The sequence below is a fragment of the Synchiropus splendidus genome, chromosome 5 (genome assembly GCF_027744825.2).
Source record: "Synchiropus splendidus isolate RoL2022-P1 chromosome 5, RoL_Sspl_1.0, whole genome shotgun sequence".
Lineage (NCBI taxonomy): Eukaryota > Metazoa > Chordata > Actinopteri > Syngnathiformes > Callionymidae > Synchiropus > Synchiropus splendidus.
The window spans coordinates 15,193,524-15,305,088 of record NC_071338.1 but is presented as its reverse complement, the minus strand read 5'-3'; the positions used below and the strand labels follow the sequence as shown (position 1 = coordinate 15,305,088).

Below are 111,565 nucleotides of genomic sequence, written 5' to 3'. Positions count from 1 at the left end.
CCGATGCAACTAGCGTGTTGCATCCTGGGTATGAAATGTCCAGTTCAATATTCAACTGTGGTCAGTGATACTGACATCTTCTCCTTTGATCTCTGTTGGGTCACCGTCATGTCCGAGGAAGTTGTATATCTTGTTTGATTGGATGTTGTTTACCACCATACCCTCTATTTTTTAAGTCCTGATGCGATCACTACCCATCATGAAATTTGGGACTCTGGCAACGAAAGAGCATTACAGATGAGTTTGTTGTTCTTCTGCTTCACTCTTTCCTAGTTTGTGAAGTGAATTTTATAATCTTGAACCGCTTCACCAGGTTCTACAACTTATTCCCATCTGATAGTAGATATTCAAAGTATTTCTCGATGAAAACCATGGCACCACTCATGCCCGAAATAAACAACATATTTTGTAGTTTTGTAGTAATCTTATTAAACCAATCCTTTTGACAATAGGTTGTTAGTAAATGCTGTATGTTTTTACTTTATCTCTCAGATCATTTAAATCGGGACACAAAGGTACTTAAACTTGTAACTCATTTGAAACTCAAATACTTTCTTCTGATGGACACCACAGACTGGAGTGGTAGTCTAGACCACCTGACCCGGACCAATACCACTGAGGGTGCGAGAGACCAAGAGGCATCAGACATAGTCATATAGACACATTTTTATTTCAAAAATAAATCTAGAGCTAAAAATGCTTTCACTGTGTCTCGGTCTCAGCTTGGTCTTGCGCTCGGTCTCGGATTAGTTGGTCTGGACTATCACACTATCACATACTGATGATGTGCTACATATGGAATGGGCGAAGATGGATTATTAACATGCATAATTCTGCAAACTGAGACAGCTTTCAGCATCGAAGCCATCAAACCTCAGCTATTTGAAAAGTGGCTAAATTAGCAAAGGAGAGAAAAGCTGTCATGCTGATATTTCCAACAGTCTAGGTTTTTAAAAATGGTAGATCGCACCTCACCGATCAAACATGACGGCCAGGGATGTAACAAGCACATTTTGTCGTTTCTCACTGCTGGGACTCTCCATATTTTCTCAGAGAATAAATAGCCTTGTTATGACACATGACAGCTAAATACATGGCGTGATCAATTTCCTATAACTCCTTTCCCAGTGCATGAGATGACATCGAGAGCTTTTATCAGCCTCGTATGCTGCATGTGTCACCGAGCGGCAAGACAGATGGGACAGTGGAGGCATTTGGCTAATGAAAATAAGATCTCCAAAAGTAAAGACATCATCACGGGGTATCAGGAGAAACACTTTGCTCTGGACAAACTAATTTGAATGCCTGTATATATCGTATATATAAACCTGTCTACTTGCAACGCAGACGACTGGGTTCAGTTTCACTCGGGGATGTAAATGTCTGCTTAAAAAGTGTCTCTATTTGTCGCATTATAAGAGAGTGTTTTAGCTCTTCAGCACAAGGCCTCCAGGTAAAGGTGTTTACGGTCACTTTGGCAGAGTGTTCTGCCATTACTCACCCAAGTGTCCCAGTCGCAGTGCTGCATGTTGTGATCTTCAGATGAAAAACAACTTCTTTAATGATCTGCCTAATCTCAAATCCCATTGTCCCCTGACTTATAAGACAGAGCAAAGGCAAAGGCACATTTCTGACTAAAGATTCAACCTCTTCCCTTTCCTTGTTTCACCTCCTCCTCACTAGCCTCCTCTGTTTGGTCTCCCTGATCTCGCTGAGTCTGGTTCTCCGAATGTTTCTGCCAGAATTCGCCCTACGCTCCCTGTCACTGCCATGACATCAGTGGTGGGTCCAGCACATTTTTGCATGTCATGATTGACATGGTAGTTATAGATCCTCACGGGTGCCGCAAAAGCCTCGAGGCTGTGAATAATAAGAAACACATCCTCTGCTAATCGCACCAGGGACACTGAACCATAAACTACTGTCAAATTATTCATGTTCTCCAAACTCAGGTGTGTAATTACAAGCACCGACCAGCGATATGGAGGTTAACTCCCCACTCCACCATCCATCTTCAGGGCGCTGAAGCCACGTTGCTGTTGTTTACACGTCGCCATCCTTTTAAACCGAGTAATCTTCCCACTAGTGTGTATATTTATGAAGGATTTGCTTTTGACTCTTGAACTGGCATCATATAAATCTGTGAATGTTTTGAATGTATATATTGTACTCCACTAAATAATGAATGCTAGAACGTTAGATATCAAGTGGTTTGGTAGCAAAGTCGAACTGAAATAATCACTATGAATCAATAAGTAATGAGCCCGAACCGTTCAGGCCAAAATGGCAGTCAAGATTTGATTTTGATTCCATTATGATGGACACATATAGAAGCAACAGGAAGGCTCACGTGCCAAATGATCATGTATTACTCCAAAATTCTATCATGTTCACCGGCCCTACCCTAAATGAGCCGCAGGGATCTTCTAGAAACCATCCCTCCATCCAACCCTAGGACTGGAGGTGAAATGGAATCTGAACAATCTGCCCAAATTTCCTCCCACCAGCAGTTTAGTGTAACCATTCAACACAACATGCATGTTTGTGCCACGTAGGAGTGAGAGGCTCGAAGCGTCGGGAACCCTGCTGGGGAATGTGCAAACGGAAAGGACATTCTGGCCATGAGGGAGCGAGCTACTCCAACTATGATGAAAAAATGTGTTTAGTCCACTTCAGTTTGCTATTTGACCTCCACTTTTCCAGGGTGTATACCTTATGGTTGCAATGAAAGCACTTGGTGAGGGTGAGTTTTTTCACCTGTAGCTCTTGCACACAACAAGAAAAGAAAAATGTATTTGTATAGCTCAGTATCAACATAGTTCTGGTCCTTCCAGAGAGGCAATATCTGCTGGACACGTAGACTTGATGACAGCACTATTTTGGCTTCAGCATGAAGCCCTTAAGCTGTAAAATGGCACATTTTATCTGGAGTTCTGAATAACAGTAGGGATAAGGCGACTGTAGGAAGGTTTTGTTTTTCGGCAGCAACCTCATTCGAACCAACAGCTTTATCTGCAATATTTTTAAGCTTGATTCAACAATTCATAATCAGTTTTTTAAAGACTTAGTTAATGGCATGTCCTCGCATCTTTTGAGTCCCTGCGTGATCGCTGTTTTTTGGATGAATAAAAAGTGGTTAATGTTCCAGTTATTGGACGCCAGTGAATAGACTGCTGCTGTTGCCTTGTTGAAATGAGATGAAAGCATGAACAAGTTTATTTGAAATATTTTGGCATCAGATTTTAACATGACTGGTTCTGCCGCCACGCTTTTTAAAAGCACATTACTTGAAGGTTTAGCTGTCTAGATGTCCAGGGAGTGCGCTGTGGGGCACAGTGCAGTGTCAGCAGCACAGTTTTGGTGGGTGACATCTGCACAACCCAGTGGGTTAAACGAATGCCTCATAGGCATGTGCTGAGGGCCATTGTGCCACGGGAGTGTGGAGGGAAACTTTTGAAAGAAGTTCATCCCTATGATGCAGCTGGAAAAGAATTGCTTGTAAAATGAGTACTTTGTATCAAAGAGACCTGGTATAAAGATTGGGGAGTTTTCTACTTCACAGGGGTAATGTACAAACAGCTGTAGCATATCTCAGAGTAATTTCTATAGAGGAACATTCAACAGAGACTCAGGGGATGGTGGAAAAAGAAAGAAAGTCTTGGAATTAAGTGATTTGAAAATGTGTATGTGGCACACTGATGCAGTGTTTAGTGCTGTTGCCTCACAGCAAGAAGGTTGTTGGTTCAATTCCTTCTTGAGGCAACTCTTGGAGTGAACCTGGATCCTTTCTGCATGGATTTGCGTGGGTGTCCTGCCACAGTGCAAGAACAGCTTTCAGTGGTGCGGTCTTCCGGGACGCTGGATTCAGATCATACCTGATGCTCCTAGCACCTGCTCCACATAAGCCACAACTCATCAGCTGCTCACTGCCAGAACATCTTTCTGTCCACACTTGGAATCGGCATTCCAGACACTGAGGAATCAGTCTTCTGCCTCAGTGGATTTCCTTACCTTGAAGTTGGTTCCTCCACAGTTATTTTTCATTCTGTTGCTTCTTCTCCTTCTTTCCATCATCAAGAGGTCAAGTTCTGAGATATGCTAAGTATGACACTATAAATCACATTTTCATCCTCTAGAAATGGCTGTTAAAGCCTCTATATTGTAGGAATTCACTGGTTTAGTTTTCTTTAAGTCTAACTAAATAAAAGATTGATTCTCTAAATTCTCACACTGGAAAAATGTAATCAATAACTAAGCGGTTTCAGCTTATCTGCTTAACAATTGTAATGTATGTAACAGGTAAAGCTTTGATGACCCACCTTCATGACAAGATCCCGGTCATGTTTGCCCAGGATCATTTGCGGCACATGGACGAGCCTCTTGTCTAATCCAGCACATACAGTTTACGACGTGGGAGAACAGGTTTCAGTCCTCTCCTCAATCTTGATATCTGCGCCGCTGCGTCCTCAAAGCTCATTTTACCGGGAGTTATTTTTGTTACCATAGCAACGCAAGTCCTCTAACCTTTTCATTTTTATTCGCTGTTCTCATTTCAAACAAAGGCATGCATGAAATGTTGTTTACTGTAGGAAGACAACATGTGAGTCAACAAGTCGGCAAGAGACTGACGTGTTTTATCAGAAGTCAGTGACGATGGTTATTTACGCGTGTGTCCAACGTGTGTGTCTGCATCCATCGAGTGTTTTCTCTTCCCCCGGAAAAAAAGGTTGAACAGTGCACTTGACGCTGAGTCCTTCGGTTCGTCTTTATGCGAAATTAGGCCAAACGTGAGAGGAATGCTTCCCCCTTTTCAAAGTCAAGCAGTCAGTTGCATAGATAGTCTCCTGTTCATCAACTGCTGTGACTGAAGCTGCAGAGTCAAGAACACTCAGCCTTTGCTCTCTGCGTGGGCTTCATCTTCTGGATGCACGTCTCTTAGGGGATGAACATTTTAATATTCAAACCAAGCAGAGAGAACAAGTGCAGAGGGACAGTAGCCACTTGAATAATTGAAGAGGGTCTGGTGCTGGAGGATCCTCTCTCTCTCTCTTTTCCTTTCACCATTTCACTTTATCAATCTCTCCAGCGTTTTTCTCATTCCATCTTTTTTTCCCCTTCGTGTTGCCTTCTTGAAGTTTGTCCCAGAAAGCAGTCTCAGCAGCAGATCCAATGATCCCACCAGGCTGACAAAAGAGGGTAGGACATGAAGTAGATGGGGGGGAAAATAAGTCAGACACAGATGTGGGATGAGTGGGGAGAGACGTATTTTGGCTGGGAAGTGTAGACAGACTGAGATAAGGGATAAAAGAATCGACTAAACCAATCTCTGCACATAATTTGTTAAACACTTCACTGTAGCTGTTTCCATGTGTTTGCTTTGATTTTTCAACTTATTTTTTCTGTTTGATTAAGTGGGTGCCTTTAAGGGGAACCTCTTCCCTCCCAAAGCATACAGATTATGCTAACTTTTTCTTCAAATCCCTACATGGTTATATTATATATAGCGCTCCGTTTCAAGCACTTAAAGAGTATTTTAAACAAGAAAAGCTGTCAGTTCAGAGTGTAAAATATCCTGATGCGCCTTGTGTCGTTTACACAAGTAGCACTGTGACGGTGCAAACCTCCGCCATGGAGAACATGACTTCATAAGGTGATGTTGCCATAGCTTGGCTTTAAATATTTGTTCAATGAAGTGCCTGTTATGCTCCTATGCAAGTGGCAGTGCAGAGTTATGTTGCTCTCGCTGTTGAGGTTCAACAAAAGCAAACCATGTTAAGTAAACACAAACCCCATGAGGACATAACCGTGTTCAAATGCATCCCAAATGCAGCCAAATATTCTCTAGTAAATTAACATTTCTCAGGCGTTTATTTATTTTTTTAATTTTCTTTTTAAAGATGAGGCCTTGAGTTACAACTACTACAACTCCTGCTGCTGTTATTGTTACAACTATTATGCAGTGTTGTGGCGAAACAAGATGAACTGCAACTGTACTGTACCATTCCATATAATTTCTTCCGATACTCAAGCAAATTTGAGGCACTTAAGACTTTTACAGACGCAAGTAGTGCTTTCAAATACATTGCTGAAAAGAAAGTTAAATGAGCAGTTACAACAGATTTTGTCACTTAAATCAGTGGTCCCCAACCTTTTTATCACCGCAGACCGGTCTCCACTTGACCATTTGAACGTGGCCCGGGGCGTATGAAGTTGCCACTTTGAACCGTCAGATAAAGCCTCTGCATGTTTGTGTGCTTGGCACGTGGGAATCACTGACCATGATGAATCCATATTTCAAGCACGACTCCTGCGATTATCTGTTAAAAACGTTCTTCTTCATGGAAGTTGTGGGCTCTTCTCCTGTCTCTTCACTGAGCCTTTTCCTCTTCACAAAGAAAACACAAAGAAGACTGCAGTTTCTGACTCACTTACCCCCAGCACGGGGGTCACTTGAAATATATATTATATAATATATATTATTTTTGTGAGTCAATTGTAGGCGTTTTATACATAAAGCTTTGTGTTTTTGTGTTTGTTTTTTTTTGCTTGTTCTGAGCACAGCAACAGTAATGACAATAGAACTTTGAAGATTCCATCTGAACCTTCAATCCAGATGGTGCTCCGCTACACCTCCAAAATTTAATCATGTGAGTTCAGATATAATAAGAACGTCTCCTTTTTGATCCCTTAGACCAGGTTGATGATGAAAGAATTGTTGTATGTATGTCGGATGAGGGATTGAGAAAAAATATTCATTCATTTATCCAGAGGTTTTTGAGATATTTGGCCGTAGCGATTTTACAGACCAGAGAAGGTGTATCATGTTGACTCTTCTTACATGTCCCACTCTTCATGTATAAATACAATTCCAATTCAGTCTGGGTCCTGGACCAATTGTTTTCAACCCTGAGGGCTCTGGATCATCATCATGAGCTTACTGTCCACCTATGTTTGAGAGAGGGTTGTGTCAATGTATTCAGCTGCTAGTATTGAAATGTGTCGATGTAGCAGCTAGATTGTGCAGGAACATAGAGGGGGAAAACATTTCTCGTGTGGCTATTTATTATTTGATCTCACCGAAATGAGAGCCAATCTACTGAGAAAATCTCAGCTTCCTCCAGCCGCCCATCAATGGAAAAGTGGCCTTTTATGCTTTGTCACAGGAAATTGGCTGGGCGCTGACTACTGAAAAATAAGCACACTAGAGTAAAAATAAACCAAGTGAAATATATATTTATATATTTTTGGTGCATAAATTTAATCCTTGTAAAAATATGACTTTCATTCTATTAAATCACACGCAATATGGTTAAAAATATCTACAAAACTACTGGAGGTCAGTTTCTTTTTTTATACTGCTGGGGACATGTGTTCTGCTACAAATGACACAATACATGCCCCATAATGTTGCACAGTACTGCACTCAGTGTGCTCAGTGTGTGTTCCTCCGTATGTATAAATAAATACCTAATACTGTGTATAAATAGTTGATATATTCTACAACTGACTGTTGAGCCAAAGTCTTGAATCTGTGACATTTTTTCCGTAGTGGAAAAATGACAGGCAACTGCCAACATAAAATGCTTTGTCTGTGTCATGGTCTGTTATGGATATGCTTTAATTTGGTTCTACTTCCCGTGTTTGTTCTCCCTTTGTGTTGCTTAACTGGTAATGCCACCCAACAGGAACCACTCACCTAATCACTGCACTTGTGAGCTTTTATACTGTAAGCTGCCTGGTTCCAGTCTGTCAGATGCTCCTGCACCGGTAAAGTTGACTTCACTTGATCTCTGATGTTCTCTGGCACTTGAGCTTTTGTTAGTTATTACCGTGAGTGTATTTTTGAACCTCCACACACTTTTTGTTCTCTTGTTCTCTGATTCCAGCATTCTCTGTTCTTTGTCCACTGTGTGTGGGTAGTGACCACCACATTGTCCTTTGTTTACTTTTGTATGTTATTTCTACCGCCGTGTTTTATTCTGCTGCAGTTTCTGTTCACCTTTTGTTGTGTTTGTTGCTAACTTCCACTTTGTTTCAACTTTGTCTCCTCACTCGTTTGTTCGTGTTTTCTCTCCAGGTCCAGTGACAATCTTAGTTCCTCCTTCTCATCAGTCTTTGTCTCAAACCGGTCCTCAAAGGGCGCAGATTTTTGCTCCGACCAATCGCCCTTCCACCAGTCAGGTTTATGAAGACTGTCAGTCTAGCGCTGCTAGCTTCAGCTGACACCTGATTGGAGAAACTGTGTGCACTTGTTTTGGTTGGCCCCTTTGTGGATCAGTTTTAGAACGCTGCTCTATAACCTTTCAACAAAATGCACTTCAAACTATCCTCAAGTTAGCATTTTCACTTGACTCAAAGTGATCGTTGATTGTATATACAAGTACCATCCGACTTACAACCTGCTCGACTTACACCCTCCCGTACTTACGACCACGGCCAGCAGATGCTTTTTTTCTTTTATTCAATGCCTGGCACCGCAGCACGTAGCAGCCCGATCTGCCACAACAGTAGTACCTATAACCTTCGCGTCAGCTATTTTGAATGACATTCAACTTACGTCCAACCTGACTGAAGTCGGATGTTACTTGTATACCAAAATACACTGACTCACTGATTCACGAGAGATTTCTCGTGAATCATCGTGATTGAGGCTCAGCAGATGCACTGAACTAAAACTATGAAACACTACATTTAAAAGAAGGTATTATATTTTGAAGTGCGTTTTGTAATGAATGGCAGTGGTGGGTGAGTTGCTTTATCTCATGGTTTTTTACTAAAGTGGATTCAGTTTTCTTTTCAGCTGTATGCTTCACTTGGGGTGATGGCATATGTCCGTGAGCATGGGATTGATCCCTTAGCTACCGTCATTTGGGTTAGCCAACACATCTGATGAAGATATCACTTATTACTGGGCTTCTGTTAGCGGTTTTCAAGGACAGTCCTATTGGGGAGAGGGTCACCATGGACGAGAGCCAAGAGCAGGTTATGATATTAAACTCAGGTTTCCCTGCTGGCTGAGTCGCCGGGGGAGAAAGTCAGAAATGCTTGAATAACTTTCCACTCCTTTGACCCTTCAATGGTTGGTAATTCCAAATATCTATCTATTTCTCTTTCATAAGGTTGTGCCAGAGTCCCAGGTGAATATAGAGGTGTTTCGAGACCAGCCATTACTAATCTCTCCTGATGGTTCACAAATAATATGAAATAATTTTCTTAGGAGAAGCAGTGAGCTGGTGTCTCAAAATCACAAGGGCTCTTGGCCAAAGCATTACTGAGCCCAGGCCTCATGACAAGCGATGACACAAAAGCAACGTACAATTCGGTTTAGTGCTTGCCCATGCAAGTTGAGGGTATTAGGTTCCTCAGCCAATTCCTGTTGACATGCCGGAAAGGTACCATTCTGACACTGGAGATGAAGAGACGTTAATCCACACTCGCATTAATTACGTCCAGCGTGTTTTTCTACTGGTGGACAAAGCAGAAATGCAATGAGAAAACACTCTGGATTTCCCCTCAGTAGAACTTCCTGCTTCCTGCTGTCAGTCTGCAGCACTGTCACCCATGCTACCAGGCTGTTTTCATTTCACAAAACAACTGTAACCCCCGAATGGAATGCATGCTCCACAGCTTTGTGACGTTGTTTTTGGGATCATCCAGGTATCAAGCTGGTCGTCCGGTAAGCCACTTGACAGCTGCACATCATAGCTGGTTATCCATAACAGCTGGGGATTAAAAAAAAAAAGAAGCATTCTAATACAAAAGAACAGCAAGGTTTCCTGTACAGGGCTGCTGTTTCGTATATATACATAAGTTTTGTTATAACAGCATTGCGCAGGCGACAGGAGAGACTGAAAACCCCTGCCAGGTTTATTCCCACAGTCTGCTCCTATTCAGTCTGACTTCCTCAATCTCATAAAGCAGCGTGGCCTTAGTGACCTGGAACCACTCTGTCATGCAGCCAGCCTGCAGTCCATTGTGTCATCTAATGAGACAAGCTGTTCACCTCATATCAAATAAATGTGCTCTCAACATGATATCAGCAGGTCCTCTAGTCTCGGGAACCTCGACTACTCTGCCACAGCGGACTGTACCACACAGGGGGCTTGTTCTCTCTCTGCAAGATGTGCCTAGTTTGAGGCTTCACCCACGAGGAGGAGGTCCTTACGTTTCAAATTACATGATCAAGAAAAGTGTGCAAGCCAGGGGGCGCTGCGTGGCTCCTGGAAGGATCCACCCTGGAATACAAATGTGATGTTAACATTCTTCATTTTGATTCAAATGTGCTGCAAACAAACAAACAAACATAAATGAGATTTTCAGCAACTACAGCAGGATGTTTCAAATCCACAGGACTCATTCAGCATTTGTCACAGCCAACCAGCCCCCTTCTCTTTATCATACACATCCTCCCTTGTCACACGTATCTGCTCTCCTCTCAGCGAGTCATCAGTAATTCCCAGGGACTTTCAGTGGCTTCCAGTGTGACATTTGAATTTTTACACGATAAAATAAGTCATAATGGGGTTGAAGAATAAATATACATAACAGAATGAATGACCTTCTCGTATTAGCCTCTCGCTGGGCCAGCTGGTGGATGTGTGGGCCCTGCAAATGTTGACTTGCCAACAAATTAAACTCTTTATTTCTGATGCTGCTGCAACACTTTGTTCCACTGCAGTAAAGGCATTTTTTAAAAACTTGCTTCTCAATCAGTCTATAACATTCATATGTTTTAACAAGGGTGGTTTTGACAGCTCTGTGCTAATGGTTTATTCATGTCATTACTGTCCTGTTTGTGTGTCAGGATGTGTGTACTGTGAAGGCTGATGAAGCATAGAGGTATAATGCCCACCTTCAGCTAAGTCACTCTACTCAGATATAACTATGGCAACCATCAAGGTCATAAAAAACACGAGTCTTGACTGCACCTGCTTTGAATGGACTCACAGACCCTGCAACTGCATATATATATATATATATATATATATATATATATATATATATATATATATATATATATATATATATATAATGAATAATACTAATAACAATTATTACTATCAATCCTGGTGAAAAAAAGGCACACAAAGTGTTGGAGATACACTTATTGAACACAACACAGTGGTGATGTGTTCTGTAGTTTGCAACAAGGCAGTCAGGCTCGATGAACAACCAAAATTCAGGACCACGGACAGCACAGACATATGCGTCTTGACTACTGACGTTGAGCGATGCCCTTGAAGAACAGCAAACTTGTTGCACTCCAGGGAAAATCCACTGCTCTGCCGTTGTGTTACACATCCATTTTATGCGTGTTTAAGGACTGATGAACTGTGGTCAGTGACATTGTAGAATATAAATTGACCTGTTTGCATCGTCCCAAATTACAGGAGCAAACATACTAACTTGGGGTCCACGGTATTTTGAACCCCAGCAGACACAAACCATTGCGTCCTGATAAATAGCTCTCTGTGGACAAAATAAAAAGCAAATCGTAACAGTCATTTTGTGGGTAAATGAATGACTTTCTGACCACCGAAACAAGGGTTAATTTAGGACACGCTTCTCAAGGGGCTTCATTTGGCTCCGGTCCTGCCCTGGAACTAAATAGAGACCTGCGCCTGTAGGTGGCAACCACACCTCATCATCAACGGCAAGAGCGCGCGCGCGCACACACGCGCGCCTAAGACCGGGGCTTTATGCGTTAATGCTATTGATCCCAGATAATTAACGACCACTGGGTGATTTAAATGGGCAGATGGACAGACAGGCAAAGTGGTCAAAGTTAAAGTGGTCCCTGGACGATAACGGAACATGCGCACACACACGCTCGCTCGCTCTCTCCCGCTCGCTCACACACGTGACTCCCCAGATGTGCGCGTGGAGACACGGGTGCTCGCTATTCAAGTCATGGACTGCAGCAAGGAGAACATTTAGGAGCCGGTGGCGGCTTTTATTTACACCCAACCACAGCGCCCAGCCAACCTGCTCTCACAGATCTGATCGATAGGTGCTGTGGTCGTGTAGACGCGCGATGAGAATCTATCGGTGCCGTTTTGTCATGTGAGATAACGGTCGCCTCGGGACGGAGATATCCTTAATTTCTAGCTAGATTCGTTTTGCGCTCGCTGCCACCCGATCAGCCGTAGATTTAATAATTCGCCGTGACGGATGTATGCCTGGAAAATACCCCTCTAATTCACGTGTTTACGGATTTATACCGCTTTTTGTGTGATAGAGAATTTTGGACTTTGGCTGTAGGTAGACGAGTCTCTCTCACAGACACCAGAAACTCTGCTGGATTGTTATCCTGGAAAATATCATCCAGCCCAACGAGGGGAAGAGGGGATGAATGGTGGTCGCAGCGCAACTCTTTTTTTTTCTTTTCTTTTTTTTTTTTTTTTGAATGTTAGATTTTGACTTGCGATCGGCACAGACTGCAGCATTCTTCCGTCCGCTTTCTCATGGAGATTTGTGCCTCGATCTGACTGCAAACCTTCAAAACCGGACCGGGCCCTTCTGATTCCGCCTGCTGCTCCTCAACTCGACCATCTTCATTCGAGAAAATGCGTGAGTATGAAAACGAATCGTTGATATTTAGTCCACCTCCCGTCTTTTCCATCGCCATCTGATCTGACTCATCCATGAAAATACTTTCTGTTGGGCGCTTTAAGTGTGTTCCTAAATGTATGTCGCATTCCATCTGCTGTGTGAGAGGTGGAAGAAGAGCTGGTGCAACAAATAGTGAGCTCGGTTGAGTCAGTGAGACACCAGTAAGACGTTACTGTTAGAAAAGGGCCTACGTCATGTGGTCATTCAAATTCAGTTCAGGTATCGGCAGGGTACACGTTTGCCGCAAAAAACAACGCGTGGCTTGTCCAGGTGAACGCTCTTCTTCCAGCGTCAGCTCAGGCGTCATCACCCAAAATGTGTCTTCTCGGGTGCAGATTTCCTCTAGCAAAAGCCTCAGTAGTCCACCTTTGATAGAAGACCGCAAGCAGAAATGAGGCTGACATGACTCCCTCTCAGGCGGTTAACCAGAGGTGCACGGTGCATTTTAAATGTTCAAAAGCTTCCAGTCGGTCATGTAAAGACTGTGGGAGAGGAGCTGTCAGCATGGGGTGGTGCTGAAAAGGTCCACAGTGATGGAGGTACTGATGTGGGGTTTGGTGTGAGCTGCGTTGGAGATTAGACTTGTCACTGCAGCCCAAATCACTGGTTGTCCCTGAATGTTCCACATCCACAGCTGTTGTCGCTGACACAGTGGAAGTGTTTCAGACCGTGTGGACAATGTAACATTTGCATGATTAACGGCATAATTAGATGCGGGTTAAAAATGGAAAGACATTTCAAATGAACATTTGGGCACCGGCACCAACATCACAACCAGCTGGTGCACATCCAGACCTCCGATCCTTTAAATGTCAAATGTTACCGCCATTTTCCTCCTGATTTATTGAACTATAAACCCCTGCCGCGTGTCTCATGGTTGATGTTTGTTGGCAAATTTTATCGCATTGTAACCTTTGTAAATGAACACTGGGTTTGTGCTTTACACGCCAGTTTCAATTTTGTTGTGACTCACTGAGATTAATCCAGCTCATGTTCACATGCTGCGATATAATTCATGCCTTCATAGTCTTTCATAGGTGTGCGCAAGTCATACATGGTCCTCATAATACCAAAAGCACCAATGGCATGACCTGAAAATGGTTTTGTTTAATGTACACTGACATTTCATTCATGCCATCTTGAGATTCTGATATGCTGCAACCACAAATATACCTGACTATGGTGAAACTGGGGTCATCAATACACAAATTTCTCTTCAACCGTAAACCCTCGATGTTCTACCTGCTAAACACCTGCTAAACACCTGCAGTCCGTAAAGAAAAAGTTGCACTTTCTGTTTCGTGTTGGTTCAGAACATGAGAGCAGGTCAGCACTTAAGGGTCAAGAATGAGGGGTGAAATGTGGGAGGTTTCTGCTCCTCAAAACCAAGAAATACAGAGCAAACTGTATACATGTTAAATCAATCTTTTGTGCCTTCAAGCTCACGTTTTCTGGCTCAACTGGTCTCAGCTGTCAACCTTGGTAGTACAGTGCGAGGCAAAAATGCGGCCGATATGACTCACTGGTGCATCTGAAACGGTTAACCAGAGATACAGGGTGCATTTTTCCACTTTCAAAGCCTCCTGTGCTTTCAAGCATTTCACGAAGGAAATATGAAGAGGAGCTGTCAGCATCAGGTGGTGCTGAAAATGTTCCAGATGCTGGTGCTGAGCGCTGTGTTTCAGATTAGATTTGTCACTCCAGCCCAAACACCGGTTGTCCTTAAATGTTTCCCCGTCCTGAAATGCTGGAGCTGACAGAGACACTGATTTAGAGTGTAGTGTGGTCAAATGTGAAATGTTTTTGCTCACTCGAATTACTGGGAGCAAGTTTCACGCAGACAGGACGGACAGGTCTTTCCTAAAAACTTCACCACGCATGATCTAGATCAACTTCCTCCAGCACAAGTGGAATAATGGACTTGGCTCTGTGTCTTGCCAGTTGTCCAAAAGCTTATGTGATAATCTGTGATTGTAGAGACACCAGAACACAGCCTGCTTTATTCTGCTGGCTTGTGCAGAGAAACAGTGGTCTCCTCACCAGCTGGTGAAAGGAGACATCCTAACCGTGATACCGTTTTGGTGGTGCGGATGATGTTTCCAACACAAGTGAAAGCATAACCTCACCTCTCCTAATATCATCGTCCTCACCAGAAAGACTCACTAGGGAGCGCATATTAAACATGATTAGTTTTTGGAATGAGTCATTCATTTTGGAGGGAAATAAAAAACTGATTACAAATCGCACATCACTGTTGTCTTTCATTAGAGTGGCACAAATCAGATAACCTGAGAGTAGACTGAGGTCTGGGCATTCACTGCCTACTAGGGGGCCACACGTGCAGGATCAGCTGTGTCTGAAGAAAAGCATTTATGCAACACACGTCTCTGAACATTGTGAGTGAGTTCATCCGTCTCACACGAGAGTGTGATATTAATGCCGCCGTAACATGCTGCTTCCGACATTGTTCGCTGCCGACTCGCTACACGGTGCACTTTGTGTTGCAAGAAGAAAAGGCAGCACAAACACCACCACTGAGAATTGTATGTATTCGCTCTCCCTAGGTGGTTATTCAATATGTTTCATTTCAAAAATCACCTCAGGTGCCTTTCCAGACATGGGTGGATTGAACAAAATGATTGACATTCACAGCAGAGACACTGTCTCAAGAGATACTTCACCTCATACTCGCTCAAAGTCCCAGGCAGGCTGAGGTAACTGTCCTTGCAATTATACGTAAAACACAGCATGCTGTTGTGCTAGTAGGGCAACAACTGATGCAAATGAGATGATGAGTCATCATTGAGTTGGAGGGTGCTGAAGTCAGTCCACCTTTCTGCATGGAGTTTAAGTACAGTTTTCACCGGACAGCCAGCCTCCCCCAGCCCGGTGCGATCAATCTAAATGTGTGAACGGTGTGTTATTATCCTCGCGTTTCTCACCGAGCCAGTTTGGATAAATACAAGGCTGATAATCATGATTATTATCCACGACACAACTTGAGATGCGGCTCTCAAATTGTGTTCCAGAGACATTCAACACCATAGTGAAGATCAATGTCAGTATAAACAACAACATGAAACCAGTATCAGGACACTATTGAAGGACATTAAAACCCGCTCATTTTGCGCCATTCAGACTGCACTACAAGTTAGCATTCGCCACCTTCCTTCCTCACACTTATCAACTTCATGTTGCCCTCTACTATGTCAATGATTGTCATTGGTGGTCGTCTCTGCTACAACTGTTGCTTTCAGATCACACCTGCCCCACCATGTTTGTGCTCTTCTCTATACCTCCCTTGACTTCTGTCTTTCCTTCCTCCCTCTCATACCTCTCAAACGCGAGCTTTACTTTTTTGCAATTTGGGATAGGAATCCACATACTTCATCTCTTTATTTAGAAACTGCAATTAAAATAAAAAGCAACTCCAGACAGGAGAAAACAATGTCCCAGATGCTTGGGCGCTTAGAGCTGCCAATTCCCCTCTGTATGTATTCGGGAAGAAAGCAGAGTGTCCAGAAAAGGCCATGCAAACATTAGGAGAACAAGCAAGGTGCAGTGAGCAGTGAACATGGTGTTCAGTTCTCACATAGAAGAATAATTACGCCTGATCATGAGGTGACTGCACTTACCTATGTGCTGCCCTTCTAGTTGTCTGCGCCTGAAAATCATTTTTCACTATTTGCCACTGTGTTGCACAAGATTAATTGTTTCGTCACAACGAATAATAATCACGAGATTTGAGGGAAATGAGCATAATTATTTGTTGTCTCTCTCAATGAAAGACATCTGACACTGAGTCAATGACTTTCTCACTGGCTGCTAATATTTGTGTCAGATTCTGTTGTTTATGGCCATCACTTTGGATAATTAGGACCTGAAGACAACACTCACATTGCTGTGAAGAATGTTTGTTGGAGACATTCACACTTCAGTGTTGGTGTTGTTTTACAGCTCAGCAGTTTTTTTTTCTTTTGGTAGTTTGCAGCTTTCTATGATCCTTGAGATAGATTTCCTCATCGAGACTGTCAGAAGGGTTTTTAACATTCAACATTTCATGCCACAAGGTAGTGTTTTAACATCTTTACACCAAGTAGAAGTGGACTATTTGATGGTGACAGTTCTACCGCACAAATGCTCAGAGTTTAGCAGGACATTATTAAAGCACACACCACTGAGAGCCACACAATCCTTTGTAGGCAACAGTAGATTACAAACTAACATGGATTTACCGGGGCCCTGTAGTTTTTTTCTCATCTCAGTAATCGACTGTAACATACTTGTGAAGTAGCGTTGCTCCAAAATGAAAGTTTAATTATGTGTATTTTCAAAGTAATATTCAGATTACGTCCACAAAATGACCACGTTGCTCAATACACTTGTTCCACATTCACATTTTACATCGAACATTAAATAGTGTCTTGGACTACAAAAATGGCATCAGATGAAGAGCAGCTTACCTGATGAAAAAAAGAAAAAAAAAAAGAAAAAGTAGGTGTCATCTCAGTATGTCTTACGACTGCATCTGCTGCTTCCATCTTGGAAAACAAATTTAATCCTCGGAGCTTCGGTAGAGAAGTCTTTAGGAAAGGCAAATAGATGTTAGACAAAGAGAAACCCCCTTCCTCATCTCGGTTAAAAAGTTGTTTAAAGTCCAGTATTTATCCATTGCAGTGTTCGCCGTGTTCCTTCCTACATGAATGTGCTTTCGTCGTGTCAGGGCAGGTGACGAAATGAGATCTGTCGGCAAAAGGAATCAACAAAACAGGGTGTTTTGTGTTGCCACCAGATTTCCTATTTTTAGAAGTAAATTACTCAGAAACGGATGAACATCACTGTGTGCTAAGGTGATGTTGCATCTCATAACTAACGCGGTAGATGCGTTTTGAAACATGGAAAAGCACAATAGGTCTCCTTTAAATCAATATCGACATGACTCCTGTTGGGACTATTTGTCTCGTGTGATGGCGCTTGAGTCACAGTTTGTAATGTAAATTAAGTGTCTTCCGTCACTGTTTTACTCATAGCTGTTATCTGCTCTAACTGTGTAATTATGACATGAATATCAATCTCCCTTTGATGGGAAGGATGTGTGTGTCCTAAACGTGCATAATTGACTTAAATCCCAATCTAAGGACGTGCAGATGTGGGAGCATTTACATGACTGACACGACTATAGCTCCCAGTCTCCTACTCATGACTAAGAGCTGATGAGGCAAACAGGTCCAGAGGCCAATGTAGGTTGATGTTTTCAAACCCCGAGCAAACGCTTTTATGTAACGCATGACTACGCAGTCCGAGTCGTCCTGCACTAAAATGACATTACTTTTAATTCGATGTTAAATAGACACAGTATCTTGTTTGTCCGGTGACTCCTGTGCAACTGAAGAATAAATGAATCCGCGTAATGCAGATTATTTAACAGGATGGACTCAGTGTTGCTGGAAATAGAAGTGTAAAGGTTTCAAGTCAACTTTGATTCCTGTAAATAATCAACATAAAAGAATGACTTGAAACACCCTGACAAGTTGACAGTGACACTTGCGTTGGCCTGCGAGCGGTCAGTGTAGTTGTAGTAACAGCACTGTGTTTCTTTTGATCTGTGGGCCTGTCTGTGTTTTAAAGTAAACTATTTTGTTGTTTCATCACTTTGCCCTCTACATTCTTCTGTGATTTGAGGATTGCTTGGAGGCGTGTTGATAATTTATAGCTGAGGTTTTCTCTGGATAAAGTGAAAAACAGCGCTGTCCCTCCCGGGCCGTATTTATTATCTTAAGTGCACACACTTGTCTGTACTTCTGTACGGACGTGTCTGTTGCACAAGTGGGATGCAGTTTGAGATTAGCCTGACATCCAGCTGCCTCTAGAATGATAGATGGCGCCGTGTACCTTTCAACACCCACACAAAACATGTGTTTGTGACAATACAGGAGGCAGGACAATTTAAAAGGTTCGGGTTGCTAGAGGGTGAAGAGCATCAACGTACACCAGGGTAAAGAGATTTAACATTCACTGTGGCAGTTGATGCCTTTGTGCACCAGAAAGGGGATTATTCAGCAAATCCTGCTGGGTGTCATTTACTCGTCTGCATTTTTACATCAAGATATGCAAATGTGCTGCTACACACAGCGCAACTTTCACCCTCAGTGTGTCTTCTCTAATGTGACACAGTGGATACTTTATACAAATAAAAGACGCAAGCTCGAACTGGATGACACAGTCAGTGTTTTGACTTCACCATCTGTGTCTGCACTGGCCTGCAGCAGGAAGCAGCCATCAAATCCTGACACTGTCAATGACTACATGCACTGCCTTTTCAGCCACCGCCCGCTTTCTTTCACCCACCACCATGACTATTGAAAGGCTTCCCAACGACCTTAACAACTCCTCAATCCTTCAACATTTCACTGCTGAGAAAGGCTCCAAAGGACAAATGCTCTTAAAGCAATTAAGAGCTTAAATGTTTCTAACAGTCGATTATTTAGCTAATCCACTTATACTGCTAATATTTATTGTTTTAGATTTATAATCACTTCTGAATATGTTTTTGTAATGGCAATAAAAAAATACAGCCCATTTACCATACAACGTAACTTGAAATTGAACCGAACAAATATACTGTTGTTGAAACTTTAAGTGAAGGAAACCAAGGATTTGTTAAGTGGAAAAACATTTTGTTCCGTCACGTATTCATTCAACGTACAGTAAAATCATCAACCGTTTGAGATATCATGTTTTTCCCCATGTGAATACAAGCATGAAAATATTCTGAAAACTTGCATTTTAATGGCATAGTTTGAAGCAAAGTAGCCTCTTTATTACTATGAAGAAAAAATATACTAAAATTTGCTGTATGCATCAATGACCTCATTCCCTTTTCTCTGGCAGTTTTACTGTGGAAAGTTTTTATTGGCCAGTTCAGGAGATCATCCACAGCAAGTCAGTTTTAGGTGGTTACTGAGAGAAAATGTACCAAACACTCCTTTAGGCAAGCAACATAGAGCAAAGTTTTTAACCGTCGGTGAACCATTAACATACCAAATTCATATATCCAGTTACACAATCTTGAACAATGGTATTCGGACGTGCTCAGTGTTGAGATCAGATACTCGCCAATGAGACATTTTCCTCATCAGTGCTTGCATTGTATGCAGAGATGTAAAAAAAAAAAGTGGTAATTAAAATACAAACATTAATTCAATCATTAAAGTTGCAGCGCAGCTTGTAGTATGGTTAGCAGGGGGGCTTTTTTACCGGCAGCTAACAATAATAGACATTATGCTTTTTAAACTGGATCCAGATAGTGGATGTAAGCCGTGGTTTGGAGATTCCCTTTCTGGTTGCCTGTAGTGGTTGTTGGTCTCACATCTCTTGCCACACGAGAGCTTGGACTAGTACCAGCAACACTTCTGGAGGAGATCATGAATATGTTAACACATTCAATCTTGTTTCCTCCCCAAAATCTAATCGCCTTGCTTGAGTTCACACAAATACATTTCAAGAACAAAGGCTGTAGCAAAGCAGTGCCAAAGTTACCCACTGAGAGGCTTCACCTGTGCAGCCTCATTGATATCGCTTCTATAGAAGAGGATTTAAAAAAAAAAAAAAAGCTTATTTTTCTGTTTGAAACAACCCCCTTACGCATTTAATCTCAAATGTAACGTAAAGTGAAAGTATTTTAGTAAGTATTTTAGTAGCTCATTCATCTGTACTTGATATGGTGTTGTTCCAACAGTTACATTCAATATATGTTTGAAATTGAGGAGTTTTTCTGTGCTCAACCTTTTATTTTGATTTTATTGTCTTGAAAATGAGTTCTGTTCAACTGGTGCAGTAGAGTTCAAACACCAGATGACAGTCAATTTACTGTTTAAATATAAAAGAAAGCACTGAAGAAAATCACTTGAAATGTTGTTTTCTGTTATTGCTGACTATTTTTTAACCACCGGAACAAAAATTGGACATTTTAATCTCACAGTGACGGAAACATCAGACTGAGCTCGACTTCTTTAACAGGAGGATGAATGGTGAAAAACAGACTGTCTGTACTGGTTGTGTTTCACGAACACTGGGCAGATTGGTCAGTATCAGGTATCGTCATCTAAACAGAAAACTGGCAATGAAATAAACACTGAAATGCAAGAGAAAATGAAGAATTCAATACCAAACAGCTCACTTAACTTTATTTTGTTTTCAACTCAGTTGAGTTAGCTGGTAGTTGTTCCCAGTTTAAGGTAGAGTATGCTTGGGTTCTTTTTCTAAATAAAGGCATTGAGGCACTAGAGCAGTGTTTAATAAATGGTTTATATATACTTATAGTGAAGTCCTCAACTGACAGATGACACGCGCATCTACTGTTCGTCGTGCACTGTCTCTATGTTTGTTAAATATTTGCTGATGTTTGTACTTTTTCTCTCAATCTCTGCACACAAGTTAAAAACATAAAACATGTATCATGTCATACTGACACCATTTGCAGAGAAAAAGATCTCGCCTTGGTATTATAACTGTGGTAGTAGCCAAGACGTGGAATAATGTCTTGAACTTGATGAATGTTTTCCCTTGATATAGAAATGGACGGCGGAGATGAAATGGGGGATTTGTTTGATGATGAAAGTTTAGGATCTATTCCAGATCATGACTCAAGTCAATCTACTGGCAACAAAAGAAGTGGATGAGGATTGCTGCCTGTGTTTGAGAGGAAAGGTTGAATGCTTAGCTATATAAAACTGCAAAATTTCTTTTTGGTGTGCAGTTTGTGAAAAGCTTTACATGAGATACCGGTTTATTGTCCCGTTCCTTGCTGTTTAATTCAGTCTCAGCATGATTTTAAAGGAGCCTGGCCAATGTCGCTGCATATGACAAATAAGAGCTGCACAGTATACTGGAGAACATTAGTTCATCTTATGTGTTTAATTCACGTCTACAGCACTCTTTAAAGGTGTGTGAACAGGCACTAACTCAGACGTTTTCGGGGGTCAAGTGCTCAAGTCAGGAAATGTTTTATTATTATAAATATTGTTATTATTAGGACAAAATGTGGATGTTTACTGACCCATTAAAGCGTTGCAGTATTGTGTTAGTACTGTGGCATGGTGGTCAGAGGGTATTGTTGATGTTTTTGAGGTTCCACCGCAAAGCTTTTAGGTTAGAGGCAAAACTAATACAGTTTTGTATAACACTTAGTGTAATAACAAAATATCCTAATAACACATATCACTACTCTGAATGGGATTGTGCAAACACCGTGTTTATCTGGTTGGCGTTACAGGTGGGAGGAGCCCTTTGACTGCTCTGGTCTGGATGCATCTGGATGAGTAGGAGGGGCCACGGAGTGGGTTTTTGAGTACCACAGAGCAGGCCGTGGAATGAGTGTCATGAGAACTCACATAAACGCCTCTTCAGATACCAAAAATACATTTGAATTGATGTGAGAGAAAATTTCTTTCCCCAATAATTTAAGAATGAAAAAACAAACAAACAAAGAATCGCTCCAGAAGGGGCACTTAGGGCTGGTGCTCGAGCACCACTAGGGGTCTATCTGTGCACGTCCCTGCGTGTAAATACAAGTAACATCCGATTTACGACCAGTGGTAAGTCATATTGCACATAAGTTGAATGCCATTCAAAATAGCCGACGCGAGGGTTATAGGTACTACAGTGGTGGTAGATGGCTGTGTGAGAGTGAGATGCTGGGATACTGTGCTGCCGTAACTTCTGTACGTGCTGCTGTTGGCCGTGTTCGTAAGTTCGGGAGGACGTAAGTCAAGCAGGTCATAAGTCGGATGCTACTTGTATGGTGGTGAACTGGTTGCAGTTTCCACTTCTGCAGACGTGATATTATAAAGTTTATCAGTATTTTACCTTTACACGTGTTGTTATTGTTTAGACACTCTGGCTGAAGAAGCTTAGTTATCAGACCATCGATGCATTTGAACTTAAAACTGTTTGTTTTCCTGTTCGATAAGTCTGCAAAACCAAAAGACCTTTTGTGACTGGAATGTTTCAGTTAGTCCCCATTGATTAAGAGCTCGGGTAAAAGTGTAAAAAGCAATTCACAACATCAATACAGCGTACAATCTGTTGAGCAGGCCTTTAGAGATTCTGCTGCAGACTAAAGTGCAGCCAGATTGATTAACGGAATTAAGATTACGATAGGCTGCAAAGGAAACAAATGCAGAGAAAGGTCAAGTCCAGAATTTTGTTGACTCATCCACTGTCTCGTCCTTCCTTTAGATTGCTTTTCGGACGTTTTGAGCACTTACTGATATTAGTCTTCCTTTTGTTGGAAGGACATTCATAAAATATGTCATGCCTACTTTAACCTCCAAAAGTTGGTGAACGTGATGCTCCATGTGATGCTTTTTGAGGAAAGTAGCAACACATTAGTAGTAATATACTTATTTAAAATGATAAATCACTTGTATTTTATTTATTCTAATATGTATGTAAACTTACATCCAGCCCGTTTCAGAGCAATTAAAATTCATTTCCAGGATTATGGGGGCATTAGATAATATTTATTCTCCTCCTCTTTAGAACATCTGCTTAAGTACTTTTGAGAAATGTGAGTGTCCTCCAGTGCATTTATGCAGTCAAGGCCACAGCATCAAGGCTGTACTGCAGGGTTAAGTACATAATGTACTACTGCACAAAACACTAGATTATTAAATGCATATAACGTATGGAGAGACAATCGAAATCAGTCCATTTAGTTGCCATCTCAACTTTATTGTGTATATTTGTTACAAAGCATGAGCTCTCATTTGAATGTTCCTGCTGATGTGCAATGCAGACTCTTGGTGAGCAGAAGTTCACTTTGAAATGCCAGACGCATAACTTCTGCCTGACACACAAAACAATAAAAAAGTCCACTTTTACATTTGAAAAGTTTCGAAAGAGTATAGTCTTTTTATGAATGTATTTTGGATGTGTTATCTTGTATTCTAAATTGAACAGAAAGGACATCTCTAATGTGTCTAAGTAGAATTGATTCATAGTCTTATGAGATGATGAGATGAAGTGGGTAGCGGAAAAACTGAAGTGCTTAGATCTACATTTGCATTTAGAATTTTGGCAGATGTTGTTTTTGAAGTTTCACTTGTCCTGAGACAACAGCTCTTTCTTGGCTCTGAGTGGAAGCGATCACAGTACATAATGAAATATATATATTTTTTTTATTTCAGTCCAATCTTAACCCAGAAAACACAAAATGTGTGCTTACTCACAGAGAGGTCAGGAGCAGAGCGTAACCTACGCTGGCTGTGCGCTGACTTCCACACTGAAGAACAAGCTCTTGCTATGCAAACATTGTTCGTTACTCATACATGTGCGTCATGGTCCTTTGTGTTCCTCACAAAGGGATTCAGTCCATTATACGCATGAAATACACTGGATACATTTACATTTGACTCATGTAGCCATTCCACTTCTAACACTGTTTTCTCTGGAGACATAGTGGGTAATACCAGTCCTCCTCCACCTACTCCACCTCTCCGCCTCCTCAGCTTCCTCCTACTTCTCTTTCTCCTTCTCCTCATTATCCACCACTCCCTCCTCCTCCTCCACCTTCTCCTTTATGAAAAATAAAGAATCAGGCGCTTCTGCATGAGGTTACAAAGTCAAGCGTAGACCATGTCTTGTATAAGCTCCAGTTGCAGCGTTGCCACATCAACGCAATATGAAGCCGAGTGGTCATATGGGCTAACTGGGGTTAATGCAATGTGTCAAGTTCAAATCTCGTGTACGAGCCCTTGGAAGGGCTTTGCCTCTCAGTTCCATTGTCTGCTTATCAGTCACCATTTTTCGCCGCCTTACTAAGATATTCCCTCAGAGAATTAGGGATAATAGTGAAAGTGATGACTGTCATGATGAGTCTTTATGTCTTTCATGTTCTCTACCCCTCCTCTCCCTGTCTGTCCTCTCTCTCTCCAACATCCTTCAGTTATCCTATTCCCAACATATTCATATACATTTTATCTACAGCCAGTTCATTAGCCCAGATGTCTTTGATCACAATATCTGAACACTATTTAGAGACACGCTCGCTGACTTTCATGTAACATCTCAATATGACGACACAATGTTTCATGACATGGCATCAGTGGAAGAATGAAATGAATATCCAGTTTGTTAATGCTTTGGCAAACATGGCCGTTCCATGACTCCTGTCAATTGGTATAATTTGCGAAAAACGGCAACTGGCTCAGAGTCAAGCACGACAAAACCGAGCAGGGATTCTTGTAAGGCTGACAAAATGGGCTCTTTAGTGTGCAGCCCTAAAGTCGTCTCTGCAGCATGTTCACTCACAATACTTCAAATCAAAGTGTTTGAAATGTCATTCGAGCGTCTTTTTCCCATGTTGCTGTGCATTGATGCATTATTGGTAAACCACAATGGCATGCCTTGTGAGCACTTCCCGCGTTACACCAAAGAGCTATTTTTTTTTTGTTGTAAAAATATCATGTGGATTTCTTGAACACGAATTGCTGGATGCATTTTACAGTGAAAGTTGTGAGCAAATGAGTCTCAATGCACGGAGAGTCAAATTTTAAACTGCACATGACCCCCCTCAGCCATTTTTTTCCACTCTTGAGTGGTGCTGATATGTAGACTAGGTATCATGATTCATTTAATATAGTGTGGCGCAGCTAAGCTAAGGGGCATATGGCCATGTTGGAGCACAGCCATGCGGCTTGAGGCTTGGTAAATGGATGAGACTGCTGGTGCATTAGCTGCACAGCTCCACGTTTCATTGCTATTTCTACAGCGAGCACACTGTTTATATAGCAGCAGAACACAGCAATCCGATTTTTGCTGAATGCTCGAGAAAGGTGGTGTTCAGGGGAATTAGGGTTAGCCCATTGTAAATAGTGTTTGTGTGGATATGCTGATGAGGGATGCGGAGAGAGAAATACAAGCAGCACTCAAGGAAAACAGCTTGTGATCCACAAAGTATCGCTGGCTGTGGAAAAAAAACAAAAAAAGGAAAGTACAAATTGAGGAATATCCACCAACATTTTCTTCAAAATCGCATAACTGACTGATGGCGCCAGAGAAAACGCAGCAGAGGTGGAGATGGACCGCGTGTCGACTGTTGGTTACGGAGAAAGCCTGAGCCTCCATCTATGTCATATTCATGAGCCAAATGGTGCACAGTGTAATATTTATGAAGAAATTATACGTTCAAAAACATAGCTGTGCAGCTGTCTGCAGAATGCTTACAGACTAAACATGCTTTTTCCCCGACCCCCTTTTCAAGTCCATCACTCCCCTCCACTTCTAATGCCACACAAAGTAGCAGCTGTCGCCGTATTAGAAATGCAACAGAATTCATTCATAGCAATGGAGTCGATAGCTCACCGCAAAGATGGAATATTGTATTCAACATATTTATACATCCAGTTTAGTGTACAGGGGCTTAAGAGCTGGCGTGTTTCTCCCTTGAAACAGCTTTGTTCTGCTTCTATGATCAGCTGCTATAAATGTTGTCAGGACCGAGGACGGAAAGCAGCAATGTGACCAATCAAGCTGAGCCCAGTTTAAAAAGGCCCTGCAGTCTTTGGGCAGAGGCCGCATTTATGCCCCAAAATCGAGGAGACAAGCCTGGCTGGCTTCCAACAGCAGCCCATGTGTTTCAGCACATCCACCGCAAAGTGCAACCCTGTACTTCGACTTGTTAAAGTGTGCCTCCATTTGTTTGGTGGATTGATTTGAATTGATTTTTATCAGCTATTTTCATTGCCCCCACGACCCCCTGTTACCTCAGCTGTCTGGATCTCGTAGTGAGCCTCTTGATCCACTCGTAGACATCTGCATGTATGTTCCGTTCACATGTTTGTTTGTACATAATTGTGTGTCGCTGTCACCAACAAGGGCAACAAAATGAGACTGTGGGTAATTAGTAGGAAATTCCACTGAAAAGGGAACAAACGGAAAGAAATGGGGGGGAAAACAATCCCACCCCATAATAATATGTGTGGGTGATATAATTAGGTCACAGCTTCCATAGCCCCATGAGCAATTAATGGTGGTTTACACGGTTATCGTCCCCACACAGTATTAAAGCAGTCATTACTCCTGAACGGAAAAGTTGCCACAACATCCATCCATACACACAACGATGAGATATTGTGTGTCCAGTGGTTCTAGAGTCTGGCTGAGCTTCTCCTTTGATCTTAAATGTGAATCCGAGCTTTTCCTTGCTACAGAATCCTCATTACTGAGGACTCCATACCAATTGGTCTTGATCTCTCACACTCTATCTTCCCCTCACTCCTGAACAAGATCCCAACATACTTGAATACAGATTGTCCTGATTGTTTTTTAGATTCAAACATGGATAGCACTAAAATTCACAACATGCTTAATAAAGATGCAAGTTCTACAAGCAAAAGTGCGCTCACTTTTCCCCAGCTCTTTGCTCTCAATACCCCTTTAAATAAATATAAATTCATTTAAATGTTGAAGCACTAAATTGATGCAAACCATTATATGCTCTCTGGACCAATCACTTTTTACGGTTTGTATGTGATTTAGTAAGTGCACTACTGTTATAAAATCTGCCCCAAAGTCAGTCACAGATGTAGAATAGGTCCAAGTGACCACCACAAAATAGGGGAAAAAAATATGATGCTGCATGCCATATTCCAACCTGCCCGTTGTTAGTTAATTACTGTGACTCTTTGCCCCAGTAGGAATGGACGACCAACACAGCAGGCCGCCCCATTCTGCTGTGGTTTCCACCCATTTGTTTTCATTTCCTTTCATTCTTTTTCACCGACTGCTTGGTAACACCTGTTAAAAGGCATGATGTGAGGTAAATAGTGTCAGGAGAGCACAGCATTCATGGTGACAGGGTGGTGGCAGACAGGAAACCAAAGGGAACAATAAGAGAGGAAAGAGTCAAATCAGGAGTCACTTTTGTAGGCTCTGCATCAGTGGCATTGTCGTATCAATTTCTTGAGTGATTAGATATTTAATTGGCAGAATTTAATTGAATTTCAACTTTTATTTGGGTGATTTTCCTGTGTTGATTCCAGCAAAACAAAAAGTTCAAATGTACACTTTCTGAATATTGGACGTAAAAGCCTTTTTTTTCTAGCTGAATCTGGGGTATGCACTTGCTGAATTCAAAAGCACTGTATCTGAATATAAAGCAAATGATGTATGTTGTTGTCAGAGTCAAATAAAGACTAACTTCCAAGAAGAAGGAAACAGATGTACACTAGTTCTAACCAGAGGGAAGTCTGTGACTCAGAACAGGTTCTAATAAACAGACTAAGTGATGCGTTAGAGCCCTGGGAGCATCGCGGAAGGGAGGGTAGGGACCTATGGGGGAAACGCAAGGGGCTGGGAGATGTACGGAAGCTCTCTTCACTAAATCATATTGGACGTCAGTGGCTATTTACAACCCCTAAGCTGGCTCTCGTCCTTAGTAAAGTCACTGTGACTAAAACGCATGGCTGTTTGACAGGCTTTAAATAGCTATTGACATGGAGAACGAATCGCCGTCTTTTTTTTTTTTTTTTTTTACGTGTCGTATCAATGTATCAACAGGCAATGCTGAAGGCCTTTGTAGTCAGTATTAGATGCAAAAGTCAACTTTCCCACTGGCAATAAATGATGCCACAGAAGTGATGATGTGTTGGTTGTGTGGTGGTGGTTGCTGTCCTTTACTCTCTGAAGCGCTGTTCTTGTGGCGGGATGCAGCAAGGAGGCTGAAGATCATAGAGGCTGCCGACCCTTTACTAAACTAATTGAATGGATTCCTTCAGTGTGAAAGCGCTAAATGTGGGGGACCTCCATTGTGTTTGGCTGCCACTTTAATCTGAACTTCAAAGGCACAATCCAGTTCCTGCACCGGTCACGTGCCACAGTCTGTCGCCACGTTTCTTATGTCAACAGCAACACCATGGAGGTATGCTTCAGCACATGCTTCGAAGATTACCAGGTCTGCTCAGGCTCTCAGTGCGGCTCTGGGGTGACCTCAGATGGTGATGTCAAACTCCTAAATCAAGTCTTTAACGTCAGTATGGAAATTACATATATATCATTGAGACGTTTGCGCTTGTCCGACTGGGCTTCCAGTGAAGTCAGAACTGTAACATTCAACAAAAATAAAGTCAAGGCATAACAACACAATTTTAGGATTATTTATCATCATTTCAGAAGTAAATGTGTTTTTGACGCTCGATGAAAGCAAGAGAGCAGCATTCAAAACAAAACAGAGTGAAAGTAAAATCATAATGCATATCTGTGCCTTACCAAATAGCACATCTTCCATTAGTTATCTGTTATATTTTCGATCGGTGAATGTTCCGGTTGCCAAGGCACAAGTCACCCCCAAGTTTATCTGACAGGTCGAGCCAATGATCTGGTACATACTCTACACCAGATTACTCAAATATGCCAGTTATACAACGGGGTGGAGTTGCAGTATCTTTCAAAAAAATATATCAAGCCAGACTTTTGAGCATTCATTGAAATCCACCACAGCTCAAACTCCTCCAGTGGAGTCAGATGAATACTAAATCTGGACCGGTTCTTGATGCTCAGCACCACAGTAGCTACAGACTGTGAAATGCATTTGAATCACTCTTATGAATTTCTCTTTCGTTCTTTTTCCCTCTAGATTGTTGTCTGTTGAAATACATTCATATATTTTCACGTCTGCAATGAATAGCAGTTTCGTCAAGAAGCAATTGACTTTCTGGCTTCTGCAGCGAACAAACTGTTTCAACAATTGTGCAAGAATCAGCAGAATAAACCCTTTTTAGAGAATACAGAGCACTGTTTGGTTCACAAATCATAAAACTGCACCTGCTGCCTCTGGTTTTACACGTTCTTTGGGCACACTGAAGATACATTTCAAACTGAGCTGTTGTAACCAGGACACTGTTGTGAAGCCTGTATTTGGGTGGGAGAGACCATTTCAATTGAAAGAATCGGATGTCTTGTGGACTGTCTCATAGCATTGTAATAGAACCATGCATACAATAATATTTACAGGTAAGTACAGTAGGTCTTAGTGAAAGTGAATTATTTCTATAATACAATGCTTTGTTGGTTCATTCACACCCTTTCCCTTGATGCACAAAACTGGCTGGATTATTGATTTAAGGGGAAAATAAGAGAAACACACCAAATTCATTGCAGTTATTGTGCACTGAAGCATTTTTCCTATTACACATTGCACTGGAGAGTTCCTTAAGGCTGCTTCAAGGATTCCAATTTTCTGTATGAGCTACTGCTCATGCCCTTTTCACTGACATCACAGCAAAAGGGTAACAAATGCAACACATTTACTGGAAAACTAAGTGAAATGAAATGTAACATAAAAATCCTCTGTGCCGTCCTGGGAAGGCAAGCCGTTGGCCGCAAAGTAAGTGTTTGCCATCGAGAAGTTGCAGAAAGACACTGGCTGTTCCAGACAGCAGCATGTTCGAGTGTCTCAGCCGTTTAGAGGATTGCTCATGTAATGCCATCTGTATTCAGGGGATGAACACCCACTTTTACACCAGTGCGGAGAAAGAGCAAGAAGGGGGTGCAACAGTGATTTCAGCCATCTGTCTATTCTTCGTCTTCCTTCATTCCTCCTTCCTCGCCTCACTTTCATCCACTCATGGTGATGAGATGAGGGCAGGGCTCTAGCTCAGGGGTGGGCAAATACATTTTCTCTAGGGGCCACATAATGCACGGTAATTGATGTGAGTGGCCGTCAAGCCAGTTTTTTTATTTAAATTTTGTTCCTAAAATATATCACGGAGAGAATACGAAAACGTAATGATACCATGACATTGTATGCTTAAAATATGTTATAATATATATATATATATTTCATGTAACATTTCAATATAGCTATCAATAGCCAGGGGGGGAAGAGTATTTAAGAGGAATAATATATATTATAATATATTAAATATAATATATACAATAATATTTAAGAGTATTTAATTTCAGAAGAACAAAAAAAACAACATTGATTGATGTTTAGAAAATTGTAGTGACGAATGTTGACATAATTACCCCGGTTCCAGCATATTCACCAAAAGTAAACAAACAAAAAAAAAAAGATATGACAAATGTGGAGTAAAAAGCAAACAAAAAGAGTAAGAATAATATGTAAATGAATAATGAGAAAAGCACTGCAAAAGCGCAAACCTCCGGGGGTGGATGCGATGATGACAAAATATTAAGATGCAATAACTAGCAATTCAGTTTTGCACATGGTGTGATGTGAGGCTGAGGACGGGGAGGTGTTTTTAGTTCATCACTGGCCATAAAAGCGTTCACACTGACTATTGATTGATTTAAAGTGACCTTTTGACAAAACCTGCCGAGTGTTTGGGTGACACCTGAGGACTTGCACCCCAACACGTCATCCAAACACGATAAATTCACAAACCATCTGCGCTCCTCGGCTACCACCCCCGCATACTCACCCGTCGTCTCTTTTTGAATCCCTCACACAGAAGGACATCATGTGTGAAGTTACACTTCAATAACCACCAGACACATTGGATAAGCTTCAGGTGACGTCTCTCTGTCTGTCTGTACCGTCATAAAGTGTGTTTAGTGTTGAACCACAGTTTTCTGTGGGAAAGATGTGGAACTCATAAACCTGGGCATTTGAATGGTACTCAGTGCGCACACTCAACCATGTGACCCTGCATTCGACCAGAATGCAGGTACTCCATGCTTCAGCGTAGGAGGGAACTGGGGGCGTCCCTTTGTGATTCACTCAGATGGTCATCACAAGAACAAGGTCAAGTTTATTTATGTAGCACATCCTCTCTGCATGGTGCTGACCTGTGAATTTACAGTGACATAAAAAACAAGTATAATACTTAATACTGATGAGAGGAGGAGTAAAACATGCGATAAATCCTGACTTAGTGCTGAGTTTGCATTAAAAGCCAGGGCAAAAAGGTGCGTCTTTAAAGTCCTCAAGAGTCTGCGCAGCTCTAACGTCTGGTGGGAGACTGTTCCAGAGTGGGGCCAAGTAATAAAATGACAGCTTCTACACATCAGCTTAAAAGCTCACATACCCAAAACAACAGAGATGCCAGAGCTGGCTATATTTGATCATCCCACTTTTGACACCAAGTGTGGAGAATACAAGTCTGCACCTGAGGATTTCTCCGTGGGGACGGCTTGCTGGTGTTGTGCTAACCCAGCCGTGAAACGTTGCTTCGTCACACAGCACTTTATCTCCACACAAAAAGACATCTGGCCTGTTTGCTCCAGCAATAACCTGGACTCCACTGTGCTGCCTAATTAAGCTCACACGAGCTGGGTATTCCAATTGAAAAGAAAAAAAAAAAAAGCATTAGTGAATACAAAAATACGTTTACAAGTCTAATGAACAGAATGTCATTTACTTTATTGAAAATCCAATCCAAACCTTGGAGCCACTCAATCTAATTTGTGGATATGGAGTGTCAATTACATGAAGAATGTGCAAAGACGCTTGGAGCAAAGCAAGACACAGATTTGTTGCATGGTACTTGTTTTCTGTCTAGATGGAGACAATTGCAGTTCCTTTGAGACACCTCGCTGAATCTAACTCAGCCGTGAAGATGCAGCGAACGATAGGATGAAATTAGAGCAGAGGGAAAAATGAGTTATTGGATTTTTCTATATGCTCAAATATCGATACCAGTGCCTTATCATTTCAATACCATGTCAAACAGCCAATTACAAAAAGCAGTAATTGTTGGAAAGACTTTTTTTGTTGTATGATCGGATAATAAAGTAATGTAATAATATATGTATTCATACATCAGTTCAGCTGTAGCCTTTGAATGGCCATTTTCTTCGTTCATACCACCTATTCATATGGGTCACTGGGCGCCACATATGCCTCCTAGTTGGTTCAGCAGCGAACAGCGAACCTTTTTCTCTCATTTATAACCTAATAAATCGTATTTGGCAATGGTCATGTGACACTTCAGTAGAAGCCTTCTGCCCATTTGAATGAGTGACATGTGCGAAGAAAATGGCCATTCATGGATTTAGGCTCATTTTTGAATCAGATACGACAGAAAGCATTTGCTAAGAATCTGAGCCATTATGGAGGGAAAAAATGGTTGAATAAAATGTACATGTCAAATATGATTTAGGCTCGGTCATTGACAACAGACTCAAGTAAAATGAGAGCAGTACTTGGTTGAGAAAATTGATGGGTGCATGGTCATGTATTTTGCGAAATAACTTGCAGGGAATCGTGTTTCTAAAAAGTGTAACCTTTTTGAAAGGGAATTGGCATCACCTGCTTCAAAAAAAGAAAAGAAGAAGTAAAAAAAAAAAAAGATAAATAATAGACGTTTGACGAGGCTTTGTGTCACGCAGTCAGTGCTGCAGGCATCTTGAGCATCATCTGCAAGTTATCCAAAAATATGTGCTGTCGGTGACTGGCTTCTTCAGCTCAACAACTTTAGCAACACACATTTGCGGAAAAGGCTTGAGGCGAGACGTCAGTCTGACTTAAACGTGAACATGAAATCAACTAATCTTTCATTAAAGCAGATGGAGTTTAAGCTTTACTTATTCTCCCCATCAGTCTGTTTTATATCAATGAATATGAAGCATGTATCAGAACTTTAAAAAAAAAAAATGCTTCCAAACATTTTTACATAATTGCCAATTTGCTAAATGAAGGTATTCAATTTGGCACCATCCATTTTAATTAGCGGTTTGAAGCAGCAGCACATCATGCTTGGGTCTAGTTAAAACCTGGGATGGGTTTAAAAAAAAAACAAAACAAAAACAAAAGTGTGGATCAAAGTCAAAACTTACGCCACGCTCTTGATTTTTGATCATTTAAGCAGCATTGTTGGAAACGACAATCGGCATCTGGTACAAGAGCTGAGATGTAAGTAGACTGAGATTCCTTTGTTACTTGAAATGTTTCTGCAGCGAGTCCGCTGTAAAGGAAGGTTCAGACCGACATCTGTTATGACAACAAAAACATGAAGAAGAGAAGTTTGTCTTCTCTGCAGAATGATTGGGGAAGGTATGGAAGGAGCCACCTCTGCTGCCACTGTTGTTACTGCTGTATCTTAAGTGGCGATGACATTGAAGTCGGATGAAAAGTTAGGAAACTTCTTCGAAGTTGGCAGAGATATGACACTTGTCCTCTCTTACAAAACAAACTCCAGAGAATGGAAGAGTTGCCAAGACGGCACTGCAGTGTTGTTGCCACAGTAAAAAAAAAAAAAAAAAAAAAAAAAAAAAGCCTCTGACCACACAATGGGTGAATTTAATCACCAAAATTGAATTCACACATGTTGTCCTGACAGCACTTCGCTTGCCTGTCTTCCCAATCTGAGCACAGTCCTCTGATGTACTGACCTCAGAGCAGCTTTTACAGCCGTGGCCCGTTGCTCTGTGTGCAGTTCGTTTCTCTGTAAATAGCTGCTAGCGGTATTTAAACGCAGCACTCCTACGGAAGCAGAGGACACTTTAGAACAGGCACTCACAGCGTCATCCATTTGTCACTTAATTGCAGCTTTTCATTTAAATACCATGTTGACAGGTGAGAGATCTGTGCAGTGGAGGTATCTCACTCTGTGGCAGCCACCATCTTTTCAAGGTACATGGTGAATATATATCCATCTGATGATCCATTTCAGTGAAACGGTAGAAAACAAGGCATTGTCCACATCAATTGTTTTGACATTTTTATTTGTTTCTTTTGAGGATCCAAACCAACCATGCAGATTCTTCACTCTGCGTCCAAACTCTTCTGCAGGTTCAATACTAGCACGAGGGCGAACTTGGTCCTCTATTTTGAGTAAGTTTCTTGAGTCCGACTCCTGCCCAGACAACCAAAACATTTAAAGGTTGACCACTCCTTATTCTTCATCACCCGCAATGGAAACTTGACTGAAGAGGCTGCAATAGTTTCGGCATTAAGATAAAATGCTACACGAAGAAAGATACACACGTTCTTGGTGTAGCTTTTTTATTTTATTTTAGAAAGACTACATAGACAACTGTATTTTTTTCTACATCTAAATGGCACGAGTGAAGCCATTACTTATGACCAGAGTATGACTCACGGATGCATTTAAAAGACTCACATTTGCTGCCCTGTGATCTCTCATGACGCTGTGTGTTGTGGCTCCGAGGCAGGTGAGGCGTCATCTCAAGTAAGAGTTCCGGACCTCTTCATTTAGATTGGAGGGCAGACAGGGAAGCAATGTGGATAATGGATAGAAGGAAGCAATAAATGAATAAGAGTGAAGAGCATGGAGTGTGTTGGAGGGTTCTAAAAAGGATGTGTGGGTGATGGACTTCACTGTTAGTGGCAGCAAAATGATGGTGGGCAGGTTGTCAGAAGTGTGATTTTTTTTGAAAGAAATAAATACAATTAATGCACCATTTGCCTTTATTAGATGAAAAAAACCCATCTAAGACAATGTCACCAATTCAAATTGGAGTAACGGAATCACATTAATGTGGATACATGTTTTGAAAAATGAACTGTTAAATGTGTTTAAAGGGGCCCTATTATGATCGTCCATATTAGAGTTAGGTACAGACTTAGCAAGAGTAAACATCACCTTAACATATATGGAGGTGTTAAAGAAAGATGTTCATGAATTTCAAAGAAATTCACTTTTAAAAATAACAAATTTGACGCTCTCACACACACACAAAATCGCTTTTGCTGACTCGTTTAGTCGACAGATCTCATCAAAACTGAGGCTATAACTCAGAGTTATCATGGATTTGTCCTGGGGCTGACTATGAAAGTCTGAGTAAACCATTAGCATAGCTAGAAGTTCAGCATCCAACTCTGTGAACACTAATTTAATGAACTGATAGCATGAAACTGCTTGGGCAAAACTGTGTTTTACGTATACGTCTGCATCGATATCTGTATCTCCGAGTCTGGACCAACACGTACAGATGAATTTCCAGTGCAGCCAGTACTGACTGAAACATCACAAATAGACAATGTTTCGACGATTGATAGAATTTTGTTTGAAAATATTTGCTGTGAGTTGCTGAAGAGGCCATTTTTGTAGTTCTTGTAGACCGACCCATTCATTTAGGAGTGATAGAGACTCAACATTAACATAACTTTATCACTGCAAAAGAAATAAAATGGCATTTTCATGCCAAGCTACTCTATTTGAATGTGAGATTACATTACATTAATAAGAGAATAAAATACATATCAAGGCCCCTATAATAAGCAGATGAAGCCCATAAATATATCCCCGTTCATTCATTTGTACATGGAAAATGATATTTAATTGTGACTCATCTCTAAATCCAGCAACCCTGTGATTAAAATTTACACTAAACAATTTGACATTGCGCAGATAAACGTACATGTGAATTGCATATTAAACCAGAGGTGTCAGTGAAAAGAGTCCGGCAGAGTGTTTTGACACAGTTGAATCTGTCAGCTCCCAGCGAACGCCTCAGTAGAGATGCTCAGTCAATGAAGGAACACGAAACGTGTTTGAGGTTGAGCCTGAACCTCTTCAGCGTGGACAGCCACAGATCAGGCAGATCTAAAGGGAGTATTTCCGCCACATGATAACATTTGTGCGCCCAATCACCGGCACCCTATCTGCATGGGTTGCCGTGGTAACGGTCTTGGCATGAGTGATGTGATTTTTTCGTATGTGGAGGCGCAGGAATTGGGAATCCATCATATTGCCCTTCAAACGGCAACAACAGAACTGACAAGTCACAGAGCATGACTCGCCCGTCACAACAGGCGCACGGACGGCTGATCTCATTGTCCACCAGGCTGCAGGGACCGCGCTCCGCGTTTGCTGCTTGGATGAACCACTTCTTTATCTGCACAATGGAAGCTCCGGCGTTTAGAGACAGTCACCCACATTTTCTGCTCTTATGACCACAGGCTTGTTTGGACTGCGCTGCTCTGTAGTTGTGAAACATTTAATTAGATATGAGTTATTTTAATTGACTTTTTCCATTTGCTGTATAAATACCGTGCTATAGTGAGTGGTTTACAGTGTCGTCGAAAGTTACTGTATGAGAACATCCGCCCAAAACTTCAAGTGTCAGTAGCAGTAGCAGTGTCAGTAAGATGATTTGACTAACTCAAGCTGATCTGGTGATCCAGTGATGAAGTGGCAGGGACTTCACTGTCATTTACTCAGCACTTTCAATGAAGTATTGCCTGATTTCACTATGCTTGTCCTTGCATGCCAAAGTATAGGGTGTGTTCCGATTCAATCTCACTGAAACACGGTTTCTTTTCTGAACAAAATGATCTCCTGGGGGGAGTTCATTGAATATATTATGTCACCATCTCAAAAGGCTCCCGTCTGAAAATGTGTAGGAGACAAAAGCAAACTGTGAAAGACAAGAATCTTCAATGTGACCCAAACTTTGGGATGTAAGTAAATTCATGGACCGATATATTATGATGTTGACTGGCAGCAGCCATGATGGTAAAATATATTTTGCAGATGTTTATCTGATCCACTGGTGACATCCTTTCTCATTGCTGAAGCTAATAATAATAATAATAATGATGATGATGGATGAGCATCATCACGGTTGTTTACAGTGGGATTGTGAACACCAGTGCTGCCTCCACACGCCTTCTACTGTCAGCTGCTTTTTTTTTCTCTCATTCCTACTTCACTGTGTCGACCTGGACTTGGGGGTGGTTTTCAAACTGGATTTACTAAATACACCCACAGATGTTCCTCAGATAGAGGTTATTGTTGTCCGCCGTCTACTGGTGTGAGGTAAAAAATGCATCAGGCTCCATATTTGCAGTTTGGCTTGTTTAAATGCTGTGATGTTTGTGACGATGACACCTAAAGGTTAAGCTGTTTCCTCCATGGCTGCACTCAGCTCCTACATCTGACTGAGACTGTTCATGTCTGGCAAACCAGCTTGTGAAGCAACTGAGTAAAACAGTGACTCTGGAACCTCGATTCATCTTCTTCTTTTCCTTTCAGCTTTTCCCTTCAGGGGTGGCCACAGCGGATCATCTTCCTCCATCTCACCCTGTACTCTGCTTCCTCTTCTCTCAAACCTACAAACCTCATGTCCTCCGTCACCACCTCCATAAATCTCCTCTTTGGCCTTCCTCCCCACCTTCTGCCTGGACGTTCCAACCTCAACATCTTCCTACCAATGTACTGGCTCTCTCTCCTCTGTACAAACCATCTCCATCTAGCTTCTCTGACTTTGTCTCCTGAACACCTGACATGTGCTGTCCCTCTGATCTACTGCTTCCTGATCCTATCCATCTTGCTCACTCCCAGAGAGAACCTCAGCATCTTCATCTCTGCTACCTCCAGCTCTGCCTCCTGTCTTTTCCTCAGCGCCACAGTTTCCAAACCATACAACATTGCTGGCTTGACCACAGTTGTGCACACCTTCCCTTTCATCCTTGCTGACACCCTTTTGTCACACATCACACCTGACACTTTTCTCCAATGATTCCATCCTGCCTGCACCTGCTTCTTCACCTCTTTCTCACACCCTCCATTGCCCTGGACAGTTGTGCCGAAGTACTTCAAATCCCCCACCTTCTTTATCTCTGCATCCTGTAACTTCACCTGTCCACTTGGCTCCCTCTCATTCACACACATGTATTCCGTCTTATTGCGGCTAACCTTCGTTCCTCTCCTTTCTTGGGCAAACCTCCACCTCTCTAGCTTACCTTCCACTTGCTCCCTGCTCTCACCACAGATCACAATGTCATCTGCAAACATCATCGTCCAAGGGGCTTCTTGTCTAACCTCATCTGTCAACCTGTCCATCGCCATGGCAGACAAGAAGGGGCTCAGAGCTGAGCCTTTGTGCAGTCCCACCTCCACCTTGGACTCCTCTGTGACACCTGCAGCACACCTCACCACCAGTGATTAACTCTCAGGGAAAGCTACTGCCTTCGATGGACCAACATTTTGATTCCTGCAAAAAGCCACTTTGAGGTTAACATGCTACGGTCATTTATACACATATAAAAAAGACGCAATATAATTCCTTTCGCTTCTTTTCACGAGAAGTGTCCTTGGAGCTTATCCCCATAAACACATGCGTATCGCCATTGTATCCATTCTCTCTTGAAAACCCATTTTAAATATCCACATTCACTAGGTAGCGAATAATGAATGGCTTCCTCACACTAAATGCCTTGACTGCTAATGCACATGAGATTTTCTTGCTCAACAGCCCCTCACTTAATGTCAGTGTTGCTCTCTGCTTCTCTATTTTTTTTTCTACCTCCAAATCTCTGCTGAGACTGATTGGCTCTCCCCCATTCCTGCTTCCCCCCTTCTCATCACACTCAATCAGATTTGATAAAATTTTCCTCCTGTCAGGAATTATTTAGTGGAGGAGGAGGATGCAGAAGGGAGAGAGGCTTCAGGAGGGCTGAGCCGCGCAGCAGCTCGACGTGGAATGGTGGAGGAGCATAAAGGTGTTTTGTGAAAAAGCAAATTGAGGAATAAAAGGCAGTTGGGGGGTATAATATTTTAAAAGGCGGTGCAGGCTTCGTGCTAACCTTCATTTTTCCTCTTGCATTTGCAAGCGTGTATACGAATCAATCATATGAGGGCCACCAGACGGTTTTTATACGTATAGAATTCTGGCTGTGTTTCAGGCTGAGAGAGTGACTCTGTTGTTTTCATATTCTCTTTACTGCAGCTGCTCCAGTTTTCTCCTGCAGCACAAAGTCATGCAGGAAATGTGAAGTGGAGACTCCAAAGTGCCTGTTGGTGTGAATGTGTTTTCCTGCCTGCATTTGTTCACACGTTCATAGACAGCCGACCTGTCCAGTGTTTGTCCCCCAGCGCATGAGGTGTCATGATTCACATTGAGACTTGATAACAAGCTTGTGTGGATAGTATATAGTGTGTCTTATAAAGACGAGAGGAGCTTTGCAAATCAAAAGCGCTGGTTGCAGTGTTAATGGCTTGATGTGTTGATATTATTATTATTATTTTTTGGCTGAGATAGAGAGATGGGATGAATGATTACCGTTATCCACCCCTCTGTTCATTTTGAATGAGACAAATGGGGTCATTTCATTGCAAAAGACGTGTTTACATAAAGCATTTCCATTCAGATCAGGCGTTTATTCCGATTAGAATGGTCCATTTACTGCGACTTACGTGCATGGAATCTTCTTCTCTTGAAAAAGGGTTGCTACTGGAGTGACAGCCATTAAAAGTTTGTGTAGCCTTGTCAAAGTGTTCAACTAGGAGGCTATCATTCATTGAATCCGGGTAGTAGAGGTGCACTTTACAAGTTGTTATGAAAGGTCACTGAGGAATGCAACTGTAGTTTTTTTTTTTTTTTTTTTTTTTTTTTTATCGGCAGTGCGACAACTCCAGCGGACGATGCAAGATGCATACAATCTAGGTCACAGGGGGAAAAAAAGTCTGAAGGTCTTAAGACCAAACACCCTGGAATAGCATCATTGGGTGCCATTATTAAGAAAGAAGTGTTTCTTGTTCAAAGACAGGACTATAAAAAGTAAAGGAGGATGGCTGTGGCTTTTGTGCCAATTAAACAAGCAGCGGCAGAAAGACAGTCACCTGAGGACTACCTTCAGACCTTGGACTGCTCAAACTCCAGGCTCTTGATTGGTTGGAACAAAAGCCTTCGCTCACAGCAAGTCATTTGCAGATCAGTTGGAGACGCCTGTTCAAAGATGTCTTACTGAGACGTGTGTGACTGGCTCACATTGGGAAGGCGACGGTTACACGGCGATAGACCCTCTGAACGTGAGTGCAAGAAAATTCATTCCTGATGAAACCGTGGCTACACGGCCAGCTCTACAGGCGCAAGTGGGTGATCATCACCAGGTGATATTGGAGTAAACTGTGTGTGTACCTGCAGCGTAGATAACTGTACACGGGGATGACCTGTACATGCAGTTGTGGGCTAGAATGCTGCATTGCAGGATTGGCCTTGTTCCCAAAATGGGAGGGGCTTAACACATGACCTGTAAGTCAGACGCAGTGTTTACTATCGTGTCTCTAGTGTGGACTCAAAATTTCAATTTCAAGGTCTTGTCTTTTCTTGGAACTGACTGCATTTAGAAGCGGTTTCATTGAGGTCCATGTCATTCTGGACTCAAGTCAAAACCAAGCCTCTTTTTTTCATCACAAATGTCTCATACTTCTCACCAGTTTCATGGTTTTTTGTTTTTTTTGAAAATCACCAACTGAATGCCACCTTCCTGTGAATGAATGAACCTTTTTCAGCGTCAGAGATGAGGGGAAACCTTTTGCTAGCTGTGAATGCAGACCAAATAGTGCCGTGCGCCAGAGGGACAGACAGGCATTGACAAAACCTATGACCACTGCTGCATCAAGTTACACATATGACTTCTCAATTGGATATTATGGTGTGAGTGCATCTTCGTGTTGGAGGGGTTGTTTGTTTACTTAGCTAAAAAGTTACATGCAGGCATGGGTGTGCTACTAACCACATTATCCAAATTTCACTCCCATAGTCGTACTAAGCGGTTTAGATGCATTTTAAAGGTGATCTAAGCTGGACTAACGCAATAGTTCAGTTTTCTAGTGTACTGCAACCTTGGTCAATAACTGTTTTGGTTGTCACCTGAGCCCGAGGTTGGAGGCATCGCACTGGATTTTTTAACTTACTGTGCTCACATGTTCACTAGGATGCTGCAAAGTAAAAACATAGCTATTTATTCAGTAAAAAAAAAAAGTCCCTCCAGCTCTCTTGGTGGCCAAAACCCAATTTGACAGTAAAAAATGTGCATGCATGAACACATGAATGCATTTGTTGCATAAGTGCACCAGAGGTTAAAGTAGTGTAGTCTCTGGAGTCGAGGACATGGTTAGCAAGTTCAAATGGGTGAAGTCATGTGTTCTGTCATATGCTGCTAACTGCAGCTGAACTCAACAGATTGAATCTTGTGCTTTTCGACCAAGTGAAAAGAGGAGCTATACACATCAATATATTCCTGAGGGCTTTGTTACCTTGTGACTTTCAGATCCTTACAAATCCATCCACATCAAAGTGTGTAGTGAAATAGTGGGCACTGTTTTAGTAGGCGGGCACGGTCCTCGAAGGAAACGTGCACTCCACACTCCAGTGTGCGGCTTGTCCCTCGGAGACAAGGGTGGATGGTAATTTCAACAGTGGAGACATTGAAGCACATTGCCTCAAAGTGCTTTCCTGTTCCACCACGTAGCTGGTGTCTCCTTTATCTTTACAGACAACATGAGTGGAACAAAGAATTTGTTGTGTTTTGGGTGATGCATTAATGATGCGTCGGAGATTAGGATTCTACACGCACAAACCCCAAATCATTATTAGACCTCACGGGGGAGTTTTGGAAGAAAAAAAAAATGTTTTGAACTGTGCCGAGTAATCTTTTGATGAAGTTTTAAATTAAAGATGTAAACAGTGCTCGATATGTATTCAAATAGTGGAGTGAAGAGTGTCAGTGATTCACTCATTGATGGCAGTGCTAGCAGGGCAGCAGCCTTTTGGATTGAAGGTGAAACATTTCTAGACGGAGGGCAAAAGGGCTGGAGCCATCACTGACATGTCGCTCAGCAGGCATTTATTTGTTAAGGGAAAATTACTGATGATTTGAACTCATGAAATTTTAGTCACGTGTCTCAGTTCAGGCACCTCGTTGTTATTCCTGTCAGCTCTCACGCGTGCTGCTCTTCTCTGCGATTGGCTGAAACTCTTCTCCTGTCGTCCGGGCTCTCGCCAGCAAACGTGTGACTACATGCATGTTCAGGTGAGGGAGAAACAGAAGATCTGTAATATCTAATATCAACACATACACAAACTAGGAAGGACGGAACAAGGGCATAATAGCAAGACATACAATATGAGGGAGATCGTTTTTGGCACTGCACCAGTCCAGTTTCAAGCTCATTAGCATTCAACATGATGCTCTCCACCGTGAAGAAGAAGTAAGGCATGGAAAAGATGGACTGCCTACTGTATGTTGTCAGGACTGGCTACACAAAATCAATCATCTCTCTGCTTGTAAGAAAACTCATAAGGACCAGTTGGCGTGCTCAGCATCTGGCTCCGCCTGATAAAACATTCCCACAATAACACACGCGACAGAACGCCTCCTCCAGCATTGTGACAGTGATGTTGAACGTCGCCATCAGTGTATAATGCAAAGTTAAGAGCGCACATAATGTTTGCTTTGCAAGAGCACAATAAAAGCTGCGGGCTCACTGAATGACCTTGTGCAAGAGGAGTGTTTATATGGTTTCAGATGATGATTTGTGATTCCCTCCCTGGCCTGGTCATTATGAGAGCCAGTGGGTGTTGTTTGCTTATTAATGAGGAGTATATATATATATATATATATATATATATATATATATATATATATATATATATATATATATATATGGAAGATTTTGTTAACATGAGTGGCCAATAACGCTTTCAACAACAACTCAATATAACAGAATAACACTGCAGCCCATGTTGTGGAGGAAGTGAGTCTACGTTCGTACAAGCTTGCCCTCTTGTTTTCTACATGGAAAGTGTTGTCCTCAAATATTAATATTTTTAAAGAATCTAGGCTGAATGAAAATGTGTCCTTAATTGCTGCTAGATGGAAGCGGTAGAGTTAAGGAGAGACATCATTTCACACAGACAAAAATGGCAGAATCCATTACATTTCATAGCGATAGTGAAGACGTGCTTGACTCCGACCACTTCTGCAAAAGGAGTCCAGAGTCAGAACCTTCCGATCCCTCCTTGTGTAAATACTCCACAAGACTCTGTGGACAACTGAATTCACATCGACAGTAACTACAAATAACTTCAGCCTTGTCAAAAGAAGCATCTGATGTGACTTTTAAACTAAACCTGACATTCAAGAGACTGTCTCACTTTCATCTCCGCTCATGTCATAACGGCTCAGCATCCTGATTTCCATGCTGCGGGACGGAGGCAGGGTTATTCAAAACACACACACCTTAAATTTTTGCGTGCGTCCATGGTCCAATTGTATTCATTCACGATACACAAGATGCAAAGTTGTCGAAGTCAGTAGGACACTGACTCCATCAACGTTAATAGACTTAAATGAGTTAAAAATACCTTTGATTTTTGCCTTGTTGGTGCATGTATCTAAAAAAAACAAGAGATAATATGGGTGGTTGAAGCCATACAACAAGTCATGCATTATTTTGTTCACTTTTCCCAGTCATGGCTTTACCGACACAATCACTGCATTGATTATTAATGAAAACTTTACCGCTAGTCTTCTGGGATCTGCCACTGATTTATGCTGAAACATATATCCTTATTAATAATTTGTGGTACATGACGTGTTGTTAATTATAGAAGAAGCGTCATATAAAAACACAAACTATAGAATACATTGGAATATATTTTTAGATATTTGGTAGCTTGAGGCCTTAGAAAGGAGAGGAATGAAGGTTAGCCTCAGTAAGACAGAATACATGTGTGTGAATGAGAGGGACCCAAGTGGACAGGTGAAGTTACAGGATCCAGAGATAAAGAAGGTGGAGGATTTGAAGTACTGAGACTCAACTGTCCAGAGCAATGGAGGGTGTGAGAAAGAGGTGAAGAAGCGGGTGCAGGCAGGATGGAATCATTGGAGAAAAGTGTCAGGTGTGATGTGTGACAAAACAGTGTCTGCAAGAATGAAAGGGAAGGTGTATACAACTGTGGTCAAGCCAGCAATGTTGTATGGTTTGGAAACAGTGGCGCTGAGGAAAAGACAGGAGGCAGAGCTGGAGGTAGCAGAGATGAAGATGCTGAGCTTCTCTCTGGGAGTGAGCAGGATGGATAGGATCAGGAAGCAGTAGATCAGAGGGACAGCACATGTCAGGTGTTCAGGAGAGAAAGTCAGAGAGGCTAGATGGAGATGGTTTGGACATGTACAGAGAAGAGAGAGTCAGTACATTGGTAGGAAGATGTTGAGGTTGGAACTGCCAGGCAGAAGGTGGAGAGAAAGGCCAAAGAGGAGATTTATGGAGGTGGTGAAGGAGGACGTGAGGTTTGTAGGTTTGAGAGAAGAGGAAGCAGAGTACAGGGTGAGATGGAGGAAGATGATCTGCTTTTATGACCTCTGAAGGGAGAAGCCGAAAGGAAAAGAAGAAGAAGGTAGCTTGAGGCCAGTAGAAAGAGGGTTGTGGGTTCAAATCTGTTTAGTTACCAAAACACGTTGCTCATAACAAATTGCCATCAGGTGTTTGTGCTGGGATCGACTTGTTTGCGTGAGATGAAACATCGAAATTTCATTTAAAGCTTGTCAGAAATACATGCAACCAAATATGTTGTTTAAGCTGTTTAATGCTGAATCGCTGCCGTCTTTATTTCATTTACTTTAACAACAGTGGTAATTGTTCAGAATTTGACATGTATTTAATCGACGTGATGAGGAATGTCAATGAAGAAGTCCTTCGGGTGCTTGATATGGATTAATGAGGCGATAAATGGATCTGTGACTTAAGGATCAGCTGTGCTGAGATAATGAGGCTGATCACACGTCAATGTGCCAACCATCTATTCGAGACAGGAGGGAGCGCTGAGGAGTCCACAGAGTCATCAGAAGAGGAGCGTTTTTGTGTTTTGCTTCTAAAATAGAGCTGAGAGGAAGAGTGGGATAAATGTAGAATCTCCACCACCACCCTCAGTAATTCATATTTACTTCTGCTGATTCAGCAAATGAACGCTTCAGCCAGTCAGATCAGTTGAATGAATATGGTGAATATTTCTTTGTGGAAAGAGGATGTTAAATAACCAAATCTAACAATTATATTGTGATTTAGTTGCTACACTTATGCACTGTTTTGTTGAATAGCGAAAAAATGTTTTTTGGCCAAGATAATTATTATTAATATTTTTTTTTCGTTGTTGTCTTTTTTTGCATAATAGAGTGATAAATAATTTATAAGGTCAGTGCAGGCAGCTGTGGGTGTGTGTTTGAAAGAACAATGCACAGGTTCAGACACAGGAATATTTCTTTGTTGTGAATAAAATAATAGCGTAAGAACTTCAAAAACCCAACCTGCACTTAGAACCAGACGTTGACAGCATATTTCTTAATGCAAAACAACATACAAGAGAATAGTAATAAATCAATGTATGCCTTTTGGACTGGAAAAATCTGGCATACTACAACAATGGAATCTTGAAATTTGGTATGTTTTTAAACCTGGATTCTTTCACTCCAACTGTAACTTGGGATGTTTTCTCGTACCCATCTTTCTCTACTCACAGCGTGGTGATCTGTGCTTCTGCATCTCCAAATCCTCTGCCATAGTGTGACACACTGAGCCAGGCAGCACTTTGACCAGTCCTTACTTACAAGTGTTCATCACATGAGAGAGGAACCGGCCAGGGGACCCACTTATTCATTCCTTTCACCTCTTTCCCTTCCTCTTTGTCCAGCTGGTGAAACTCTCATATCCGAAAAATTGCACAACCTCACGCTGACTCACATGGCTTCTCCTTGCCCACGGCTACACCAACCTTCTCCCACATTTAACTTGATGTGGGCACTTTCCTTTCAAGACAAAAAAAAGAGACTTTAAACTCATGGATATGATCGACCTAACGTGTCATACCTGAAGCAGTAAGTGGGAGCCATATGATGACATATCGTGTCTAACTGTGCCCTCCAGTCCAGCCTGATGTTGAGGTCACCGCTGCGTGAGCAATTGTGTTTTGGCGAGGAACTCCAGGGAAGGACCCCAACATGACTAGGCAGCCATCTCTTATCGTATTATTGCTCAGAATTCTGCCTCTGGTGGCTCAAGGAACAGTAAACCTTTTATCGGACAAGTGACCATAAATTATCGCGTCCACCGGCTTTAAAAATGTCACGCCATGTCCCCTCAAAATGGGTCCAGATCATGATTCATCAGGCCAATCCAGAAAGGTCAAACAACATCATGAGAGAGTCCATGATCAGCCAGGTCGTCCCTGTTTCTTTAAATAAAGAGGGGCTGCGACAATACGCACCCATATTTACCCACAGCTCCAGATATTTTATTTGAATTTGACTGATGTTATTGTGCAGACTGTAATCTTGTAAATGTGTCTTCGTTCATAACACTGTTTTATTGGATTATTACTGCGTTGATAGTTCATTCAGATAATAGAACGCCAGACCAGCCCTTCCTAAACTGTTGACTGCCACTTAAACAATTATCCCTGCTTTAATTTGTAAATGACTTTAGGATGACCCCCCTCTGAGAGTCACGCAGTGCCTGCCACATTACAAAAACAAATTAAATGAAAGAAGAAATGAGGGAAGAAGCCAGTGGTGGGAAATAAAATAGCTCTTGTCTGCATTATAGCCTGCATTTACTCAAAGTGAATGCTTATCATTGTTTTTATGGTGATGTTGAGCGAGTGTTTTCTAAACTATGAATTGAAACTAAGAGACGGAGTGCTCTTTAACAATGGTGTGTCTGGAACCTCAACACGTACTGTTGTGCTAGGGTCGCTGTGTGTGGCTGGTGTTGTTCAGTACAAACAAAAACTGTCAATATCACACTTCTCAGAGTCCAGTTGTAGAAGAATGTGGACACTCACTCGCTAATGCTCATTACACTGGGCATTTGGTGGAGCCGACAAAATTCATTTCGAGCCTGGAATTGTTGCCAGAAGGCAGGTGCCTCATCCCTCATTCGCAGTGTTTCCCAAATACCTGAGTCAGTCAAGAAATCGATTTCTAATAATAATATTCTAATATTCATGATATACAAATGTTTTAAAGTTTGGAGAATTTTACTGTTATGGTGCTACTACAACTGCACCACTGCTACTTCAAATATTAATCCATCAACTTGGGCACCTACTACAACTACAACTGGCCAATTACTGCAATAATATAGGCACTAGTTATGAGAAAAACTACAAAACTGAAACTTTCTGCCAGTTGTTTGATGCTTCTTTGAAAGTAAACAGTGTTACAAAGCACAATTTTTGTTTCAACAAAACTTTTGATTTAAAATTTCCTTTAAACCTGTTATGCTGTAGTTTGTGCTGAAAGTTGTTGTTAGCAGGCTTTATCATTTCTGAATTTTAATTTTAACTTTTCTACTTTCCACAGTAACAACTGTCTTAAGTACTGTATTGTTAGTTGTTAATCATATATTTTATATGACGCTAGTCCATTTTAGCCAATTTCTCCGCAACACTGGCAACAAGAAGAGAATGTAAACCAAAAATAATGTACGACACAATACATCTAAATAAATCTCTTGGGCAGTTCACCTGAGGAGCTGAAAATAAAAGTTTTTTGCTTCCGATAAAAAAAAAAATCTAAATAGTGTTTTTGTTTGTGCTTTTAGAGTCCAATTGAAATAGTTGGAATTTCAAGAGTGGCTTTGATTTTAACTGTCTACAGTGATAAAAAGGAAGTACAGTAATTGGACTGAACAAAAAAAAACAAAAAACAGGGCCACTTTCCAATTTCCTATTTACAGACAGAATGTGAAGATACTCAAAATGGAGAGTGCATCAGGCATTCAGATACGCGGTTGCCAAAGGTTGTGTCTGAAGTCCATAAAAGCTGCAGCATTTTCAGCGCAAGATCTACTTCCTGGTGAAAATCCACTATGACGTCCAATTTTATTGTCAGCAGATATGTGTACGGAGATGACAAGGCCTCTCTAAAATCATATTGCTTCAAGGTTCCGGAAGTCACATCCCTTAGCTTTGTTACTGCACTCATTCAAAAATGGGCTGATCATCCTCCAGTTGGCGCTTTTAGGATGCTGTTATTTTGGCAGTCATCACATCCAAGACGAGAAAATTGACCCATTTTCTCTTTCAGTCTTGGTGATTTACATTTTTTGGAATACGAAGAAGAAAATGAGTCTGAAAATTGGTTTAGTCTTTCGAAAGCCAAATATGACTTGTGTTTGATGTTGGATAACCCCTTGTTTATCAATTTTTTTATATCTGCTCCTGGGGTGAAATTCCAGAGGCCAAAAGGCACACGGACCCTGATGTGAAGCTTTTTCACAAAAGGATTTTGGAATCAATCGTTGCAGCTATTGAAGCTTTTTTGCGTTTATTTAAGACTAATTTAAAGAGTGAAATATATATATTGTATTTGACTGGCTGTAGAAAGTCATCATCCATATTATACAGTATCTCATGACGGCAAATTCATTATGTTTGTACTTTGGTGCACATTTGCACACGCTGGCCTCTATTCAAATACTTAAGAACATTGACATTGTACTTTAGTAAATTGCTTATGCAAAATAGTCTCTCGCAGCTATTCTGACAGTTAAATGTGTTTGTTTTAATGATGTGTTGCAGAGATTTAAAGCATTTGCGTGCTGGCAGGTCGCCAGAAAAACAAAGTAGAAGGGGCACAAATGGGGGCTTTTTTTTGTCACTCTGGTGTTGTCCCCACATGAAGAACAGGCTTTAAAGAGCTCTGCCTCCATCTTCTTCTTCAGACTGTAATGGTTTCATTTCATTTCTCTGACAAATAGCCAGTAGTGAACCCTTGCAGCGTTCTGCGCTTCTCAGTAAGCAGGATCCTGTCAACACTGGCCTCTAAAGCTGACTGTTATTGTGTCATTTTTATGAAAACGTTCTTGTCTTTATTCATCTTATCACGGGCAGTATATTGCTGTTGTAATGCGATATGGGGTGGAAGTCTAAATAGGACACGCAAACAGAAAAATAAGCTCAACAGTTATGGCTGAGTGCACGAGCATTTCATATTTAGAGTGTTGAATTATTTAACTATAATCTATTGGCCCATTTTCGCAATGGCTAAACTTCAAATTCGTCTCATTTGCAGTGAGCCGGGTTTCAACGGCGACACATGCACCAGAAAACGGGGATCATTGCAATGTGAAACCATTTAAACGCAATGTTAAATAATTCATGCCACAAACCGAATGACTGTCATAAATTGTTTCCGAAATGGCCTGCCTGATTCAGAAGCAGGTATTTACCTGTGTGCTGTGTTTAGTTGACTCATCCTTGTCTGAGGCTCTGGTCTGTTTAGCTTCTGTCAGAAATGGAGCTCATTATTGTGGCACAGCATCTGGACTCCTGAAGTCATCATACCTGCCACCTGCTATTTCGCTCTCCAAAACTAAAGCAAAACCAGATTCAGTTTGTGCATGTTGTTTCGGCAGTCAGAGCCGTGCTGACATATTTTCTTTTAATCCTCGTGGACTTGGCAATAATGCCCCACTGGAATCATGCAGATATATATTTTTTGGAGCACAGTGGTGGCAGCCGATCGGTGCTCTGGAACAAGTGACACGAATACTAAGGATGCCCTCACATTCAGCTAGTCTGCCACCCAGGGCATCCTGTCTTAATCCCTTTGCAGAGAGCAGACACAGACTTGGCAGAGTGCATCTCAACACCAAGGCCCCTGCAGATTATTTAGCCCTTCCAATTATTCAAATGGAGGCGGCATACGTGAATAGGAATTGAATTATGTCTTGAAAGGTGCCTCTTCCTTCTTTCTCTATTTAGTACTTAGTTATGACAATGCAAGATAAAATCATATCCTATATGCAACAGATGCGACCTATTCATGAGACGCCTGCTATGTTCAAGGAATATCCCATTATTTCTCTGTTTAGATGGACAATAATGAATTTTGTTTTGAAACATTTCTGATATCATGGCATCAGATTTTGGCAAAGAAACGCCAAAGGTTTCCATCCCATATGTGTGAAGTCCAGTGTTGTACAAATAATTTCACCAATGGAGTCACAAATTCAAACTAAGTGTATCGTTTTCAAAGAAAAAACATGACCAACTTGTCACCCATCATTTTTAATGGTAGTGCTGCCAGGTCACTGGGGTAACAGTTCCATCAGCAACGCCCAGACTTCTGTTTCTGGGCCAATGCAGACTGCGGCGAATGATGGATTGCTCGACATAACCAAGACAGAGGGGAGCTGTAATGATTCTATCTGGTCCCGTGTCTGCCGTGTGATCTTATCCCGGCTGGACGTGTTGGGAAAACCTCCGACATTAAGGAAACCCGACTTAAACAAGGTCCCCGATGGGTGACTTATCTGAGGGAGTTCCTGCCCGCCTGCCTTTAAAACTTGTTCTGGTGTAACTCTTATCCAATGGTGGGAGTGGAAACCAAAAATGTATCCTTTATTCAATGGACATACATGAGTCGAACAACCGTGATGAATATGGACCACCCATTCTCACTCCCCAAGAGTCAAACAGCAACTATTTTCAAGTGACGTTTGCGTCCTATGTTGACGCTGAAGTCAGCCTTCTCTTTCAATCAAGTCTACAAGTATGAGTTCCAAGCGAGTGGTGGTAGGAGGGGGATCTCTGGGCGCTCGCATCACTCCTTCAAAGTAGATGTCACTTGGTATATAAAGCTTCTCTGCCTGTTACTGGCGGTGCAATAAATGTCTTTGTGAATGAAGAGCCATCTGAGGCGCTTGATCCCATGGCTAACACTAACCCTAACCCCTGTCTTTTTTTGAACGCAACACGCAGCCCATCAAAAACATCACCATGCAACACTGAAGGCTGACTTCTACATCAACCACTGTATGGATACAAAAGTGCACTTGGAACTGGTGGCAATTTGTCGCCTTTGGATGAAAATTCAGTTCAGAGAAAAAGATAAACACAAGGTCAGTGGAGGAGCTGCTCAGGTAAACTCTCGTGCAGAGGGTGAAATTGCCAGTTTTGACTAGAGTTTTGCTATCATCCTCTTGACGGCCTTACTTGACACCCTGGGTCAGAACCAGCACCATTTTGACCACGGGTAAATTAATGTTATCAAGTTCACATTAACCGCCAAGACACAAAGAACAGGAAGGCAAGAAGTCAGCGAGAAAATTGAGTTTGCAGATTATATTTCCCATTCATAGAATCATGTGTTGCTGTCCTTGAGCCAGATTCCGAAGTCAGTACTGCTCCTGAAGCCATTATCTGGCTCCTTCGATAAAGAACCCCCCCAACAGATATGTGTGAATTGTGCTATAAGAACATTAGCCTTGCCTTGCCCATTAATGGAATACAGCAGAATTTGATTTCTTTTTGCGAGATGAAGTGAACTTTGGTCATTTGTTCAGAATCCTGGATATCTTTCTAATTGAATAACTACTGCAGCACCTGAGGCAAATAGAATGTCATCCCGATTCTGCTTCACAATGTCTTTCAGTTTCACTCTGTTATAAATAGAGCTCGGCATCTGTGTGTGTGGCGCCACAGAGCCTGGTCCATGTCGTGTCCTGGACGCCAACAGATCTAGACGCAAGTTACTATGTCAATGATCCCACTGGAAAAAAAAAAAGTAGACGTGTCAGATTGTAATAAATTGTCACATTGTCTCAATAAAACTCATACACTGCCTGGTGCATTACAATGACAGTGGCACTGGCTGGAGCGGTTGTTGAGCTGATAATCCATGGAAAACCAGAGATTAATCACAGTTAATGTGCTCGCAATAATACCACGGCGTACTGCTCGCAGGGTGTGCGGATGCAGGTTTTTGTCCTTCTTGTGCGTCCCACAATGACTGCAGATGGTCACATAATTTGCCATTTTCTTAATTGAATCTCTTCCATCGCAGTATTGAGGAAATGAGTCCTGTCAACTGAAATCGTGATTATTTTCCCAGTCATCTGTGGAGGCATCTGTCCGCAGGGCCTGACGGAGGCTAAGCTCGGCTCCTGAGCTTCATTCATCCAACTGTGAGAGAGGAACACATGTCACTCTCTTCTCTCGCTTCTTAAACCACTGATCGGTGCAGCCTGTTTAGCAGAAGAGAAAATCCAAAAGCACCTTTTTACCTGATGAACCCAAATGTATTCAATTAATTACACTTGAGAGGAAGCGAGAGATACGTCTGCCACCTTCACTGCATCTGATTTGCTCTCAGCATATTGGAGCAAATCCCATCTGACATTGGGCAAGGTACAGGGATCACCCTTGACTGGCTGCCAGGGTTCACAGAGGCAGCCACTTACATTCACATTGACTAATGCCTGACATGGACAGAGAGGACATACAAGCCACACATGAAGCATCAGATACAACCACGCATTTCCACTTTTTGCTCTTTTTATTTGTATTTTTAAGAACGGAATGACTGACAACATATAAAATGACATATTCACCGGCCGCCGCAAGCGTGTGTGTCCTGAAATGCTGGCTAAATCCAGCAGATCAGTGGCACTATTGACAGCATATTTGTTGGAAAACAGCCCATGAGAAAGAAAAATGTTAAAGAAACTACACCATGTCCTGGAAACGGCCATCATTTTTGCTTCTGTTAAAAGAATGGAGGTTGGTTGATTAGTCAGCAGTGGGCTGTCACAGCTTTCTAGATTTATTTCCACAACACCAGCAGCACTAGCAGGAGAATGGGGGAGGAGACGTTTGTGCGCGCGTGTGTGTGTGTTGTTTTCAGGTGGATCTGAGCCAGAGACTGAAGCATTCTCTGGTGCAGATATGATGGGCCTCAGTGCAGGACTCCAAACAAGGATGTGCAAGAAGGCGCAGACGTCTCCTGTGACTATTACATTTGTCTCTAGTAAACAGCTTTTCATTTTGAGCTACAAACTGTCTGGGGTGTACGTTAATGACTGCAAGAGAGTGTGGATTCAATGTATTCCAGTGTTCTTGACATTAATTGTAACGTGGACTGGCATTTTTCGGATGGTAAAAAGGAGCTCTATTCAGCTGTAATATTTATAAGATATCACACACCAGCAAGTCAAACCCCACCCTAGCTGGGATAATCGTTTCCATTTTCCTTGTCAGGCTCAACCGGCAATAAATTTCACTTTGTTTACAGAGTTTTAAAAAGATGATACACCTCCAGTGTGACTGCGACAAAAGGCCTTTGACAAATATAGAATGCTATCTCTTTTTTAGTCTTCATTTCCGGCTGAGCTTGCATGGAAATCATGACTGCCCACATGACTTGTTGACATGAAGCTGCTGAGCGAAACATATGAAAAGGAGTGATATCATCTTTAATCTGCCATCGTTTTATTGTTTGCAAGAATGATGACCAAAAATATAATACCTGGTCCACGCATCATCATCATCAGCAGCAGCAGCATAGACGGAGACACAGAGTTAACAGAGCACATAATGTTTGCTAACATTTTGGAATGTATTTATGAGCTTAAATATATTAAAATGATGTTCTAATAACAATAAGACTTGCACTGGAGCTGAAACATTTCTGAGTCACAGCCATGATGAAGGCCTTCTCTGAGTGATTGTGTGGTTGAGTCTCTGGAAGGTCATGGATGGATGATATTGCTTAAATATGTTATGTTTCAATTATTAGAATCTCTTTTGATTCTCTTCTTCAGGGACAGATATTTTTACATGTATAGTTTCACTCCTTTCTGGGGATATTTGTCGCTGATAATGTTCATGCTTTTTTATTCACTTATTTTTAAATTCTTTTTTTTTTTAATAATTGTGCTCCTTTGTTTAGTTTGAGTCTTGAGTTGATGTTGCGCTTCTTTTCCAATTTGAAGGTCTAATGTTTGTTTGTTTACTCACATATTCATTCATTTATAATGAATATCTATATTCAAACTTCAAATACTGCTTGGTATAAAACCCCTGCTTTGTTGATTATCGGTACTTTAAAATGTTTTTAAACAAAATGTTAACGCTTCTTTTTAGATTAAATTAGGTTAGATTCAATGTTATATTAATTATCATCTTGAATTACAATGCAACAAAACTGGTTGGCCTGGCACTCAAGAAAGGAGTAAAATTGCCTTGGTGCATCAGCTGTTCTTCCTGATCCGCGATGATCATATGGTGTTAAGAGTCACTTATTGGACCTCACTGGTCTCTTTTGTCTGAAGCTGCAGCATCATTTGAGGTTCCTCAACCCACATTACTCACTTGTTAGCGCTGATGTATTAAAACATGAAATAAAATTCATCATAAACTCTCGGTAACAGGCTCTTAAGCTCCCCAGATGGCCCCGTTCGCTCTCAGAATCCACACTAACAAAGTATCTCAGACCAGATGCGACGAATCCATTCAAATGCGATAGAGTTGACAGATCGGGCCGACTGGTCGAGTCCGGGCTCCTCTTAGCAGCATGAGGCGCAGCTTGTCAGATTTCAAATCGCCATTGCACTTTATCAGTTTCACACTTCCACGGACTGCAATCAGTGATTGTCACTTTCCAGCCCGAGCCATTTATTGTATTCACCCAGCAGTATGTGGTGGATAGGGACGTGATAGGTTTATGACCGGGTGATTATGTTTAACAGCATGTCAGATGGTGCAGGGAGAGATCTTTGTCTAATCAGCTCATGAGAAGAAATGGTTCCCAGTTCTACTGTTGAGCAGAGGGCGGCCTCCCCCGACGCTGCTGAGCCTTCACGCTAGCTTATCAACGTTATTTCACCAGGAAGTGAGACTTGTCGAGCTCCACTGGGTCAGTTTGAACCATCAGTGTTGAAGCACAAAATATTCAAACTAAAAAATACATCTGTTTCTGACGCAGCAATGCACATTTTGTCCCAAAAATAACAGGTGGTCTACAGTTATATGTCTACCTTGAGCTGCACCTGAGAACATCAAAATGAAACATTAAATGTAATTATCTGCACTGTCTACTAGTAATTACTTTATAGTAACAATTAGTGTCTTTAATTTGCTTTCAACTCGTTTCCCCTCCAGTGTCCTCTGTTCACAGTCTTTAATCTGTCCCCAAAAATGAAGGCTCTGTGGCTTTGCAGTGCACCAGAGGGCTTCATACCATGTTGATGTTTAATAATTTGACTCCAGACCTTTGAGTCTTATTTATGAGTGGATGTGATATTTGTGTTTAAGCCTTTATGTCAAGTCTTTTCAGCCTCATGATATCCCCTACCATCGGATGCAATGTGTTAAATGCGTCGACATTTGGCTGAAAGAAACCGTTCTGATTCTGTCATACGGGTCAGTTGCTGTCCGTGGTATATATCGCCTTTTTGTAATTTATTATTTACAAGTAAGTCTATTATTAGTGTTTACCTTCACCTTCACCTTCTTCTGCCGCTTAGGAAACTCATCTCAGCCACTTGTATCCGCGATCTCATCCTTTCGGTCATGACCCAAAGCTCGTGACCATAGGTGAGGGTGGGAACATAGATCGATCGGTAAATCGAGAGCTTCATCTTGTGACTCAGCTCCCTCTTCACCACGACGGTCCGATAGAGCGACCGCATCACTGCTGCCGCTGCACCAACCCGTCTGTCAACCTCACGCTCCCCTTTTCCCTCACTCGAGAACAAGACAGACCCCGAGATACTTAAACTCCACCACTTGGGGCAAGAACTCTCCACCGACCTGGAGAGAGCAAACCACCTTATTCCGGTCGAGAACCATGGCCTCAGACTTGGAGGTGCTGATCCCCATCCCGGCCGCTTCACACTCGGCTGCAAACCGACCCAGCGCATGCTGAAGGTCCCGGTCCGATGAGGCCAGCAGAACAACATCGTCCGCAAATAGCAGAAATGAAATTCTGTGGTTCCCGAACCGGATCCCCTCTGACCCCTGGCTGCGCATAGAAATTCTGTCCATAAAAGTGATGAACAGAACCGGTGACAAAGGACAGCCCTGGTGGAGACCAACATGCACCGGGAACAAGTCTGATTTACTGCCGGCAATGCGAACCACGCTCCTGCTCCGGTCATACAAGGAGCGGACAGCCCCTAGCAGAGGGCCCCGTACCCCATATTCCTGGAGCACACCCCACAGGACATCGCGAGGGACACGGTCGAACGCCTTCTCCAAATCCACAAAGCACATGTGGACAGGTTGGGCGAACTCCCATGAACCCTCGAGCACCCGATTGAGGGTATTGAGCTGGTCCAGTGTTCCACGACCGGGACGAAAACCACACTGTTCCTCCTGGATCTGAGGTTCGACGATTGGCCGAGGTCTCCCCTGTAGTACCCTGGAATAGACCTTTCCGGGGAGGCTGAGGAGTGTGATCCCCCTGTAGTTGGAACACACCCTCCGGTCCCCCTTCTTAAACAGGGGGACCACCACCCCGGTCTGCCAATCCAGAGGCACTGTCCTCGACTGCCACGCGATGTTGCAGAGACGTGTCAGCCACGACAGCCCTACAACATCCATCGATTTCAGATACTCAGGACGGATCTCATTTTATTTATTTTATTTTATTTTATTTTTTTGTTTTATTTTATTTTTTGTTCATGACTGCAGGTTATTCTTTCCTAGTTGGTAGGATGCCCACTGACCATGGCAATGAAGCTGATTCTGAAGAGAGGCCATTCATTGGAAATAACAGAAGGCAGCTGTCAGAATAAAGCGTTGCCTCAGGTGCAAGTGTTTGATTTGATTATCTGCATCCGTCCATGTCTGCGCTGGATGTATGTCGACGCGCTGCTGGTGACACGTTCAAGTGCATTGCTGCTAATTAAGGTGGCCACCCAGCCTTGCCGAGAACAATTCCACCTCAGCTAGCAATTCCTACAGTTTAGAAAGCACCTGTCACAATGGGCAGAGTGTTTCTTGCTGACAAAGACTGCATAACATTTGGTCCAGTTCAAACGGATGCAAGACAACACCACACCCATGAGCAAATGAAACCAGCGCTCAGTTTGAAGGAAGTGTCTCTGATGATACAATAGCAGGGCTTGGCACCTCAGCTCCACAATTACGCTATTGTTAAGCATTTTCTCCGTAATATGTTTTCTACACTTTGAAGCAGTGAATTATTTGCAGGTTGCAGGTCTTGGTCTGGAGATAATTAGGGGTGGCAGCATACCATTAACAATTCTCTGTGTTTGTCTCCGCTAATCTTGAGGCTGAATAAACCTTGTTGGTGTAAACTAACACGTTACAGGGGTACTCTGATCAAAGAGTAGTTTGAAATAAAACTGATGAAGTTATGCTTCGACTACGACCGTCATCGATTATTACAGTAAATTAGTCGCCGTCGGTTTCTTGAGTCGACTAGTCGCCATGTCATTGCTCTCATTTTCGCATATGCGTGGCTTCACACAACCCACAGTAAAAGAGGAGAAATATCCGAGGCCCTGGGGGCCGTCACGTCCCAAAATGACAAAAACACAGGTTTCACAATGGATTCATTCCTATTGTGTTCAAGACGCGTAGCGGAACCCCATTGCAGTAATGCAAGAGTCACAGGAGGCAGACAGTGGGTAAAAATAAAATGATTTAATATACAATACAAAATTCACAACAAAAAGTGTCACCGAACCAGGAGAAACAAATGCAAGCAGAGTCTGTAAAAGGAGAGAACAAACACGATGAACAATAAAACACAAGGTCGTGAAAACGAACGCACTAGCTAAGAGAAGCAAAAAGAAGGAGAAAACCAAGAAGCCATGCGGAGCAGATGGACAAAGAAAAGTCAAAACACAAAACTCAGAGCACCAGGGTTTAGAAAAGGTGAACAAAAGATTGACCAGTGATACAATTGCAGTCGATCTGGCACACGTTGCTGGAGCCCAGGTGTTTTTATACTCAGGTGATGAGAGGATGAATGGCTTTAGACGTGTGCCACAAAACAGAAAGGAAGGAGGGAGAAACCAAACGGGAATCAAGGGACAAAATAAAAATGGATCATGGCAATCACAGAGTGACGAGAGAACGTTTGCCAAACAGCTTTCACGCCATATTTTGAGCAATTAAAATTGAAATATAAAGTTTAAAAAGAACATTTAGCGCTACAAGTAGTATGTGACATAGTTGTGAGTTACAGCACTAGCAGGGACAAATTTGGGTTTCTTCTGCCCTTTTTCAGTTTAATTGAGTTGCAACACTGGAAAAAATGGACATCAACTGGTGGGAAAAAGGAAGAAACCACTGGACAGCAGAAAAACGACAAAGCGCACCTGTATTCTGTTTGTATGAAAAATCATTTATGATTTATAAATGAGATAAAGGGCTTCTACAGCTTTGACTGAAGTTAGTAAAATACTAAAATACTAATACTACCACTAATAGATTGTTGGTTACATTAAATTGTATATATATATGTATACATATGATATATATATATATATATATATATATATATATATATATATATATATATATATATATATATATATATAAATATTACAAAAAATCTCACAAATTCTTCCTAAAGAATATGCAATTTAATCATCAGTCCCCAAAAAAACTAGATGAAAATTGACCTCTCTGCTATTGAATTAAAACGCATCTGGACCCCCTTTGGATTTCCTGTTGTCAAATATCATTGCTGTTTATCTATTATCTATTCCATTTCACGTTTACTTTTCTACTGTGCTATTGGGTCGGCAGGTGCAAGCCTCAAAACCTATGATTTTGCGCAGTCCTTATGAATGAGATCAAGACATATCATATTAAAACATTGATATAGCAGCTGGCCGAGTATTTATAGTCCTGTCTTTAAAAAGGAAACTGTTAGCGCTAACTATAGTTCTCAAATGGAAATGGTTAGAAGGTGTGTGGAAGGTTAGCTCTACAAATAGACTGCCAGCTCACTTCTATTTCAATATTTCAAAAGCTGTTTGTTGTCTCTGTGACATAAGGAAACAACATATTTAATGAAAGTGCTCTGAGGCTTTTAGGTGAAAGCTTTGTCTCACGGTCCCCATGACATCAATATATTTCACTTGAAAACTTTGCTGTCTTGCTTTGTGTATTGAATTATTTGAAGCTACAAATTCCAGTGAGTGAAAGAGCTGCACTGGGGAGAACGACACAACATTTTTATTTTTAATTTGCTGTGCAGATGCATTGGCTTCTGGGAAGTCTGAAAATCTGGGACAATCCAGGGTTAGGGGGCGAAGGAAAGAGCCTGTGATTTTCTGTTGACATACAGAATCGACTATTAACTTACGCTTTCAATCATCGTCTCCTCTCATCCTGTCTACTGTCTTCACATGAAACATTAATGTGGACGAGTTGGTTATTAACTAGTGTTTGTTTGACCGACCAAATGTGGGTTTACCATTTTTGTTGGATGCCGACTGAGTTTGTTTTTTCTTCTTGTGTTGCAGAGAACACTAACAGCAGATGAACTATGAATGCTGAACAAAATGATCTCCACCCTCCAGCGCCAGACAATGAGAGGTCGTAGGCTGAAGGGGGCACTGTCGGACCCCCTCTTTGTGCTGCTCTTGGCTCTTCAGATCTTGGTGGTGGCAGGGCTCGTCCGCGCTCAGACCTGCCCTTCAGTCTGCTCATGCAGTAACCAGTTCAGCAAAGTCATATGCACCCGGCGAAGCCTGCGCGACGTTCCAGATGGCATTTCCACTAACACTCGTTACCTTAATCTCCAGGATAACCTTATCCAGGTAATCAAGGTTGACAGTTTTAAACATCTGCGCCATCTGGAGATACTACAGCTGAGCAAGAATCACATCCGCAGCATTGAGATTGGCGCCTTCAATGGCCTCACCAGCCTCAACACTTTGGAGCTCTTTGATAATCGGCTCACGACAATCCCCATTGGAGCGTTTGAGTATTTGTCCAAGCTTAAAGAATTGTGGCTTCGGAACAACCCCATCGAGAGTATTCCGCCCTATGCCTTCAACAGGGTCCCGTCGCTACGAAGGCTGGACTTGGGCGAGCTCAAACGTCTCTCGTACATTTCCGATTTAGCGTTCAAGGACTTAAGCAATCTGCGCTACCTGAATTTAGGAATGTGCAACCTCAAAGAGATCCCTAACATCTTGCCGCTTGTGCGACTTGAAGAGCTGGAGATGTCGGGAAACCAGCTGTCCGTCGTCAAGCCCAGCTCATTCGCCGGACTTGTGAACCTTCAGAAGCTCTGGATGATGCATGCCCAGATCCAGACCATCGAGAGGAATTCTTTTGACGACCTGGCCTCACTGGTGGAGTTAAATCTCGCCCACAATAACCTCACCTTCTTACCCCACGACCTCTTTACACCCTTGCATCGCTTGGAGCGAGTCCACCTCCATCACAACCCCTGGAACTGCAACTGCGATATCTTGTGGCTCAGCTGGTGGCTGAAGGAGACGGTGCCTGCCAATACCAGCTGTTGCGCTCGCTGTCACACTCCCTCAGTCTTCAAAGGTCGATACATCGGGGAGCTGGACCACAGCTACTTTCAGTGTGACGTGCCGGTCATCGTGGAGCCCCCCACTGACTTAAATGTGACGGAGGGCATGGGAGCCGAGCTTAAATGCCGTACAAGTTCCTTGACATCCATTAGCTGGCTGACACCAAATGGCTCATTAGTGACACACGGGGCGTACAAGGTGCGCTTGTCCGTGCTCAACGATGGAACGCTGAACTTCACGAGCGTGGTGATGCAGGACACTGGAACCTACACCTGCATGGTTAGCAACACAGCGGGCAACATTTCTGCCTCCGCTGTGCTCAATGTCACCTCTGTGGATAACAGCGGGGTGACCTATTTCACCACTGTCACTGTGGAGACCATTGAGGCTCCTGGGGAAGACATTCAAACCCCACTTCCCCCATTTGGCTGGGTTTCATCCTCCACCACAAAAGGCACTCCTGTTTCCACAAGGACCACAGAGCGGACTTACACCATTCCAGTTCTCGATCAGGACGGCGAGGGAGCTCTCAACGGCCTGGATGAGGTGATGAAAACCACCAAGATTATTATCGGCTGCTTCGTGGCCATCACGCTTATGGCCGCTGTATTGCTGGTCATTTTCTACAAGATGAGGAAGCAGCATAACCAGCAGGATCCCGACGGCCCGGCCTCCTCCATGGAGGTCATCACTGTCGAGGAAGAGCTGGCAGGTGTTGCAGCCATGGAGAGGCACCTATCACTTCCACCGCTGGAGCACTACAATCACTACAACACCTACAAGAACACATATCATCACCCGGCAATGCTCAGTACTATACACAGCTCAGCTGCGCAGGAACCTTTACTCATTCAAGCCTGCTCTAAAGACAACGTTCAAGAAACCCAAATCTAATCAGTGACCTACTTTTGTCCACATACAAAAAAAAAAAAAAAACCTGAGGAATTTCATATTTGGGATATGACAAACATCATGAAGATGAAAATACTTTCAAGTGACTTTATGACATAGTCGATGTCGATAAATCAGCATTTGGCAAAGGGACCACAGATGACTCTTTGAAAGTGTCTTTACAAAAACAAAGATTATTTATTTATAATAAAAAAAAAAGATGTTAAGTGGCAAAATTAAGAAAGAAGTCCATTTGTAAGAGGTTTTTCTTTTAGCACTTTTGATTTCTCTCTTTTTCTCTGTGTAATATTGCTTAAGGAAAAGAATGGTTTGCCATAAATGTGAATACCTGATGTTTCGTGTAGATATGTGGCATCTTCATGCTCATGAGTCAAATTCTTTCTGGTGAGGGCCGTTGTTATTTTTATACATGGAATCTGTCACGTTCCTGTCTTCTGTTCAGAATTGATTTTCACTGTAGTAGTCAAGCCTGGGACATAACAGTGGGGATGCACCCGGCAAATAAGCTGATAATTAAGATAAAGTTCACGCTATCGCCATTTCCCCTTTTCATCCCCCCTTGGTCTCCACAGTCGCAGCACTCCCTGCCTCCTCCTTTCTCCAGATTTAGCCTCATTACATACCGCCTTTGCTCTCCTCTATTATTGTCTCCGCTTCCATTGTTTGATTTTCTCTGTCACTAAGTTCAGGCACGTGTTTCACCTTTCGCTGTCTCTCATTTGTCGCTCTTTATCCGTGCCATGCGCTGCGTTACAGCAGAACATTAGCACCGAAAGGAAAAAAAAAAGAAAAGCGCGGGAGCAGACGGCAGAAGTCAGTCGTCTCACTTTTAACCCAGAAATGATGTACATCCATGCACCCCAGGGTCGCACAGGCTTATACGCTGATAGTCCATCTGTTAGTTACAGATAAAGAGGCAAATGAGGCTGCTTTGTAATGTAGTGTGACTCTGTCAGACTAACACAGACATGCCTGACAAACCCCGAGAAGCACTGAGGAACCTGCTGCAAAATAAGGAGGAATAGGTTATAGCTCATTAATCCGTATCAGCAGTTCATTTGCAGACTAACAGAGGAAAGCTGATAGCAAACCAGCATGAGGTTGTTCCTCTCTCCCTGTGCCTAACATCTAACTGGGGATGAAGGCCTTTGATATTGGATCGACCCCTGCACAGTCTCGTTTCGGCTGGCGAAAAACATACACACGCTTTGATGTTTCATCATTTATAGACGATCAAAACATTTTTCCCTTCCTGTAGTCTGTTTGCGTTTACTCTTTCAAAAGAAGAAGGGCAAAGCTGGGATAAAGGGTGAGGATCAGCGGGAGGGCGGAGCCAAGGCAGTTCCACAACTCGTGAAGTGTTTCATTCTGAGGTATTGCAGATGAGTAGCGAAGTAAGTGAAGGAGAAAAAAAAAGGAAAACGGATGATCTGGTAAAAGCTTTCCATCAGGCTATCACCATGGAAACAGTGACCCCGAACAGGAAGTGGGTTGGCCTGTTGTTCTGATCTTCACATGACAGTGTCCCATAAACTGTTCATTATTGACTAAATTGAGGTAATATTGTACTTTATTCAAATGGGGCCGCTCGATTGGGCTGTCTGCCCGCCAGTTTTTACGTGATCTATTTCCACCTCGGTGAAGACAGAGCTTACACGGGACAACGGTCTCCTTGGTTTCAAAATGCCTATTGAGAAAGGACGAATGTGCCACCAAAGGTAACAAGGGAACCATTCTTTTCCTTCTACCCGTTTTCCTTTTCAGTGCTTCAATGCTTTTCAATGCTTTTGGTGGCTTAATTATTCAATGTTGAAGCTGGCTAAACTTTGAATAATATTTTATATCAAATAAATATATTTAGAAATGAAGCGGTGCGGAGGGAACACGAAGGATCAACTCTGCTCTGTTTGCTAGGACAGAGAGCTTTATCTCGGAGAGAGGTCTGTATGCCCAAGTCGGATGGAGACGTGCAGATTTTGTATACCAGCAGAGTGAGCTTGATTTTTGTGCAAGTCCCTTAAGCCAAGGTGATACTATGTTTGTGTGTTTTTCCGCCAACCGTCTGTGTATGTGGGAGGGGGGGTGGGAGGGGTTACTGTATGGGGCATATTTTCTCTCATTTTTGAGGGAATAATTATCAAATGTTCAACTTTCTACAAAAAAAAAAGATTGAAAATCATGACGTTAAAAAAAAAAGATTAAATTTTACATGTGCTAAAATTGTTATAAAATGTAAAAAAGGAAACTGAAAAAAAGAAACTAAGACTGTGCTTGTAAGGAGTCCGACTAATTCTCTGAGGATGATGTGCAGTTATTGATACCTGAGATTGTAGTTCATACTGTACATGAATTAAAATAAAAAAAAGCGTTTTCATATTACCCATGATGTTTCATTATTCATGTCTTTTGAGATCATCTGCAGCGCTGGCAGACGTTTGTGTAAAATATTTAAAGAAAACAGGACTACTAAGCAACTCAGACGCTGCTGAACTTTGAGAATGAAGCCCATTGTGGAAGATCAGGGTCTGAATGTGTCTCTGCCAGAAGTGATTTATTTAAAAGAAAATATTTTTACAAACTCAATTTGGATTATATCATTTGAATGCCTCAAACCATCAAGCAGAATTGGTTATGTTTGCAGACAACACTGAAGTCTAGAAATAATGACCCAGGATTTATGAATTGTTTTGTCTGACTACTACAAATATTCTTGTATTATTGTTTCTTTTTTTCCCCCTTGTGGATCTGTTTGGGAACAGCACTCACTCTTCAGTAAAACCCACATGGTCCTCTATTTTGCTGTTGTATTCACCAATATCAGTTAGTGTCAATGTTGTAAAAAAAAAACATTGAAAAATGTCACCAGCCTTATTTGGGATTGAGACTTGACAACATGGTGAGTTGCTCTGTAGTAGAGACAACTGCGCTTCTCAATTGTCAACAGACCAGTGGAACCAAATACGGCATGACTCGATGAAATAGAAGCACTCCGTTTAACTGCATTTCATAATTACCATGCAGATCAGGAAAGCAATGAGGAGCCCAATTTGTCACTTTACTTGAAGACCTTGAGGGCCTAATGGGCCTTTAAAGCCACTGCCTTTAACAACTGGAATTAGACTCAGGAAACATAATAATAGCTCATGTCATTTCTTGTTTGTGCATTGCCGAATTGTAAAAGGATGTTGAGATCAATGGGCGTACAAATACATGAAGCTATGAAACAAATCAAGTGGAATACAAACGTGGATTTATGAAATATGGGCACATGGGTAAATCCGAATTTCACCTGCTTATTTATTTAAAAAAATGTATAAATGAACACATGGAAAAATATACATGAAATAAGGACCTGTACCATTCAGGTACACATAGGCCCGAATAAGTATAATATCCATATATCAATATTTTAGGACAACTAGATACAAACTTTACAACATTGGTTCAGGGCTACAATACTTTACCTATTTTTATGTGAATTATTATTAGAACATGAGATGACAACTTGGAAAGGAAGGTGTTAGTATGGAAGCTATTCATCAACATCACAGAACAATCATGCTGTTTTAAAAATATTCCTGGCTAGGAAAAGAAAGTTATGCAGCACTCAGAGCAGCCTGCCCACAAAGTCCGACGTACAAATCAATTTGGGAATTTTTTCTTTTTCTTCTTTTTTTTTGGGGCGTGAGTCATATTTTTTGTGCTGCAGTGCAACACTGAATACAAGTCTCTCAGCTTTTAACCCTCTCCTGTTACCATGGTTACTACACAGCAGCACAGTGTGTGTGTGTGTGTATATATATATATATATATATATATATATATATATATATATATATATATATACACGTGTGTGTGTGTCAGAAGGAACGGCTCCATGTTACCGTCAACATGCAGTTTACTTTAGGTCAGACGTGTAAGTTGGTCAGCAGTGAGTGTTTATTTGTACTGTGGTCAGTCATTATTCTTTCCACTATTTCAATTGAGCAGCTCAGCACTGCCTCACTTTGAGATTTCATTGTGAGGTCGTACTTAGCACTACAATTGTGTTTCGACTTTTTGTGGATACACTCACCTTTGATCAGTGACACAATGTTTTAAGAAAACAAACTATTTTCCAAAAAAACAATTTTGGGCCTACACACAGCAGCAACCATACTGAATATTTCTAGGAAGCTCCAAATGTGCAGCAGGGCCTTTTCAATGATTTCCATATCAACCATCATCTCACCTACTCCACGTGAGAAAGCCAATGCCACTTGCACCTTATTGACGGAGTTGCCTGACTTGGATCAGACCAGCGAGCAACACTTAATTAAAGCAAGTAGCATGTTGTTCAGACAAAATGAGCATCAGGTTTTTCTTGTGCTGCCGACAGAGAGTCAGATGGTGGCTCAGTTCTAACTCAAAATACACCATCTTTATAGGCTTTCCCAGACTAACTCCACTGCGATCTTTCAGCTGACATCACACACAGAACTGATCGATCTTACCATTCATTTAACCACAAGATCATTCCTCAATAGTTTTGTAGACATATTCCAGTGATGAAGACAACAAAACACAGCAGCCTTGTCACTCACTATGTTTGTTGCACGTTGTAGTGACATTCACCACTCGGACCAAAACTGGCATATACGTGACTTGAACAATTACTCGACAAACCACAGCACGTCAAGGTTCCTCTTTTGGAGCAACATTATAAATCGACATATACAGAAAATTCATTTATGATTTTGACAAACAATGAACCAAGTGTCCATATACGTGATATGAAGCACAGGACGATACATATTTGAAAGGAAATTCAGTTCACAAACGTCTAATAAGTCTTTTGTCCAGGTTTTCAACTGATGAACAAGAATGTGATGTTTTCGCAGAGGTTGTTCTTTCACTTTCTTGTTTTCTTTCTCTATTTTTTCGACAGACTGCCATGTTCAAACACTCGAATGCCGTACATTATCTTCTGGGGTGTTAATGAGGTCTCTCAAACGCTACTGTAGATTCTTGGCAAGTGCCTTTTTAACAATTAGCGTATGAAATTAATCAGCCTTAAGGTGAGTTCATTGAAATGTGGTCGCACAATAATGTGTGAACAAACCATTTAAGATGATGCTTTACTCCGTGGTAATCAAAAGCCAATAAGCATTCAAGCAAAATAGGATATTCTCATGCTGTATGTGTTTATTTGGTTTGCCGTGTCTCCAAAACAGAGGGGAATTCTTGAAGGAAATAAAGAATGGAGGGTTGGATTCAGTCAGATGTCAAATATACATTTTAAGAATGATGCAATGCATAAAGTGGGACATTTTAAACAGAGACGTGAAAATAGAAATTCGCAGTAGAGCTCGAACTCTCTCCGGGTTTTAGTCTTGACCTCAATTTCCAACGGAACCTACAGCTGCATTTCAGCTGGTTGTTGGTCTTGTAAGCCAGAGATACAGTCTGGGAACCAAAATAGGAAAGACCTTAAACTGAACTCCTGAACCTCTACCTCAAATAAATGTTAATGTGTGGGTTTGTGTCTGGCATAGTTATGTGTTTTAGGGTTCACGGTTTCGTGAGCTTCTTGGACAAGGAGGCTAATATACATTGAAATAAATATTTTGAAAAAAAGGAATACATTTAGACACATTGTGAAGCCTATTAATTTATACTATTATTTTCAGAAGAAAAAAAACAGGTTTTATTTCCATATATATATGACAGAGACATGTTTTATTATCCCATTAAAGCACAGCCAGTATGATGCTCTGGAGGGTAACGTTCCTTCAAACATATCCGGTCGCTCATTTATTCATATGTGTTTCCATAGAAACACATTTTATAAATGAATAATTCCACTTGTATTACCAAATTGTTTCACCCCGATGATCCCATGACACTTCCCACTTGGTGGGAGTGGCATGAACTGTGACCACTAACTGAATAATTTGACTGTATATCTATAGCCAAGTTCCACTTTCAATTTGAGCCAAACAGGAAGGTCGTGGCAGCAAGATGACACTTGATGTGCCAACATGCTTCCACTTTGATTAGAGTTTTTAATGAGTTCCAAACAGAGAGCTGCAGCCGCTGAATTTTCACATGACGTCCAGTACGTGCTGAAAGTTCACAGTGGTGTTGCAAGGCTGTTTAATATAATAGAGTTTCGGCCAGACTCGCTCTCCAAAGGCTAATAAGACAAGAGATTCATGTTTTTTGGCAGGAAAGCAAATTAGTCTGAAGGTTGATGAGATGAGGCGCAGGACTGACTCTTATTAACAGGCTACAGAAGATAAACTGACCATTTAACAAAACAGTTCTGCTGCATAATATCGCATTTGTCACGTGTGTTCTCTAGTCCTTACCTCTCTTTGTCGTCAAAACAAACAATCTATCAGCGTGTTTGTCGGCAGGGACTTGGAAAATGACGGGAGGAGAACACGACTGTGCCACTCATCACGGCTACAGATATAAAACAGCGTCAGGAAAACAGCTTGGAATAAAACATGCTGAAGTCTGCAAGAGTTGGGCTTTGGGGCTGAGAACGACATGTGCTTTGCTTAATCTGTGTGGCTGCTACTACAAATCGCACACACAGGCAAACTGCAAAGTTCAGTGTCTAAAAGTCCCAATCTATTGACTCTGGTGTGTTTCCTCCTTGTCTTACTATATAGTTTTTCTATATTGTTTGCTGATAAAATAGGTCATCTATTTTCGCTACTGCTCAACTGTACACATACAACAATGACAGCAGCATGTTTTCAAAGGACAAGATATTCGGATAAACAAGTACATGTACGAAATCAAAACAGCTGTTTAGCATGTAAAGATAATCATCAAATGTGACTTCTTATGAACTTTACATTTGTTTTGGCTGTAAGGTTTTTTTATCGACGTAAGAAATCCCACATGTAGATAAACTCTGCCTGAGCAGAATCACTGGTGATGCTGCCTGAATGCTTTGAAAATGTGTCGAGGAGTGTGACGATGCAGAAATGGTTCTTCGATGCGCCGTAATGTCTTGTGCTAAACAGGTGGATGGTTACCTGCTTTGGCAGCGACGGCTGGCAGCAGCAGGAGATTCCTTTGGTTCCACTGTGATGAGCTGGAGACGATTCAGGTGAACCAATAACACGCCTAGTCACACTTCCATATCTGACGGAGCCTTACGGTGACAACGTTTCTATCACTATGAAAAACTAAATTAAATATTGATTTATGCTCCAACTCCACGTTTGTATTCCTCCTTTGAGATGTAAATTTAAATCCCATGGAATAACAGGAATTTATTTGTATTCTTTTGTCTTTTTTTTTGTTTTTTTCTAGAAGGGCTGCATCATTTTAGAAATAATTTCCATTGCAAATTCCAATTTAAAGAGTAAGAAAACCTCATACAACCTCATAAAACAGAAACACTCGCCCTTTATTTAAGAGATATCAGTTGTATAAATAGATCCCTCTTTACGTTCACCAGTCACAGAGTGGTGGAGGTTGTGAATTAGGGTCTCTGTCCATAACAAAAAAAAAACCTGAAAATTTGGCATTTATACTGATGCTGTAAGAGCGCAGACCTCGGGTCCACAAGACCATGGGTTTGCATCTGGTGGACTACAATTCAATGTAGTTCTTTAGTCGTGGAATGCATTCCTCTTCTTCTTCTTCTTATTGTTGTTATTTCATTTTCAACTAATTGTATACAGTATCTTAATAGTTGTAGTGATATGGCGCCTCTGCACATGTGGCCAACATTGAATATGTGACCACACTCTGCGTGTTAGTTGAAATGATTACTTTACCATTGACGGTGGAACATCCTCTTTGCGTTGAAGTCAAATCAATATGAAGCATATACACTTGTCAGGCGTGACTGTTTGCATTACAGCTTGCCGTAAAAAGTGAGATGTTTCGTGAATTCAGCTTGTCATTCTGGCAAAATCTGAGCAACTGGCAGCAGCGATTGCCTCCACCCCTCATTCATCCTGTAATTACAGGTAGTTAAGGTGCTGAAATGACACGCAACATCATTAATAGCCAAATGAGTAGCCAAAGGAGCAGTCCAAAACTTGCACAACAAATAAGCTCCGTTCTTAACAGAGAGTGACGAAAATTAGTTCCTGCTGTGTCGATGATATTTTTTTATTTTAAGAGCTGTTTACTGCAGAGAACATTTTTTCAAAAACATTTTTATTTTTTTGACAAATAAATAAATGAATGAATAAATGCTACTACTCTGGTTTTTCACAGCCTGTTTTCACAGTTGGGCTGTGTCTGTCTGCTGCTTTCATTCACGAGTCAGAATTGTCACGACTAACCAGTGACTAAGCACTACTACCTGCTTTCTTTGGCAATGAATGCATCTTCTTTATCAGTTAGGTCTCGCTCAATAGAATTACACAGAAATGCAAATGGAAGAAAATCTATGAGGGGAAGAAGAGGTTTTATTATTAGCATAGTCAATGCATCTGAACTCGGACCCCACCTTAGCATTACGCATTCTGCTAACGCTATTAAACTCTTTTTTTTTTATGTTAATTCGCTCATACAACCAAGACCTGTTGCCTAGCAACAACAACACTTGGGAAAACAGACAGGTTGTGGGAGGACAGATGTGGGACCACATTCTGAAAAAGTGAAACATTGGCCATCAATCAGGATCAAGTTCTGGCAAATGTTTCCTTCAGCAGTTTGAATTTATAATGAAGTACATGTTATGCTAACTAAACTTTTGCGCCTACATTATTTGAATTCCTACAAAGTTTTCCAGTTGAAAACCAGCATTTCATCAGATTGCAGTTAGCGCGTAATGAGAGCAAAAACATCACTGTCATTTAGTAGATGATTTTATGTTATCATTAAAGAGATCACTACTCATGCATTGAAAACTTTGAACTATTCTGTGACATAAATCTGTGATGTCTCCCTCAGTCTACTGGTTACTTCTGCTGTAAATCCATCTGTGCTTGCTCCTCTTAATGCTTGATAATTTACACAGGATAAGAGTTAGAGCCCAGGAGAGCAGTGAGAGGAAAGTGGGCTAAAAACTGCAGTGTTCACCTCCAGAACTTTGAGTAAGCACTTTTTCTGTTGGATCCTGGAGCGCCGCCAAGCTCACAGTCTAACCTCATCACCTATTGAAAGGATTACATGCCTTGACATTTTGACTTTTGTATACATAAAAATTTAATCTGCCTTTCTTTCTTAGTGGTTTTGTTTCCTGCCAAATGCACACATGCAGTGGAGCGTCACCTTGAAGATGACCAAGCTAACGTTATGACTGTCCTCTGTGAAAGCTTTTTAACACAGAGTGTATATCTTTACAGTTTTAAGAGGCTTCTAATGCAGCACGGTTATGCAAGTGTGTAACTTGGCCTGGGGACAAATGCCTACAGGCTGGTCAGTTCTACTGTATATCAGCCAATCTTTGAATAGACTGTCCATGACCTGCTGATACACTCTCACGATGGACCGTCTTTTAATCCATCTCCAGTCGACAATCATAATCTCCCTGTTAGTCAGCGTGGCATCCCCGTAACTTTTCAATTTCCTAAGTCTCTGAGGTACTACCTACTAGCAACCTGCAATTCTGTCTGGTACGTTTGAGCTTATTTGTCAGCCAAATAACTTGGCTGTAATATTTCACAACCAATCATTTACATACCAGAAGTGTCACGTTTGCGTAAGGAGTTAGACCCAACTGCAGAGTGTTGTCAATATACAGGAGACTCGGACTACTAACTTATCAAGGATTACATACAATAAACAAAAACAATACAAGAACATAAATGAGAACTGAGAACGTCCACACCAGAAGCGGAGCGAGGAAGACAAACACGGAGGGACGGGGTGAAACCTGAAACAGAAAAGCAGGTGAATGAATTCATAGAAGCCTGAAAACTGGGACAACTGAAACACGCGCTCTGAAAGCACTTATTACAAGGCTACAATCGACACAAAGTGCTTGGTGGTGGCTCAAACATGCAAACACACTCGAGGAGATAAATACCACACGGTAGAAAGAAAAAGGGAGTCAACAAACACACGCGAGTCGAGGAATCTAAGAAAATATACAATATATAGGAGAGAAATTAGACAGGCAATATAAATGAAACGGACGCGGAGAAACGGATATTTAAACAGAGTCACAGGAGTACGAGGCTCGAGAGAGAATGTTACCAAGGAACACAAAGTGATCATCAGGCAGCACATGCTGGAACTCCTGGGTAGGAATCCCTGCAGGTGTAATCAGTGGAATGAGAACCAGCTGCACTGCCATTAAGCTGGAGGGAGTGAGAAAGCAAACAGGAAACAAGGAACCGGGAACACAGGAAGTAACGCCCAGCCATGTATACCAATGAGAATCCTGCACCCTGACGGTATGATTTACATTTCAGCTTTGGTGGCTTTATTTTCATGATGAATTATCATTGAACTCATTGAAAAGGAAAATTGAAGACTTGAGATTTTACATAGGCACAGAGGATTTCAATGTCAGTTAAAAAAAACAAACATATATATATATATATATATATAGGCAGTTCTTGTTCTTGTCATGACTTTGCTCTTATTTTGTCACGTGAGTCCTGTTTTTGTTTTCTCCCTCCGTTTCTTCCTGTTCCTGTGGCACACGGCTGGAGCCAATCACTCGCTGATCACCCATGTACAAAAACACCTGGACTCCAGCAACATGTGCCAGATCGACTCCTATTGTTCCCTGTGAATGTTCCCCTAGTCCTGGTGATTGCGCCTTGTTCCTGTGATTTCTCCTCTAGTTCCCTGTGTTTTAAGTTCGTTGGATTCTCCCGGTTCTGTGGTGCTTTCCGTTGGACTCTTGTTCTGTTCCCTGTGGTAATTTGGCTCTCCTTGTTTGTTCGCTTGTTCTGTGTGTTAGCTAGCTTATTTTGATTACTGTCTTAAACCCTAGTGCCTGAGTTAGTGTTTTGTTTCTTCCTGTTTACGCATGTTTCCTGTTTTCCTTTGTCACGCTTATCGTCTCTCCGTTTCCAGATTTGAGTTAGTTTGTTTCTCCCGGTTCGGTGACCCTTTCTGTTTGGACCCTTATTCATGTTTATGGACTTGCTAGTTTGGTTACTCCGTTTGGACTTCTAGACTTGGTTTTGTTTCTCCTGGTTCTGTGATGCTTTCTGTGTGTTTTTGTTTTAATTATTAAAATATTATTTCTAACTCGCTCCTGTCTCCCTGTAACTTTCACCACTGCGCTTGGGTCCCGCTCCACGTCCTTGACATGTGACAGTTCTCCTGCCACATGGTAGGGGGCACTTGTGATCCCAGGGATTCTTCTTGCGACAACAGAAAAAGTGACAACAAACAGTCATGATTGATCCACATTACTCTCCCAACACGTAGAACACAGTGAGAGAGATTACTGACAATCGAGAAATGACCAATGAATAGTCTGGTGATCTTCAGTAACTTGGCGAAAATCAGCGTCTTCCTCTTCGCTGTCGTCATGCAGACGGCTGAGCTGCAGCAAGATCAGCAGTGAAAATAGTTACTGTAGAATGTGGCATTATTCATTTAAGCAAATCTGTCTGTCAATAAAATCAGATGTTTATCAGCATAATAAAGATGAAAACACGTGAGTTATCAAACATCACGAGTCCTGAACCGCCGCCCTGCGCTACGGAGCGCAATTTTCCTGCAGCTCCCGGCTGCACAACTCAATGTTCTGGGAGTTTGAGAAGTTGTTTTTGAATGATGTTGTGCGCCCAGACAGCGATCAGACCCTTTACTGCCTGGCATTTATCATGTTTGTCATCTAGCACCGAGTCGCCTGAGGCGAGAAGCTCACCACCCACTGAGAGTTTCCCCGAGATGAGGTGCAGCTCTCCAGCCGGGATCAGGTTCACCGCCAAAACCAGACTCCCTTGTGTTCACATCTCGGACTTCTGTGCCGAAAGTGCTTTGTCTTGAGACAGAACCCTTAGTGTGAAAGTGCTCTAATTTGGCCAAACTTTTAAAATGGAGGATTACATATCTAAACTCAATTTTCTAAACTGGACTTTCAATCAAAGACCAACACCGGAGCTCAAGGGTTTGCTTGAGTCTACGGGACGGAAGACCCGCTCTTTTCAAACGGGGCGGTGCAGACGAAAAGGATGGCTATGTGGATGTCCAGAAAGAAACCACCTGTTCTGCTTTTCCTGCCTTCTTTTCTCGTCTTGTGACAATGTCTGGACTCAGATGGGGTATTATGACCTGAAGAATCTGCAGAGAAGCCTCTTAAAACATGAGACAACTCACATTCAAAGCCAGATCGCGCTAAAAACGTTCGGGGTGTCCAGGATAGACTTGGCTTTGGATGAACAGCGGCGACTCAACATCAGCAATGCCAAGGTAAAAGAGAACCGGGACATTTTAAAAGATCTTATCAATGCCACCTGCTTCCTCGCCAAACAGCAAAAAGGTAAGACCATAATAACATTTTTTTGTTGTTTGTCTTTTTGTGCACTACAGTTTGTATGTCAAAAAGCTCATATGAGATTTTAAGCATAACCCGATAACTGCTGCCAATCAAATGGTGAATAGGCTACTCTGTATGGTACATGTGTTTGTAAATCTGATTCTTCTGAAGTCAGTGCTCACCAGGCATAAACCGCACTGCACGACACTGTTTGAACACCTGAAAAAAAATCAATGTTAATATTTGGGACAGGCTGTCGCTGAGTTTGAGCTCTCTCCAAAGGTTTTCCATTGGGTTTAGGTCTGGATACTGGCTAGGCCACTCCAGAACCTTGATATTTTTCTTACGGAGCCACTCCTTGGTTATCCTGGCTGCGTGTATTGGGTCATTGTCATGTTGGAAGACCCAGCCAGTCCCAGCCAGTCCCAGCCAGTCCCATGTGCAGAAAAACTCATTGTGCCACCACCCCCATGCTTCATTGATGGGGTGGTGTTCTTGGGATGGTACTCATCATTCTTCTATCTCCAAACACAACGAGCGGAATTAAGCCCAAAAAGTTCCATTTTTGTCTCATCTGACCTCATGGCGTTCTCCCATGACTCCTCTGGATCATCCAAATGGTCATTGGCAAACTTAAGACAGGCCTCAACATGTGCTGGTTTAAGCAGCACAACCTTCCGTGCCATGCATGATTTTAAACCATGACGTTTTAGTGTATTGCCAACAGTACACTTGGAAACAGTGGTTCAAGCTCTTTTCAGGTCATTGACCAGCTCCTCCCATGTAGTCCTTGGCTGATTCCTTACCTTTCTTAGGATCAGTGAGGTGAGGTCTTGCATGGAGCCCCAGACCGAGGCAGATTGACCGTCATTTTTAGCTTCTTCCATTTTCTAATTGCTCCAACAGTGGATCATTTTTCACCAAGCTGCTTGGCAATTGTTCCACAACCCTTTCCAGCCTTGTGGAGGTCTACAATTCTGTCTCTGGTGTCTTTAGACAGCTCTTTGGTCTTGGCCATGTTACCTCTTTACTCAGAGCCTTGACTCTCTCCTGTGCTTCCTGAAGCAACAGAACAAGCTGGTGATTGTCCTTCTGCAGTGACACCACGGTTTTCAGCTCTGCTCCTCCGAGAGTCACCTGCAGTGTGAAACGCTTGCTCCGCCCCTCTTTCAGTTGGGCCTCTCCTTGAGCGATCAGCTTCCTCAGCTTGCTCCGTGCTCCGTGCTCCGTTGTCAACTCGTCAAGGAGGTCCTTCAGCATCCCTTAATGCGCTCAGTCACCTGGGTTCTGCGCTGCATCTCGCAGTGCAGTATGTGCTCCAGTGCAACAGGATCAGGGATGTTGTTCGTGCATGGAACCCTTCAGCGCCTTCTTGTACCTCTTCCTCTCACTGTTCTCAGCCGTCACCAGAGTGGTGTGCGATGACAAAGGAACTCAAAGCCTCTCTAGAAGGTTTCCAATTGTCTGCATGTAGAGGAGTCTGTTGTCCACAGTCACGACAAGTCTCAGGTCCCATAACGTACTCAAGTATTCATCTTTCACGAAGTAGCTTGGCGCCTGTGCCCGGCACATCAGCACGTCCTGCAGGCGCTGCTCTTCAAAAACAGCCAAATCGTTTTGCAAAAGCTCTTCCAACTGCTGCTTGTACCTCTTGGCACACATGTAAATGTTCTCAATAATGTGGTCTGTGTTGCGCAGGGTCTTCTCTCCAATTATGTAGCTTTTAGGCATACAGGGTAATTCACAGGGAACAGCTATCGGACAACCGCTGGAACTGGAGTTGTACAGTGGAATTCTGCAGGCGCACTGATGCCCTGTCCGTGTTGGGAGCTTCAGGAAGTGACGGTTGCAAGGTTATCTTGACTCCCTGTTCCGGAACCATCCATCTTCTGTGGCGATCGTCTTAATTTCACACGATGGAGCATGAGCTTCAAAGCACTCATCGAGATATTGAAATGCCGATGCTGATGGGTTGTGGTGCAGATCTCTTCATTGGATATGACTGTCCCGAGCATTTGCACCTCAAAGGGTCATTACAGGTGGTGACTGTGAGCCCTATGGGATACAGACTGACCTTGGGGCAGTACGCCAGACAGACTCTACTCTAAAGATGTTACTGGTCTGTGTCACAGAGTAGAAAGAACTTCCACCTGTAACACCAGCTGCTGTCATCAAGGTGCTCGAGTCAGACTTCTCAGACACAAGTCGGAGGGAGAAGCACATATCACAGGAGAACATCCAGTTCCTGCAGACTTTAAAAGAGATAATCCACAAGAATGAATGTGGTCACTTAGAGATGAGGCTGGATCGAGTCAAATAAAATAGTTTAACCATTCACAACTATAAAACCAGAACAGAAAGCGTCACTGAAGTGGGAGAAACGAAGGAAACTCAAAATGGCAGAAGTCCATAAACAAGAAGAAGAGTCCAACAGAAAGCATCACCGAACCGGGAGAGTCAAACAAACTTAAATCTGTAAATAGAGAAACAACAACACAATGAACAGAGACAGTCAATCACAAAACAAACAGGAAACATGTGGAAACAGAGGAAGGAACAAAACACTAACTCAGCCACCAGGGTTTCAGACAGAGTAATCAAATTAAGTAAACAAGCGCACAGAAAGTGAGAATGAACGAGGAGCTCCAATTTACCAAATGAACGAGAGGAGTCGATCTGGCACACGTTGCTGGAGTCCAGGTGTCTTTATACACAGGTGAGTAGAGGGCGATTGGCTCCAGCCGTGTGCCACACAAACAGGAAGGAAGGAGGGAGAAACAAAACCGGAATCAAGGGACAAAATAAAAGCGGAATCATGACAAATACGTCCCGAAGAGTAATAAAAGCCTGTTGTGAATATCAGTCGTGACGTGGATTTACTGACTGGCAGTTATATATGGGGTGGACAGTTTTATGCAGCTGACCACTTCGAACAGGTGCTTTTTTTAGGAGAATAAATGGAGTGGAGGTGGACTTTTTGAAGGTGACTAGCAGGTCTTTGAGGCTAACAATTCTAGCTAACAGACAGGTGTGTATTGTGACCATTTCTTCCTCTCTCTCTCTCTCTCTCTCTCTCTCTCTCTCTATATATATATATATATATATATATATATATATATATATATATATATACAGTATGTAGAGTGGGCCTCCCCCAATCGTTGCTATGCCCCTGTCAAAAGATACATAACTAAATGTCCCAGCTATGCAGACGATGCGTTGTGTTGCTGACATCCATTATCATTTAAGGGATGAGATGACTTACACCATATATCAGACACATCATTTTTGAGTGAAATATTACGATGGGACGACCTATGAGTCTGGATTATACCTTTCAATCATCTTTAATGGACCAACTTTCCATTCCAGAATGGCTGCCAAATGATTATAAATGTAGAAAGGCCTTTTTAACTCGGCACAAGTAGAGCCGAGTAACACTGCTGATAACATGGTTGTGTGTTCTTTATGAACTTCTTCAGCAGAGACTCACAATTTGTCTTTGCATGTGCCAAGCTAATATGAAGTTTCGGCACACATTCATGACATACTGGGGCACACATTGACTTTTAAAATGCAGCTTTAGAAGACACAAACATTGTGTGCTTTACATTAGTCAAAATAGTCGACAAATATTGACAATTAAATTAGTCGCCGATGGCTTTGTGTATCATAAAGTCGTGACTCTTTTCGGCACGACTCAAAACAATCAGCAGGATCAATGGCTGCGGCTGCAGGAGCGTCACGACCCAAAAGTCCAAATTATGGGAACATGTTAAAATGGACTCACTAAAGCAGAAACATTTACCTTAGATACCTCACAAACCACATGTTCAACAATTAAAAAATAACTCCGGTTACATTCTGTACATAGAATTTTCACAGTATTTGACCATTTAAACCACTACACTCAGACATGCTGTAGACCGTACATGTCAAGTTGAGAATACTTGTCTGTCAAGGTAGTCATTAGGTGGAGGCCGAGTGTACCATGACTTTGCGTGTCTTTTCTACTCACAAACCTTTTTTTTAATTCTAAAGAGTTCTTATTAAAGTAATCACCACACAAAAGACGTTGGCGTCACGACCCGCTGGGACTAAAACACAATCTGTGAGTAATGGAACTCTGTTGGATGAAGCTCTGTCAATATTTGAATCAGATTTTGTTGTTGCTTCAGGCGTAATTCCAATTATTTCTGTTTCCAGCCAACCATTCAAGGGTTCGCAGGTGTGCGGATGACTCACAGGGTTCTGTGACTGGAGCTCACGTGGGTCTTGACCTTGTTCTGCCAGATATTATCGGGAATCATAAATGTGATGTGATCACTTTATTTTTGGCAAATAAACATAAAACAACCCCAACAAATTAGTGAATTAAATAGTGTATGAGCTGCATGGCCTCATTGGGTTAATATGGTTTGAGTCAAACAGTATCATTAGTTGACTCCAGTCCTTGAGCAAGGGAACATTAGGTACAGCATGGCCCTGACTGTGAACGCCATCGTGAATAACAACATCTTGATATTTGAAAAGGCTGCTATAAATATTTAATGTTATTCTGCTGAATGCTAGAGAAACTGACAAAACAATGACACTGCACACAACTGCTAACAAAAATAGACGCAGACAATCCAGTAACCAAGTTCCAATAATGGTGCAACAACTTAATACTGCGACAACCGGAATGCCGTGTGGGACATTTGTGTTCCAACATGTAAAATAAAATCCATAAAATCTATAAAAAGTAAATGAAATCTTTAAAAAGTAAAATTGTAGATTTCAAGAGCTTGTGTCGTTGTTCCTTATCTATTGCAACAAAACTATACAAAACATGATAATGGACATATTACTTTACATTATTATCATTATAATAATGGATTTTCAATACAACTTTGAATTTGCAAACATATTTAACTACTTATAAGATTATTACTTGCTTCTTTACTTTCTATAAAAATAAATAAGCAAGTAAAATACAGGGTAAAATATAGCCTGGCTTAACAACATGCTAAGCAAAAAGTTTATATTCATTAATAACCGACCAACATGCTGCTTTGAAAAAAAAAAATCAATAAATACATACTTTCTACCTCAAGATAAATGTACTAAAAAATGAATGAATAAATAAACTGAGCGCCCCATGAGGAATTATTGTGTACCTGATGCTGCCTAGAAGGACTGAGAAGACAGGTCATTGAACAGATGATTTTTTTCTGCACTGTATACTTATTTTACTAGATATGCTATAGTTTTTACGACGCACTCCTGCTCTAAGTCCAACTCAGGTGGAGCAGACTTTCAGAGGACATTTTCGAAGGTCCTTTCTAAGATTCTGAGCTGGTTACCAAGGCACTTAAAACCAGTAATGAGTAGTACATCTGCTATCAAACCCAGCTACATTAAAATGTGCGTTCACTCATGAGCGCGTCGCTAATCCCCACAGCCCCTAAATACTGTGTTGTGATAATAAAACACTTCTCTAGTCTGATGCTGAATAAGCAGTCTGCTTCCAAACAGGTGCAAAATGCATGACACTACCACGAGTAGCCATAAAAGCCTTCCTCAGCCTTCCCCACCTCCCGGTCCCCCAGGCAAGTCACCTCATTTACACTTCCAAGTGCTACAAGTAAGACTCTGGGCCTGCAGCAACAACATAATTAACACTGGAAATGGGTCACAGCTATGAGACATGTATCTGATTTGAGAAAAGGTCTTGACGATCATGATAAGCTAGTTGAGAAAACAGTCACAGGTTTGAGGTGGGAAAAAAAAAAAATGGGAAGGCAAAAAGAAAGTGCTCAGCGGTGTTCAACATACTTCCCAGGATGGAGTCGATAAATCAATGAGATGCTTACAACGTACACGCTGTTGATAAGGTTCTGAATTCACTGAGGCTTTTAGACATTTCCTCTTCAAGCAGTCACGATAGCTCCCAAAACACCAGCCCAAAACACAGGTGAAGTCGCTGAAATATTGAAGAGCATTAATGTTTGTTACGAACGTTTTCTCAATCTAAGATTGTAATGGCCTAAAACCTACTGTTTGTTCATGTTTCTGAGGGCAAGATGGTGAAAAAAATAAAAATAAAAAAAATAATAATATATATATATATAACAAATTAAATATGAATTATTAATTACCACAAAAAACATGTTAAAATATTTAATTTAATTTAATTTAATTTAACAGTTTGCGCTCAAGACCACCCGGAACCTTCCTGGTCCACTGAGCATACTGATGCACAAGACACTAGGATAGGATGATAACAACAACAAACATGGAGGAATCTGCTGAGAATACTTTACTTGGACTTAAGTTTCATTTTAAGACAAATCTTTTCAAGACATTAAAAGAGCTTTAGTTTAAATAAGGTGATATAAAAACTTGAATGCAGCCACCATCGTGATTTATTGGGCTCTTGTCAAACTGATGCAAAATAAATGTTCAGTAATATACTAAATTCATTCAAATTGAAAAATGTGGCTTCTTCTGGCATATATTCTGAGACCATTAAACGGCGATTAACTGAGATGAATTCATCACAAATTATCAAATTAATAATTTGTATTTTTTTTTTTTTAGTAAAACCCCACCCCTTATATATAAAAGCAATAAAAGCCACAATGATGCCTGACTCACATCCTGAATTCACCATAGACTGTGACATATTACGGCACACATTGTTTTTTGCCTGTGTTCAAATTTCACCTACTCACACTGACAGACCTGAAATATGGGTGCGCAATCGCCTCCATGACCACAAACATCCTGTGGTGGAAATGCTGTCAGATGTTGATATCCATCCCCCTCAGAAATATTACAGGGGTGCTGTTAGTGTGCAGCCAAGACAATCAATCACCACCTTCTTCATAACCGCCCGGTTCCCCCGCTGCTTCTGCCAATTCTCCCAGCGAACTGCACTGCATCTTTAATGTGAATGGAACACTGACATCCCCCGCCGCCCAAAGTAGCGGATGCGGAGGAGGGTACTGATCCGTCCAACTTTCAGGCCTCGCTTGAGATTTCAGAATAGCTCTTTTGTCTAAGTACAATTACTGCACTTATGTTTTGTATTGTATTAAACCCTTTCATACGTGAAAGGCGGTTTTGAAGAAGTGGTTGAGTCATGTTCACAGGAAGCAAGGTGAGCGCAAAAGAAGGTAGCACGAGCTATTACTGCCAGAATGATAAGAATTGACATATTCGACTGTTGACTAGAACTTTTTAAAAGTCAGCAACTCAAAGTTGAGGCGCTTAAGGTCTGGGTGTCCAGGCAGAACAAGTGGTGTTTTACTGATGCAGAAAGAAGAAGCTTACTTTGATGATCATGCTCAGAAGTACTGTAAAACACGGTCATTCATTATGTCTCAAGGATAGAGGAGGTCTTGAAGATGCTGAACTCAATCTCTCTCTTCCGCAGTGGAAATTGGAAGTAGTGTCATCCTTTGTTTACTCTGGGTAGTTAGTGCAACATTAAAAATGCCGAAAAAGAAGAGTGAAAAAGCCAAAATTTAGTTAGTTAAAACAGTGTTTACCTCTCGAGCTCAGCAGCTGAGTTTGCCAGCATTTCCACATTTCTGTCTGTTAAACCGAAAGATTTAACGCGTCCCTTGACCTGAAAATGTCATTCAATATTGAGTTTGCTTTGATTCCATTATATTTTTATGTGAAAGAGCCCAACACGTTTCCCCCACACACGGCCATACAATTTATAAATGACTTTTCAGCTCTCTGTGTTGCTGATCAGTGTGAGACCTGAGCTCGTCTCCCAGCAACAAGAAATTTTAATCTCAGGAGTGAAAGCTTCAAGTGTGTTCTTTACACCAGGTCTATTCATTTTTACATGTGATTCAGGATTAAACTAAAGATGAAGTTACTCTGGCTCTTAAGAACATTAACGGTGAAAATAACTTGAAAATATTTTTAATACTGAGACATATATACTTGAAACTTATTAATTTTAATACTATATATATATCAAAGGTTTTTAAAACACAATGACTGATAACATACATAACTGTATGTGGGTATGGTAGTTGGATGAAGTTTACCATAGTAAAAAAAAACAAAACATAGTGTTACAAAATGCTTCTTTTTTTCTTACCTTTACTTTTACATGCATTCCCTGGTACCTGTCTAACCCAATCAGCTCTTGGATATCGACTGCTTTTATTTGGTGATGGTATTGATCTCCATTGTTAAGCACCTTCTTTTCCTCTGCTCTGTCTCTCCTGCTACTATTCCTATCCCTGTTGTTCTCGCTCTCGCTCCTCTCCTGGTTCTTCATCTTCTCGCTCTTGCCCTTGCCCTGACTCTCCCTTGTCCTGGGTCCTGTGTCATCCAAATTTTCCCCGACAGTCCACTGCTGTGTCCTTGTCTGTCTTTGCCTTCTCCTTGTTGCTGTCTTCCCGGGAAGTGTGGGCACTTCCTCTGGATTCTGCCTCTTATTCTCTATCCTGGCACTTGACTCTCCTGACCTAGAACTTTACTGCCCCTCAGTTGTCCTGGCACATGTCTTACACTAATGTATTTTGGCACTGCTCCTCAACATCTGCCCCACTTGTCTTACCTTATTGAGTAGTAGTACTTACATACACATGTCCAGCTACGCGTCTTCCCAAACCTTGCTATGGGAGCTCTTCCTTGTCAATGTACCTGCCATCTTTTTCTGGACCTCCGCTGAATTTGTCTTGACTTGTCTATGACCCCATCATTCCTAGTTCCTTGGGTCTTGTCTCACCCGTCTGCTTGTCAATCATATCTACTCTTTGTTATTGTGCTTCTCCGCTTAGATCTGGCACTTGTCTTACTCTCTCTTGTTTCGTTAGAATACAGTGTATTTATTCCCGTGGCACATCTTACTCTCGTTTACACTGGTACTGTACATGACTTACCCTTGTGGCCCACCCCTCCCCCAGTCTTACTCCCCCTTGCCCAGCTGTCTTCTCTTCATGCTGAATGATCTTAATTTCATCATGTTGTCCTGGATTTTTACTTTTTTTTGGATCTCCCCATTGAGGCCATGTGAACAAATCCAACAATTCAAAATTTGATTTTGCAGTGACTTCAATCTGCTGTTACTCCCTATCACTGGGAAACTGCCAAGAAAAATGCATTTTCTTCCATTAAAAATGTTTGAGTCAACGTAAACCAACACGTGAATTGATAAACTGAAAACAAATAGTGCCAAAAATTATGGACATGCTAAATGAAAAATGTATATGAAATAAGTACATCTACTTTATTATGATGTTCTGAGGTAGTACCCTAGTTTCCGGAGTGCGCTGGTTGTTTTGCTCCTCACTAAGTCGGGGACTGATGGATGAGCAGATGAGCGGAGTCTGAGAGGTGAAGATAGCTAATGTTTGTGTGTGGGTACTGCGAATGAACACAATAAATGACAATAGAAAGATGTTATAAGAATAATAGCACAGAAAAATAGAAAGAGCACAGAGACCGATGGATGGTTGGCCATGATTGTTTCCAACCATCTGGTCTAGTGATGGGTGACGGCACACTGTATTCGGTTTTGCTATACTATACATTTAAATATTGGAATTTGGACATTAAAGAATTTTGTCCGAATTGTTTACGTCCAAATTGTGAACCTGTGTGGTAAGAGAGTTTTGACTTCATCTCAGTAGTAGTGAATATGATGACATGTGATCCGTAGGGTGCAGCACAGTGGAGCAGTGGTCAGCAATGCAGCCTCTCAGCAAGTAGGTCCAGGGTTCAACTCCAGCCTTGGACCTTTCTCAGTGTACTTTACATGTTCTCCCACTGCCTGCATAGGTTTTCTCTGGGTACTCTGGTTTATTTGACATTACCGTCCTCCAAAAATAGTACAATAGTTTCAGAACTTGAGCAAAGAATGATTTGTTCAGAACTCTGAGTAACTGTAAACAGCTTCCAGGGCTCCACTAGCTAAGATAAGGAAGCTATTAAAAAAAAAAAAAATGGGCCGACTTCCCAGAGAGGAGTGGAGGAGTAAGCTCAGAGCCACAGAACTGACAGGTTTAACATGTGAGTACAAAAACAGAGAGTCAGAGGAGGCGGACGACATCAAAAAGGTTTGGATTTTGAAATACGAGAGGAGATTAATTGCGTAGCACAGCTTTACATGGGCGATGGTTGATCGATGATCCGTGGATCGTGAAGCTCTGCGGCGAGCAGTGATTGGAAATACTCGGGTACTTTCACGATCACGGTCTCTGATTTCAACTACGCTGCACTGGAGGGTGAAGCTGGTATCACAGAGGAGCACAGATGGTAGGTTTGTGACTTTGGCAGACCATGCTTCTTATAATTGAATCCAGCAGATGAAAATCATTTGTCGTGTCAACAAGACACAAAACTCAGTGGCTCTTTATCACTAATAGATTTGTGTCTACTTTTTTATGTACTATAGGGATACAATAGAATGAAAACTCTTTTTCTCCAAGGCTGAAAACCCCAGACACTGAAGTAACTGTTGCGGCAGTATTACTGCATATATGGCTGACTGTGTGCTTATCTGACTATAATTTAAAATTCACATATATCACTTATAGTACTATTCAATCTTGAAAATGCAAATTTAGCACCAACATTTCAACAATGGTATATATAATAAAATTTTAAATGAAATTCAACATGAAACATTTTGCTGGCAAACTTAACCTCTCTCACGAATGATGCGCAACCTGCTGAAATATGTTCTCATGAATACATGCATTCACAGCACACACTGGTTTGGAGAATTACTACACTGCAGTATATGAGAAAGAATGAATGTTCACTCTTTCAGCCAAAAACATAAGAACAACATGACGTGCAATTCAGACAGTAATTGGGTTTCCATCTATACTGTTATTTGGATTTTCAAAAATAGCAAAAAATAAACGATAGAAAAAAAATACCAGGAGGTGGATTTGTCTGTGTTTCGATAAAAAAGAAATGACAACTTATTGCTATGGAAACAGGTTTTACAGATGAACGATCATGGCCCCATCAGCCTCAGCTGTCTCCCCAAAAGTCGCCACTTCACAACAATACTGCCACACTACAAATTAGTGTGCACTTGTCAACGGTCCACATCAACACAAAATGTTCTACAACACATTTTAAGCAGCGAATGATTGTTGAGGCTGACGTGTCACGGCCAGCCAGATGTGGTCCTGGCTAGATTTGCGTCCCTATCTCTCAATAAAAATAGTTTTCAGTCAATCATCCTGCAGCCGTCTTCACCCCGTCCGTCTCTTCATTTGTCCAGCTGGAATGCGCTACTTCAGTTCTGCGAGCAATGGACTCAGTCATTCTGATGTTTCTTTTCTGATTTTGCCTTTAAGAATGCGCCGAAAAACACCATGATCACGTCCACCTATATGATGCATTATTTGTCGTCCATTTCATCTTTAAAAAGAGATTGTTATGCTGAAGGCATTGCAACTCTCGGATAAGTCGTGGTGGTGCGCCACATGTAGCGGAAACACTGCAGTGAGCCGTACGCGAGTAAACTGTTTTTTGGTTTTTTTTCGCCCACATCGCCCATAGCTAAAACCGGCCCAGTGAGCAGCACACACTCTTCTCAGAAGGCAGTCAGAAAAAAACAAGTTTAATATTTCAAAAGTTTATTTCCTCAATCCATAATGAAACATGAACTCATGAATTGAAATTGAAGGTGATTACACCCTGTGGTGAAACAGGTGACCACAGAACTGATACAAACTCGTGTCTCCCATGTTTCTAACTCATGTAACCCATTGTGGGTAAACACCAGTGTCTCTTGTTTAGTGCCTACAAGCTTCTTATTTGTTGCTAGAGCATTACAGCGTCTCTACAGTCCTGGCATAGGAACTGCATTGTTTTAGGTTGTTTCCAGTGGATAAGTGTCGACGTTTTTACTGAGCTTTGTTCTTTTTTCAAAATTACATGGAAAAAATATGGAGGTCTATGTGGGTGTAGGCTAATGATATTCTGGATGGAAAACAGTGAAGAAATATCAGTGTGTAGAGAAACAGAGTGTGTTGTCTGTTTTGTGGCAGAGAGACGCTAACAAATGGAAATGGACATAAAGTCACATTTTTTTTCGCAATTTTTGCACATTTTCACTAAGGTGTTGAAACATTAGGATGGACACCTGATTTGTGCTGCTTTATCCTTAGAAGATTTTTTATTGTACTTGAATTATAACACAGATCATGTGCAGTCATAATGAAGTGAGGATGATCTCGCCTAGATCTTGGTGAATCCAGATCATCGTGCTTTGACTGTGGTTTTGAAGCGTCATCACAACATCCATTTCACCCGTGTTTTTTTCAGTGCCACCCAAAAATTGAAGATGCACTTTGGGACTGTTTCTGGATGAAATGTTCCAGTACATTCATTTATTTCTCCCATGGTGTCTTTAAAAGCAAGAGCAACTACCATTGTGTAAAAAATTTCAGGAATTAATTAAATGTATTGGAAAACACAAAATTAATGACTGGATTAATACCATAGGTTGAGCTTAAAGACCTAGAAAGCCCTAAAAGGCTGTTGTTCTAGGGCAAGATTTTTTCAAATCAATAGTCTCCAGGCTATTTTTAAATGAAAACATCTGCCTCATGTATTATTTCCCTCAGCAGTGGAGCATAAGAACATAACTTTTTTTTCATGATAAAATATTATCCAGCTCCAAGTTTTGTAGCCACTTCTATTTGGAGTGCTATTATACTTCTTCTTGTTGTGACGACTTTGTGACAGGAGAAAAAGTAGCAGCTGGATCCAGAATGAACTATCCTGACTCCGCCTCTCCAGAATGTAGTGTGACAGGAAGTGACAGTCATCTTCACAGTGACCAATCAGTATCCATGTCAAGCTCAAACAACTGTGTCTGCACCAAAGGCTTGGGAAGCAAATACCTTTCCCCTTGCAAGATACCATCATTTTACATCAACGTTTTGAAGTGGCGTGACCTGGTTCTGAGTGGTTGTTGCTGTTGTTCCTTTGTTTTCAGCTTCACACAGCACTGGACCTTCTGGGACAAAAGACACTCCAAAAATATCAACAACAGACACGTCCCTGAGTATTAAAGTGGGATCATTGTTTGATCTAAATGAATAGTGACATCAAGCAGCCAACAACGAAACAGATCAGTCGTCATGAAAGTCCATTGGCCAATGAACTGTGTCAAAGGCAACAAATTCAGCAGTGGCTTATAGCCACAGCCTTCATACAAGCCAAGGCTCAAATATGGCGACTAATGCATTTACTACTTTACACAAGCAGATGGCAGACACCTGTAACTTCAATCTTGGGCACATTTGAGGGCAGATATCGTTTGGGAGTGTATACAGTTTAAAGGCCGCCCCCCGGTCACAGAGACCAGGCAGGCTGTGTTATGTAGCAGGCAGACGGCAGATTTGAGTGACTCAGATTCTGAAGAGAAATATTCATCCCTTGATGATGATTTTTCACTATGGTGTAATGGAGTGCCGGTGATTTTGCGCAAATGTACAGCTGGTCCATTCACCTTGTTGCTTCACAGATGACGAAGAATGTCACTAGTGGATCAGATGAACATCTGTATGAAATGAGATCCATGAGGCCCTCAGAGGTTCCTCAGGAAACGGTGCTGCCATCAGAGCTGTCATCGGTAGTGTCATGGCTTGTCAAGGAGATTGAACCCAGTACTGAATTGGTGCAGGTTTACGGATGAGAGCGAGAGTAGTTTTAACAATTTATTATAATAAATAATGTAAATACAGAACACAAAACAGGAACGATCAACCAAGGACGTCAACACCAAAACGCAAAGTAAGGAAACACAAGCAGTGGCAGGGAAGAACCTGGACCAGAAAACAGGTGAATATGATGAAGCCTGACTAAGGGGGACGACGGAAGACACTCTCAGAGGTTGCTCACGAGGCCCAAGTAACAAAAAGTGCTCGGTGGTGGATCTACTCACACACGAGGAATAACAATAACACGGAGAAACAGAAAAGGTGAGTCTACACACAAAGACTCACATGCGCAACAGCAGCAAGAACGAAAACGGCGGAATGAGAGTACTTAAGGAGGCGGCTGAGAGAAAACAAACACTCACAGAATTTAGAAATACGGGAGCACAAAAGAAGCGAGGGTTAAGAGAGTTTACCATGAGGATGCGAAGCAACCACCTGGCAACGCAAGCTGGAAGGTGTTGAAATCCATGCGAGTGTCAGGGACGCAAGAGGGACCCAAGCTCTGGACGCCTAACGCCTTCTGCAAGCCAGCAACGATCGCTGGGTCCGAAACATTGGCAGATGGTTCTGTGATGGTTTCAGAAGGGGCGACCCAAGTTCAGGAAGTGCTGGTCGACAGAAGGCACGGGAGACGAGATTAAATTACAGAGATTTAGTCGATGAATAAAACAATAAACAGAAAGACAAATTACGATAACAAAAGACGCTGGAACCAGAACACGGACCAGGAACTGCTCGCAGGGATTGGGGAAGAATCTGAGAACACAAGAAAGGTGAATTAGAATTCAAGCCTGCGATAAGTGGGAGAACACAAAACGCACTCAGAGTTAAGCTCATGTAGGAGAATAAACAGAAAGCGCTCGGTGGTGGAGAAACACACACACACAAGGAAAAAACTACGTCAGAGAGAAAAATGAAAAGTGAGACTATAAAACTGCTCACACGCGGGATGAATGGCGAAGGGAAGAAACAGATAAGAAGCGAGGAAGAACGAGGAACTTAGGAACCAGCTGAATAGGGAGTCGAGCGCGCAGAGAAATTTAGAAAGAGGGAAGGGAATGGAAACGAGAGCTTGGAAGTCGTGGAAGAGTTTACCGGAACCGAAGCTGGAGAGAAGGAGGGAACAGGAAACGAGAACAATCGAGAGTACCAAAATAAAAGCACGAGACAAATACGGAGGACAATAACAGTGAATGGAACAAACAAAGTGCGGACATGCCAGCGAGCTTGATTAGCAAATCAGACCCAGTCGTGTCGCTCGGAAAGCTGGTGAAAAACAAGGAAATGGAAACAGAACTGAACAGACAATACCAAAATAAAAGCACAAGAGAACACGGAACATAACAGGTAGCAGTTTGTTATTGTCAACATTACCATCTCTGCTTATGTTAGTCATACAGTTGCTGTAGCATTGCTATTGTTCTTAGAAATATACTGTGTTAATATAATAGGCATCGTTTTTGTACGGTACGTTTAGGTTATTCACAGTCCCTGCCTTAATATGCTCAAGGTTTTACTTGTTCGCTGTTGATGATGAGGGTGGGTTGCTAAAAGTGCAGGGAGGGTATATCAAGGTAACAATATGACTGAAATAATAAAATAAATATGGTGCCACGACTTCACAGATTTTCCCCTTTGGCCGATCATAAGACCCAGTTACACAAGGGATTACAGTGTTTTTTGTTGTTCAAATTGACAATTGCATGATTTTGCTATTCCTTTCTAGTTCAAGTCAAACTATAGCATGTATTTCTGGTCCTTGAAAGTGAACTGAAAATTGAATGATAAAAAAACTATCAAAAATATCAGTTACATTTATCGTGTACAAATGTAATTTAATTGCCACCTCTGCATTAACGGGGAAGCCGTGACAATGTCCGGATCATTATCTGATTTGTGTGAAGTTATGAGTACAGAACAATGCAGAAACATTCATGCAGAGAATCAGCGGAGAGCGAGGCAGGAAGCAGTCTCATGGCTTGGTGGGTTATGCCCCCAAATCACAACAAATACTGATGAATTAGCTGTGACTGCAGCATCTGCAGGCAACATGCTTCAGTCGAGCAGCAGGAGTCCCCAGCTTTTTTTTCTCCGTGGATTTGAAGAGACATAAATTGTTGCCGCACCTGCCACTGAGTCAATTGCTTTTCCAAAGTGTTTTCATGTAAGTTAATGAAAACAACTTCATTCTCTTTGTGGTTTTTTGACTCAGCAAAAGCAGGTTCAGGGATATCTCCAGAAGTTGATTACATGATAAGAGTGAAGGGTCTCCAGGTAGAGAAACTTGTGAGGGAGAACCTTGTCCTGTCAGCACTAGAGTGAGACGGCGTTCTCTGAGAGTGCAGCTTTCCTGGAGTGCGGCGTCAATCACGGTGAGGAGCAGCTGACAGGGTCAACTGATCTGTTATGCAGTATGTGCACTTTTCAGGATGTGCCAGGAGACGCTTATGAACAGCCTCAGTGTTCACAGAGCGATGGCTGACCTCCAAATCTCACTTGTCATTCCTATAGGACTCCATACTCTAAATGCACAAATTAATGAAGATGTTGGATTCCATTTTTATGCAGTCAGCAAAAAAGGGAAAAAAAAGGATACATAAAATTTTTGGCCTTTTAACAAAACACCAAATGATGAAGCAAACCAACTTCTACACCTTTGGCTTGCTAATACAAGTACTTTTGAAATCGCAAATCCATCTTGTGACTCCTTTTCGGCTGTATTATTACACCCCGGATGACAATGACGTGTTGTGTTGTGAACACACAGGCACTTCACCTCCTAGACTGACCTTCATTCTAGTTGTCTACTTTCACTGCAGATCACAACGGCGTGAGAACAGCACAGAGAATCATGTCTGACCTCATCTGTCAACCTGTCCATCATTATAGCAAACAAGGAAGGGCAATGGGACCTTGATAGTGCTGACCTTCACCTTGAGCTGGTCCATCTCAACGCTGTCCTGCACAGTATTTCCTGTACCAGTCACACACTTCAGAACTGTCCATATTTACTGTCAATATTTTTGTGTATAATTTATTTTACAATACCTGACTCTTCTCTGGACATGTATATAGAGCAGTACAGTATAAACAAATCAAGATTTTACCTCTAAACCGAATTCATGTCGTGCTGGACTGAAAGCCATCACGGTTACAGACCGGTAATCCCTCCAAATGACCCTCTCCACTGTGCATCTCAGTCGCAGGCTTACTGTAACATTTAAGTGGGTCAAAAAAATAAATATATAAAATGAAGTTCGGTAACTCAAGTTACCAGAGGCTTAGAGCGACACACAGACAAGCTAGGAAGGCAAACAGCTTGCTGCCGTATCTTCCACCGCTCTCTCCCACACCGGATTAAAGACAGATAGGGAAGTTGGGCATGGAAATTGAATGATTTATTTAAGACAGGTCGCTCTAGAAGGAGTGAGCACTGTCCCTGAGGATACACTATTTTCACTGCTCGGCTCGCTCTACCCATATTTTTACACATTTTAATGGGAAAGGCACAATAGAAATGTAGCATTATGGTTACCATGATTCTAGCAATGTGTTGCGTCTGGAGTGATGTCGTGTTGTGACAGGATGTGTCTGCACAATTCTTTTGGTCTTCATTACGTGCTGCCTCAAGGTAAGTGTCGTGTTCCTCTTGTGAACATCGATCTAATGTGCCTTTAATTGAGTTAGTCTTTGCTGTAATATGTGCAGCTGGTTACATTATTAAAACTACTTTTATTACTATTGGTGAAAGAAAGTATATTTGTACCTACAGAATTGTTGAACAAATGAATATTTCAAAGTGTTTTTTTTTTTGTTTTTTTTTACTGAATTCTTCATTGTCATTTAATAATCGTAATTGACTTTTTTCTCATGGTCTGAATCCGGTAGCTTATCCAACAATATGACTAATACATGGATTTTTGCAGGCCACAAGCCTAGTGCTACAAAACTATTGAGCCTTGTCACATCAAACTGGTGAAATCACAAGTGTTTTATTTACCGTAAAGCGCTCAAAATGTGTTGTTTTCAGCCTCGTCCCTGCTGCTCTGCCAACAGAGCCGATCTGCTGGATGACCGGAGATGAGAAGCAGCAGCTGAGACCAGCTGTGGTCCATTTTGAGCACTGTTCAGAACATTGCTGAGTTTGTTTCATGACAGTCTCCATGCTGGACAAAACTATTTGGGGGGGGGAATTACAGCAGTTGAAAAATCTAAATACACATAGTGAATTGCCTGTTCAAATCCTAATGTTTTGATCATGTTATTTCAGAATTGGATAAAGATTAAAACTTTAAAAATGTGAACAGTTGAATTCAACCATTCAAATGTTGTCATGGCACAGATATACTTCCACAGATGGTCTCTAGATTTTGGGGTGAGTAACGAAAAGTGTGCGTTCAATCTCATGCAAGTGCGTTGGAAACAGCAACATGAATCAGAAATCTCATGGTTTGCGTCAGGGAGGTCTTGGAAAGGTCCTAACAACTGAATGGGCATTGGTGAACCGTGTGTTACTCATAGAAATAACAGAAGTCATGCCTACATGTCTTGACAGCCCTTACGCCCCCATCTTCTACACATCATTTCAAATATATGTTAGAACCGCAGTTCTCCAATGGGGGTCCTGAAATGAGCCGCATGGGCTGCCTTTAAATGCTAATGTATGTGTAGTATGAACAGGTACAGTTTGACTCCTGCAAAATTGTTTGTGATCCAACTCCCACATGAAGGGAGCATGCGAAACATCATCCTGAACATAGCAATGGGAACGAGTGTACAGCTGTGGAGCAGGACACTACCAGGGGGTGTTTTTTTGTTTTAAAGTTGAGGCTGCAGTGGGAATATTTTATATGACATCCTGATATGAACAGGTAGATTTGTACAGAAAGAATGTTGAGCGCGGTAGAAGAAAGCCGAGCTTGAATTACCTGTTTCAAATGGCGCAGTCAGTCAGCCGTTGAGTCGCGTATTTCTGATTGTTGACTAGCAGGCAGTCGCTCTGCTGCAAAGCATCCACGTTCAGAAGCTGATGATGCAGTCGCCAGCGTGCAGATCTGAACCAGTGGGGGTCAAATTTTTTGGTTCAGGACAATTTAAAATGTGCCCATAAGACCCCGGGATAAAACATTCATCATCAGCAGCACAATCAACCTTTTGAGCTACAGTGGTGCATGTAAATGCTGCATGAATAATTTCATTCAATTCAGAATTTTCCTTCTAAACTATTTATGTTTTTGCTTAATGCCTTTACCTATATCAGCTTTTATTCCTGAAGTACAATAATGAAACAAAATCATAAGATTCATGAATGCATTTTAACATATTTAAAAATATATATAATAAAAAGCTATTTTATATATAATAAAAAATTATTTTATGTTGACAAGTTGTCAGTCAGGGTAAAACCTGGCCACTTTAATATAACATGTTTTTATAAAAGACTCTCTACATGCTGATAAATGCTGCAGCTCTGAACAGTGAGATTGCAAAAGGAAAATCGAAGTGACAAGCCACACAGTTCAAACTGTACATGTTTCAGAGCCACTTTCATTTACTGTCAGGTACGAGTCCTTGATCACAAGTGACAACTTAAAACCTTAAATACCCATTCGCAACTTGGCTCAGAGCTCCAAATGTTTCTGAAGGCATGAAGACCACAGTCACAACAGATTTCACTTTCTTCATTTGTCGTAAATGACCTTTGCAGGGGTTTCTAGTCTATCTGTGATACACAAGTGCCGCCGTTAGCCTTGTTAATGCTAATTCTTAATTGTATTCAAGATTGTGTGCAGATCACAGGCGCGGCTGTTAATTGGTTTATGGCTCGTATCTCAAAGACACGCTGCCCTCTGTTTCTGCAGGCTCCATTTAACTTCCACAGTTGCTACTGCATCAACAGCTCATCTCCGACTGAACACGACTGAATGAATCTGTGAAGGATCCAAAGAATATTTGTCGATTAAAAAGAAAACAAGCAAAGTTTTAAATGCAGTTTTCAAAATATTGCTGCAGATTTTAAGGAGTGTGGCCTGTTTCAGAGGGCCACTGTGTCCTTGGCGTGACGGTGACCAGATGTGAGGAGGCACGTTACAAAAGTCTCCAACAGCTACATTATGAATTTCCCTATCGATTTAAAATAAATAAATAAATCTGCACTTCAATTATTTCAACTGTTCGCTCATTCCGACTTAACTCCACAGAAAACCAAAGATAAAACAAGTGATAGATACTTGCTGTGGTTCTTTCTAAACATTCTTAAAAGGTCAGTTTTAATATAAATGTGATGTTTGAGGTTTTTTTTTTTTCCCTCCCAGTATAACGTTTATCAGCACCAACAGGTTTAAGACTTGAAAGGCGTCTGAGAGATTCAGAAATCTTCTTCCTCTTCAAAGGAAAGGCGCTTTTCTTCATTAAACTCTCCCTCTGTACTTGAAGCCTGAAAGAATAATCACTCCCTGCTGAAAAATAGTATGTGAAGCATTTTTTTTTTCATGTGAGGAATATATGAGGAGCCACAACCCAGAAGCTTCTTGGAAAATCAGCAGCCTGGTTTTTCCACGATCAGCTGAAGTGCTGCAGCCACCTCTTGAAGCCTTTAGTTGTGTCTGTATTGATTCTTCTTACAAGTCTGTTTTTCACCCTCACAAAGCTTTGGCTTGCCGAGGTCACGTTGGGTCACTATTTTCTCAAGGTTTGTTTTCTAATGAGATGGACCAAAGCGTGGTCCCATCGATTCTAGACATCAGAAAGATTAAATAACTCCCAACGTTCTCTGTCTGTCAACAGCCAGAAAATTTCTATTTTTTTTTTCCAAAAGAGGAAGCAAAAAAATTGCTTCAGTAGCTTGGGGAGACAAATAAAAAACAGATCAAACAGACAAATAAAAAACAAGTTTGCCAAAGGCAAAATAGTGCGTGCATAAGTTAGTACATGTGCGGACAAATTTGCATTTTGGGGTGGTGAAAATGCACATTTCCTGTTGATTATATTCATGTAGAATTTGTGTCTTTATATTTTGCAAGTTCTAAATGTACAGACAAGCATTGCATAGATGAAATTGTGCTCAGGGCAGACAGTGAGGAGTCACTTCATAATTTACGATTTTTGCATTTCATTGTATTTGCTGCCATGGCCAAGCTCTGCTCAGTCACCCCATCAGCGGCTTGGACCTTGCCCTCATGCTGGCTTCTGCTGCCAGTGCCTCTCACAACTCTGCAACTCAAACATGACACATAAGGATATTAGAACATCAGCTTCTAGTATTATTTCCTTCAAATGTCCCATAGCGTCCAGTATTATTTTTAAACAACGCTGGACCCCATGGAGCAGGTTTTATTTACTTTAAATGTACTACTCAAATCAAATCAAGTATTGGAATTAAAATGTCACACTGACAGTATAAACAATGTGTGTCCAGAGTTCAATATTTTAATTTTTTAAGACAGAAAAGTTGGGCATGTATGATGGAGCCTCTTAATACAATGTACTGTGAGCAGGTTGGGAGACTCAAGAGTGAAATAGAGACAATGAGGTAAGCAAAAATACTCCAAAAACACAATTTACTGAAGGAGTAAACAGTAAAATGGGCAATGTCTAAAAGATCCGAATCCAAATTTGCTTAAGATGAAAATCATCAATCACCAACCGCTCTGAAACTAGCAAAGATTTATTATACTAGTGGTAAGAAACTCACTGAACAGAAAAGGGACGAGGCAAACCAGGAGGAAAAACCAAAGACAAATAAGACAATAATGACAACAAAGCAAGACAATAGTTGTCCAAATACCCTCAAGAAGGACACTGGTCCAAGGTCTAGGCACATCTTAAAGTAGTTAGCTTCTGATAAACGGAGATAGGCAAGGTTGCTCTCAGTCCCACCAGGACACCAGTCAAGGTTTGGTTTGTTTTTTGCTTTGTTTTTTTTAAACACTAAGGGTTGGCTTAACCATATAAATTTTAATTCTCTGCTCAATGTCCCAAAGATGACGGAAGGTTATTGTGACTGCTTTTGGGACTTATACTAGTTTTCCTGTAAATCATTCAGCCAAATACCTAAATATCTCCTCCACAACACTTACGATCGGACTTGTATCGCGAGTATTATCAATAAAAGACACAGAGCAGTTTGACTTCGGGATCAGACTTTATTACCATAGTCAGTGGGGATCCCACCAACTAGGAAAGTGCTTTAGAATAAAGTGCAGTCATAAATAAAATAAAATAAAATAAAATAAAATAAAATAAAATAAAATAAAATTTTAGAGCCATGGAGAGAGAACACAGCCCTGAGGAGACCCGATGTTGAGGGTCTGAATGTCAGAGACTGTCATCCCCAGCTGCACACGCTGACTCCGGCCGGTCAGGAAGTCCATAACCCACCTGCAGAGGGAGTTTGGCACGTTGAGCTGGCGAAGCCTGTCTTCAAGCAGAGCTGGGAGAATTGTGTTGAAAGCCGAGCTGAAGTCCACAAACAGGATCCTGGCATAGGTTCCTGGGGAGTCCAGATGCTCCAGATGCCTCCTTTAACTGATATAACAAGAACAAAAATATCACACAGACTAAGCAACCTTTTCCATTTGAAGAAACTCAGTGATGACATTTATGAGATGATTCAAAAATTTAAATGTATACTTATTCAGAAACAGAGTATATGAATAATATATCACACCAGAAAGAGTGCGGCAGTTATTGGATGTAAGGCTTAAAAAAGGGATATCACATCATGCTTTGATCTGCTTCATGTTCCATTATAGTAGGCTGGGCAGATCCCTCGTAACTTTAAGGTCTGAGGCCACAAATTGAGGTTTGTGAGCCATTCAGAGAAATCTGAAGTGAAATCTTTATGTCTTGAATTGCATGTGGCCCTGCAATACTCTCAAGCTGAGAGAAAATCTGAGCCTATCGTTGAATCAAAAATTTAGCGATAGGCACTCGCGGGAAGACGGCAGAGGTCTCTGAGGTAACCAGGTCACAGTACACTTAGGCTGCATAAAAAGGCAACTTCACGTGCTTGAGGCTGTCGAAGAAGCTCATGTCTCTGCTAAAAGCCTCCCTTGGTTCTGAACTTTGGAGCGGAAAAGTCTTTTCAACAAGTCCGCCAGGATTAAAATCCTGGAATCTGTTTCATTTTTCCTGGGTCAAACATTTATTTACGATTTTATCTCCAATATCGTTTTCATGTTTAATAGAAATGATCTTCAATGGACTGGAGAGGGTCAGTGTTTTGCTCCTGGCTGTCATGTTATGGGAACAAGTGAGTGAATGAGTGAATGAATGAATGAGAAACGACGAAAGTAAATACACAAATAAATTACTTAAAGAGAAAGTTCTGCTGAGATTGATCATTTATTCATTCATTCCACTGACCAACATAATGGGGTCATGGAAACCATGGACAGATGGACCAGCCCATCATATAGGACATACAGGTCGCCTCAAGTTGGATTCGAACCTGTGAGGCTACTGAGCTGCACCAACCATGTGATTAGTGTGTTTCATAACGCAGGCATGAATTGAAGCAGGATTGCATCCACCTTAGTTTGTTAAGACAGGATGTGCTCCTGCTAGTCGCTGTTCATGCAAGTAACGCATCACATCTTGAAAGTCCTGCTCAGCTTGAGCTGAGATGACCACTCTAATCACGCGTGAAGGTGTATATCGCAGTCTCAGAAACACTTTTAGGTGAGCTCCCACAGTTGGTCCAGAACGTTCACCGACGCGTCAGAAAAAAATGACATCTTTAACACCAACAACAGTGTACAGTTCGACCATGACAACATATCGATTCATGAGTTTTACACAAAGGAACACAGTAGTAGTGTATTTTCTGGGAGCAGCAGGACCATCTTGCCAACAATCATCGCAGGAAAAAAATGCACTCATGCTGTGCCAGTTTCAGCTGCAGTTTTCACAACAACCAAGGCACAAAAACTTTTTCATCAGATTTTCATTCACTTCCAGTAATTGCTCATTCCTTAATGGGTTTATAGGTTGCTACTCACAACTAAGGACATCGCTCCGTCATGAGGCTTCATTTTTACAAGCCCATGAGCAGTCACTTGCACAGCAGTCAGTCAAAGCTCACATATAAAGCTCACATCCATCTGGCGATCAATAAGTTCCATCCATCCATTTTATTATATAATACTCAAAAGCACGTGTCAACGCCTCATTCTATTGCATCAGATGATACCTTTGATTTCTGTTATGAATTTAAAGCCACATAAAGCAGTATTGTGGTTTTCACAGGACACAGCTGAACAGCCTTCACCAGCTTCCCTGATGGAGCTTTTCATTAGTCATTTACACACATAAACAAATGTGTGTCCAGCCCCTCGGGTTGTTAAACAAGCGCTCACCTGGGAAAAGTGCAATGCTAACATGAGCTTAATGTACTGCTCTGTGGAGATAACGGATTCACATCTAGGTCAGAAACCTGCAACCCCTTCAAGAGAAGTACCTGTCAGAAGCAGAACAGAGCATGAAGCCAGAACAAAATGGTGTCATAAGGGGACTCTGTGTCAAGACAAGAGGAATGAGGGAATAATAGAGCTGGGGAACAGCACTCCATCATGTCGAGGAACAGAGAACAAGTGCATGCGCTTGCTGGCGTCCTTGTGTGTGAGTGGGTCTGCAAATTCACGGGGAGTAATGAGATGGCTAAACAGTACCACACCATGGCGATAAGAATGCACTCCCCAGCCCTACGACCTTGCTCACACACCTTGGTCACACAGATTAAGGAATGACAGGGAAACACTCAGCACACGGAGGGTCGGAGGAGGCCAACATATATATATATATATATATATATATATATATATATATATATATATATATATATATATATATATATATATATATATATATATATATATATATATATATATATATATATATAGTTTAAACAGTTATAAAAAAAACTAGATTTTTTTTGTAGTCGTATATATATATATATATATATATATATATATATATATATATATATATATATATATATAGGGGTGGGATACCATTCTAAAAAATAATCTAGTTAATTTGAGAATTTGTGATTAATTAATCTCAATAAATCGCAGTTTTATGGTATAAGAATATTTGACGGTAATGATGGACCCATACATACATTTAAACAACAGCAAAATATTGTTTATTTTGCATAAGTTTGACAATAGCACAATAAATGACAATGGTGGCTATATTCAAGTTTTATATCACCTTATTTAAACTAAAGCTCTTTTAATGTCTTGAAAATATTTGTATAAGAAAAATTTAATTATTTTGTTGTAACATTAATCGTAATTAACTTGTTATAGTCCCACCACTAACATATTATATATATATATATATATATATATTTATTTATTTTTTTTCTTTAAAAATACTATTTATTATTACTACTTTTATTATTGAAAGAAAAAAAAATAGGATGTCGAAATCAAAACGATATAATAACGGACATAAACTATTCCCAATATTTCACAGTTTCACATTGACCTCATTCGGCACTGGTAGGTACCAGCAGAGGGCAACCAGCGGCCCACGGGATGGCTTTGCTTGAGCGTTATCAACGATGCTCAGCTAAACCTTCCCCCAAGCAGTGTTATGATGCTGAAAACAAAGAGTCAAATTATGATGACTTTTCCAACTGTGCCATTTCCTCTTGAAGGAGTGATAATTGGAATTAATCATTCGTGTTGGCTCCAAAAAAGATGTTTCATTTCGTCTGAAAGCAGAAGCAATGCTGTGACAATTACCAGGATGTGTAGGAAGTGAACCAACAAGCCGCAGCAGGTATGAGAGACTTTTCAAGATGAAGGCATGGTCGCTTCCATAAGCCATGGAAGATTTCACCTGCTTTCACGCTGCATGGTTTGATGATTAGACTTCTTTGTTACTTACTATTATTCAGCGCAGCTCTGTCAAAGTGAGTGAAAATCGCTGTGAAAAAGGCAGAGGAACCAATTACCCCAGTGACAGAGGCATCAAAGGGCCACAATGCATTGCCACCGCCAGACTATGTCACAATGAAACACTTGCTCCAGTTTTGGCAGCCCACTGGTGCAGCATTTCAATTTCTAAAAGTCCAACTTTGATTGAAAGTAATGAGTTTAAGCACCTTCTCCCTCTAGATTGTTCTGTCACTTCGGATGAGTAGAAAAATCTAACACTGAAGCGGCGTGCGGCCAAATGTAATAATTTAAATCAAACACTTCATCACAAAGTGGCTCTTGAAATGCGGGCAAATCTCGTATTGATGTATTTGTCAATGTCTGCGTGGGCTGATGACTCCATGCATGTGCTGAGTAATGAGGACAGATACCACGGCTAATAGATTCATCAACATCCCTTTTGGGAAGAATTACAATGAGTGAGGAGGTGAAGGTACAAACAATGGTGTGAAGATGATGGAGGCGCTCATACATGCGGCTTCTGTTTGATCATCGAATGGTGAATTCCATGAAGAATGTGATCAAACATCAGTATTTACGACTTATATGTAAACAACTCTGCAGCCAGTTTCTTAAAGTCAGCTGAAGTGCAAGTGTAGGATATGAAGAGGTTCAATATGGACCCAAGAAACAGTCTATATAAATGCATGTGCATACATAGACTGACAAGGAACAATCCCGCCTGCACTGGTGCTCAGCAAGGCCATCGCAGGTCCACTTGACTCCAGAAAGAGATTCAAAGTCATGAAAAGGGAGCAAAGAGGAGCTTTACCATCCCAGGAGGCCGGACGCCAATGGAGACAGCGATCATGCGCCCAGCGGGACAAAGCTACACAGCAAAACGCTGCCCGAGCCGCGGAAACACAAGCACAAATTCAACAAAACAAACAAAACCTAAATGGGAAAACTCCCTCAAACATATACAAGATCTGGAACAATATAAAATCAAAATAAGTTTTCCAACCAAAAATGAAATACCTTGTTATTTACGACAACCGCAACGAGAAAAACATATATGCACAATAAAACAACAACCAAAATTCCCTTCCTGATGAACAGTAAATACCAATTTGTTTCCATTTTCAATATTGCAATCTTCACATGAAGGGACCATTAATGTTGCATCTTACTGGTTCAGACACATTTTTTAAATTTTGTGCCCTGATATTCAGTCGTCGAAGACAACAATCTATTTGTGAAAACCACCAGCCTGAAGTTTAACCCCAAATTCTGTTGGCTGGTAAACTGTAAAGCACCACATGTTCTAGTTGGCTCTACTAAAGCTGACCCACTATGGAGGACTCCCACATGCCACAGATATAAATCATATATGAAATGACATCAGAAGTGTCCATGGGCCATGATTTTATGATTCCAAAAAGAAGATGCTTAGAGTGTGTTCGCCTCTCAGGTCTGAGCAGTTGCTGAAATATTATCAGCTCAGTGCTGTAGAGTTCTGATAAGTGCTGGTGAGTGTTCGTGGGTGGTGAGATTACGCTTTCGTGTGTGTGTGAGTCAGTGTGGGTGTGTGCTGGAGTAGGTGTGTGTAATGAATGTGCGGGATGTTCAGATGCCTCACTTAATATTTGTATCACAGCGAAAAAAAAAAACCAAAACGTGGCATTATATAAGAGAAAACTGGTTTAAAAAATGAATGTAATCTGATGTAAATTTCCATGTGTTGTGTGATGCCGATAATGTAAAGCACTTAGAGAGCACAGACCTCCACCCAGCAGCACCATGATGTGATCTTTAACACCAGAGTGGGTCTTGTCTGTTTATGTGAATGTTTGCCTCTGATCAAAATAACTCCAACAGCTATGGACAGATTTGGGTGACTTTTTCTGGAAACGTGAAATCAAATGATTCTATTTTGGGAGTGATCTGGATCACAGTCTGGAGCCAGGATTTTTTTTTAAAGGATTCTTTAACAGTGGGACAGTTTTTAGCATTTGTGCCAGATTGGCACTTGGAGGGCTTTTCTAGTTTCACTAGTCATAATCCACTGATCAGCACACCACAAACAAACATGGCAGGCGTGTGGAACTTAAGTATGGTTTGTGATGTACTGTTTGCATCCTGCAACACATGCCAATGCAAATACCTCACAGGGGTTAAGTGGTAACAACACAAAAAAATGTAACTTCACTTCAAGAACTTCACTTCAAGATCAACGGTGAGTTTTTGACGCTCAGGGCAGAAAATGAAAGGAATACCGCTGGTTCGGCACCAGCCAGATGGCAGCTAACACAGCCCTGGCTCAGCTCTAGCATGTACAAGAGCGACGGTCAGAAAAGCACAGTAAGGAACCTCAAAAATAAAAGGAGCCAGCCTTTCTCAAGCTGCTCTCTCTTGAAGCCCTGCTACTTGCTACCAGCAAGTATATGTCTCCGAGGTGGCCCTGCCAGAGCTGCACCAGACACACATGGAACTCAATATTTTTCTGTTGTCTTTTTGACAGAATAGTTGCATCGTTCCACCAAGGTTTTTGCTTTTCTTTCCTCTTGGAGAAGTAAATGTGATTGGCAGCATGAAGCTTTGAGCGTTTCAGCAGCTTTTATCCTCTGTTTAAATCGCTTGGTCTCCAAGGAGACATGTAATTTCAGTATCCAAGAGGTGATGGAAGGTATGCGTGTCTGACTTGGCAAGCCCCGAGCAGTCTCCGTTAGCAACATAAAAATACATTTCCGCAGCACATTGTTTTACTGATTTTATTGTGTTTCAGCGTGTTTTGTATGTAAACATGGTTTTACTTTTTAATATCTCAAACGCAGCAAGCCAGGAGGAGCCAGACAAATCAGTCTCCAGAAGTGGTTCCTTGCCCCAATGACGGAAGGCTTGGAAAAGTTCACTTTGAGGCTGTAACTAAATCGAAGTCTGCAAGAGGCTATAATGCATGTTGGGCTCAAGGTCAGATCTAACGTGAGCCTGGTCTGCAGCACTTGTTTTCCAACAAGCGAATCACAAACTGTTCAAGATGGAAAAAAGATATGTAGAAAGAAAGAAGCTGAATTGAACCATTGCTTGTCCTTAGATGAAAAAAACAGTCCTTGGTTGAAAAGAAAATGCTGAAGACTTGAACTCATCAGGGAAGAGTACAAGGAGGCTGCAATTTGAGGTCAGGCACCTTTCGGTCTAATATGAGAATTCCATAATGACCAGTGAGAGCGCCAGGTCCAGGAGCGTCCTTCTGAAAATGATGCGCTTGGTTAGCGTTGGATGAAGGGACCCTCTGAGGTCAGTGTGCAAGAGCGTCTTAGAATGCATGAATTCGCTAGTAGTATGATTTACAGCTGCCCTAAGCCTGGTGCAGAGGGGCTCATCACCGAAGGAGACCCAGCTCTCACTGTTGCTGACAAGCTGGACAGACTTAACAGCCTCAGTAAGGACCAGGGACAAAAACACGTAGTGAAGCAAAAAACATTGATCTATTTCACATCTTTATCAGATCCTTTGGCAGCTTGATTCGAGGAAGCATGTTGCGTTGGGTGTAAGGTTGAACCAGAACGAGGAGCTCATATTGTTTTTGCATTACGTTTCTTAGTGTCATTCAGAGAATTAGTACAATGCAGTGAGCAGAGGTGAAAAGGGGACAAGTCAAGTTTGTCTTTGTGTATCTGGTGAATGATGCATTGACTATTGGTTTCTAACAAAATGTTCACCTATGCCAGTCACGAAGGGGTGGAGGCCGTCGGACCGTTTGTTCATTTACAAGCAGAATGACTGCGAAGAGCAAATGCAACACAGTGTTTCAAGTGAGGTTTCAGATGAAATATATGATGCTCGTGGTGACTTAATATTAAGCTAGGTTTTATGGGAGCCAAGTAATGAACAGCGATCATTGATGAACCACACACACTCAGGTTAGATTTAAACAGAACTGAAAATTTACTCTGTTAAATGGTGAACAACACAATATATTCCAAATATCACTAAACAGAAGATAAACTGGGATCGTAAAAATGAATGAAACAAATTCTCCAATCCTTTCTTTGTAAATTTTCCTTCCAAGTTCACTACAAGTTCAATCCAAACAGTAGCACCAGGTGGGGTACGTGATGATAAGGACTTGGTTCACTCGCCATCAAGGTTCAGGTCTCTCCCTCAGGTTGTTTCTAGTTCATAACAAAAAAAAAAGATTGGACCGGTTTATTGTAAACAGACTTTCAATATTTTATTTCAACAGTTGTTGTACAACAAATACACTAAATACAACATGAAACCAAACTTGCTTTCTGGAAGGTTCCATGCCAGGCCTAGCTATTATATTTAGGTTCACACTCTTAACTATACTCTATATTGCCTCACATTTCTTATCACTTTAGTGTTTTTCAAAGTGTCTGGGATTCTGTGACAAGGGGAAGAGCTACTCTCTCCCCTCAGCCTTGCTCGTGTTATAGAATAAGTGCATTATTTTAACAGGCTTTAAAATACATTTTAGCCCAAGTTTCTACTAGGTGACATTTTACTAAATCTAATTTAGTAAATACAAACATTTAAATTCATTGTTTTGGTGCTACAATTGTGTGGAAGACAGTAGCCGCAGGTTAAAATGAACTTCATTCCTCACTTCTCAATACCAGCCAAGAGGCCTTGCCGGGTGCCAGTGAAATACACAATTGCTTGTTGAAATATCACTTGCTGTCTACTGCACAGGTTTTCAGCTATTGAGCTATTATGAAAGTAATCGAGGGATCACTCTATTACACTCCACTTTTGACTATTTAACTCTTTGACACATATAGTCTCCACATTTTGCAGCACCAAATTCTCTACATTTTTTCCCATTTGAACGAACAGGGTGAAATGAGCAAGCAGCCATCCTCAATATGGTATTTACCAAGGCACATGACTCCTTTCTGTAGGCTCCGCAGGCGATGTTTAATGCTTCATTTAGCCACGTGTAATTTAAATTTGAGAGTAAGGTTGCCTAGAGTTCATGTTTAATCTTATCATTACTGCTAGATGCTGAACTTGGTGTCAAGTATTTTAATAATACAGACTAAACTTCAAACTATCCTGCGATGACAGTGAAAACATGAGGTGATGAGTTGGCAGGAGTTTAGACCAAAACCCTTGAACTCAGTCTAAATAATAAACACTGGGATTAAAAACATGATGAATCAACGCAAAAATATAAACTTCATTTGGTCATCGTTTTTTTTTTTTAAACTTTATTCAAAGTGTACTGGGTGCCTGCTTGTGTAACTCCCCCAGTTTGAGGTCTTTATGTCAGACTCTTACACCTGAACTATCTCTTCTCTGATCCCCACTAATGCTCTGCAATATTATTCACCCTAAATACTTTAAAGAAGATCGGACTCTCCGTCGATCAGGGCTCAGTCTTCTCTGAAGGTGGTCGCTTATCATTTAAGAAGTGTTCAGATTTGCACAAGAGTCGCTTCTCCACTGAGTCTACTGCCCAATTCCTTTGAAGATTAGTGTTTTATCACAAAAGCTTCAGGAAGAGCATTACAACTAAATGTCAGGAGGTGAGAGAGGGAAGAATGACAAGCGACTGTCTCACTGAAATGTTTAATCCCGGTCAGAGGTTGTCTCATAATTCAGTGAAGCAGATTTAGCGTTGATATTCTAGCACCTTCTTTTCATTTTTCTCCATCACCCAAACAGACCAGTATCTTTCTCGATAGCAACGCAGATATAAATTCTTGGAATGATGTTCAGAACAGGAGCGGGTTTTTGGAGGAGCCAAACTGAAAAGAAACCTTAGCAATAAAGGTGTCAAGTTAATAAACAAGAATTTTTGGTGACATCAGAGGCTTTGTTTGTTGTACTTGCAAATGTTTACCAATTTAGTCTGAAAATGTAGCAGATAACTGGTCCGAAATAAAAGTGGTGATAATGATGAAGTTTGTGTCTCAGTCATTTTCAAAGGAGCGATGCATATGGGAGAGGAGAAGTTGCAACCATGAGGGCTCAGTTATTCTAAAGCAGATATAATCCTATATAATCTTACCTTTTTTTTTTTTTTTTTTTTTTTTTTTTAAATCAAATCTCATATCTATAGAGTAGTTTTACATCAAAATGACATGATAATTGTTTGTAAGTGTATGTATATTCATATTTTAAAAATGGGGGGGTGTCATGTTGGTTGCCTCTGGTTTACCCTTTTAAGAGGTCACAACATAATTCCCTTTTTAAAAGTATTAAGATCCTCTTTGTTGGGGTAACAGCATGCTAAATCTTCCTCTGAAATGGTAGGTCGCAAATATGCAGCGTTGGTATCACCAAGAATCTTGAATTAAATCAAAAGATAATTTGCTTGAGTAGTAATGATGACAGATAAACTGTTTCTTGATCCCATAAACTGAAGGTTTGCAATTTGTATTTGATAAAACATCTAGTTTTTGCAGCAAAAAAATTAGCAAATACATGAAATTCGGATGCCTTAGTTTTGTACACGCACATTATGTTTATTGTTTGGTAGCTGCTGTAGCACCATTTGTTGACATCTTGCTTCCACTGAAATATGTATGATGTTGTTATATTACTTATATTAAGATGGCATGGCTAATAATGAGTGCTAACTTCAAACAGGCTTTTACTGACTGTACTGACTCATTTGTGTACTTTATTTTAATCAAATCAGAAAATTGATAAACACGCATGGAATGTCTGAAAATGCTCAATTAATTTTGAACATGAACTTTGGGGCTTACAACTGATGCGTTGAGTATATATTCGGATCAGCTGTCACAAAATAGTGTTTAAATCATTTTAAAAATGTAATTCCTCTGACATTACACGATGAAAAAAAATGTGTGAAACATGAAAAATGCAAAACCAAACTTCTTACATTTCATCCAGAATCAACGGGGAACATTCCCTGGAGACTTGTGATATGGTTCTTTAGAGTTGGTTTAGATATGCCACTCATGGCTGAAGATCAAAACTCAAATTTCACTTGGAGGGTCTGTTCAAACCCCCCCAACCACTGTTTAGTGCCTTAACTACAACAATCCCTCAGAGAAATATTGTAATTACCAGGGGCAGAGTTGACTTCCTCCGTCATAATCCGGGCCACACATGTTTGAGGTTACAATGGTTTTACCCAAAACAACATTCACCAGCGTTCTGTCTGTCGCCGCGCCGCGCATCGCCATTAGGCTAATAGTGCTCACCCTATATATGAGCGCCTTTAAAAAATGGATTTAGGATCCATTAGCTTATTAGGCGCAAAATGCCATTATCTCGCTTCAATGTGAACTTCATCGCAGACGTTCAGAGATGAATGATACTGTAGCAGCAACCTTCTGGACTGTCAATCCATCCTCTTATCCCGTTGTCTCCCCAGGGACGCCCAGTCGCCCATTTATTCAGATTAAAATGAATAATCTGACTAATCCAGTTGTGTAGAAAACACTGAACTGATGAATCTTTGTGCGTAGCAGGATGACGCTTCGATCTTTGCTTCACCTTAACAGGAAATAATACAGGAGCACGCGTTGTGTTTGCATCCCAGTTCTGAGTTTAGCTCTGAGATCATTCCAGAGCTCGTAAACCAAAACACTCCCTCATTTCACAATGTAATAAGAGCTGAACTATTACATTTATATTGCTAAAACTGTTATGAGGACAAGCACCAATTAATCCCAAAACTCCGCCAATATATGGGAATGCAATTTGAATTTGGTGAGAATATACAGCAATTAATGGAAGATGATGATCACCTGCTGTCAGTAGTGAGGCGGCATTTTGCTTGAAAAGTCAACAGGCACGACGCACCGGCATGGGGGAGGGGGGTGGAGGGGCGGGGGCTGGAAAATTCACCTGCTACCTTGGAAACTGAGCGAGACATTAAGTGTTCCGCGCTGCGGTCTGGATGGCCCTATGTTCTTTGAGGTAGAAAATGCCACAGGTCAAAGTGACCCGCAGATGTCGAGCAACTGGACATCTGAAATTTCTTTTTTATATTTGTAGCTCTTCTTTGCTTTGCTTCTTTTTTTAATGGCTTTTAATAATAATAGTAATAATAATATTAATAATGACCGTGAAACTCCACAGCACATTGCCATCATAAAGTAGGAGCACAGACTCATGCCATATAAATGAGTGTGGGGGTGGAAGATAAGAGCTCATCTGAAAGCGTGAAGAAGCAGGGATGTACCTTAAATATCCAGCACACAAGGAGCACCACCCCATGCTAACTCAAGCCCAACCACTGTATTTTTTTAATATGACACGCCACCTACAGTGTCAGGAAATGCAGCGGAAGGCGAATCACGGGCTTCAGTTGAACGCCCTGATGCACCAGCATGCAGCTCAGACTTGGTCGCCACTTCTGGATGCAGAAGTCCACTTGATAAAAGGATTATTTCTGATGCATGTGACTTGGTGTGAGCCTGTGTCTTGAGGTGGAGAGGGACTGCCTACCAGTGGCACAAACAGCTGTACCCTCTGATTCTGTTTTCTTTTACTTTTATTGAAAATTTAATTTAATTGAATAGTTTGCCCTCCAGACAACAGGGAACCTTTGTCAGTGCAGGAGTTCCTGGTCCACTGATCACACTGATGCACAAGACACGTGGCAGCTAGGATGAGAACAACAACAACAAACATGGAGGAATCCCTGAACAAAAACAAACAAAAGCATCTGTTTGCTTTGGTTCAGGGATATTTTTCTCTACACAATGGCCAGGGTTTCCTGGCCATTGAGCTTTAGTTTAAATAAGGTGATATAAAAACTTGAATATAACCACCATTGTGATTTATTGCACTATTGTCAAACTGATGCAAAATGAACAATATTTTGTTGTTTCAATGTATGTATGGGTCCATCATTTGATTCTGTAATATACCAAGTTCATTCAAATTGAAAAATGTGGCTTCTTGTGGTAAATATTCTTATACCATTAAACTGCGATTAATCGAGATTAATTCATCACAAATTCTCTAATTAACTAGATTAATTTTTTTAATCGAATCCCACCCCAAGAAAATGCAAAATATAAAAAATCCAGTGATTGGGCATAAGCTTACAATAAAAAATGTGATTTCAATAGAAAAAAGAAGAGAAGAAAAATACAGGAAGAGCATTTTTAACTAGCATTTGTTAGTTTTAGGGCGAAGTTGTTCACACTGTTAGTCAAAATGAAATATAGCAGGTAAACTGTACAGTCAACTGAGATGCTGCAGAAAATACCATACCAAACAGGGCAAACTTATCCATGTTTAAGATGAGATAAAACTGTTATACTCTGGACCACAGAGGGTTTGGTTGTTCAAGAATCATGGCAGGTGATATTGTTGAAATTAGCGTTGAAAATGTGCCATCTTAAGTGCATATTCGGTTAGGGCAAAGGGAGCTGTTGCTGGACGTTGGTGACGGTAATGTGCAAAGTAACTTGTACTATAAAAGGGGGCTATGAGAAAAGCGATAATTGGGCTGCTCTACGCTAGTTTTTTTTTATCATTGTGTGTGGAGTCTGACTGAAAAATCCTTGAGATTTCTGAAAGAGTAACGCATGCAATAAATCAGCAGCATAACACAGGAGACGAAGCGTCTCCTAGCTTCAGTCAGCATGTATGAATCAATGGATCCGTTTTTACTATCTGTCTACCTAGGGTAGTTTAACAACCACCCTCATTAGAAGTGTCCTTTATGTGTCTCAGCCAGGAAGACTGTGTGAAAGTGACTGTCAGAATCGGTTTCAAGTGTTGACGTGCAGTCATAAATAATATGCCATCATGCAAGGATCTCACTTAAATCCATATGGTAAAACAAGATCTACACAGTGGCCCCGGGAGGATAAAGGTACAAGAAAGATTGTGTCGCCGAAGAGTCAGTTGCTCTGCAAATTAGAATCTTCCCTCTTCTGCATTGCTATCACAACTTCCCTTTGTGTCTACTCGCAGGCTAATTAAGTTGGGGCAGAGAGAGACAGGAACAAGACCCCACTGATGGGAATCAAATGAGACAGACAAGAGTAGAAGAATGGAGGAATAATTGGCCGTCTGATGACCGCTTATAGTGCCCTTGATGAATAGCAGCAAAGCCCCCTATACAAGCGCCAGAGACTAAGAGGGAGAAAGCACCAGTGACAAACTAGACTCTTCTTGTAAAGAGAGAGAGAGAGAGGGGGGAAAAACCCTGAGTAATCCATGTGTAAGAAAAAGCCAAGTAAATAGAAGCCTCTTAATTTTAACTGCTGGAGCCTTGACATCTTGCCTTCTCGCCTCACACACAAATCCATACACCAAATGAGCTTGCCACTGTCCATGGCTTTTCTCTTTCAATTTGCGCAATTAAAGTGACCAAGCTACTTTCGGGGTGTTTCTGTCAGGCTGAGGTAAATCTTTATAAATCATTCATCAGATGTAATAAAGTTTACTGCGAAGCGCCTCGGCTTGCTCGCTCCTAGAAACCGCTCTCTTGTGGCATCCACCCTGTGAAGGTTGGCAGTTTGATGGTGGAAAAGAACAGCCCCAGGAGGAGATGTATTCCGAGTGTGTCTGCGGCTACACTCACTGCTCCTTTCTTTTCTAAAAGGCATCTTCTCCCCTGGTTATGGCGCTGTTGGTATTGCTTCGGTAATTTTCTTTCCACCTTGAAGCAAATCTGATCATTTAAATCTAACCATGACCGTTCATGGTTTGTTGTGGTGATGGGAATATTAGCCACCAGATTTAGTTGAAAAATGTTGGTGTAGCTCATTCAATGCCATGTAAATCCAACAAGACTTTTTGTCCGAACCACAAATATTTATCATGGTTGGCTCAGGTGAACAGACCCGAGTGTTAGGTTGCAGCTGTCTTACAGAAGACCCTACACCGACAGGGTTAAGTTTTAACAAGCTTTAACAGGAAACGAAGAACTAAAGACGTCGCTATCCAAAACGCAGAGCGAGGGAAACACTCAAGGAAGGGGAAAAACTTGAAAACAGAAACATGGACAACCAAAACCGCACACGGATACATACACGAGGCCCAAACAACAAATAACGCTATGCGAGGAAGAAAAACCCAACAAGAGAAAATAAGACATGAGTAAGCAAACCTCTATAACAGTCTATAAAAAGGCTTCTAAACTAGAAGATAAACAAGGAAGCGGCAGAAACGACACGCACGATAGAAAGTTTACAAAGAATGCGGACGATCCAGATTTTGAGAGGAATTTTACCAGAGGACGTGGAACAACCATCTGGCAGCACAGACTGGAACCCAGGGGTAGAAATCAGCACGGCTTGATCATCGGACGAGCTCCAGCTGCGCTGCCTTGACACTTGGGGAACAAAGGAAAAGGAAAACACAGACAGGAAGTAACAAAATAAAAGCACAAGAAAAAACACGGAACATAACAATATTATCGTCTTTAAATGATGCCTGTGTTCCAGGGGTGACATAGAGGTCATTTTGTGTCCAATCCCAGCTCCAAGTTAAGTAACCAACCCTTGCAGTTGTGAGTTAAATACGCAGAGTGTATGCAAAGATTGTTTAGTACACAAATCAATGACTCCTGTCCTCTGTGTGGAGGTCTTGCGCCTGCAGAATCAGAGAGAGGTAAGTCTCCATCTTCTCTGCGAGGTCAATCATGTCGAGTTTTACTTGAAATCCTTTGTGACAAGTGACCTTGCGACAGCTTTTGTCAACATGTCGGCATTGCAATTCAAGCAAAACGCCTGCTATTGTGCCAGGCGACATCTCTCAGACTCACCAGCTAATCTAATACTCAATCCACTCTCTGGATTAATCAGAGAGGAATACACTCTTGGAGAGAACCTAGACTCTATTGGAAGAGCATGGTGTTTTGAAAAACATCTGAGGTGTGCGTGCGCACCGTGTTTTACCGCCTCAAGTCTCTGGTTGATTAGCATGTTGATATTTCCTGTTTGCTATCATTCCTAAACAAGACAAACAAATCTGCCAGAGGTGGCCAATGTCCATCACAAGTTTTAAATGATTTGCCTCCCAGTTGAGATAAATAGCTAAAAA

At 41.4% G+C, this 111,565-nt stretch overlaps 1 protein-coding gene across 1 annotated transcript; it reads left to right on the top strand.

Annotated features, from left to right (window-relative positions):
- The first annotated feature begins 11,878 nt into the window (after positions 1-11,878).
- lrrc4cb (leucine rich repeat containing 4C, genome duplicate b) lies at positions 11,879-63,625 on the top strand. Its single transcript, XM_053864798.1, has 2 exons — positions 11,879-12,570; positions 59,616-63,625. The coding sequence occupies exon 2, from the start codon at positions 59,643-59,645 to the stop codon at positions 61,536-61,538; it is 1,896 nt and encodes a 631-aa protein (XP_053720773.1). The 5' UTR covers positions 11,879-12,570; positions 59,616-59,642; the 3' UTR covers positions 61,539-63,625.
- Positions 63,626-111,565: the final 47,940 nt, after the last annotated feature.

Coding starts and splice junctions, on each gene's coding strand:
- lrrc4cb (XM_053864798.1), top strand. CDS start 59,643: ATGCTGAACAAAATGATCTCCACCCTCCAGCGCCAGACAATGAGAGGT.